This window comes from Salvelinus alpinus, chromosome 12, assembly GCF_045679555.1.
Source record: "Salvelinus alpinus chromosome 12, SLU_Salpinus.1, whole genome shotgun sequence".
Taxonomy (NCBI): domain Eukaryota; kingdom Metazoa; phylum Chordata; class Actinopteri; order Salmoniformes; family Salmonidae; genus Salvelinus; species Salvelinus alpinus.
Genome location: NC_092097.1, coordinates 30322484 through 30461102, shown reverse-complemented (window position 1 = coordinate 30461102; position 138619 = coordinate 30322484). Strand labels below are relative to the sequence as shown.

At 43.7% G+C, this 138619-nt stretch overlaps 1 protein-coding gene and 1 long non-coding RNA gene across 3 annotated transcripts; one reads left to right on the top strand and one right to left on the bottom strand.

The window, feature by feature from the left end:
* Positions 1-19112: 19112 nt before the first annotated feature.
* LOC139535236 (uncharacterized) lies at positions 19113-21900 on the bottom strand. The gene is made up of 5 exons (XR_011667088.1): positions 21629-21900; positions 20692-20719; positions 20429-20580; positions 20263-20342; positions 19113-20155 (listed from the first exon to the last, which is right to left on the bottom strand). It is a non-coding gene; the product is annotated as an uncharacterized lncRNA (long non-coding RNA).
* Positions 21901-22554: 654 nt separating this feature from the next.
* On the top strand, positions 22555-136904 carry LOC139535838 (SLIT-ROBO Rho GTPase-activating protein 3-like). 2 transcript variants are annotated; one of them, XM_071335672.1, is made up of 22 exons: positions 22555-23153; positions 51936-52131; positions 70997-71159; positions 77463-77525; positions 82720-82905; positions 84571-84699; positions 87285-87506; positions 87731-87832; positions 89135-89332; positions 91190-91274; positions 94394-94421; positions 98576-98606; positions 99118-99178; positions 101360-101437; positions 101717-101851; positions 102515-102620; positions 104274-104501; positions 115676-115749; positions 125322-125502; positions 126312-126461; positions 126574-126886; positions 128085-136904. In XM_071335672.1, exons 1-22 carry the CDS (start codon positions 23087-23089, stop codon positions 128523-128525), a joined length of 3237 nt encoding a protein of 1078 aa, XP_071191773.1. In that variant the 5' UTR covers positions 22555-23086; the 3' UTR covers positions 128526-136904. The 2 variants fall into 2 exon arrangements, with proteins under 2 accessions (XP_071191773.1, XP_071191772.1); XM_071335671.1 differs by lacking the exon at positions 98576-98606 and adding an exon at positions 97962-98064.
* Positions 136905-138619: the final 1715 nt, after the last annotated feature.

Genomic DNA, 138619 nt, shown 5'->3' with positions numbered 1-138619 from the left:
TTTATCTTGGCCAGGTCGCAGTTGCAAATGAGAACTTGTTCTCAACTAGCCTACCTGGTTAAATAAAGGTGAAATAAAAAAAAATTAAAAAAGTTGTGATGTCTTCACTATTATTCTACAATGTTGAAAATAGTAAAAATAAAGAAAAATCCTGGAATGAGTAGGTGTGTCCAAACTTTTGACTTGCACTTGCTTAATTAATTTGATTAATATTATGGTGTTTATATTCCAAGAAAAACGCTCTAGGATTCCGTTAGGATGGAACGGAAAATATGGCCCTGACAACGTGACGGTTGTCAGATTGTCAATTTGTAAATTCAGACCGTTTCGCTCTCGGAGCGCACACTGGACATTCGGGCCGAGGAGTAGGGTTGATTTGAGCGTTCTGGCCTTACAACGGCAGTCAAGCACCCAAGCTAACGTTGGCTAGCTTGCCAGTTAATTCCAGACACAAATGAGACCACTGCCATGTAAATGTAATTAACTAGAAAGTCGGGGCACCACGGAATAATATTTATAGAGCTGTTATCTTCCAAATAAACTCTTACAGAGCTGTAATATTTTACAGCAATAGCAGTCAATATTAATCGTTACCTTATTTCAGTCTCATCTGAAAGTTGTAAATTCTTGGTTATCTTCACGAACCCTGGCTAACAAGTTGAATCAGCAATACAAAATTGGGTTTATTTATTTACTAAATACCCAACTAATCACACAGAATTACACATACACATAATTTATCATAACTTGATTACAAATTACGTCATAAAGGAAAACGTCCCTAGCGGGCGGAACAGATATGACAGCTTGTTACACAAAAGAAAAGGGGCTGGGTTTGAGTGAAAGAGCGGGAAGACTGAGGAACAAAGGGCAAAGCTGTGCTATCATAAAACAATATCTTATGCATTATAAATTACCGCCCATTTGGAAAAGGAAAATGCAATAAATATTTACTCTGAGCTGCGCTTCGGTAGGTTGGTGGTAGATGGAAGGCCGTGTTGCCCAACCGAGTCCTTTGTCCTTTGAAGAATGTCTCTGCTGGTCAATTGGGTACGTTGTAGTAACGTTGTTGTGTGGTAGATGGGATACTCTGTCTGTCCTATCCTAATTTACGTTCATACCATTCGCAACCAAAGCTCACGCTGATGTTGGTTTCGTTCTGTAGTTATTATCTGAACCATTCTGACATCGGACCGTCGTCCTCACATCCTCGGAACAGGAGGTTCAATTTTCGTCAATGGCTTATATAGTGGAGGGAGAAGGGTGTGTCTGAAAAGTTTATAACCCATGTCTCTTCACAGGGGCGGGCCACTGAGTCGGGCCTAATTCACTCATGAAAACCCAATTCTCACATTTTAGAAGGTAAAATCACATTTCATCCCATCACGAATAATTTCATATTCAAACATTTGAATTGAACAACAATTCCATGTGAATCCAGTAACTCTGATGTGGAGACTTTCCACAGTAGAGTTTGTCATTCTATCATTGATGAGAATGTGCCAGATGACAACCGAACTGACATAATATACCTTAAGTACCACCGCATATGTTCAATTGGTCGGATTACCAGAATATAGTTAATTTCCCCCCAACTTCTGATGTTCCCAGAATCTCTATGTTAACCAAGGGGTTTTCTAATGTCACATCAGTAGAGTACATTTACATTTAAGTCATTTAGCAGACGCTCTTATCCAGAGCGACTTACAAATTGGAAAGTTCATACATATTCATCCTGGTCCCCCCGTGGGGAATGAACCCACAACCCTAGCGTTGCAAGCGCCGTGCTCTACCAACTGAGCCACACGGGAGTAGAGAGAGGAAATAGGGGGGAAGAGGTATTTATGACTGTCATAAACCTACCCCCAGGCCAACGTCATGACACCACTCTGACCATTTTACTCCCCCTAGCAGAGTTGGTTAGACAGTTTTCGTGTAAACCAGAGCGTCGGTGACTGTAACTGTGCTGCTGGAAATAATTATGCTTTTTTGCCGATGTTTACTGACACCGGCCATATTCAACTGGTGTTGAGCGCTCGTAAATTCATTATTCTGCGCTATGGTACACTCTGGTACACTACAGGGCTCTGAAATCGGAGTAGATAGCCAGAGAGAATTTACGAAAGCACCCGAATGTCCATTGTGACTATACCATTTAGCTAAGCTAAGAATGACGGGAATAATTAAGTCAATAAATGTTGGGTAGTTAGTTAACATACTGGCAAGTTTGATGTATAACTACTAATGTTAGGTAGATAGCTAACATACCAGTACATACTGCTGTAATGATATGCTATGTGGTTCGTAAGGACAGCGTAGCAAACAAATTGTCAGCCAACATAACGTGTAAGGTAACTTATTTGAAAAGTCATTAACGTTACTTTATTACATTGAATATCAACGAGCGTTAGAATTCTAGCTAACAACTGGTGAATCCAAAGTAGTTATTTTGCAAAGATCACAACCAAATATAATCTGTACAAGCAAGTATCGAAACATAATTGCAAGTGTATGAGAAACCCCAAAAGTTATTTTGTTTAGAAGTAACGAAAACATCAATCTAGGCTATGTTGAATCGGCGCAGATTCATCAGATTCTTACTGCCGCCAAGAGTCGCGCTCACCTGTACGTGACGTCAGTGGGTTGTGTACTGGGAAAGGGTCTATACTTATTTGTCATACTTCTCTCTCCATGGTCAGTGTACGTTTCTTAGCTTACGTTGTGTTTGTAGTTAGGGGAACTTAAAGGCTTGCCAGGGAAAATGAGCTCTCATTAGAAGGGTAGCCATGAGGACTATATTTCCTCTCAGTCTATCCATTGTTTACAGAACAGGACAGGAATATTTATGTTTGATAAAGTGGCTTATTATTAGGCTGTATAAGACATCCCATATCCAAGAGGGGGAGATGAAAGCCTAGAATGTTTTAACAGTGTTACCTCTGCTCTCTGGAGCAATCACACATTTGTATTTTCCACACTTATATTGCATATACTGTCACACCCTGATATATTTCACCTGTCCTTGTGCTTGTCTCCTCCCCCTCCAGGTGTCACGCATCTTCCCCATTTATCTCCTGGGTATTTAAGCCTGTGTTTTCTGTCTGTCTGTGCCAGTTCGTCTTGTATGTTCCAAGTCAATCAGTGTGTTTTTCCTGTGCGCCTACCTTTTCTATTATCTTTTGCTAGTCCTCCCGGTTTTGACCCTTGCCTGTTTTCTGGACTCTGTACCCGCCTGCCTGACCATTCTGCCTGACCTCGAGCCTGCCTGCCACACTGTACCTCCTGGACTCTGAACTGGTTTTGACCTTTTGCCTGTCCATGACCATTCTCTTGCCTACCCCTTTTTGATTATTAATAAATATCAAAGACTCACACCATCTGCCTCCCATGTCTGCATCTAGGTCTCACCTTGTGCCCTTATATATACGTCTTTGTTTGTTCAGATCATAGTTGTAGCCAGGTCAGTTCTATACATCTGGAGTTTTGAAAATCCATCATCACCTTCCTTTCACCAGCCACTCTTAGCAGTAAGGCATGCTTATACAGTGAATGGGGAGTGTCTGTTCCTGTGTGTCACATCTCCATCTTTGATTCATTGTCCCGAGTGAAAGTGTGAGAGATGAGCAGCAGAGCTTGTCATCGGCTGGAAGTCTGGGTCAGTGCTTGAGACCTCATCATCCAACACCAGGCCAGCTACATGTACTCTATATGTTGGGGAAAGTCATCAGATGTTTTCTTTGTGAAAAGTGGTGAACAGATAGTGGTATTGTAACTATGTCTTCTAACTAGCTATAGGTATAATAAGGGCTCACAGTTTTTCCTGATCATGTCACACAAAAAAATGAATCTTAATTACAATTTTACATTTGCAAGAAGCACACCATCCTGCGGTACTTTTTACATGTTAAGCCAAAATATGAAACATAAGTTGAGTTTGCTAATCAAGCTAAGACAGTTGTGTACTCCTACATATTTAAAGTTCTATCTCTTACACATACAGTCTGAGAGGTCTGTGGGTGTGTGTTGACGTCAAGGAAAGAACACTCCCACACAGCAGGTGGCTGTATGGTGCTGCAGAGGGTCAGAGATATCTTTTCCCAGGAACTTTGTACAAAAACAATCTCAAACTGCAGGAGCTTTAAACAGATAGGTATGTTCTAAATAAGAAACATCAGTATTATATTAAATAATGTTATTACAGCTAAACAAATTATATGAGAGGAGAACACTGTAGATAGAGGCATATAAAAACCCAATAGAACATAGGGTGAAATCTGGTAACTCATCTCAGGGTTAAGTATGAAGAACCCCTGTGTGTTTGTACCAAACAGTCCTGTCCATCCCTATTATAGTAATCTGTCAGCGTCCCACAGCCCTGGGGCCACTCTGTAGTCACTCATAAGGGTCCATGGTGACACTCCTTTTGTCTGCCCCTCCCCTCTGATCCAGGGGTCATCCATTTAGCACAATTTGAGCTTCCACTCATGTTACTTCTGCTGAGTGTCAGAGGTCCATGGCTTGTCTGTCTGGATAACTATAGTCACACTCAGGGTGTGTTCCAAATGGCACCCTATTCCGTATGGGCCCTGGTCAAAAGTAGTCCAATATAATAGGAATAGGGTGCCATTTGGGAGGCTCTCCAGAGGGTAGTGAGGTCTGCACAACGCATCACCGGGGACAAACTACCTGCCCTCCAGGACACCTACACCACCCGATGTCACAGGAAGGCCAAAAAGATAATCAAGGACAACAACCACCCGAGCCACTGCCTGTTCACCCCGCTATCATTCGGAAGGCGAGGTCAGTACAGGTGCATCAAAGCTGGGACCGAGAGACTGAAAAACAGCTTCTATCTCAAGGCCATCAGACTGCTAAACAGCCATCACTAACATTGAGTGGCTGCTGCCAACATACTGACTCAAATCTCTAGCCACTTTAATAATAAAAAATTGGATGTAATAATAAATGTATTACTAGTCACTGTCACGATTCCTAATGAAGAGGCTCCCCTTCCTGTTCGGGTGGCGCTCAGCGGTCGTCGTCACCGGCCTACTAGCTGCCACTGATCCTTTTTTTCTGTTTATTGGTTTCACCTGTTTTGTGTTTGGTTAATTAGTTGGGCTTTATTTCCCAGCAGGCCCGCCTGCTAGTTGTGCGGGATTGTTTGTGTAACTAGGGTGCACGTTTGAGGTATTACGTGTTTCGTGTTTTGTGGGTTTTGCTGGACTGTTGCAGTCCCCGGTTTTGGGGCATTTGTTTTGTGTGCGCCTTGTGTTTTGTGGGGTGGCTTATGTTCGCCGTTTTGTGCATAAAATTAGCACTACCACTGAACTCTCTGCTTCCTGCGCCTGACTTCGCACCCACTACACCCAGATCGTTACAGAATCCCGCACCATCAAATGGAGTCAGCAGGAGCAGCTGCCAACCCCCTTCCATTGATGGAGGAACACGTCCTTCATCACACCACCGTCCTTCATCGGATAGGATCGGCAATGGATCAGATGATGGAGAGAATGGACCGATGGGAGAGGAGTGGTCTCCTCTCTTCACCTCCGGTTCCTCCAACGATTCCACCTTCTCCTCCCTCCGCATCCGGCTCGGGCACACTTCGTCTTGCGCTCCCGAGGGAGTATGATGGAGCGGCGGCTGGGTGCCAGGGGTTTTTGTTCCAACTCGAGCTGTACCTGGCTACCGTGAGACCAACTCCCTCGGATGAGGAGAGGGTGAGTGCCCTCGTCTCCTGCCTGACGGGTCGTGCTCTGGAGTGGGCCAACGCGGTCTGGAATGGTCCAGACTCAGCAAAGGAACACAATCCAGAACGGGTGAGAGACTATTCCATCTTAGGCAGGAGAAGAGGAGCGCGCAGGATTTCACGTTAGAGTTCCGGACCTTGGCCGCTGGGGCTGGGTGGAACGACAGGGCCCTGATAGACCACTACCGGTGTAGTCTCCGGGAGGACGTCCGCAGGGAGCTAGCGTGTCGGGACGCCGCTCTCTCCCTCGATGAACTAATAGACATGTCTATCCGGCTGGACAATCTGCTGGCTGCCCGCGGGTGTTCGGAGAGGGTCCTGTCTGTTCCACTACCTAGCGCTCCCGCTCCCATTCCGATGGAGTTAGGGGGGGCCGTGCCGAGGGGTACCGGAGGAGGAGGCTCCCCCTGCACCAGCTGTGGTCGGAGAGGACACACGGCCGACCGGTGCTGGGGGAGCCCGTCTGGGAGTCGAGAGGGCAGGCGGAACACTTCTCGGTTACCCCAGGTGAGTCAGCACCAAACTCACCTAGAACCCCCTGTTGGTCACATGTTTGTATTTATTTATTTTCTTTACATTTTTCCCTCTTCCCAGCATAAGGCGCTAGTCGATTCAGGCGCAGCTGGGAACTTTATGGATCGCGGGGTCTCAGGGAGAAGTACTGGTGGCCCACCTTGGCTAAGGACGTTAGGTTCTATGTCTCTTCCTGTTCGGTGTGCGCCCAGAGTAAGGCTCCTGGGCACCTTCCTAGGGGAAGTTACAGCCCCTCACAACGGCCATGGTCTCACTTGTCAGTGGATTTCCTGACCGACCTCCCCCCGTCTCAGGGGAACACTACGGTCCTGGTTGTTGTGGAATGGTTTTCTAAGTCCTGCCGTCTCCTCCCGTTGCCCGGTCTCCCTACAGACTGCGGAGGCGCTATTTACCCACGTCTTCCGGCACTACGGGGTGCCGGAGGACATCGTCTCTGATCGAGGTCCCCAGTTCACGTCCCGGGTATGGAGGGCGTTTATGGAGCGTCTGGGGGTCTCGGTCAGCCTGACCTCCGGTTATCACCCCGAGAGTAATGGGCAGGTGGAGAGAGTGAACTTTGCACCCACTACACCCAGATCGTTACAGTCACTTTAAACAATGCCACTTTATATAATGTTTACATACCCTACATTACTCATCTCATATGTATATACTGTACTCTATACCATATACTGCATCTTGTCTATACCGTTCGGCCATCGCTCATCCATATATTTCTATGTACAGATTCTTATTCATTCCTTAGTTGTTGTGAAATTGTTAGATTACTTGTTAGATATTACTGCATGGTCGGAACTAGAAGCACAAGCATTTCACTACACACGCATTAACATCTGCTAACCATGTGTATGTGACCAATAAAATTTGATTTGAACCTCTGACACTTCTCTATTCTCAGTGTTTTGACTATACTTTCCCACTCTGAGTGAAGTTGAGAATGCATACTCTTGGTCTCCAGTGTCACTTATTCACTAACATTCACTAACATGAAAGGGAGCTCTAAGCAATCTCGTATGATGAAGGGAAAACCCTCAGGGATTTAGAGGGTCTTTGTTGAGAGTGTTCCTCGGGTTCTCTCAATGTGGTATTACTCATAAAGGGATAAGTGACTGCTAGAAGAGCTGTGCTAATAAGCCTCTATACGTACAGGATCTTTCAAGTCAATATGATTACATATGCACTTAGTTTCTGGATTGTAGCACTGACCAAATGTAACGGATGTGAAATGGCTATCTAGTTAGCGGTGGTGCGCGCTAATAGCCTTTCAATCGGTGACGTCACTTGCTCTGAGACCTTGAAGTAGTGGTTCCCCTTGCTCTGCAAGGGCCGCGGCTTTTGTGGAGCGATGGGTTACGATGCTTCGTGGGTGACTGTGGTTGATGTGTGCAGAGGGTCCCTGGTTCGCGCCCGGGTCGGGGCGAGGGACGTAAAGTTAAGCTGTTACACAAACATTGCATGAATAAGTATATGTCTTTGTTATAAAAACCAAGGAGGAATGCTATGAATTCTAGTTTCATATGAATCAGCTAATTTAAAGGGTTTACAAGTGATTAAACAAACGGTTGATTCAAGTTGGTTGCACTGGATGTTTTGTCATGTCACTGTATTTACTTGTACTTCATGTACAAACGTGCTCACTCTTTTTATCTTCATACACAGGGCTCCTCTCAGCTGTTCGTGTGTCATCTCATCTTGGGGAGTTGAGTAATGAGAGCAGAAAACAAATTTCCATTATTTACTGTACCATGAACAATAAAGTTGTATTGTAAGCATTGGCAGACATCTGGCATCAGGGTTATTATCAGAAAACTCCTGAAAATCATTACTATAGTATAGGCCTCCCCCTTGGATTTCAGTCAAGGCCTCAGATTACATTAGCCAGAGTTCCGAGCCGCTCTCACTGAGGTCAATAAATTAAATCAGTGACTCAATGACCTGAATTCACTTAACAGTGACAAAGAACAATACATAGCCCACTGCAGCTGAGAGACAGATGTGCACCATCAAATAAAAACTTTCACGCCAGTTTGTGATGCAGGAAATATTTCAGATTTCTGAGGAGTGTACGGCGGTACGTACATCTTTTGTAATGACTATTAATGTGACCATTACAAGACATGTTTCTTTTATGTATTTTTAGAGTGTGGAATAAATGTAAAAGAATCGGTCACTAACAATCGTTTTTTCTTCTGGACACTGAAAACATTATTGTGGTAATAGGGGAGCAACAAAGTTCCAATGAATATCGTTATTTTATACTAATGATTTGGCATGGATTTATTTACATTTTTTACCAAACATAATTTATGTCAGCATTCAACTCATGCATTCCAGAGACACAAAGCTGAGAGTTTGTTTGAGTTCAATCAAAAGGAATCTCCTCTCACTGGAGTAATATTTCTCAAATGTCAGGATTGTTCTTGTCACCCTGTAGAGCAGACCTTCGAGAAAATTTTATTTCAATGAACTTAGAGCTAATCTAAACTGTATCACTATGATCCAAATGCTGGCACCAACAGTATAGAATCAACAGGCAAAAAGCGTCAGCATACATTTTTGTTTTTTCTTCAAGTATGAAATGTCTATTTTAAGAAGCAATGTTTATGGACTGTGTGAAAAACAATACTGCAGCACTATGCATAGTCACTTTAATAACTATACCATCATGTACATATTACCTCAACTAACCGGTGTACCGGTACCCCCCTGTCTCGCTATTGTTATTTTACTGCTGCTCTTTAATTACTTGTTACTTTTATTTCTTATTCTTATCCGTATTTTTTTAAACTGCAGTGTTGGTTAGGGGCTCTTAAGTACGCATTTCACTGTAAGGTACACCTGTTGTATTCGGCGCATGTGATTAATACAATTTGATTTGGAGACAGTATCTAGCTCCCATTAGGGATCCCTCTGAGCCTGGAAGTGCACCGAGCTTCAGCCATTTCTCAGGGATTATTGGTGATATGAAAGGCTGTAATGTCCATTCAAAGCCATCCATGGATGGATGGAGGGAGCGAGAGGGGTTAAGAGGAGAACTATGGGAAGGAGCTCTCCTGGCAGCTAATCTCCCTCTCTGCAATCTCAGAGCTCTGACAAGCTCCCTGACTTCTGACCTTCAGCAGTCAAAGGTCAAGTTGGGTATTCACTCTCACACTCCTACCTCTTTACTTCGACAGAGGACTACACTCTCCTTTTTCCCAGTGGTGTAATATGTCAGAAATCTGTTGTTTATTTAGCTACTGATCCCAAGGTGTAATATTGCTGGATTGTATGCTATTTGCTTTTTAAGCATATTGTACATACAGTATTCCGAAGCAGAGATAGGTTGCTGCATTTGTAGAGGCACCACTTTTTGGGGAACAGTTGTAATAAAAATCATTTTTCGTAGGAAGTTAATGATGTAGCATATTATAAAAAGTCTCTACAGAGAGATCCACTTGTTTACGCACCACAGGAATGAACCTCATTATGTAGTGGGGGAATTTTCAAATACCAAAATGCTCTATTATATATATATTTTTTTCTCACAGTATTATTCGGATTCTGTTTCTCTGACAAGTCCCAGACAGAATCCCTGGGTGCGGATATTGTTTCCCTTGTGCCTCAGTTTGGTGTGGAGACTAGCAGCGGCTCCCAATCTGGCCCTTTATAATGAAATACTGAAGGGGGCTTCACAATGGATCTTTGTGCCTGAAAAACAGTGATGTCATAGTTTCCCAGGCTTTCCCCCCTGAGATGCCTAGCAATAAGGGGGAGAGGAGAGGTGGGGCTAGGCTCCAACTTTTTTACGGTAAACAAAGGAGCAGAATCCATCGTGGTGTTACTCTGTCCTTCTAGGGGTCTTCTTCTCTAAGTCTGGCAGCGCTCCAACACAGCTGGTCATCGTCACAGGTGAATTACGGGTATCCCTCTCCTCTTTTCCTTGTTTCCCCCATATCAGATTGACCAGACCAGTTAAGTTTAGAAGCTGTTTTTAGAGAACAACTTCACTTTCTTCATGATGAAGGTGTCTGCCCTACGAGGTCAGTACAGTGCCTTCGGAAGGTATTCTGACCCCTTTACTTTTTCAACATTTTGTTACATTACAGCCTTATTCTAAAATGGATTTCAAAAATAATAATCCTCAGCATTCTACACACAATACCCCATAATGACAAAGTAAAAACACTTTTTCAGACATTTTTGCAAATGTATTCAAAAAACAGAAAAACCTTCTTTACATAAATATTCAGACGCTTTGCTATGAGACTAGAAATTGAGCTCAGGTGCATCCTGTTTCCATTGACCATCCTTGAGATGTTTCTACAACTTGATTGGAGTCCACCTGGGGTAAATTCAATTGATTGGACATGATTTGGAAAGGAACACACCTGTCTATATAAGGTCCCTCAGTTGTCAGTGCATGTCAGTGCAAAAACCAAGCCATGAGGTCGAAGGAATTGTCCGTAGAGCTCCGAGACAGGAATGTGTCGAGGCACAGATCTGGGGAAGGGTACCAAAACATTTCTGCAACATTGAAGGTCCCCAGGAATACAGTGGCCTCCATCATTCTTAAATGCAAGAAGTTTGGAACCACCAAGACTTTTCCTATAGCTGGCCGCCCAGCCAAACTGAGCAATTGGGGGAGAAGGGCCTTGGTCAGGGAGGTGACCAAGAACCCGATGGTCGCTCTGACAGAGCTCTAAAATTCCTCTGTGGAGATGGGAGAACCTTCCAGAAGGACAACCATCTCTGCAGCATTCCACCAATCAGTGGCCAGACGGAAGCCACTCCTCAGTAAAAGGCACATGACAGCCCGCTTGGAGTTTACCAAAAGGCACCTAAAGACTCTCAGACCATGAGAAACAAGATTCACTGGTCTGATGAAACCAAGATTGAACTCTTTGGCCTGAATGCCAAGCGTTACGTCTTGAGGAAACCTGGCACCATCCCTACGGTGAAGCATGGTGGTGGCAGCATCATGCTGTGGGGATGTTTTTCAGCGGCAGGGACTGGGAAACTAGTCAAGATCGAGTGAAAGATGAACGGAGCCAAGTACAGAGATCCTTGATGAAAACCTGCTCTAGAGGGCTCACCTCAGACTGGGGCGAAGTTTCACCTTCCAACAGGACAACGACCCTAAGCACACAGCCAAGACAACGAAGGAGTGGCTTTGGGACAAGTCTCTGAATGTCCTTGAGTGGCCCAGCCAGAGCTCGGACTAGAACCTGATCAAACATCCCTGGAGAGACCTGAAAATAGCTGTGCAGCAACATTCCCCATCCATCCTGACAGAGCTTGAGAGGATCTGCAGAGAAGAATGGGTGAAACTCCCCAAATACAGGTGTGCCAAGCTTGTAGCGTCATACCCAAGAAGACTCGCGGCTGTAATCGCTGCCAAAGGTGCTTCAACAAAGTACTGAGTAAAGGGTCTGAATACTTATGTAAATTTAATATTTTTGACATTATGGGGTATTGTTTGTAGATTGTTGATTTTTTTTCATATATTTTTTAAAATACATTTTAGAATAAGGCTGTAACCTAACAAAATGTGGAGAAAGTTAAAGGGTCTGAATACTTGCCAAAGGCACTGTATATCTTTAACCATTATCATTCACATATTTTTTTATTCAGACACTACTGTGTGGTAGAAGGTTAAAGGTCACAATTATGTTCATGCATCAGCTAATACACTATGGCTAACATCTCCACTGAAAGGTTAATCCAGGGCGAATCTTAGGCCCTCCACTGGAGATGCGGTACAACACAGGTACAGTAGACAGTAACAATTTCAGATGGGCAGATATTATACAACGACAGAGGGTACACACACACACACACACACTGGGAACCGTGCTGTGTATTCTCCTTAGGCAGGTAGGTGTTCATCAGACAGGAAATGTCTTCAGACAGCACTGGGCTGGCCAGTCGGGCGGAGGGAGAAACCACATCCTATTTTTACAGTCAATATTCCTGGGAAGGCATCAGGGTCATGTTAAGAGTATGCCTAAATGAGTGGAAATTTATGTTCTGGGGCTTAGAGAGACACTTTCTGTCTCATCTCCGCAACAGATCAATTAGACTCTCCAGACTGACTGTTTTATCTCCACGCCTCATTTATGCACTAGAATGTCCTTATAGATGGAAGCACTGTGCCAAACCTACTCCCACACCCACTGACATAAGGCTCAGACACAATTATGAGCTTTACTTTCGAGTGCCATCAGGGTAATCTAAAAACCATTAGCTAACTATCTTCCAAGAATCAATGGTGGGTGATACGTAAACAATTTGTGCACCTGCTAAGACAACCTCGGACAAATCTTGTGGGTTGGTAAAGCGATTAGCGAGGTCAAGAACGATGGACATTATTTTCCATTTCAAAGTGTCTAGAGAGGAGGTTCTTGAATCATTATAAAATCACATTTTTACTGTACCTTACATTGGTCTGCAGAATCCACATCTGGAAAAATTGCTGCATAAAACCTAATGTATTTCAAGATGTAAGACACTAACGTGTCTCATGGCCAAGAGAGATAGCAGGAAGGTGGTGGACAACAGTCTTTCAGGTGTTAATAAACTGTCTAGTAAACACTTCACAGTGTGCTGCAGCTTCTTTATCTTAAAGCTGCACTTAAAGATGCCTCAACATGCGTCAACATCTTCTAGCATATAAATGACAGATGGAAACTAAACCCCTGTACCAAACTTTGCGCCTCCAAACTGCGCATGACTAGTCACCTAATCAGTTACATCGTCTTCCCCTAGAACAGGGGTGGGCAATAATTTTGTCTTGAGGACCACATCGGTATTTCAAAATTCAATGGAGGGCCGCGTAGGTTTCTTCAGAATGATTTGTTTGTCAAAATCTATTTGTGGGCCAGAAAAAAGGACAGTTATTTCTAAATGTATAGGTCCATTATCATTTCCACATAGCATAGTGTAACCGATGTGAAATGGCTAGCTAGTTAGCGGTGGTGCGCGCTAATAGCCTTTCAAACGGTGACGTCACTCGCTTTGAGACCTTGAAGTAGTGGTTCCCCTTGCTCTGCAAGGGCCGCGGCCTTTGTGGAGCGATGGGTAACGATGCTTCGTGGGTGACTGTTGTTGATGTGTGCAGAGGGTCCCTGGTTCGTGCCCGAGGGGACGGACTAAAGTTATACTGTTACAATAGCCTGGAGTCATTTTTTAAATCCAAAATAAACATTTGTAGTGATGGTTTTTTTAAACCATTCTAGCACAGATACAAACTGCAACCAAGTTTCTACGTTCATAATGGTAATAAATCACAAAACTGTTGCTTCTCATATTCCCAGAATCATCTGCTTGTGTGATGCACCCAAAGAAGACATTGATAACGATGAATGAGGAGGAGATGAAAACAGAAGGAACAACCCAGAACAGAGTTCGCTGGAGATGCACCGTTGAAGACCTTTGCTTCACTAGGAGCTGAAAGGAATGATATAAGTAAGTACATTATACTGTACCACTGCCATCCCCAATTTAACATAGCGGAGGTGTGCAGGAAGCCTAACAAACAAACATAACTTATTTTGGCACTACTGTAACAGATGATTTAGAAAGCTGCAAATGTTGTGGACAGCGCAAATGTGGTATAGCTTTAATTGGCTACGAACAGTTGAACCAAAAGTGAGAATCAGACGTGTGTGAATGATTTAGAATGGAGGACTGTTACTTTTCATTGCATTGTTTAGAATACTATAAGAGTACTTCTCTAATGAAAGTTTTGAGTTGCATCAATCCTATATTCTTTTGTTTCTACTATGTTCTAGAGCATTTTTCACACTCGGGTCCTGTGCCAACACAATGTTTAGGGCTCAGTTTGCAATAACATTGGCACAGCAAGCATTACATTCACAACTCTGGTGCCATGCCTAAAACCAATCTTCTGCTGTGTAACACATTGCATCATTTGTGTCTATAATATCTCTATTTAGCAAAACAACAGCAAGGAAACTACAGATCCAACATACATTGAGTGTGTGTTTATGTGTCCTTCATATGATGATTGCTTTTCATCTAACATTTATTTGTATTTATTTTTCCATCGAACCAGAGAAAGATTGACTACTCCTGGAATGAGAAGGAGAAGACTGCCCAAAGTCAAGTTCGCTAGAGGCGTAGTTGATGGCCTATGTTCCCCATAGGGCGATGGGCCTAAGTAAGTAAGCAATTAACCTTTATTTAAAGCAGGAAGTACCATGAAGAAAAATAATGTGTTTTCCAACAGAGACTTGGAATGGAGTTTCATTGGTATTAAAGTGGTGCAGAGGGTGTTAATGAATAATCCCAATCACAGTGAATTATTGACATTACCTTTTTTTTCAATTTTTGCCTAAAATGACAAGGATATGCATATTCTTGATACAATTTGAAAGTAAACACTTTGCAGTTTGTAGAAATGTGAAATAAATGTAGGAGAATATAACACATTAGATCTGGTAAAAGATAATACAAAAAAAAAAAACATGCATTTTCTATTTATTTTTTTGTTCCATCATTTTTGAAATGCAAGAGAAAGGCCATTATATACCATAGGAGTCCAGGCGCAATTTACATTTTGGCTACTAGATGGAAGTATTGTATGTGCAACGTTTTAGACTGATCCAATTAACCATTGCATTACTGTTCAAAATGTTGTATCAAGTCTGCCAAAATACGCCAAATTGGTCAATTGATACATTTTCATGCTTTCCACCTGGCTACCCATAACCCGGCCAACAGCTCTGAACCCCCCACAGCAACTTACCCAAGCCTCCCCCCGCTTCTCCTTCACCCAAATCCAGACAGTGGATGTTCTGAAAGAGCGGCAAAATCTGGACACCTACAAATCAGCTGGGCTAGACAATCTGGACCCTCTCTTTCTAAAATGATCCGCCGAAATTGTTGCAACCCCTATTACTAGCCTGTTCAACCTCTCTTTTGTATCGTCTGAGATCCCTAAAGATTGGAAAGCTGCCGCGGTCATCCCCCTCTTCAAAGGGGGAGACACTCTAGACCCAAACTGTTACAGACCCATATCCATCCTGCCCTGCCTTTCTAAAGTCTTTAAAAGACAGGTTAACAAACAGATCACCAACCATTTCGAATCCCACAAACCTTCTTCGCTATGCAATCTGGTGTCCGAGCTGGTCATGGGTGCACCTCAGCCACGCTCAAGGTCCTAAACGATATCATAACCGCCATAGATAAAAGACAGTACTGTGCAGCCGTCTTCATCGACCTGGCCAAGGCTTTCCACTCTGTCAATCACCGCAATCACTCTGTCAATTATCGGCAGACTCAATAGCCTTGGTTTCTCAAATGACTGCCTCACCTGGTTCACCAACTACTTCTCAGATAAAGTTCAGTGTGTCAAATCGGAGGGCCTGTTGTCCGGACCTTCGGCAGTCTCTATGGGGGTGCCACAGGGTTCAATTCTCGGGCCGACTCTTTTCTCTGTATATATCAATGATGTCGCCCTTGCTGCTGATTATTCTCTGATTCACCTCTACGCAAACGACACCATTCTGTATACTTCTGGCCCTTCTTTGGACACTGTGGTAACAAACCTCCAAACAAGCTTCAATGCCATACAACTCTCCTTCCGTGGCCTCCAACTGCTCTTAAATGCTAGTTAAACAAAATGTATGCTCTTCAACCGATCACTGCCCGCACCAGCCCGCCCGACTAGCATCATTACTCTGGACGGTTCTGACTTACAATATGTGGACAACTATAAATACCTAGGTGTCTGGTTAGACTGTAAACTCTCCTTCCAGACTCACATTAAGCATCTCCAATCCAAAATTAAATCTAGAATTGGCTTCCTATTTCGCAACAAAGCCTCCTTCACTCATGCTGCTAAACATACCCTCGTAAAACTGACTATCCTACCGATCCTTGACTTCGGCGATGTCATTTACAAAATAGCCTCCAACACTCTAGTCAGCAAATTGGATGCAGTCTATCACAGTGCCATGCGTTTTGTCACCAAAGCCCAATATACTACCCACCACTGTGACCTGTATGCTCTCTTTGGCTGGCCCTTGCTACATATTCGTCGCCAAACCCACTGGCTCCAGGTCATCTATAAGTCTTTGCTAGGTAAAGCCCTGCCTTATTTCAGCTCACTGGTCACCATAGCAACACCCACCCGTAGCATGCGCTCCAGCAGGTATATTTCTGGTCATCCCCAAAGCCAACACCTCATTTGGCCACCTTTCCTTCCAGTTCTCTGCTGCCAATGACTGGAACGAATTGAAAAAAATCACTGAAGCTGGAGACTTATATCTCCCTCACTAACTTTAAGCATCTGCTGTAAGAGCAGCTTACCGATCACTGCACCTGTACACAGCCAATCTGTAAATATCCCAACCAACTACCTCATCCCCATATTGTTATTTATTTTTGCTCTTTTGCACACCAGTATCCCTACTTGCACATCATCATCTGCACATCTCTCACTCCAGTGTTAATGTAATTATTTCCCCACTATGGCCTATTTATTGCCTTACCTGCCTAATCTTACTACATTTGCACACACTGTATATAGAATTTTCTATTGTGTTATTGACTGTAAGTTTGTTTATCCCATGTGTAACTCTGTGTTGTTGTTTTTGTCGAACTGCTTTACATTATCTTGGCCAGGTCGCAGTTGTAAATGAGAACTTGTTCTCAACTGGTCTACCTGGTTAAATAAAGGTGAAATAAAAAATACATTTTCAAGTACATAACTATAGAGAACATACAAAAATTATATGGTAATAAAAAATGTAAGTTTACTCACTCCGAGGAATGTCATAAATGAAAAATGACCTTCCCTACAGAAAATACACTAGCCTTCACACATCTAGATGGGGGGGCAGACACAGCAGGGGTTCAAACTGTAGAACCCAGTTCCTACATTTGAATATAAAATTAGATTTGATCAAACAAAACTATGCTAGATTTTTATCTCTGGGATCCTCAGGATGAAAAATCAGAGCAATATTACTGAATGTAAGTATTATTACTGAATGTAAGTAACATAAAAGTTTTGTTGTTGTGCACTCTCCTCAAACAATAGCATGGTATTTTTTCACTGTAATACACTCTAAAAAGTAAAGGTTCCTGGAGTATCCTTTATGGGTTCTTCAAATTGAAACTGTGGGGAAACCCCTATAAGTTCTTCGAAGAACCCTTGGAAAAGGTTATTTGAAGAACCCCTTATAATGGTTCTTCAAAGAACCTTTTGGGGTTCATTTTTTAACTCCTTGTCCACCCTCCCACCATTATAAAAAATATATATATTTAAATAATAATAACAATATTGACAATACTGATTTAAATAATTCATAGTTTATTTAGTGGCACCACAAATGTGAATTACTTTTACAAAACAATTTACCAAACACATTACAAAATTGCAACATTTGTGCAGACATGTCAGCCCATAATAAATAATACATTTACTTTGTATAGTGCTTTTCTTTACAATTAAAAAATAAGTTCAAAAGTTTGGGGTCACTTAGAAATGTTCTTGTTTACATGAAATGAGTTGCAAAATGAATAGGAAATATAGTCAAGACGTTGACAAGGTTATAAATAACGATTTTTAATTGAAATAATAATTGCTTTCATCAAAGAATCCTCCATTTGCAGCAATTACAGCCTTGCAGACCTTTGGCATTCTAGTTGTCAATTTGTTGAGGTAATCTGAAGAGATTTCACCCCATGCTTCCTGAAGCACCTCCCACAAATTGTATCGGCTTGATGGGAACTTCTTACGTACCATGCGGTCAAGCTGCTCCCACAATAGCTCAATAGGGTTGAGATCTGGTGACTGTGCTGACCACTCCATTATAGACAGAATACCAGCTGACTGCTTCTTCCCTTAATAGTTATTGCATTATTTGGAGCTGTACTTTGTTGTTGTAGGAGGAAATTGGCTCCAATTAAGTGCTGTCCACTGGGTATGGCATGGCGTTGCAAAATGGAGTGATAGCCTTCCTTCTTCAATACCCTGTACAAATCTCCCACTTTACCACCACCCAAGCACCCCCAGACCATCACATTGCCTCCACCATGCTTGACATATGGCGTCAAGCACTCCTCCAGCATCTTTACATTTTTTGTCTCACAAATGTTCTTCTTTGTGATCCAAACACCTCAAACTTAGATTCGTCTGTCCATAACATTTTTTCCAGTCTTCCTCTGTCCAGTGTCTGTTTTCTTCTTTTTATTGGCCAGTCTGAGATATGGCTCTGCCTAGAAGGCCAGCATCCCGGAGTCGCCTCTTCACTGTTGACGTTGAGACTGGTGTTTTGCGGGTACTATTTAATGAAGCTGCCAGTTGAGGACTAGACACTCGAATGTAGTACTCTTGCTCAGTTGTGCACCGGGGCCTCCCAATCCTCTTTCTGTTCTGGTTAGAGACTATTTGCGCTGGTCTGTGAAGGGAGTAGTACATAGCGTTGTACGAGATCTTCAGTTTCTTGGCAATTTCTCGCATGGACTAGCCATCATTTCTCCGAACAAGAATAGACTGACGAGTTTCAGAAGAAAGTTATTTGTTACTGGACTTTTTGAGGCTGTAATTGAACCCACAAATGCTGATGCTTCAGATACTCAACTAGTCTAAGGAAGGCCAGTTTTATTGCTACTTTAATCAGCACAACAGTTTTCAGCTGTGCTAGCATAATTGCAAAAGGGTTTTCTAATGATCAATTAGCCTTTTAAAATTATAAACTTGGATTAGCTAACACAACGTGCCATCGGAACACAGGAGTGATAGTTGCTGATAATGGGCCTCTGTACGCCTATGTTGTTGCGCTGGTATAAAGGATTTTGGAGACAGGCGCAGGAATACACAATAGGGGTTTTTAATACACCCAAAACAAACACGTATACAAAAACACTGGGCCGTACCCAAACAAAAGAGCGAAGGTAAACCTCATTGAACGCCACGGGACGATACCCATAATACACAATATATATAGCACACAGCATAACAGCTGCACCAACGCATAGGTACTCACACCACCAACGGACATGGGAACAATAGCCGACAGAGGGAACAGAGGGCACATATATAACATACTAATCAGGGGAAATGGGAATCAGGTGTGTGTAATCAGACAAGACAGTTCTGGATTGATGATAATGAATCCCGTTCAGTGAAGCCTAGAAAGCCGTTGACCTCTGGAACTGGTGAACAGAATGAGCATCATTACCGGGGGAATCCGTGACATATGTAGATATTCCATAAAAAATCTGCCTCTTCCAGCCACAATAGTCATTTACAACATTAAAAATGTCCAGCTACAATAGTCATTTACAACATAAAAAATGTCTACACTGTATTTCTGATCAATTTGATGTTATTTTAATGGACAAAAAAATTGCTTTTCTTTCAAAAACAAGGACATTTCTAAGTGGCCCCAAACTTTTGAATGGTAGTGTACATTAAAAATGAATCATAGGTAAACTAACAATATTGTAGGCTTTTCTTGCTTTAGTGTGTGTGTGTGTGTGTGTGTGTATGTGTGTGTGTCCAACAACCACTTTCCCAACAACCACTTAGTTATGTTAGGAAGTTTGCCATACTAGGTCTCGAGTCCTAGTAAAGTAAAGTTTGCCATCAAAAATAAAATAAACTCAATCTTTATGACCGGCCCTGGTAACTTCTCTTATCCCCAGAACACAGTAACTTAAGAACACAAGTGTTTTTCTGACATTTTGGGGAAATTTAACTGAAAATAAAGAATACAGCCCAAGCAGAGCCCCAAGTCCCATGGGGACGTCCTCTAGGGCGTGGATGTTCTCCCCATCAAAGGCCAGCGTGATTTCACTCTCATGGGGAAATGGATTTCCGCCGATGTGCAATAAAGGAGTGGGGAGCGGTGAAATCTGTGTCACAAAAGAAAAGATTAATGCACATACAATTAACAAAGAACATACATTTTCAGCTGTAGTTTTATATAAGCATGCACACGTATGTTGATGAATAGGCATACCTTGTGATGGACATAAAGGCCACTCGGGTACTCATTGAAGAGGTAGGGCAAGAGCAGGATCGCTGCTGTGGTCTCGAGTCCTAGTAAAGTAAAGCAATGATCTTACTACACTTGCTAATTTTATTACAAGATACATTAGAGAAAGGGAAGGTATAAGAGCAAATACCCCTGTTGTGCCTCTTCTGTATTGTCCTTCAGGGACTGTCGAAATAGCAGGATGATGTCCTCACCCCTGCCTCGCCTCTCTACCTCTGCTAGTCCTTGAATTATCTTTTTGTCTATATCCATTCCATGGACTTGATTAATTTCTGAGAAGATCTGAAAAGATAATTTGCACATATTTGTATGCTAATAGATGTCAGTTTGTATTGACTGCTATGTAGGTTAAATGTACACTTCAAATGCAGCTGTCCTACAACATCTCCTTACCTACTTCTTGATCCCAATTGCATTGTGTCTATGTTTTGTCATATAAGAATTTCAAAGGAAGAGAAAATGTGTCAAAGAATAGTCTTACAAGCATTTAAATATATACACGTATATAAATATAGAAAAATAAATGCCATTGACATACAATTGAATGCAAAATAGAAGAACCTATTGGAGAAAGCACTAGCCAATACAGTACTGCCGTACAGTAAAAGTACTGCCATAAAGGCCTAATATCAAATGTCAAGCTATCTTTGCACACAAATTGTTCAATATTTTATCAGGCTGACTTGAAAGATTATACACAACATTTTGCTGCGTGGCAATACTGTGTTTGGATTCTGAGGGGCATGCATGTATACAAAAGAGGTCTAGTCACTGTAATAATACCATTATGAATTTCAATCCCATCTATAGCTACCATCAAAGCTATTTCCTTCCACAAGGGGACATACATGTAATGTTTCCAAAATGGGATAGTATTGTACATGTAATGTTATGCCCCCCTTGGGAGTTCATAATAGTATTGCATGCTCTGGCAGGCTAAATAAAGAGGAAACCCTCCATTGCTGATTCAGTTTGTTGTAACATCTCGTCTGGACAGGCCACCATCCTTAGTTAGTTAGCTAGCGTCAACGAAGCTAACGTTAGCTAGTTCATTCTCTCAAAAGTGAGAATTTCTCTAGATTGGAAATTTACGTTAATGAGTGTGAAACCATGTTGGCTTTATGCAAAACGATATACAATATATGGGACAGAATATAGTTCAGGAAATAATACAAACCTAGTTCTGCCTAGTTAGGACATAACGTTAGCTCATGTTAGCTAGCTAGCTAACGTTATTGTACTGTAGCTCATACAACGCCAACGGTCAAACTCGGCTTTCTAATATGTACGTTAATTCTTCTGAACTATAGCTAACTAACGTGACAGCTACCTTTTGAACTGTTGTCGCATGAGCGTTTGCAAAGTTTCCTGAAGAACTCCTACAACAATGGGGGTTCCTCGATGAACCCCACCTCCTAAGAAGTTCTTTGAAGAACCTTTTGGAGTTGTTTTTCATTGCCAAGAACCCTAAGGTTTTTGTGGAGCGATGGGTAACGGTGGTTCGTGGTGACCGTTGTTGATGTGTGCAGAGGGTCCCTGGTTCGAGGCGAGGGACGGAAGCTATACTGTTACACACACTGACCTATATACCCCCAGGCAGGCATTTTCCCCCTCACATCCCACCCCCAGTACATGACTGCTGCCCTCCCACCCCGCTACAGGACCTGCATATCAAGTGTGTGTGATATAACAGTGTGTGGTGTCTGCACACATGAACCTGGTAGTCAAAAGACAGCAAAGGCTCTCCCTTGCCACAAAGGAGGAACTTTAGTGCTGTTGATAGTAATGTGTGTTAGTACTGCTGGAGGTGGGTTGCCATGGCAATGATCACTAAAAAGGGTGTTTGCTATGTTTCTCTCTGAATAGATGATTATAAATATGTTTGGACCAATGCACCTTCTAATAAAAACATGAATGTGAAAAACTAAAGCAGGATACCATTGAAAAATGTACTGACTGGGGGCTTTTAATAGCAGCGCCTATCACCTAATCATGTCCATTAATTACATTTAAATAATTACAGGATAATTAACAACCATTTATGACAGAATAAGACTCCAGAATGAAAGAATAAGACACTATTTAGCCAATATTGAAGAATATGCAAGATATCATATCAAATTCAAGAAAAAGATACCACATTTCATGCAGCAAAATGTGTGAGTGTGTGTGATTGAGAGAGAGAGAGAGATAGAGCGCGAGAGCTTCAGGGAGGGGGTTCTACAATGGGAGGAGACTCGTATGATGTTCGACTCAATTCATCTTTCCCAGCAGCGCAAATTTTCAAAGCGCGCACAGCTAATCATAGAATGATCGGTGTCGACTGCGCACGCACAACAATTCATTTTTGGGCACTCTAGAAAACACCAACCACCGGAATGAGTGAACGACTTGCCTACACTCCCATCATTTTATGTCCATTATTTTATTGCTTTGAGTAGAATGATTTTACTTTTCTCCGCTGCAGTTTTTGCTTTGGATGGCATGCTATCTCAAGAAAGGACGATTCCCTCTTCTCTCACAGAAGCATAGCATTTCTCTGCAAGAGAGAGACATACAAGCCCTATGCAGGTGAGCATTAGGCGAGCTAACTATAGAATGTCGCTTTGCATTTCTTTATTTATTGTCTAGTGTTACTTGGAAAGTTAGGATTTTTTTTGTTACATTGAGCAAATCGGACACACACAAAGAATACGGAGAAAAACGCAGCAAGAGTCGAGAATCATAAGAGGACCTCTCGCGCAAGCCTCAACATCTCACCGAGTCTCACCCTCATACCTCAGGAAAAATGTCATCTCAAACTAGAGTCAAGAAGGACAAGGAGATCATAGGAGAATATGAAACGCAAGTCAAAGGTGGGTAATAAAGGATATGCAAATTAAGAAATGTTTTGATCTTGTGTATGCATAAATAGCCGTGCAAGCTAAATGACACATGGAACACAAGTGGGGACGCATATAGGCTACTGTATTTTGAAACAAATAGTTGCAATACTACATTTCAATGAATCATAAGTAAATAACGTTTTGCTTTTGAGACTTTGCCTGCTTTGTCCCCTTATCAGTTCTGAGTGCAGTAGACTGAGAGTCCATCACTAGTTGGATATTTTATGCCTGCTATAAGTTAGGTTACTCATTGGGTCAACCTAGTCTCAGAGCATTTCATATTATTCTGTATGTAAATCCGATCTCTCCATTTAGTATGATATGTTACGTTTCATATGGTATGTATTCATTTGTGGATTTCCAAATCTATTTTGTATGAAATGTTACGAATTACAATTCGTATGATATGTTACGAATTACAATTCATATGACATGTTAAGAGTTTGAAAAATGTACAATATGTTAAGAATTTGCAAAACGTCTGATATGTAATGAATTACAATTTGTTGTTGCTAACATTGACTAGGTGATTAATGCTAATGTTAGCTAGAGGGCTAACGTTAGCTAGGCTATGGGTTAGTGTTAAGGTTAGGAGTTAGGTTAAAGAGTTAAGGGAAGGGTTAGATAAAATAATTAGGGGAAGGGTTAGTTAACATGCTAAGTAGTTGCAAAGTTGCTAAAAAGTAGTAAGAAGTTGCTAAAATGCTAAAGTTGTCTGTGATGAGATTTGAACATGCAACCTTTTGGTTGTTAGACGTTCACGTTATATGCCCACCCATCTACCCCAACCAACCACCCTACTTTAGTTTTTGCCTTAAGTAACCTTCTGTCTTATGTAACCCTACCAAACATGAAATATATTGTAACGATCCTGGGTTTATAAGCGCGGATATCGACTGCCGCTCGAGCATGCTTTTGCGGCACAGTCGATAGCGAGCTGGACTTCGGGCTAGAAGGTTGAGGGTTCGAGACCTGCTCCCTGCTGTTTCATTACATTGGTGTCAGAAGTGATCGGACCTTGCATCCCCGACAATGCGTGTGCTTGGCCGGTGAGCGCATTCCTATAAGACGTAGAGTCGCAAGCTAGCGCGAGGACGCACTCTTTGAAAGGAGGGAGTAGTGTAACGAACATGGGTTTATAAGCGCGGAAATCGACTCTGCCGCATGAGCATGCTTTTGCGACACAGTCGATAGCGCGCTGAACTTCGGGCTATAACGCCGAGGGTTCGAGACCTGCTCCCTACCTGTTTCATTACTAATTTGAGTGTTCAAAATGTATGTTTACTATGTTACGTCTAGTCTATGAGACCAGGCAGATTGGGTTGGCATTGGTGGTTGGTTTGGTCACCTTCATCATCAGCATCACTATTCTTTGTAGCTATTTTGCAGGTGATATGTCAATGATCTTCTATCGGCCTATTGATTAGGACCCATTAATAAGGCCATTGGACATGTGGGAGAGACCACAAATGTTTGAATGTTTCCTCCTTATGATGACGGCCGGTTCTGATACAGTCTGGATTCGAACCAGGGTGTCTGTAGTGATGCCTCAAGCACTGAGATTTAGTACCCTACACCGCTGCACCACTCGGGAGCCAGATATGACAGCTATGATGGTATGAGGGCCAAATTGGGAATATAGCAATGACACCGGGGTTAACATCCCTACTCTATGATAATTGCCATGGGACCTTTAGTGACCACAGAGATTCAGGACACCCATTTAATGTCCCATCTGAAAGACAGCACCCTACACAGGGTAATGTCCCCAATCACTGACCTGGGGCATTCAAATATTTTTAGACCAGAGGAAAAAGTGCCTCTTACTGGCCCTCCAACACCACTTCCAGCAGCATTTGGTCTCCCATTGAGGGACCAACCCTGCTTAGCTTCAGAGAAAGCAGTGGTATGCAGGGTGGCACGCACACACAGACAGACAGATGAATGATTAATAAAGTAATCTACATTATATTGCATGTGTCACCTTCAGAATAGGGCACAAACAAATATCCCAGCTCTCAGAATGTCATTATAATTAAATATACACATACATACCCCTACAGTATGTGTTTTTCAGCAATCTGGCTGATGCTTATGAAGTGACAGAGCACCCTCGGAGCATCAAGCTAGTGTGTGTGTGTGTGTGTGTGTGTGTGTGTGTGTGTGTGTGTGTGTGTGTGTGTGTGTGTGTGTGTGTGTGTGTGTGTGTGTGTGTGTGTGTGTGTGTGTGTGTGTGTGTGTGTGTGTGAGAGAGAGGTGGAGGGGAAGGGGGTCTTTGCTATCTGTGCTGTGACTGAACAGCATGGCAGGTCTTGTGGGGTCTATATTCAGGCTTATGTGGCTTCTGCTCTGAACAGATGTTTTACCCTATCATGGCATCTAACACGTCTCCCCAGAGTCCAGGCAGCTGACACTCACAGGGGACATATCTAGGTCTGGCTGATGGGTCTTGTCATGTGGATGATAGGCTCTTAAGGTGTTATGAAATAAAAAGATACAGATGTTGTTTTTCATGCCGCTTATAGTGAAATGTTATGATAATTTCTTTGAATCTTTATGCCCTGTTGTGTTTTTGCCTCTTGGTTCTTTTGACCAATCACATCAGGTCTTTTCACGTAAGCACTTTTTCAGAGCTGATCTGACTGGTCAAAAGACCAATTAGTGAAAAAATATCAGAATTGGGCTGCCTGTCTAAACGCAGCGTTAGAGAATCTATATATATTTTATTGTCATATACACCAGGTAGGTGCATGTGTTGTTTTACAAGATCAGCCATAGTAGTAGAGCACCCCTGGAGCAAATTAGGTTTAAGTGCCTTGCACAAGGGCACATCAGCAGATTTTTCAGCTTGTCGGCTCTGGTTTATTGAACCAATGACTTTTCTGTTACTTACCCAACGCTCTAACCACTAGGCTACCTACCGCACTAGACCCTAATTAGGGAAAAGTAGGTTTAGTTTATTTGACAGAATGTCTTACTCTGGGCCATACAGTATTAAAGTCCTGGTAACAATAATGTAGCTGTTCATATGATCTGTGATCAATTAGACTGAATGTGTTTACTCTCACTGTTCACACCCTATAATAGTGTGGATGAACACACTTCGGCTGGCATCAACTGGCCTTCTGTTGCCTGGACCTGCCTCACTGCACCTTTCTGTACATAGTTCTGTTTCATTGATTTCAAAGTCTGGGATTATCTCTAATTTAGTAATGGATCACCGACTGAGAGATTGGATTTGTGATTTAGGCCTGAGATAAAGACTATTAGGGAATTCTGTTGGGGTTGACGCTGGGGATTTGTATCTTATTATTGTCAAGCATGTTAATCTGTTATTCACCATGTTTATCACTGGGCTGGGCGAGACATGTTTTCAATGATGATCATATCAATGATGCAGTTTCACCCAGTGCCGTCCTAGATAATCCAGCCCTGTGCTGCTGTCACTGTGTTCCTATGCATTTCAGGGTAGTGGCCGTGGGGTGTAAAATTCAAAGGAGGCAAATAAGAGAATGAGCTAGATCATTAAGAATAATGAAGAGGGAGAGAGAGAGAATCCATCTTGATCAATGTGAACTGTATTCTACTACTGTAGAAATGGGAAGACAGGGAATATTTTAGCATGCTTCATGAAATGCTGTAAATAATGTAAGCCATCCAAATGAACCATGAAGGGAGAGAGGCTGCAGGTTGCCTAGCAGTTAGAGCACCAAAAGGTTGCTTGTTCGAATCCCCAAGTATTTTTTTTTAAACAACTCATATAGCACTCTAACAGTAATCAAAATGCAATAAATATATATGTACCCTGGAAGAATTTAAACACGATATACTAAGAATAATATACAGCACTAGATACAGTATATTAGAGTGAGCTTCATATGTCAATAATCCAGTATATAAATAAATACCTGGTGTGTATAAACAGTGTAACTAAATACAAAGAACAGTGGTAGAAATATTAGAATGATGGAAGCCTTGCTCTTGTTCCATAAAGCCTGGCTGTGTGTAAGACAAGAGGGTAAGGGAGAGACTGATGCTAATTTATGGAGAAATCCTCCTCATCACTCTTTCTCAGCTGCTCAAACACACGGAGGGTCTCCAGCCACCAACACAGGGGGGCTCTGACATCAGTTGGTTAACAATGGCAGCTTTCTCTTTCTCTAGTGCCCAGCCACTGTTTGCTACCATGATTAGATTCAGTTTGTGAAGTGGCACATGTCATATGGTGAGTTATTGCACTTTGGGGTTGGATGATGTATACAAGAAAGAGAGAGGATTGATGATCAGTGGTGCCTTTCTGATAGGCCATGGCAAAGCACAGCTGGCTCCTGCAAGGTTGCTTGGTTTGTATTGCTAGAACATTGCTAGAATGGTGTCAGTGAATCAGTGAATTACTTTAATAGTCATTTGAGTTCACGAGGATGATTTCAAAATGGACTGTATCCATTTTCATTTGAACTAAACTTTCCATACATGTTTGCCCATGGTAGAAGTGGTCAGAAAGTTACTTTGCCAAAACATTTAAGAGAGAGATGCTCAAAGTTGACCTATTTTGCATACCCCACCCTACCATGAGACATCCATGTCTTTGTCACTGAAAAATATTAACTGTAGCGATTTATTTAATTTGAACAACTTACAAACTTGTCAAACTATTTGATAATGTCTTGAAAAACGTTTTTTTTCTCAAATAAATCTTGTCATTTTTTTAACCTTGTGAATGTCAATTATCTAAACTTTTTCATATTCGCATATGTTGTAGTTTAGAGCCTATTTTACATAATCTGAGGTGTTTGTGTTGTGCCCACCATCGGGTGAGACACAACATACTATAATCTCAGCTCCTTCTTGTTCATCCGTTACTGCTTACATGGAAGCTTCTCTCTGCTTCCTACTCTGTTAGATTGGCTTGATAAAAAACGCATTTCTGCTGCATTTCTACCGCTTGTTCTCTCCCCTTTCATAATTCCTTCTAAACCACTCAGTTGTGTAGCCGGGCCTTACGGCACAGCTCCCGTGGCATGGTTGTCTTGTGAATGGTCCATTTTTATTAGATTTGTCTGTTACTTATCATGGGCTGTTATTTTTCCCTCTCCCCCCTACGCCCAGCCCTTGCTATGGGGCAGTAGGTTGCCTGTCCTGTTGGCAGCCTTACACACACACACACACACACACACACACACACACACACACACACACACACACACACACACACACACACACACACACACACACTCTGCAGAGGAAACAGAGTCATGTTGCTGTAGGCAGGCAACACTCTGTGGTCTGGTCGAGTTAGTTTTCACACCTTTGGGTTCAGGTTTCCACTGCTGGGCTTTTGAGAAGCCGTTCTCTGCAGGTTCTCCTCAGCCAGACCAAAAGCAAACAAACTCAACCTGTTCTGCAGATTCAATAAAATCTGAGTGGGATTTAATGAACATCTCACTTAGCAGGTATACCCAACAGCACTCTGTCGGTGTAATTTCAATGTTACCCAGAGGTCTGCTTAACATCCCTGGGATATTTAGAGTCAACCCTAGTGATCACACCATTACTATTACTGAGATACAGTCAGAGATGTGTACTGTACATACTGTACTGCACAGGTACATCTAGTCTTCAGCCTTTCAGTGAAATTATGTGAATAGTTAGAGAATAAATACTATTTTGCACGTCTGACAATAAGAATTAAGAACTTTAGTAAGTTTTGCTTGGAACAGAACACCACTATGCTTATATATGTTTCTGATTGTCCCTGTGTTCTTCTGTTTTGCCTTAGCAAATTACTTTTAAAGTAACTGTCTAGTAAAAATCTAACTTTTAAAAGTTAATTTATTCTGTTTACTCATACCCAAATAATGTTGTTGACTCATCCTATACTCGTATTTGTGGACAAAGCATAAATTGAAGAAAAGCACACTTAAAAAACCCCCACCTCAAACAGACCGTTCTAAAAATGCTTGCAATTTCCTCATAGAGGATGAGTTGGCCAATCAGCGTTCTACTCTCATGAATATTATTAATGACCGGTATACATGTAAAGGACGTCACGCTGCTTTCCTATCAACTACCACTTCCTCCTGATTTGGCACACACAGAGGCTCGAACCCAGGCCCTCTGTCTTGCTAGCACACGTGACCTGGTAAATAATTGGTCTAGCCTAAATGCAACAAATTCAGATAGTGGATTTGTATCTGATTTTGAATAGCCTAGAAATAGGGCATTTTTTGTATTTTCATAATTAACAGGCTGACACATTGCCTTTAGCTACAGAATATCTCACCACAGTGAGTTTCCATCTCCTCCTTTCTATCCTTCATTCTTTTCTCCAGCGGGCAGAGGGGCTGTCAACAGTGTTTTGTTGTGAAAACATGTTACTATTGATGTACCAAACAGATTTCACTTGGTTTCCCAAATTAAGCACTGGGTAGCTGTAGGAATAAGGTTGGAGAGCCCATGGCATACAGAATACTGGCTACTATTTGGAATATCACCTGTCACTACCTGACATGAGTGAAAAACATACCTGCGGAAAAGTGGCCTCCACTATTCCAGTGCTTATGGATGACATGTCTTTTTTGACTTGCCCTTATTCTTGCCCATTTGATAATAGGCCAGTCTATATCAAAACAAATGTTACATATAAGTAAAGACAAGATTACATTGAGAATAGTCTGATGGGTGAAAATATCATCACTTGATGAGAGAACAGCATGTGCAGCCTGAGGCAACGAACAGAGCACAAGCTTTTTTTGCGACTTTCTCAAAACATCAGTAGCCTGTAGTCGCACCATGCAGCCCATATATGTTTTGATTTCTAAGACATTATAAGGTTTGTATCAACTCTAAATCTACATGTAATATAAAATAATGGCACAGGACACAAGACATATCTTGTGTGCTAAATGAACTAGCCTACTGCCGATGGCATGGCACATAGCCAGATAGTATACAGTAGGTCAACTCATATTCTGTTCTTCTGAAATACATTTTCATCATATCATAATGTTTCTTTTGACCTGCCTAAATAAATAATGGATTTATTGTGATGGTGTATATTCAGTTGATTTATTAGACTGTAGATATCATGACACAAGGCGAGACCCAGATGCAGACACAGGAGGCAGATGGTTGGAGTCTTACAGTATTTATTAATTCAATAGCGGAAGACAGGAGAATGGTCGTGGACAGGCAAAAGGGTCAAACCCAGTTCAGATGTTACGATTGTCGTCGAAATGATCGGACCAAGGTGCAGCGTGGTAGGCGTACATTTTATTTTTATTAAAAATGAACACCCAAAAACAACAAAAGGAAAACGAATGTAACGTTCAGTAGGCTACACAGAGCTGTACAAAAACAACATCCCACAAACTAAGGTGGCAAAACAGGCTGCCTAAGTAGGATTCCCAATCAGAGACAACGATAGACAGCTGCCTCTGATTGGGAACCACACTCGGCCAAAAACAAAGAAATATAGAACATAGAATGCCCACCCAAATCACACCCTGACCTAACCAAATAGAGAAATAAAAAGGCTCTCTAAAGGTCAGGGCGTGACATCAGAGTCCAAAAGATACCGAAGGACAGGCAGAATCAAGGTCAGGCCAGGCAGGATGATCAGGCAGGCGGGAAAGAAGTCCAGAGTCAGGCAGTGGTCAAAACCGGGAGGACTATCAAAAAGAGAATAGCAAAAGGAGTATGGTAAAAACACACTGGTTGACTTGACTAACGTACAAGACGAACTGGCGCAGAGAGACAGGAAACACAGGGATAAATACACTGGAGACAATAATGAGGACAGGTGAAACTGATCAGGGTGTGACAGTGGATGTTCGAAAGGCGCTCATCAGTGGCTTGTACAGCTGTATGCGTGGAGGCCTGCAGATGCTAAATGTGTTTGTTTACCGTGAGACGGGCAGTCTTTTGCATGACAATAACCGTCTGACAAAATGTATTGACCACCACAGCCCTAGGTACACCCACACCATTCCAACACAGAAAAGTTGCTTTTAAACATACCCAATTACCATTTTTTTGGAAGGAAAACTATTTCCCTCCTATTGTAATTAATTATTGGTCATATTTAATAGAAATCTGGAAAGATTGGACAGACACTTTAAAGCTTTATTGTATTGCAATAAAGCATAGAATAATTTGAAGTCTTTGACATGGAATAATTGTTTCCAGCGCAGCCAAATTTCTCATGGCTGCGCTGCTGGTGAATGTGCTTAACAAGGCATGTGCTTTGTTATTTCATATCACGCCGTCCCAAACTTAGTTTTAGGCTTGCTGATTTTATTGACTATGAGCTTTGGTTTAACAATGATGACATTCCATTTGAAATATGCGAAGTTGGGAGTGTCTGTATGTTTTGCTTTTTCTACAATGTAGAAAATAGTAAAAATAAAGAAAAACCCTTGAATGGGTAGGTGTGTCCAAACTTTTGACTGGCACTGTATATACTTTTTATATTTTCCTTTATTATTTTCCCCTAACCCTACCACCCCTCCCCTAATTGGAGTAAACTAATGGACAAAAACACTTCCAGCTTATACGTACTATATACATTTTACGGACACAGTATATTTTACAATAGTTGTCTTTTGTTTGTTTTGGTTTTTACTTGAGTAATTTTCTATTAAGGTTTCTTTACTTTTACTCAAGTATGACAATTGGGTACTTTTTCCACCACTGATTATGTATCCGGGTAAGTCCAAGAAGACTAGCTTCTTATTTCCCTTTGTTGATAACCAACCATAATCAACAGTATGAATATTTGGCATTAATAATTATTCTAGATCAGTTGTCATTAGTTTTCTGTGCCATGATCCACTTAATAATCAAAACAAGATTTCTGGCCACAGCGTACTGAGCATAGTGTGAAGGAATTGGGCCGTGAGTACCAACCACTGGGTCCCAACTATGTGGTTTATATGATGTCTATGGTCCCCAAGGTCCAAACCACCATCGTGAGGCACTGGTCTACATTAGATCACTGTAAACTATGATAAGGCCCTGCCTCACCATAAAGGTCAATGTGTTGGCCAACTTAGCCAATGCAATCAGTGTTTGCTGTACTGTAGTTGTCCTGGTCCCAATTGGCCAAATCTGAAGTGACTGCAGCTGCTCACAACAAATTGCTAGTTTGTAAACATTTTCCATGGATTACATAAATAATCAGGCCTTTGTTGAAAAGCAAAGGCTTCTGCTTAATGTGTGATCTGCAGGGTATTACTTTCTCATTTGTCTGTTACAATAACAGATTAGTCCCCAGGTTCAAGCGTTATGTTTGCCTCCGTATTGATGTAGTACACATTGGCCTACAGTCAGTATACGACTGGAATGAGATTGAATTTTCCTTAATACTTACTGCCATTTCAATACATGATCTCACACAACTCAGCGTGCAGTCAGTTTTATGTGCTCGAAAGAATTGTAAGTGAGACAAAAGCCCCAAAACCATTACAGAAAGGGAAGGAAAAAAATCCTAAATAAAGTGTGTGCTCCGGGAGCACGGCCAGGCAGGGGAAATGATTGCATGGTCTTGAGGCCACATTAGTTCCTAGCCAAGGAATTTCCATGGAGGACACAGCGGGGCCACTCTACTTTTCAGATGATTTAACCTCTCTGTCTCTGAGATGGCCAGCGGTGAGGAGTGCTAAAATAACACTGACGTCCTACAACCAGTAACATTAGCAACAGCAAACTGCCAACTCTTAGCTAGACCTACTGCACTTCACAAAATAGGAAGAGAGAAAAAGTAAAATATTTTTTTTTTAATAAACTCCTAATTATCCTTGGATCTGGCTGATTAACAATATGATATAGCAATAAAGCACGTGCCATAAAACATTGATAATGAATGAAAACACCAATTAGCTGAGACAGCTATTAGCAGCACAAAAGAGATGTACTGTAGCATCGCAGCAAAGACTCCCATTATACATTACTGAAGATCTAGAAGAGCACATTTGTCAAGTGACTAAACGTAGGTGGTGTTCCTGCTAGCAGTCTACTCTAGATGGATGTATTAGATCAAGAGCACTGTGGAGCTAAATCATCTTCTTGGCCTATGAGCCCATTCAATCCGGCCTGCGGGTGGTTTAAGTAAAACAAGTATTATAATCGACATTGAAATTACTAAAACCTAATCGAAACTCTGTAGAAATGATAATGGACCTACTTTTATTGTCATTTCACTGTGTCCAGCTTGCTAACAGTCATCAAAACGAAGGCTAGATACTCAGGGAGCATCGGAAATTGCAAAAGCGATGGTTAGAGAACTAATGGCTAATTTTGACGACCAGGAAATATCATCAATTTTAAGTGTGTTTCTACGGATCTCAGTGAAGACCGAATACAGTCTGCGGGAAAAATGAGTTTGACACCCCTGGCTGATACATTCACTTAACATCAACATACATTATACTGCACTATGGCTCGATGATGAATCCATGTGTAGAGAGGATTGTTTTAACAAGTAGCCCCATGGAATGTCTGAGGCTCATGACTGTGGAGCAAAGGGGAGACGTTAGACTGTGTTTTGTGAATTGCTCCATTGTGCTCCACAGGTGAGCCCCACAGCAGAACAGTTCCCAGCACTGACATTAAGACACAATCCAGTCTGTCTATGGATGGGGTCTCCAGGGTCCTGCTCTGCTCTCTTATTATGTCTCAACTGGCAATACTGTCTGGTCCCAGTGGCCTCAATTATAATTCCCAATTATAGGTATTCATGATTCCCAGCTTTTCACACTGGCCCAGGACTCACAGCACAGCAGGATGTTATTATTACATGACAATGCCCTGGTCTTGTCTCTCATCACCACTGTACTGTCTCTCTTTTCTCTCTTTTCTCTGGATATATCAATGATGTCATTCTTGCTGCGGTGATTCTTTGATCCACCTCTACGCAGACGACACCATTCTGTATACTTCTGGCCCTTCTTTGGACACTGTGTTAACAAACCTCTAAACGAGCTTCAACGCCATACAACACTCATTCTATGGCCTCCAACTGCTCTTAAATGCAAGTAAAACGAAATGCATGCTCTTCAACCGATCGCTGCCCGCACCTGCCCGCCCGTCTAGCATCACTACTCTGGACGGTTATGTGGACAACTACAAATACCTAGGTGTCTGGCTAGACTGTAAACTCTCCTTCCAGACTCACATTAAGCATCTCCAATCCAAAGTTAAATCTAGAATCGGCTTCCTATTTCGCAACAAAGCCTCATTCACGCATGCTGCCAAACATACCCTCGTAAAACTGACTATCCTACCGATCCTTGACTTCGGCGATGTCATTTACAAAATAGCCTCCAACACTCTACTCAGCAAATTGAATGCAGTCTATCACAGTGCCATCCGTTTTGTCACCAAAGCCCCATATACTACCCACCACTATGCTCTCGTTGGCTGGTCCTCGCTACATATTCGTTGCCAAACCCACTGGCTCCAGGTAGGTCGTCTATAAGTCTTTGCTAGGTAAAGCTCGGCCTTATTTCCGCTCACTGGTCACCATAGCAACACCCACCCGTAGCACGCTCCTGCAGGTATATTTCACTGGTCATCCCCAAAGCCAATTCTTCCTTTGGCCGCCTTTCCTTCCAGTTTTCTGCTGCCAATGACTGGAACGAATTGCAAAAATCACTGAAGTTGGAGACTTATATCTCCCTCACTAACATTAAGCGTCAGCTGTCAGAGCAGCTTACCGATCGCTGCAGCTGTACACAGCCCATCTGTAAACAGCCCATCCAACCAACTACCTACCTCATCCCCATATTTGTTTTTGTTTTTCTGCTCTTTTGCACACCAGTATTCCTACTTGCACATCCTCATCTGCACATATATCAATCAAGTGTAAATTGCTAAATTGTAATTACTTCGCCACTATTGGCCTATTTATTGCCTTACCTCCTTACTTCATTTGCACACACTGTATACAGATTTTTTCTATTGTTATTGACTGTCTGTTTGTTTATCCCATGCGTAACTCTGTGTTTTTGTTTTTTAGCACTGCTTTGCTTTATCTTGGCCAGGTCGCAGTTTTAAATGAGAACTTGTTCTCAACTGGCCTACCTGGTTAAATAAAGGTGAAATTGACTGGTACATAACATTAGACAGTAGACAGTACTGTATTGCTCCAAATTATGTTCAGGGTTAATGCTAGGGAAATATAAAGCCATTGTATTTACTAGCTTGGCTAAGGGATGTGTTTCAGAGCAGTAATAATACAAAGGAATAACACAAGATGATGTTTTTATATTGACATTATTTGATACATCAAACGCCTCAGCTGCTACACACCCAGAAACAGAAAGAGAGAATAACATTCATGTCATGTCACAAGAAGTGAACCTACACGTGCCTTCTCACCCCACTCCCGCACCTATCCGCATTCCCCCACCCTGCTCTCCTCCAATCAGCTGCTCCCAAGAGACACGTGCACGCCTGCGTTGCCATGGAGACACCATGTGGCCCATTCTCCGTAGTCCTCCATGGCAGCTGGTGCCTGGATACGGCTGTGATTGATGGGTTGTGTTGTGAAAGGACGTGTCTGGTGCGCCAGGGTCTTTGCTTCCATGAGCTTCAGCCCTGTGTAGCATACTGACATTGTGATGATGATGCTCAGGAAGGAGAGAAAATCAATGGTTAGGAAAGATGAGAGGGTGAAAGAGGCTGGCCGTGATTTCTCTCACTGTGAAGTGGTCTGTCTGACTCTGAACTTCTGGATTTGTGATGTGGAGATGACATTTATAGTCTAAAGGTCCTATTTATTTTCCTCCATATTTCCTTCCTTTTAGATATTTCACGGTGTTCCACTCGATAGGTAACTGTTTGAAGAAATCGAGATAGAAAGAATTGGCAATTGAAAGGGAATCAGATATCACCTAGCAAATAATACTTTACTCAAGCAATCTTCACATAATATTATGACTATGATTGGCAAAACTCCACCATAACATGTTGCTAGTTAGTGGTGCACGCTAGTAGCGCTTCAATCAGTGACGTCACTCGCTCTGAGACGTTGAAATAGTTGTTTCCCTTGCTCTGTAATGGCCGTGGCTTTTGTGCCGCAATGGGTAACAATGCTTTTTGGTTCAAGCCCAGGTTGGGGTGAGGAGAGGGACAGAAGTAATACTGTTACACATGCAAGAAGACACAGGGCTACTTCACCTTTTATTTAATTTATTTTTATTTAACCTTTATTTAACTAGGCAAGTCAGTTAAGAACAAATTCTTATTTACCATGACGGCCTACCCCGGCCAAAGCACCTATAAGCATGTGACAAATGTTTATTCAATGCAGAGGGAATATTTATCCCTCCCTAGGTTGAACTGTATCAATCTCATTTCAACATGAGTTCCTAATAAGAACCAGAAGGTAATGACCAGGGATACATGATTAACAGGCAGACAGACACACGGCTCTCTGCTTTAGGATGCTCCATCAGTTGGGTCCTGGCCAGCCATTGATCAGCCTCTGCTGCTACTGCCTTATCATGTGGTACCAGAGCAGAGAGGCTGTGCCATGCTGCAGTGGTCTGGGTGAATCAGCCACTGGACAGAGAGGGCAGATAGACAGAGAGGGCAGGCACTAGGGAGAGACAGACATACAGAGAGGGCTGGCACTAGGGAGAGACAGACAGACAGAGAGGGCTGGCACTTGGGAGAGACAGACAGACAGAGCCCTACAGCAGGGATAGACACAGAGGAAGAGGGGAAAACTGAGCCTGGAGGAGGGAGAGAAGGTTACACAGACAGGGATACTATGTCTACCACACCTACCTAAAGCTGGCAATGGAAGAGGATAAGAGTGCAATGATGAGGTTAGGCTATTGCCATCAGGCATGTGCAGTATGAGAGTCTACTCCAAGCTGAATTTCATGAGCATTTTGCAAGGAGACCGTAAACTCTGCAGTAGAGATGCCAGATATTGCAAAGTTGTGTCGGGGATTAGATGAGTGAATTTGGCTCAGAGGCAGACACTTTTGTCTACTGCGTACGTGTGTGTGCTCTGTGTGTGTATGTGCTCCGTGTGTGTGTAATGCATGTGTGTGTGTATCCCACAGTGGTATGGCAGGCCTGGGATATTGTTGCCAAGGAGGCTAATTTCTTATGAGGCTGTTTATTTTTCATGCGGCGCACCCAGATGTTACACAAACCCATGAACCTCCTGTGTTTCCCTTTACACCCATGACTCTCCGACTCATTCATACTCATATTCATATTGGCTGTGTTATTTCTCACCTCCTTAGTCACAATGCGTGGCAGAGGCTCAGTGTCTGTTACTAATGCCCCTCTTTACAATGGAGTATTCACAGATGCACTGCAAACGTTTTGATCTCGCTCACACACTCTCACGCGCCTCCCCCAGGATCCGCATTTGGATTCCTGCATCTCTCCTCCTCATGAGGGTGCCAGCCAACATGAAGGATCAGAAATTATCTGTTGAGATGATGCACTCCACTCACCATAACAGGCCACAGTGTTTGAGATGGTAATGGGGGACTGTAGTGCTCTGTGGTGATCGCAATAAAAATCCATGTGACCGTTGAATCACGGTAATCTCCTTTTATGCACTTAGGACAGGCATTGGTACTGCAGGTCACTAATGGCCTGGTTCTGAGGGCTCTAGTTTCCCTCAAACCACTCTGACATCAATGCAAATGCAATCGAAAATCACATCAAACACAGTAGCTCTATAGTACTTTTAAAACTCACCTCACTGTGATGGTCAATTTGAAGAAATAAGTTCAACAGCAGGTTGAAACATGGTCGTTGTGGATGTTGTTTCAAAGCCTAACAAAACTACATGGACAACGCTTTCTAAGGTGATGATTAATTCAAAACAACCATATGCACATTAGAGCTTGTGCATACGGATAGGCATAGTGGTTAAGAGTGTTGGACCAGTAACCGAAAGGTCGTTGGTTTGAATCCCCGAGATGACTAGAAAAATCTGTTGATGTGCCCTTGAGCAAGGCACTTAACCCTAATTGCTCCTGTAAGTCACTCTGGATAAGAGTGTCTGCTAAGTGAAGAAAATGTCAATGTGAATATGAGCCCAAGCCTGATTATTATTTTTTCAATTAAAATAATGATTGTGCCGTTATACAATACATAGCCTACCGCATTTTACGCAAGGCAGAAAAACATTAATAAAAAAGCTGATTGAAGATGTCTTTGGTGCATAATTGGTCGAGCTAGCCTATACTCCTAAATTAAACACATTCTAGTAATCACCTTTGAGTGTAGACTGAATTATTATGCATACTGGATGGACTGGTTATTTTATGCTACACTCTAAAACTTCTATCTATGAGTATTGGAGAGAAAGTATAGGCCTATGAGATGCTGTTGGTTCATTGATTGTGCAGGGCAGCTTACAGAGTTAGCCTACAATTATAGTGAATTTGAATTTGATTTTGAATAGCATAGTAACTTTTTATATTTTAAAGGCTGTCACATTACCTTTAACTACAGAATATCTCACCATCGTGTGTGTGTTTCAATCTCCTCCTCTCTCTCCTTCATTCCTTTCTGGATCGTGCAGAGAAAGGGGCTATCAACAGTTTAATGAAATATGTTTAGTTGTGAAAACTAAAAAACGATCCAACAGGTCCCAGACGTGCTCAATGGGATTGAGATTTTTTTTAAATATATATTTTTTATTTCTCCTTTATTTAACCAGGTAGGCTAGTTGAGAACAAGTTCTCATTTGCAACTCCGACCTGGCCAAGATAAAGCATAGCAATTCGACACATACAACAACACAGTTACACATGGAATAAACAAAACATACAGTCAATAATACAGTAGAAAAAAAGAAAACTAAAAAAGTCTATATACAGTGAGTGCAAATGAGGTAAGATAAGGGAGTTAATTTCTGGACTACCCATCCCGGATCCGGGATATTTGTCATCAGAAACGCTGACTAGCATAGCCTAGACTAGGGCGAACAGTATATAATAAAATATAATTTCATGGAATCACAAGTGCAATATTGCAAAACAAAGCTTAGCCTTTTGTTAATCCATCTATCGTCTCAGATTTGAAATGATGCTTTACAGCGCAAGCAATACTTGCATTTGTGTAAATTTATCGATCGCTCGACAAAACAATAAGAACACCTAGCGTCAGGTAACTTGGTCACGAAAATCAGAAAAGCAATCAAATTAATTGTTTACCTTTGATGATCTTCGGATGGTTTCACTCATGAGACTCCCAGTTAGACAGCAAATGTTCCTTTTGTTCCATAAAGATATTTTTTATATCCAAATACCTCCGTTTGTTTGCTGCATTATGCCCAGGAATCCACCGGAAAGAGCGTTCGCGACAACGCCGGAAAAAACTCCAAATTATATCCATAATGTCCACAGAAACATGTCAAACGTTGTTTATAATCCATCTTCAGGGTGTTTTTCAAATATCTATTCGATAATATATCAACCGGCACAGTTGGCTTTTCACTAGGACCGAGAGAAACAATGGCTGCCTTTCACTTTTTCGCAAAAATCACTCGGAGAGCCCCCACCTATCCACTTACGCAATGTGGTCTTTCACGCTCATCCTTCAAAATAAAAGCCCGAAACTATGTCTAAAGGCTGTTGACACCTTAGGGAAGACATAGAAAAAGAGGTCTGGTTGATATCCCTTTATATGGGCAATAGGTATGCATGGGAACAGAGAGGTCTCAAGAACAGGGCCACTTCCTGGTTGGATTTTCCTCAGGTTTTAGCCTGCAATATCAGTTCTGTTTAACTCACAGACAAAATGTTTACAGTTTTGGAAACTTCAGAGTGTTTTCTATCCTAATCTGACTATTATATGCATATTCTAGTTTCTGGGGCTGAGAAATAGGCAGTTTCAAATGGGTACGCCTTTTTAGCCAAAAGCGAAAACTGCGCCCCCTAGTCTTATTAAGGCAATAAATAGGCCACGGTGGCGAAGTAATTACAATATAGCAATTAAACACTGGGATGGTTGATGTGCAGAAGATGCATGTGCAAGTAGAGATACTGGGGTGCAAAAGAGCAAGATAAATACATAAATTCAGTATGGGGATGAGGTAGATAGATGGGCTGTTTACAGATGGGCTATGTACAGGTGCAGTGATCTGTGAGCTGCTCTGACAGCTGGTGCTTAAAGCCAGTGATTTTTGCAGTTCGTTCCAGTCATTGGCAGCAGAGAACTGGAAGGAAAGGCGACCAAAGGAGGAATTGGCTTTGGGGTTGATCAGTGAGATATACCTGCTGGAGAGCGTGCTACTAGTGGGTGCTGCTATGGTGACCAGTGAGCTGAGATAAGGCAGGGCTTTACCTAGCAGAGACTTATAGATGACCTGGAGCCAGTGGGTTTGGCGACGAATATGAAGCGATGGCTAACCGACGAGAGTATACATGTTGCAGTGGTGGGTAGTGTATGGGGCTTTGGTGACAAAACGGATGGCACTGTGATAGACTGCATCCAATTTGTTGAGTAGAGTGTTGGAGGCTATTTTAGAGATGACATCGCCGAAGTCGAGGATCGGTAGGATGGTCAGTTTTACGAGGGTATGTTTGGCAGCATGAGTGAAGGATGCTTTGTTGCGATATAGGAAGCCGATTCTAGATTTCATTTTGGATTGGAGATGCTTAATGTGAGTCTGGAAGGAGAGTTTACAGTCTAGCCAGACACCTAGGTATTTGTAGTTGTCCACGTATTCTAAGTCAGAGCCGTCCAGAGTAGTGATGCTGGACGGGCGAGCAGGTGCGGGCAGTGATCGATTGAATAGCATGCATTTAGTTTTACTTGCATTTAAGAGCAGTTGGAGGCCACGGAAGGAGAGTTGTATGGCATTGAAGCTCGTTTGGAGGTTTGTTAACACAGTGTCCAAAGAGGGGCCAGAAGTATACAGAATGATGTCGTCCCCATAGAGGTGGATCAGAGAATCACCAGCAGCAAGAGCGACATCATTGTTGTATACAGAGAAGAGAGTCGGCCCGAGAATTGAATCCTGTGGCACCCCCATAGAGACTGCCAGAGGTCCGGACAACAGGCCCTCCGATTTGACACACTGAACTCTATCAGAGAAGTAGTTGGTAAACCAGGCGAGGCAATCATTTGAGAAACCAAGGCTGTCGAGTCTGCCAATAAGAATGTGGTGATTGACAGAGTCGAAAGCCTTGGCCAGGTCGATGAATACGGCTGCACAGTAATGTCTCTTATCGATGGCAGTTATGATGTCGTTTAGGACCTTGAGCGTGGCTGAGGTGCACCCATGACCAGCTCTGAAACCAGATTGCATAGCGGAGAAGGTACGGTGGGATTCGAAATGGTCGGTAATCTGTTTGTTAACTTGGCTTTCAAAGACCTTAGAAAGACAGGGTAGGATAGATATAGGTCTGTAGCAGTTTGGATCTAGAGTGTCACCCCCTTTGAAGAAGGGGACGACCGCGGCAGCTTTCCAATCTTTGGGAATCTCAGACGATACGAAAGAGAGGTTGAACAGGCTAGTAATAGGGGTTGCAACAATTTCGGCAGATAATTTTAGAAAGAGAGTGTCCAGATTGTCTTGCCCGGCTGATTTGTAGGTGTCCAGACTTTGCAGCTCTTTCAGAACATCAGCTATCTGGATTTGGGTGACGGAGAAATGGTGTGGGCTTTGGCGGGTTGCTGTGCAGGGTGCCGGGCAGTTGACCGGGGTAGGGGTAACTAGGTGGAAAGCATGGCCAGCCGTAGAGAAATGCTTATTGAAATTCTCAATTATAGTGGATTTATCGGGGCTCTAGATTTTATTTTTTCTAGATCCGGGCTCTAGTTTTTTTTGCCAGTCCTGTCTGGTCCAGCGACGGTGGGTTTTGTTACCATAGGCTACGTTGTTGCCGGTGATGTCTGGTGAGGACTTGCATGGCCATAGCCAGATAGCATACAGTAGGCCAACTCCTATTCTGTTCTTACGAAATACATTTTCATCATATCATAATGTTTCTTTAGACCTGTCTAAAATAAATAATTGATTTATTGTGATGGTGCATATTCAATTGATTTATTCGACTGTAGATGTTCGAAAGGCGCGCATCAGTGGTTTGTATGGAGGTGTATGTGTGGGGCCTGGAAATGCTAAATGTGTTTATCTTAATTAACGGTCAATTACTGTGAGACTGGCAGTCTTTTGCATGACAATAACAGGCTGACAACATTTTATGACCGCCACAGCTCTAGGTGAAACTAACCATGTTTACAGCTGCATCTTGTGAGAGTGTGGCATGGGGATGATTCTGTCTGTCTGTCTGTCTGTCTGTCTGTCTGTCTGTCTGTCTGTCTGTCTGTCTGTCTGTCTGTCTGTCTGTCTGTCTGTCTGTCTCTGTCTCTGTCTCTGTCTCTGTCTCTGTCTCTGTCTGTCTGTATGTAAGTGGCCTGTGTGAGAGGAAATGACCAGGGCTATCAGGCTAATGCAGTCTGCTCCACTGCACACTGTCTGCACAGGCTGGCTCACACCGTGCCTCTCTCCCCATTCCACAGCCAAGCCACCCTGAGGATGCTCTGTAGAACACACACTCCAGGACACACCAGTTTGTGTGTTGAAATTTCCTCTCATTTGTGCACTGTTCCTCACCACAACGTTTTTCCTCAGACGCTCTATATTTTAACCCCCCTACCCCTCACCCCTTTCCAGACCTGCTCAGGTCCCTGGTGGTAATGAAGTGACATTAATGCAGCCGCAGGAGGTTAATCAATTCTGTTTCAACTTAATTGCCTGGAGAAGTCGTTATATAACCTTCCAAAATGGCAGCCGTACACAAAACTACTGCATTGGTGCTTCAGCAATGTCCTGGAACAACTTCTAGGAAGCACAGGTTGAGCTTAACGACCGTAGGGTAATGACGTAACCTCTGATGTCTGTGATGTCTATATTACTGGTTTAAAGATAGTCTCTAGTGTGGATGTACAATCTGTCTATCAGAAGCCATGATTATTGCATTTGTGAATGCTATTTTCATTAACCTTCAATAAAGCCTTGGTTGAAATTCCTGAACAATATGGTGCTTGTGCTGCGTTTCCATGCTGCAGCTGTGGGCCCTTTTCCTGATTTTCGGTAGGAAATCACAGAGGAAGATAGAAACATCTCAGATTAAGTGAGATTTATGACTTGAGGGAGCTACAACATGGAGTTGTAGAGCAGGTCCTCTCTCTAACCTGGGCCTGGCCTGGTCTGGTCTGACTGTTTCATTTCACTCTCTCTTTCCCCCGGCCCTCTGCTCTCTGGCCGGCTGCAGTCATGCTCAGCACACATTACTACAACGCCCTGCAGCTACCATTATGGGATTTTTTTCTGTGGCGAGGTCAAAGTTCAGGGATCTCCTACATCCTGGTATTGTTCTCTGAGGTCATTCTGCTCTCTGGTGAGACTGACAGACATAGTCCACTGACTTTATAATTCCTGTCCTGCCCTGGGACTTTGTAGTGGTTTTATTGAGCAGGTGCCTTGCGGTGGTGGTGGCAGTGGGGGTTTAGGCTAGGTGGTGATAATGTTGATGTATCATCCCAAGGTCAGGGTTGAAGTGGTACATCCTTATTAAGGATCGGCATGAGTAATCGAGTACTGAACGGACGTCAAAAATCTGTCTTTAACCAGAGATCACATTTTATACAAATACTGTAAAACTAGACATCGTTAATGTGCTTTAACTGTAGTGTTCCATTTGTACATGTGCATTTGTGGGACACAACAAAAAAGAAACCAAGCCTAGCATCACACAGTTCTGCTCCCTAAATGTCCTTTCCCTTTCATGTCTCACTCACTCAATTGCATTACGACCTCTCCTTCTACACATGCGTGCTGTGTGCTACTAAAGAAATCGTATTTAACTGATGAGATACACAAGCTACATTCCTTGCCAAATGCCAACATTTTTATCACAAATTCAAAATGGACTGGTTAACTGAAGTATGGAAATATGTGTTCCGACAATGAGATGCAGTTCTGGAATCATTTTTGCTTCGGCTACTTTGCGGTTATCACTAGTACGACAGCCTCAACATTGGCTATACATTAGTTTGATAAAGACAGAGCGTATTTTCATCAGAATCACTAATCCTAGGCCTAACAGATGTCCTGGCCATAATTCATCCACATGCAGTGTTCAATTTAGAATTGTTAATCCATTCCAAGGACACGGCATAATAAACTCAATCGAACGTCTGTATATCGAAAAGAAGACAGATTTTGGTTTGTAACCTTGAAAAATGTCTTTCAACTTGCCAAATTCAGCTCCGTTTCATATGATCACTCTTTAAGAATAACTGTTCCAGGGCCTCCTGAGTGGTGCAGTGGTCTAAGGCACTGCATTGCAGTGCTAGCTGTGCCACTAGAGATTCTGGTTCGAGTCCAGGCTCTGTCGCAGCCGGCTGTGACCGGGAGACCCATGGGGCGGTGCACAATTGGCCCAGCGTCGTCCGGGTTAGGGGAGGGTTTGACCGGCAGGGATGTTCTTGTCCCATCGCGCTCTAGCAATTCCTGTGGTGGGCTTGGCACAATGCACGCTGACACGATCGCCAGGTGAAAGGTGTTTCCTAAGACACATTGGTGTGGCTGGCTTCTGGGTTAAGTGGGCATTGTGTCAAGAAGCAGTGCGGACACAAGGCTCTTGACCTTCGCGTCTCCCAAGTCCCTACGGGAGTTGCAGCGATGAGACAAAACTGTTACTACCAATTGGATACCACGAAAAAGGGGTAAAAAGTTTAAAAAAAATGTAAAAGAAGAATAACTGGTCCAGACGCGAGATGCGAATGACTTCAAACTAAAATAGGTGCGGTGGGGAATTAAGAGTGTCTTGTCTGCTAAATTAACAAAACAAGGCTATGCCATTGCACAGGCATCTGCAAGCAAGCGCCACACTGCTGAGCTTACTACCTTTTTGAAGATTGTGTTCCACGATATAACATAACCAGTATTGATATTACAGTTTCAATAAATTCATCTTTTTTTTATTGCTTTTGATATTAGGATTCATTATCTGTAAAGGTTATGATAAATTAGGCATTGTTGCTCACTGTTGGCATGTAGACAAATGTGCACTTTTTTCCTAAAAATAGTTACATTTTTTCTAAATATAGCTTTCTTTTTTCATTTCATTCCAGTATAGATTAAGCAAGGGATTTCAGAAAACTTAGTCCTCAAGAGGCAATTCATTTAGCAGCAGTCAAAAGTACATACAGACAAATTCACATATTAAAATGGAAAAACACAACAACAACATTTACAGAATAATTACAAACAAGTCGGCAGGATGTGGCATGTCTTAAAATGTCTGAATTTGGCTGCGCCGGCATTTGCATGACAAAGTGCAAGTGCTTAAAGTTCAAATAAGTCCAACATCTTGTTCATTGACTGTGGTTTAGACATTCCTGCCAAACTAAATATATGATTATTGGAGATTTGACATTGGTTAAGATATGGGCATGAGACAGCAGAGCCAAGCTGAGGTCCATGAAATCTTATCTGCTTCCTAGTGAGCTTGTGGGAGGTCATCTACAATATAAACTGAAGGACATGTTTTATATTAGTAAGAGTTTACCGGCATGCAAATTGCACCTCAGTACAGTATTTCAAGCATACCTTCAGAGAAGCGTTCATACTATACTAGGTTAGGGCGGTGTCCATATTTTCATACCGTCATACCTTCTTTCTTTTGTGCTGTTGTCTGTGCCCAATAATGTTTGTAACATGTTTTGTGCTGCTAACATGTTGTGCTGCTGCCATGTTGTTGTCATGTGGTGTTGCTACCATGCTGTGTTGTCATGTGTTGCTGCCATGCCATGTTGTTGTTTTAGGTCTCACTTTATGTAGTGTTGTGGTGTCTCTCTTGTCGTGATGTGTGTTTTGTCCTATATACACTACCGTTCAAAAGTTTGGGGTCACTTAGAAATGTTCTTGTTTTTGAAAGAAAAGCACATTTTTTTGTCCATTAAAATAACATCAAATTCATCAGAAATACAGTGTAGACATTGTTAATGTTGTAAATGACTATTGTAGCTGGAAATGGAAGATTTTTTATGGAATATCTACATAGGCGTACCGAGGCCCATTATCAGCAACCATCACTCCTGTTTTCCATTGGCACATTGTGTTAGGTAATCCAAGTTTATAATTTTAAAAGGCTAATTGAAGTGTTGTGCTGATTAAAGAAGCAATAAAACTGTCCTTCTTTAGACTAGTTGAGTATCTGGAGCATCAGCATTTGTGGATTCGATTACAGGCTCAAAATGGCCACAAACAAATACCTTTCTTCTGAAACTCGTCAGTCTATTCTTGTTCGGAGAAATGAAGCCTATTCCATGTGAGAAATTGCCAAGAATATGAAGATCTCGTACAACGCTGTGTATTCCCAATAAAAAATAAAAACATTATTTTTAACAGTATTGAAAATCATACCGTCGGTATTTCGAAATACCCCGGTATACGGTAAAAGTGGTATATCGCCCAAGCCTGTACTGTACTGTACAGAGTGCATTCTCTATTGCAGACTTATTCACTGTACACACAAGTTACAGCCACACAGACCTACAGTTTCATCAATACAGAGAAGGCTGTTCAGGGATAAACAAGTGCTTGTGGATTGTTGCCTCTCCACAAAGGCCCATCTGTCTGCATGCTTAACTGCATAATGAATGAAGCCTGTGACTCCAATAACTTTCAGGGAGAGACAGTAATACTGCCTCATCACTTTGGCTTGCCAGAAAAGTCACGTTATTTTAAAGTGCAGTAGTAACTGGATTGGATTGGTACAATCATTTGCCATCGATTTATGCTGTGGAGACGCACGATAGTTGATGATCAACTCAAAGATTGCAGCAAATGTGCAGAGCTAAAAAATAAAGTGGTATTCTTGCCACTGTTTGTTTGAAAAAAACATTTACTAGAGTACTGATTGCTGAACTTGAATGTATAATGTGGCCTGCATCCGGCACTGATGATCTTACTGTTAGGTATTTGTGCTGAATTTGAATTTTTGCTCAGGTATCAAACTCAGACAGTGTATGGTAGTGAACCCCCAGATGAAGTGGTGTAAATAGACAAAAGGGCTACTCTGTTGTAGGATAAATGTTGTTCAGTAAGTAGCTTCTCTCCCTCATATGTAATTGTGGTAGAATTGCCTCATCAAGCTATTTCTGTCTCAGCCCTATCTCCACAAACGGAAACACGTGTAGAGAAGAAATGCAGTGCGCTTGCCGTGTGTAATTGCTGCATTGCCTAATCAAACAACAGTGTCAAAGCCAATAAAATTGTACCCTTCAATTAAAGGTTGTTCTTATGGCCTACATCTAATTAGTAGAGCGCTTGTTCATTTTGGGGACTTGAATTACCTCCATCTCCCTTTGAATTACCGCTGTCTTCCCTCCCCCTATCCCCAACACTGGGTGTAGTCCGTGTTTATTATCCATACAAACGATTGAACAAGTCAACCAAAAACACTGTTTGAAATTCAAATTTTAATTTCAAATAGGGTGCTCACAGACTCAAACAAGCTCCTTTTTTTCTAATAACTTGATTGCTTTCAGAATTGGGCCATAGCCAATAATAAAGCAGTTTACATTTGATCTCATGGATTCCTTTTCATTCCATAAACCATTGATGTTTACACATAATCCAGAATGTTTCATTTTTGATTCTGTTAAAGGGTCCATTTTGAAAAGGTTTCTTTGAACTGATGTCATGCTGGCTACAATACTTGTTTTGGTACTGTTCAAAAGGGCAAAGCATCGTCTGTAACTGCCGGCCTAAATTCACAGCATTCCTCCTCTTCACAGATTGAAAAGAACCACTGAGGGTACAGACACTTTAAATAAACCACAGCGGAGGTGCAAAACGAGGAATTGGGAATACACGGGAATAATTGTGCAATTGCTCATGGTTTCTAAGAGGCGAGGACACACTTCTGGCATGTGTGACCAAATTTTTTTTCAATCGTCTGTCAAATCCACCGCTGCAGCTGCTGGTTCACAGTCCTCTGTTTTTCATGAGAGCGTTTTAAAAAGTGCTCCCTGCCATTCATGCGAATCGGTGTCAGCTTTTTCTGGGGCGTTTCTCCCGGCTCTGCATGTTTTGCCACTGGATAGCCTACGTGCTGAGAGGGAAAACGAGAGAACGATAGAAAATAATGGAAAGAAAGGAGGAAAATCTGTCTGTCACGTTCGCTGGAATAATTATCGGACCAAGGCGCAGCGGATGTTGAGTTCCACATAATTTATTAGAAAGTGCACAAAAAAAGAAAAAAAAAGAACGAAACAAACAACGAACCGTGACTACAGAGGTGCTACGTGCACTAACTCAAAACAATATCCCATAAAACACAGGTGGAAAAAATGCTACTTAAATATGATCCCCAATTAGAGACAACGATAGCCAGCTGCCTTTAATTGGGAATCATACCAAAAACCAACATAGAAAAACTAAACTAGAACCCCACATAGAAAATAATAACTAGAAACCCCCCCCAGTCACTCCCTGACCTACTCCACCATAGAAAATAAGGACTCTATGGTCAGGACGTGACCCTGTCATTTGGTCTGGGAAAGGCTCATAGTCACTGGAAGTATGGATTGGAATGTTTATGTTGTAGTAGCATCTCCAGGGATGGTACTAGTTATAGGAGACCTCTATGAAGGCCCTTGCAGGCTGAAGTCACAGAAACTAGGAGGGAGAGGGAGGGAGGGAGGGAGGAACCTGGGTAAAGGGAAGAGCTGGGACAATGGTTAACCACAGATTGTCATCCCATATTTCTGTTCTTTAAGCTTACAGTCAACCTTGGCCCAGATATCCCCCACCCAAAAAAAGAACACTGTCCTCTTTAATGCTGCCATATAAAGAGCCTTTAATACATACCGTATGACACATGAAAAGCTTTGATCCCACATGCTGAATACAGGATATGAGGTCAAGGCTTTCTCTTTCTGTTGGCTAGTGATACCACCTTTCAATCCGGTAGCTAGTTAGTATTACTTTGCTTTCATAGAATATTTCCCTTTTATTCCATTTGTTTACTGTCACTCTTTTATTCAGATCAGAAAGAGGAATCTCAGGTTTGCTGGTTTGTTCTGTTAAATAGGTCAGTCTTTGTTCTTTTTTCGAGGCAGAGTTGGATCTCAATGAGAACACTACAAAGCCAATGAAGACTCAGGTTTCCCTCCTGGGTACAGACCAGCATCAAGGATCTGCAGTGAGACTGCTAGTGTCAGGTTCCCCTCATAGATGCTGGTTGCTTCTGATACAGGATTTAGTCCAAGCGAGGGTTTGATGCACCTACTCATTGACAGCAGTTTGATTATAGGTCCACTGCTGTAGGAATTCCTGAAGCCAGTTCTCACACAACTCATCTTAGTTCATCTCAGCTCTGGAGCCATTACACTACATTACATTCAGCAGGCGGTCGGGTCTCATCTTCCTACAGAGATGTTCAATAGCCCAGGGTGGAACTAGGGTTAACACAGTCTGTTTGAAAACAGAAAAGACTACTACACTACAACTCAGGGACCAACAACATTAAGCTTACAGCTCTTTCAGACATGTGTGGTGCTGATTGACAGCTTTGCCTGAGGGTTGTTAGAGAGAGAAACACTTTGTTAACACAGTGAGCTGCTTGGAAATATGTGACCAGACATTTCATGGTTGTTAGGTGTACAAGGTGAAAACCGTTATTTTTCAGCCAACTTTTGGTATGTTATTAGGATCCCCATTAGCTGTTGCGAAAGCAGCAGCTACTCTTCCTGGGGTCCACACAGAACATGAAACATGACATAATGCAGAACATTAATAGACAGAACAGCTCAAGGACAGAACTAAAAAAACAGCACACATAACCTACATATCAATAAATAGACACAAAATATCTAGGTCAAATAGCGGAGAATAACAGCGTTGTGCCGTGACATGTTGCTTTATCAGTTTTTTGTAACCAGGTTTCCTGTTCATGGGGGGGGGGTAAGTGTGTGTGTCAGAGCTGTGTGTAAGTTGACTATGTAAACCATTTGGAATTTTCAACACGTTAATGTTTCTTATAAAAGGCAGAAGTGACACAGTTAATACAGTTAGCCGAGAGAGACTGGCATGGTATTTACATCAGCCCTCTGAATACAATGAAGAGCAAGATGTGCTGCTTTGCTCTGCACCGGCTGCAGCTTAACAAGGTCTTTCTTTTCAGCATTTGACCACATGGCTGGACAATAATCAAGATAAGACAAAACTAGAGCCTGCAGGACTTGCTTTTTGGAGTGTGGTGTCAAAACAGCAGAGCATCTCTTTATTATGGACAGACCTCTCTATCAATTGAATCTATATATTTTGAATTCTTTAAGGAGTCACATGTGAGGCCATGTGTTAAACACAGTGAGTAAGGTAGTGACGTAAACAACCAAAGATTTCAAGACTAAAAGTGGTGAAAGTAGTAGTAGAAATACACTTTATCTTGTCCGTGGCCTATATCCTAATCTGACTTTGGTGCAGGTCATGTTGTTCTTCACATTACTGTCTAGGTAAAACACACTATTTCAAATAAAATCAAAGTTTATTTGTCACATACACAGGATACAGAAGGTGTAAACGGTACAGTGAAATGGTTACTTGCATATTTACAAAGTAGCAATATCAAAAATACACTACATGACCAAAAGTATGTGGACACCTGCTCGTCAAACATCTCATTCAAAAAATCATGGGCATTAATATGGAGTTGGTCCACCCTTTGCTGCTATTACAGCCTCCACTCTTCTGGGAAGGCTTTCCACTAGATGTTGGAACATTGCTGCGGAGACTTGCATTCAGTCACAAGAGTATTAGTGAGGTCGGATTGGTCTGCTACATGGCAGACCAATCCGAACTCATCTCTTAGCATGTCCAGTTCATCCATTATCTCAGCCAATCACAGCTAGCGAGACACTTCCTTTCTTTTTCTATGGCTAAACCAACTGGGCATGAAATTCTTATGCTTTGAAGTAATGACGTGCGTAGTCTCTTGAAACGGGTCACATTTTGTCAAACACAATTTTTTCCAACAGTTTGCTAAGAGCTGGCAACAAGCTGATAGGTCTGCTGTTAGAACCAGTAAAGGCCACTTTACCACTCTTGGGTAGCGGAATTACTTTGGCTTCCCTCCAGGCCTGAGGGCAAACACCTTCCTCTAGTCTCAGATTAAATACATGACAGATAAGAGTGGGCATAGAGTCAGATACCATCCTCAGTAGCTTTCCATCTAAGTTGTCAATGCCAGGTTTGTCATTATTGATCGATAACAATCATTTCTCCACCTCTCCCACACTAACTTTACAAAATATTCACTTAAAAGCTATTGGCAGCAATTTGAGGGAAAACATGCCCGGTTTAAAAAATAAGAAACTGTGAGTGTTAATGAGATTTCCCTGCCATCCGTAACCTATTTCACAGTTGTAAAATAATCCTTGGCACAAATATCATAACAGAATTATTATAAACCCATAATAAGATAAAGTATTAAATGTCTCTTTTGCACTTTTTTTTATCCCTTTTGAATAAATCCACAGAATGATTTGGGGTGGTGTAAAACAGCAAATACATTAACTCTTCTCAGATATATGGATTCAGAGACGTTTGTGGAGCACGTGTCAACAAAGATAGAAAACATAGAGAAGGAAGGGTTGATTGAATCCCTCCCCATACCTTGATCTGTTGGAGATGATGACCCTGTTATGACTGACTCTTGCCAACTTTCTGTTTTGTGTTTTGATACACAGAGATCCGTAACCAGCTGGTGGAGCAGTTCAAATGCCTGGAGCAGCAGTCCGAGTCTCGTATCCAGCTGCTGCAGGACCTGCAGGACTTCTTCCGCCGCAAGGCTGAGATCCAGCTGGAGTACTCCCGCAGCCTGGAGAAACTGGCCGAGCGATTCTCTAACAAGATCCGCAGCTCCAGAGAACACCACCAGTTCAAGTGAGTTTCCCTCCCTGCAGAGATGAGACGACGACATGGCTAGAGACCACCTAGCTTCAAACTGAGACAAATATTTTAACTGTATCTGAGGCAGCGAGGGAGAGAGTGTGTGTGTGCGAGCATGTGTTTATGGGTCTACTTGCCTTGCAAACACCTGTCTACTCTATGTTTGTGTGTGTGCTTGGGTGGGCAGAATTTATTTTTGAATTGCCTGAGAGCGTGTGAACTTATTGAGTACACATGAAGTTACCCTGAACAAAAATATAAACGCAACATGCAACAATTTAATTTCATGTAAGGAAATCTGTCAATTAAAATACATTCATTAGGCCCTTATCTATGGATTTCACTTGACTGGGAATACAGATATGCATCTGTTGGTCACAGATACCTTTAAAAAAAGTAGGAGCATGGATCAGAAAACCAGTCAGTATCTTGTGTGACAACCATTTGCCTCATGCAGCGCAATACATCTCCTTCGCATTGAGTTGATCAGGCTGTTGATTGTGGCTTGTGGAATGTTGTCCCACTCCTCTTCAATGGCTGTGTGAAGTTGCTGTATATTGGAGGGAACTGGAACATGCTGTCGTACACGTCGACCCAGAGCATCCCAAACATGCTCAATGGGTGACATGCACAGGAGGTTGGTGGCACCTTAATTGGGGAGGACGGGCTTGTGGTAATGGCTGGAGCGGAATAGTTGAATGGTATCAAATACATCAAGCACATGGTTTGATGCCATTCCATTTACTCCGTTCCAGACATTATTATGAGCCGTCTTCCCCTCAGCAGCCTCCACTGGTGACATTTCTGGTCAGTGTGCAGGCCATGGAAGAACTGGGACATTTTCAGCTTCCAGGAATTGTGTACAGATCCTTTCAACGTGGGGCAGAGCATTATCATGCTGAAACATGATGTGGCGGCAGGGTATCCGAGTGGTTAGAGCGTTGGGCTAGTAACCAAAAGGTTGCAAGTTTGAATCCCCAAGCTGACAAGGTACAAATCTGTCGTTCTGCCCCTGTACAAGGCAGTTAACCCACTGTTCCTAGGCCGTCATTGAAAATAAGAATTTGTTCTTAACTGACTGGCCTAGTTAAATAAAAGGTAAAAAAGAAATGATGAATGGCAAGTCAATGGGCCTCAGGATCTCGTCATTAAAATAGCCATCGATGAAATGCGATAGTGTTCATTTTCCGTAGCTCATGCCTGCCCATACCATAACGCCACCGCCGCCATGGGGCACTCTGTTCACAATGTTAACATCAGCAAACTGCTCGCCATATGCCCGGTACAGTTGAAACTGGGATTCATCTGTGAAGAGCACACTTCTCCAGCATGCCAGTGGCCATCGAAAGTGAGCATTTTCCCACTGAAGTCGGTTACGACGCTGAACTGCAGTCAGGTCAAGACCCTGGTGAGGATGACGAGCACGCAGATGAGCTTCCATGAGACGGTTTCTGCCAGTTTGTGCAGTAATTCTATAGTTTCATCAGCTGTCCGTGTGGCTTGTCTCAGACGATCCTACAGGTGAAGAAGTCGGATGTGGAGGTCCTAGACTGGCGTGGTTCCACATGGTCTGTGGTGTGTTAGGTCAGTTGGACGTACTGCCAAATTCTCTAAAATTACATTGGAGGCGGCTTATGGTAGAGAAATGAGCATTAAATTATCTGCCAACAGTTCTGGTGGACATTCCTGCAGTCAGCATTCCAATTGCACGCTCCCTCAAAACTTGAGACATCTGTGTTGTGTGACAAAACTATACAATTTAGAGTGGCCTTTTATTTTCTCCAGCACAAGGTGCACCTGTGTAATGATCGTGCTATTTAATCAGCTTCTTGATATGCCACACCTGTCAGGTGGATGGATTATCTTGTCAAAGGAGAAATGATCACTAACAGGGATGTAAACAAATTTGTGCACAACATTTTTGAGAAATATGCTTATTTAAATATATATATATATATATTCTTTTAGGGGTAGATCAGCTTTAATATTGCAGATAGATTATGGATTCCATCAATATTATTGTCTGCATCATTTCCAATCCCCCATATATGGGGTAAAGATATACAGTACAAGTCAAAAGTTTGGACACACCTACTCATTCCAGGGTTTTTCATATTTTTTTTACTTTTACTGCATCAGATGACCTGGCCTCCACAATTTCCTGACCTCAACCCAATTGAGATGGATTGGGATGAGTTGGACAGCAGAGTGAAGGAAAAGCAGCCAACAAGTGCTCAGCATATGTGGGAACTCCTTCAAGATTGTTGTAAAAGCATTCCAGGTGAAGCTGGTTGAGAGAATACCAAGAGTGTGCAAAGCTGTCATCAAGGAAAAGGGTGGCTACTTTGAAGAATCTCAAATATAAAAAATATTTTGATTTGTTTAACACTTTTTTGGTTACTACATGATTCCATATGTGTTATTTTATAGTTTTGATGTCTTCACTATTATTCTACAATGTAGAAAGTAGTAAAAATAAAGAAAACCCTTGATTATATACAGTGCATTCGGAAGTCCATATTATTGCATATTATTATACATACTGCTGCTGTTTAATTAATTATTTGTTACTTTTATTTATTTAAAAAATGTTTACTAACATATTTTTTACTTATTAATGCTTAAAGCATTGTTGTTTAAGGGCTTGTAGGTAAGCATTTCACTGTAAGGTCTACTACACCTGTTGTATTCGGCGCATGTGACAAATATAATTTGATTTGATTTGATTATGGCAAGAACTGCTCAAATTAGCAAAGAGAAACAACAGTCCATCATTATTTTAAGACATGAAGCTCAGTCAACCCAGAAAAACCACCAAGCATTATGATGAAACTGGCTCTCATGAGGACCGCCACAGGAAAGGAAGACCCAGAGTTACCTCTGCTGCAGAGGATAAGTTCATTGGAGTTAGTTATCTGCACCTCATATTGCAGCCCAAATAAATGCTTCACAGAGTTCAAGTAACAGACATGTCTCAAATCTTATCTAATCAAATGTATTTATATAGCCCTTCTTACATCAGCTGATATCTCAAAGTGCTGTACAGAAACCCAGCCTAAAACCCCAAACAGCAAGCAATGCAGGTGTAGAAGCACGGTGGCTAGGAAAAACTCCCTAGAAAGGGACATCAACTGTTCAGAGGAGACTGTGTGAATCAGGCCAAACTTTTGACTGGTACTGTATATTTTCCTTCATTATTTTCCCCTAACCCTACCACCCTTCCTAATTGGAGTAAACTAATGGACAACAAAACGTAGGCTTCTACTTCCAGCTTATATATACTATATATAATATACGTAGACAGTATATTTTACAATAGTTATCTTTTGTTTGTTTTTAGTCCCACCCTTCAGCTCCACTCAACTCCTCCCATCTATCTCTGAACACCATCCAGTTTTGATTTCTATTTGCCATATTCATTATATATTTTTTTATTTCACCTTTATTTAAATAGGCCATAGTGGCGAAGTCATTACAATATAGCAATTAAACACTGGAGTGATAGATGTGCGGAAGATGAATGTGCAAGAAGAGATACTGGGGTGCAAAGGAGCAAAATAAATAAATAAATACAGTTTTGGGATGAGGTAGTTGGATGGGCTATTTACAGATGGGCTATGTACAGGTGCAGTGATCTATGAGCTGCTCTGACAGCTGGTGCTTAAAGTTAAATCAGCTTCAGTGATTTTTGCAGTTCATTCCAGTCATTGGCAGCAGAGAACTGGAAGGAAAGGCAGCCAAAGGAAGATTTGGCTTTGGGGGTGACCAGTGAAATATACATGCTGGAGTGCGTGCTACGCGTGGGTGCTGCTATGGTGACCAGTGAGCTGAGATAAGGTGGGGCTTTACCTAGCAAAGACTTGAAGATGACCTGTAGCCAGTGGGTTTGGCGATGAGTATGAAGCGAGGGCCAGCCAACAAGAACGTACAGGTCGCAGTGGCGGGTAGTATATGGGGCTTTGGTGACAAAACGGATGGCACTGTGATAGACTGCATCCAATTTATTGAGTAGAGTGTTGGAGGCTATTTTGTAAATGACATCGCCGAAGTTGAGGATTTACAAGGGTATGTTTGGCAGCATGAGTGAAGGATGCTTTGTTGCGGAATAGGAAGCCAATTCTAGATTTAACTTTGGATTGGAGATGTTTGAATTGAGTCTGGAAGGATAGTTTACAGTCTAACCAGACACCTAGGTATTTGTAGTTGTCCACATATTCTAAGTCAGAGCCGTCCAGAGTAGTGATGTTGGACAGGCGGGCAGGTGCAGGCAGCGATCGGTTGAAGAGCATGCATTTAGTTTTACTTGTATTTAAGAGCAATTGGAGGCCACAGAAGGAGAGTTGTATGGCATTGAAGCTCGCCTGGAGGGTTGTTAACACAGTGTCCAAAGAAGGGCCAGAAGTATACAGAATGGTGTCGTCTGTGTAGAGGTGGATCAGAGACTCACCAGCAGCAAGAGCGACATCATTGATGTAAACAGAGAAGAGAGTCGGTCCAATAATTGACCCCTGTGGCACCCCCATAGAGACTGCCAGAGGCCCGGACAACAGACCCTCCGATTTGACACACTGAACTCTATCTGAGAAGTAGTTGGTAAACCAGGCGAGGCAATCATTTGAGAAGCCAAGGCTATCGAATCTGCCGATGAGGATGTGGTGATTGACAGAGTCAAAAGCCTTGGCCAGGTCAATGAATACGGCTGCACAGTATTGTTTCTTATCGATGGCGGTTAAGATATCGTTTAGGACCTTGAGCGTGGCTGAGGTGCACCCATGACCAGCTCTGAAACCAGATTGCATTGCGGAGAAGGTATGGTGGGATTCGAAATGGTCGGTAATCTGTTTGTTGACTTGGCTTTCGAAGACCTTTGAAAGGCAGTGTAGGATAGATATAGGTTTGTAGCAGTTTGGGTCAAGAGTGTCCCCCCCTTTGAAGAGGGGGATGACCGCAGCTGCTTTCCAATCTTTGGGAATCTCAGACAACACGAAAGAGAGGTTGAACAGGCTAGTAATAGGGGTGGCAACAATTTCAGCAGATAATTTTAGAAAGAAAGGGTCCAGATTATCTAGCCCGGCTGATTTGTAGGGGTCCAGATTTTGCAGCTCTTTCAGAACATCAGCTGACTGGATTTGGGAGAAGGAGAAATGGGGAAGGCTTGGGCGAGTAGCTGTGGGGGGTGCAGTGCTGTTGACCGGGGTAGGGGTAGCCAGGTGGAATACATGGCCAGCCGTAGAAAAATGCGTATTGAAATTCTCAATTATAGTGGATTTATCAGTGGTGACAGTGTTTCCTATCTTCAGTGCAGTGGGCAGCTGGGAGGAGGTGTTCTTATTCTCCATGGACTTTACAGTGTCCCAGAACTGTTTTGAGTTTGTGTTGCAGGAAGCAAATTTCTGCTTGAAAAGGCTAGCCTTGGCTTTTCTAACTGCCTGTGTATATTGGTTTCTAGCTTCCCTGAAAAGTTGCATATCACGGGGGCTGTTCGATGCTAATGCAGAACGCCATAGGATGTTTTTGTGTTGGTTAAGGGCAGTCAGGTCTGGAGAGAACCAAGGGCTATATCTGTTCCTGGTTCTACATTTATTGAACGGGGCATGCTTATTTAAGATGGTGAGGAAGGCATTTAAAAAAAATAACCAGGCATCCTCTACTGACGGGATGAGATCAATATCCTCCCAGGATACCCCGGCCAGGTCGATTAGAAAGGCCTGCTCGCTGAAGTGTTTCAGGGAGCGTTTGACAGTGATGAATGGAGGTCTGTTGACCGCTGACCCATTACGGATGCAGGCAATGAGGCAGTGATCGCTGAGATCTTGGTTGAAAACAGCAGAGGTGTATTTAGAGGGCAAGTTGGTTAGGATGATATCTATGAGGGTGCCCGTGTTTACGGCTTTGGGGTGGTATCTGGTAGGTTCATTGATAATTTGTGTGAGATTGAGGGCATCAAGCTTAGATTGTAGGATGGCTGGGGTGTTAAGCATGTTCCAGTTTAGGTCGCCTAGCAGCACGAGCTCTGAAGATAGATGGGGGGCAATCAGTTCACATATGGTGTCCAGAGCACAGCTGGGGGCAGAGGGTGGTCTATAGCAGGCGGCAACGGTGAGAGACTTGTTTTTAGAGAGGTGGATTTTTAAAAGTAGAAGTTCAAATTGTTTGGGTACAGACCTGGATAGTAGGACAGAACTCTGCAGGCTATCTTTGCAGTAGATTGCAACACCGCCCCATTCGGCCGTTCTATCTTGTCTGAAAATTTTGTAGTTAGGGATGAAAATGTCAGAATTGTTGGTGGTCTTCCGAAGCCAGGATTCAGACACGGCTAGAACATCCGGGTTGGCAGAGTGTGCTAAAGCAGTGAATAAAACAAACTTAGGGAGGAGGCTTCTAATGTTAACATGCATGAAACCAAGGCTATTACGGTTAAAAGAGAGCGCCTGGGGAACAGGAGTGGAGCTAGGCACTGCAGGGCCTGGATTCACCTCTACATCACCAGAGGAACAGAGGAGGAGTAGGATAAGGGTACGGCTAAAAGCTATGAGAATTGGTCGTCTAGAACGTCTGGAACAGAGAGTAAAATGAGGTTTCAAGATATAATGTACAGACAAAGGTATGGTAGGATGTGAATACAGTGGAGGTAAACCTAGGTATTGAGTGATGATGAGAGAGATATTGTCTCTAGAAACATAATTGAAACCAGGTGATGTCATCGCATGTGTCTGTGGTGGAACTGAAAGGTTGGATAAGGTATAGTGAGCAGGGCTAGAGGCTCTACAGTGAAATAAGCCAATAAACACTAACCAGAACAGCAATGGACAAGGCATATTGACATTAAGGAGAGGCATGCTTAGTCGAGTGATCATAAGGGTCCAGTGAGTAGAGGTTGGTTGGGGTCACGGCGATTCAGACAGCTAGCCGGGCCATCGGTAGCAAGCTAGCATAGGATGGAGGTCTGTTTTTAGCCACCTCGTGCGTTTCCGTCGGTAGATTAGTGGGGTTCCGTGTGGTAGAGGGGATCAATCCAATTGGCAAAATAGATATAGTTATAGTGACCCAAGAAAAAATTGTCCGATAGACTTATTCAGATAGCAGCCGATAAGACAGCTAACAATTAGCAGGCCGCAAATGGGCGTTCAGGTAACGTTGCGACGGAGGGGCCAGTTGGATAACTCCCTCGGGCAGATAACGTCGGTAGTCCAGTCGTGAAGGCCCGGTGGGGCTCCGCATTGGCAGTAAAACGGGTCCGGATAGGTGATTGTAGCCCAGGAGTGGCTGATGGAACTCTTCAGCTGGCTAGCTCCGGAATAATTGATGTTTGCTCCGGGATCAACGTAAGCCAATAGTCACACGGATAGCAGATAGCTAGCTGCAAAATCCAGGTGTAAATGTCCAGAGCTTGCGGTTGAAATCCGGGGATATGGAGATATATGGCATAGCTGTCATTTCTTTTGGTCCTTAAACTAAACTGGTATACTTTTTTATTTATTACAATTTTCTTTAACACATTTTGGTCTTTAATGCAGGGCCGACAGACAAGTTCCATACTTTCTCCCACTTCCAATGGCCTCTTCCATTTTTGCGGTAATGCTGTAAATAGTTGGTTGTAATTTTGAGTAGAGCAGACATTTCCATATATTTTTATTAGCTGCATGTGTGACATAACTACACCAATCGTATTTATGATATAATTTACAAAGATTATACCGTTTTTTCCCCTAGGAATATATATTTTTTAATTAATTAGCATATTTAAGTTTAACCATAATATTTGTTGGATTATTTGTTCGGTCTTTTCTGGTGGATTAAACTGAAATTGCTACCAACTTTCTATGGCTGTTTTAAAAATAGCAATATTTTTGGGATTATTTAATTTTCAAATAACCGAAAGTGAAAGGTTTTAATCTGAATAAAGGGAAAAAAGCCATTCTTGAACATGGGGCGAGACATTCGTACTGTCACGCCCTGTCCATAGAGAGGTTTTTATTCTCTATTTTGGTTAGGCCAGGGTGTGACTAGGGTGGGCATTCAAGTTTCTTTATTTCTATGTTTTCTTTTTCTTTGTGTTTGGCCGGGTGTGGTTCTCAATCAGAGGCAGCTGTCTATCGTTGTCTCTGATTGAGAACCATACTTAGGTAGCTCTTTTTTCCACCTGTTTTTGTGGGAAGTTGACTTTGTTTAGGGCACATAGCCTTTGAGCCTCACGGTTTGTTTTGTATTGTTTATTGTTTTGTCGGCGTCATTTCTAAAATAAAGAGAAAATGTACGCTTACCACGCTGCATCTTGGTCCTCCTCCTTCAACAGCCGTGACACTTACTAATATGCTTGAGAACCTGTTCGGACTTAAGTATAACTTTTGTATGACTGAAGCCTTTAGTGAGAGGTCTATGCTTTCATATTTAATCATTTCTGCCCTCCGATTTCATATTAAGTATATAAATAGGCCCGTTTAATTTTGTCTGGTTTACCATTCCAAATAAAATTTTATATTTTTTGCTCATATCATTTAGAAAACAAGTCGCTAGGTGTAGTCAAGGCCCTAAGCAAATATGTAAACTGGAATATGACTAAAAGAGTTAATCAGGGTGATTTTTCCACAAATAGACAGGTATTTTCCTTTCCATGGTAGCAAGATCTTATCTATTTTCTATTAAAATGTATTGTAGTGAGACCATTTCTTTCTTTCGGGATATGAATACAGAATATGTCCACTTCACCGTCAGACCATTTTATTAGTAAACTACACTGTAATGTAAAAGTTGTATTTTTTGTGATCCAATACGTAATCCGGAGAAGTTAGAACAATTATCTAGATCCTCTATGAGGCTGTGGAGGGATCCTTATTGTGTATTTAAAAGAAAAAACATGAATCATCAGCGTACAATGACACCTTTGTTTTTAAGCCTTGGATTTCTAGCCCCTTGGTATTATTGTTGGATCTGATTTGAATAGCTAACATTTCGATGGCCACAATAAATAGATATGACGATAGAGGTCAACCATGTTTTACTCCTCTTGAAATACTTTCTGAGAAGTAGCCATTATTGACTATTTTACACCTAGGGTTACTATGCATAACTTTAACCCATTGTATGACATATTCTCCAAAATTGAAATATTCCAGTCGTACTTTATCAAAAGCCTTTTCAAAGTCAGCTATGAATACCAGGCATGGTTTCCCAGATTTTTCATAGTGTTCTATTGTTTCCAGTATTTGTCTTAAATTAAGATGAATAATAATCCAACCATACCTTTTTAATTCTTAGCTTTTTGTTCATATGGAACATTTCTGGGATCTTTTATTTCAGCTCATGAAACACGGGACCAACACTTCACATTTTGTGTTTATATTTTTGTTCAGTACACATCCATTCTTGCCAAGTTTTTATTCCCAGATCTTATACTACTCCATCATGTCTCTTTCTCACCGTAATCTTTCCAAAACCGACTCCTGCTGCGTTTTAGGTTCACTCTGATTGGATAGCCTTAGGATATAAACATCCTTCTTAGAATATGCAAGCGAAAAAGATTCTTCCTCTTTACTCCTTAGAAATCTCAAACCATACAAAGGCGATACAAAAGGAATTTCATTCTGGATGAAACCTCCATTTTAATTGGCACTCCAGAATCTCCACATACAGTGGGGAGAACAAGTATTTGATACACTGCCGATTTTGCAGGTTTTCCTACTTACAAAGCATGTAGAGGTCTGTAATTTTTATCATAGGTACACTTCAACTGTGAGAGACGGAATCTAAAACAAAAATCCAGAAAATCACATTGTATGATTTTTAAGTAATTAATTTGCATTTTATTGCATGACATAAGTATTTGATCACCTACCAACCAGTAAGAATTCCGGCTCTCACAGACCTGTTAGTTTTTCTTTAAGACGCCCTCCTGTTCTCCACTCATTACCTGTATTAACTGCACCTGTTTGAACTCGTTACCTGTATAAAAGACACCTGTCCACACACTCAATCAAACAGACTCCAACCTCTCCACAATGGCCAAGACCAGAGAGCTGTGTAAGGACATCAGGGATAAATTGTAGACCTGTACAAGGCTGGGATGGGCTACAGGACAATAGCCAAGCAGCTTGGTGAGAAGGCAACAACTGTTGGCACAATTATTAGAAAATGGAAGAAGTTCAAGATGACGGTCAATCACCCTCGGTCTGGGGCTCCATGCAAGATCTCACCTCGTGGGGCATCAATGATCATGAGGAATGTGAGGGATCAGCCCAGAACTACACGGCAGGACCTGGTCAATGACCTGAAGAGAGCTGGGACCACAGTCTCAAAGAAAACCATTAGTAACACACTACGCCGTCATGGATTAAAATCCTGCAGCGCACGCAAGGTCCCCCTGCTCAAGCCAGCGCATGTCCAGGCCCGTCTGAAGTTTGCCAATGACCATCTGGATGATCCAGAGGAGGAATGGGAGAAGGTCATGTGGTCTGATGAGACAAAAATAGAGCTTTTTGCTCTAAACTCCACTCGCCGTGTTTGGAGGAATAGAAGGATGAGTACAACCCCAAGAACACCATCCCAACCGTGAAGCATGGAGGTGGAAACATCATTCTTTGGGGATGCTTTTCTGCAAAGGGGACAGGACGACTGCACCGTATTGAGGGGAGGATGGATGGGGCCATGTATCGCGAGATCTTGACCAACAACCTCCTTCCCTCAGTAAGAGCATTGAAGATGGGTCGTGGCTGGGTCTTCCAGCATGACAACGACCCGAAACACACAGCCAGGGCAACTAAGGAGTGGCTCCGTAAGAAGCATCTCAAGGTCCTGGAGTGGCCTAGCCAGTCTCCAGACCTGAACCCAATAGGAAATCTTTGGAGGGAGCCGAAAGTCCGTATTGCCCAGCGACAGCCCCGAAACCTGAAGGATCTGGAGAAGGTCTGTATGGAGGAGTGGGCCAAAATCCCTGCTGCAGTGTGTGCAAACCTGGTCAAGAACTACAGGAAACGTATGATCTCTGTAATTGCAAACTAAGGTTTCTGTACCAAATATTCAGTTCTGCTTTTCTGATGTAACAAATACTTATGTCATGCAATAAAATGCAAATTAATTACTTAAAAATCATACAATGTGATTTTCTGGATTTTTGTTTTAGATTCCTTCTCTCACAGTTGAAGTGTACCTATGATAAAAATTACAGACCTCTACATGCTTTGTAAGTAGGAAAACCTGCAAAATTGTCAGTGTATCAAATACTTGTTCTCCCCACTGTATAATGCTCCTCTTCCTGTAGTTCTGGGCTGAGGAGGGAGTCACAGCCAGCCAGGCCTTCACCAGTATTATGCTATAAGGTCCAGGCACGGCCGCGGCCATGCATGCTAAGAGAATGGGCCTTGTTTCGCATTACATCAATGGATAACTTGATTATTCTCTGCCATGGTGGGCTGCCAGTGATAGATTTGCAGCTTGCTAGCCAGCCTCAGCCTTCACACTGCGGCATTTGATTACAGTGCAGTCGTATGCTGCAAAATGTACTCCTCATTCTTTATCTATACAGTATGAGCTCTACCCAACTTTTGAATATAATAGCAAGCTACACTTTAACACATTCTAAAGGTTAACTAGGTTAATATGATAACAGTGATCATAACAGTAGTGATGAAGCTTTGCATGTCAGTGCAGGCAATAGAGTAGCGGGTGTGTTTCAGAGGGCTTTGTATCATCCATTGATTTCAGGCCCTGTGGAATTGGATGGGGATTTGACTCAGTAATTGAGGCCAGCTGTTCTAGAGGAGGCAGCCTGCACCAGGGCCCCCAAGGCCAGGCAGACAGTAAACAGGCCTGTACTGCTGCAGACACTTTGGCTTAACCAACACACTTGCACTGACTGTACAGTAGATCTTCTAGTAGACCAATCCAAACAGTTGTTGAAGAGCAGGCAGCAGCCACACAGTTCTTACCAGACTCTGCATCTCATCTCCCTCTGCCACCTCAATGCCTTCGCCAAGGCTGCCTCAACCACTTTACTCACTCATAGGGCTGCAGTGTAAAGCATCCATCTACAAGTCTGTAGCCGCAGAGTCTTTGGCTGTGTGTAGTTATCAGGCAAGACACACACACACTGGATATTTGTGTGTTAACACTTTGATTACACACACTTCTTTATGAGGGCCACATCTGACTCTACTGATAGCTACTTTATTAAGGAAAACATTTACTTTCTATGCCTGTGATATGTGGTTGTCCCAGCTAGTTATCTTAAAATGAATTCACTAAGTGTATTTCACTCTGGATATGAGTGTCTGCTAAATGATTCAAATGTAAAATGGCTTCATTTGGACTCCATTAAGCCAACCAAATTCAACCATAAAAACGTTTGACCAATTAGCATTGACAGTGGCCTTGTTAAAGACCCTCACGTTGTAAGTAAACTCTGGGCACACCGTCTACTGTATATACTGTTACAGTATTTATCACCCACGTATGTAATACGGATACTTGTCTTTTACCCTGTTCTTACTGTCTCATTAGTTTAAACACAAACAAGCTCCTACTCTCAGTTTTTTGGCTCTCTGTAGATATTTCTGAGTTGTGAGGTCACCCCAGCAGCCCAGCTCTCTGTGGAAGGATAGGTCATGAACAGCATAACCCCTCCGCTGCCTAGCAACTCATGTATGGCAGTCCACTGCCTCTGCTCTGCACTGCACAACACTATGGGAAATTAAAACGGCACAGTTAAAGACTCTGGTTGGCCTGGCCAGGGCAGACGTCCACATTGAGCTGCTGGGTCGCTGCCCCTGTCCTGTTGGTTTAACCCACACTACAAACGCGGCTTTATGAGCCGAGTTTATGAAAGCAGTCACTGATACAATGCCCAACACCACTGTAGTTTACAGCTGCTCTGCCATGGGGCTGTCTGTCTGCTCGGTCTCATCTTGGCTTGTCTACATTAATAAATCAGGCGGCTCTAGTATCTCTCGTTAGACTAATTAAGATGAGGGTGAAGTATCCTATCACTCCCCCTCTGATTGGACCACATGCAAGGAGAAGCTGAGGGCATAAGTAGGCAAGAGATCCCTGTAGCTCAGCTAAACTCAGACCTACACTCTTTGAAAAAGGGTTCCAAAAGTGTTCTTCGGCTGTCCCCATAGAATAACCCGTTTTGGTTCCAGATAGAACCCTTTTTGGATCTGTGGAAAGGGTTCTACATGGGGGAAAAAATGTTCTTCAAAGGGTTCTTCTATGGGGACAGCCGAAGAACACATTTAGGTTCTAGATAGCACCTTTTTTTCTAAGAGTGTACTGCTCCAGCCTACCTGGGTCTCTGCTTGAAATCTGTCAGTCTGGTCCCAGTCAACCCACCCACCCAACCAACACCAAAACACCAACCACCAGAAGTCTATTTGCTATTCCATTAAATGGTGGCCTCACTGTAAGAGAGTGGGCGAGGGCTAAGCTCTCTACCCTTTAGATGGCGCCTATCTTTTTCATTTTTTGCATATAGCTAGATCTACACAACAGATGACATGGGATTTGGACTTTCGTATTAAAAACCAAACCATCCTGCAATGTATTATGTAGCTACATACTATGGGCTACAGCCCATAACTCTATGTTCTATTGATTGCCTTTGACATTTAATCTAATATCACATTTCTTAATTGGTCCAAATACCGACCCCTTCAGCAATGTAAAAATATCCTATGTCTTTATGGATGTTATTTGATAAAAGGATTTCACATAACTCAATCAGCAAGGAAGCCTGAGCTTTAGCCTGAACGGCTGATAATTCATGTGCTGTATTCATGATCATGTGCCATTGATTCCTTCACTAATTATTCATAAGCTTATGAGTATCAGAGGGCATTAACTTCCCAGTGACGCCCAGAAGAATGCTATGCGTTATGCATGGGGTTGCTAGGTTGGCGTACTTGCCTTTGGGTCAGAGGCAGTCCCAGGGCTGCCAATCTGCATTCCCCCAAATGGCTTAGAATTAATATGCCTTAGTATAGACTCCAGTATGTTCTGTACATCATATTCTGTCTATACAGATATTATTGAACCAGTGCATTTCTAACCTCCTGACATAAATGAGAACCATACGTTCTCTGATCTGTGTGCCAACCAGTCCTACCCAGCACACTGACTGTACAGCCCCTCGTCATCTGTACAGCGCCCATCACTGAGTCTTTCCCCGGTGGTGGAGTGGGGTCAGAGCAGGACAGGGGTTAAATGTTAAACTATGTCCCTGTCAGAGAAAGGCTAGGTGTGTTCAGAGCAAACATCAAACTCCTCTCCAAGGGAAAGTGGGAGAGGCCTGTAGTCCCATATCCCTTAGGTTTACAGCTGGATGAGGTAACTATCAGCAGCACCAGGTAGGGTGTGTGTGTGTGTGTTTGTGTGTGTGTGTGTGTTTCAGGCCCTGCCAAACACTCCAACCCCACGACCACCATCACCACCACCACATTGCTCTGCAGCTGCTTGCTATCAAATGTTGGCAATGCCTTCCTTCCCCACAAAAAAGGTTCTGCTGAGATAAGCAGTGCAGAGTGGGTTAAAAGCTCTTCAAAGTGCTCTAAATTCTGGGATGTGTCCCAAATGGCACCCTATTCCCTATATAGTGCACTACTTTTGACCAGATTTCTTAGCCCTGGTCAAAGTAGCGCACTAGATATGGAATAGGGTGCCATTTGGGATGCAACCCCTGGTGTGATTAATAATGCGTACTTCCTTGTGGAAGTCCTCTGAAAGGTCTTATGTGTTCTATACATCCGTGACTAAAGAGTGAGCATTCTTCTACACATCACTTCAACTTGTTAAGGGTATAGACTACATTATGGAGACAGCTTATCAGTTATTCATCCTTGAATGAAATGATTAGTGAGGCATCTTCAGATTCTAAAGACGCGCACACACACACACACACGCACGCGCACGCGCGCACACACACACACACACGCACACACACACACATGGTGAGCATGCTGGTGAAAGACAGAGCCGTGTCCTAACACAGTGGTTCCCAAATTGAACTCACTCAGTCTTTAAACTTACTCTTGAAAGTTGTGATAGTAGAATGCACAAGGTGCAATTTTGAAATTGGGTGGTGCATCATCAGTTCCTCTTGTCATGTTAGTCACTAATCAACTAGCCCATGTCAGCTACCATTTTATTGTTTAGATTTTTCAGCCCGTAGATATTGTTGTATTTTTTTTGTCACATAAATATCACATGAATAGACATTAGACATGGCAAAATGTATAGAATTGCAAGAACATTTGCTTTAAAACTGCAAAATGTTCTTTGCACCCCATGACAATATGTGTAGAATTGCAGAAAATAAGCATTAAACCTGCTAAATTCTTTCCATCATTAAGAGGGGTGTGAACAGTTTGTGTCATGAACAGTGCTTGTGCCCATTGAAATAGATGTTGTATGTGTGCACGCAGGGGGGGGGGGGGGGGGGGGGGCGGGATGTTCTCCAATGCGGTAATGGGCGCCTTGAAAAAGTTTAGGAACCATTGTCCTAACAGATGAGCCTGATGCTGTAGAGAGGCTCTCCTCTCCTTTCTCCCCTCTCCTCTCTTCTCTCCCTCTTCTCTCCTCTTCTCTCATCTCTCCTCTCCTCTCTTCTCTCCCCTCTTCTCTTCTCTCCCCACTTCTCTCCTCTCCTCTCTTCTCTCCCCTCTTCTCTCCCCTTTTTTCTCCTCTCCTCTCCTCTCCTCTCCTCTCCTCTCCTCTCCTCTCCTCTCCTCTCCTCTCCTCTCCTCTCCTCTCCTCTCCTCTCCTCTCCTCTCTCTTCTTCCCTCTCCACTCCTCTCTCCTATCTCTTCTCTCTCCTTACCCCTCACTCCTATTGAGTCTCAGGGAGCTCATCCTCCACCCTCTCCAAGTTAATGATAGGGACAGAAGGAACCATGGGAAAATTGAACATTTTGAAGCTTTGTATTACCCTGCAGTAAGGCTGCTGACTGACACTCAACCATCCAGAGAGACAGGAAGGAGAGCTGGCTGCTGCCGACCTGGAGACACAGGGAGGAGTTATAGTGTCAGGTGTGAGGTCTGAGGATGAGGAGACCCTTTATGACTTATACTAGGACTGTGACCTGTGGATCTGCCACCCTGTGCTCCAGTACTATAAAAACAGGGCCACTGTGGGCTGCTTCTACAGTATCACTGGTTGAAAATATTCAGCTCCCTCCCTCCCTCTCGGAGAAGAGATGTGTCCTGCTACAGCCACACAGGTCTAATTGCCTGCCTTCTGTGAAATGAGGACAGCAGCTGGGGAGAAGAGAGCCTGCTTGCTTTTGTCTATTTCCTCAGGAAAAGGGTTTAACCCAGGGCCCAGAGAATCAGTGACAGGCCTGGCCGGATTCTCAGATGTCTCTTTTCGGAGGCTCTACTTATAGTTATGGTCTAGTGGTGTGGGTGGGTTTTTGCAGCGTTGGCAGTTTCAATGGTGCATTGAAAGTCACAATGAATAGGCAGCTAAGGTATTGTATGTATGTAGCTCAAACCTCTGTACTTGTTGTAGTGAATGATAATAAGGCTGAGGCTGTGGACCCAGATGCCCAAATACCTCAGCGCCCTTTGAACACACAGTTGCTTTGTCACAGAGCGTTGGAACTCCCTCTCCCTCTTGCTCTCTCCCAGGCAACACCCTACTAGCCCTGAGCTGCTGTCACGCTAAACAGCTGACTTTATTTTAATAATCAGGGAAAACAGTGATTTTACGGGCAGATGAATATTTGATCAGCGATTACAGGGGCTTGGAGATGCCTGCGCAGCGTTTCTGCCTAGCCGAGCGGAGGAGGAGTGCAATTCTACAGACAGGGAGCCCTGTAAATAGAGCCTTGTTGTTTGGATGGCTAGGGACTTGCTTTGGCAATGTTAACATGTGTTTCCCATGCCAATAAAGCCTTTGAATTGAATTGAATTGAGAGGGAGTGAGAGAGACTGGTAGTGGGGAGTGAGAGAGACTGGTAGTGGGGAGAGAGAGAGACTGGTAGTGGGGAGTGAGAGAGACTGGGAGTGGGGAGAGAGAGAGACTGGGAGTGGGGAGAGAGAGATACTGGTAGTGGGAAGAGAGAGAGACTGGGAGTGGGGAGAGAGAGATACTGGTAGTGGGGAGAGAGAGAGACTGGGAGTGGGGAGAGAGAGAGACTGGGAGTGGGGAGAGAGAGAGACTGGGAGTGGGGAGAGAGAGAGACTGGGAGTGGGGAGAGAGAGTGTGTGTTTGTGAGCCTGGTTGTGATTAAGGATTAAGGAAATAGGCCATCCCAGAAGACAAGGAGAACATGTTTCACTCCATTGAGTTTGTATTGTGGTTAGAGAGTCACCTACAGGCCTAATGTTTCCTCTATCTAGTCTATCTGAGACTGTTAATCCCTTTGCCATAGCAACGCAAAGTTCAATTTAATCGTCCCATTATTACTAGTGACCTCTTGATTATTGGACTTGCCCATATTGTAATTTGGGTTGATTGGAGAATTACTTCTCCGATTCCTCTTGATTCCAAATCAACGTGTTTGGCTTGCTTCCCTGACAAAGTCCCTCTGTAAAAGTCATTTTTATACCGTGAACCGATGGACAATGCTCAATCAGACCTTTTCAAATGCAGAAGTCTGAATTCTTGCTTTCAAAGTATAATATGATTCTCTGCGCAACTTCTTCTTCGCAGCAAGCGTCCTTCTTCCTCTTCCTCAAATGGTGAGATTCATCTGGGCTCAGCTGAGTTTACCTGCATTAGCTTCTCACCAGTCATAGACTGTCAGTATGTATGGCTGTGGTAGAACCATATGACTGTATAGCATGTTAACTGTGTACATTGTGGTGTCTTGCTGTGGGGGTAAGTGGGAGAATAATGGTGGCAGCCCTCTGGAACAGACAGATATCAGCTTCATTAGAAGTGATTAACATTGCGGAAGCTCTCTGTAGAGGGGAGCCTTTGATGTTAGCGCTCATCCCTTTTCTTTGCAGTAATTGCATGTGCAGTTTTCACCCTGGCTCAGTGAAACCCTATCCTGCTATCTCTCTCACTCTGCCTCAGACCCCTCTCTCCTCTTTGTCCTTTTCCCCAGAGTTTGTTGATTGATTAATGTTGAGATAGGGTTTAGACGGAGGGACAGGGGTGTGTGTGTGCGTGCGTGCGTGCGTGCGTGTGAGAGAGAGAGAGAGTTAACCTACACTGGAGGGGGATGCTGTGAAAGCGGATTAGGCTTCAGTCAGCCCATGTCAGGGTCATTATGGTTACCAGCGTTAAGGAATTAAACAATCGATGCCGTGTCAGACTGGAGCGCTGCAAGAGAAACTAATGGCGTCTGTTCTGGCCTAGTGCCATCACTATAGAGGGATTGAGATAGAGAGGGGAGTGAGGGAGGGAAGGATGGAGAGAGGAAGAGAGATAGGGTCGGTGGGAGAGAGGTAGAGAGAGATGGAGAGAAAGAGTCGGGAGAGAGAGGCAGTAATGTCTAATGTCAGTGTGGTTGTCTCTGCAGTCAGCCAACAATGGGATCATGCAGCAGCTGTATTGTTTAGTGTGAACAGGAATCAGCCTTAGTAGCCCTCGTGTTTTACTCCAACAAAAGCTGTCAAAAGAACAACATAATGCATGTGTGGGTGTTGTCTACCCAGAGCAACCGTGGGCAACGTACTCACTCACATTTACTGGGGATGGGCTATGCTTAACTTAATGGCAAGTCATCAACCTTCTGCGGGAGTTCAGATATTTGCTCTGACCATCACTTTTGGTCTGTTGTCTGTTGAATAGACACCCTAATCAGATAGTAGGCCTTAGAAATATTGAAATGATAAAAGCAGAGACAAATGGCAGGAATGTACTGTATGTTACAGTAACACTTGCATTACTAATCCCTCCTCTCTGTGTTGTGTTCAGGAAGGACCAGCACCTGCTGTCCAGTGTGAACTGCTGGTACCTGGTACTGAACCAGACCAGGAGAGAGAGCAGGGACCACGCCACCCTCAATGACATCTATACCAACAACGTTATCGTCCGCCTCGCCCAGATCAGCGAGGACGTAATCCGCCTCTTCAAGAAGGTCAGTTAATACGTCAGTCATCCCTCTGTCCGTCCGTCCGTCTGTCCCTCTGTTTACACCTTTCCTTATCACCAGTGCCAATGTGGTCAGAGGCAAAGATACAAAAGAGCTCTGGCTTTTTTTGTGAGTTTTCTGAGCAGTAATGGGCAGCATGTCGATTGATCTTTCTCTAAGATCGTGATCATACACAATTAATACCAGGCCTCATTGTTTTTTTTGGTTAGAACCGCATTCAAACCAGCTTTCAAAACAGGGCTTTTGAAATGAGTCTGAAACAAAGCAATTTGCCTCCATCCTTTCCATACTCCAACTTTGGTATACAGATTGATGGTAGGCTACCGTGAGACTGTGTGAGCAGGGCTGGTTTTTGAGCAGCTACATACCAGCTGTCCTGTGTGTCAGCACATTGTATACCTCCGTCTGTTCCATGTGGCCTGTGGAGTAGTAGTAGAGAAGCAGGGTTGAGGTAGAGCAGGCTAGGGTACCCTCCTGACCCCCTAACCTCCCTGGTCCCCTAATCCACCTGGGCCCCTACCCCTCCCCCTGGACCCCTGCTGTTGTGAGCATCATCTTGCCCTGTGTCAGCAGAGATGACTGAGGTCTAACCCACACACCAGACCCCTGTTTACACCTGGCAGGACTTCCTGGAGATGAGACCCAGCCCGACTGCCATCCTCCATTCACACACTACTGTGCATGTGTCCGTGTGTGTGTGTGTGTCGGCAGGAATGTGAATGGGGGTAAAAGCAACACTGTAGAGAGCACCAGCCAGGGCTGAAAACAGAACAACACAGCCTCCTGTCAGTCAGTGAAGTGTCCTCAAGTGGCTTTTCCTCTGGCTGGTAATATGAATGGAGCTATGTGCGCTCGCTGGCATGCCTAGAGGTCACAATGAATAACATGTTGAAGAAATATGCTGCATAGGTTTGTAGCTTTCAAGCAAATGAATGGAGGAGAGAGCTGAGTAGGCTACAAGTCAATCAAGCAGCCCATGAAAGAAAGACCCCGATGCCCAAGATTTCTGATATCCAGACAGTCATAAATCAATACTCCATAGATAGTGCCATTTTCATGCGATCTGACCTTTGACTTGACCAGGAAAAACTCTGGGCCTTTTCTAGACGTGATCTGTCCAGGGGAAAAGACACAGGTCTTTGTTGTAGTATCTCTCCTCAGTGAGGTGTTCTCTGTTGGAGGTTTAGTAGCCTCTGAGTCTGGTTAGAGCTTGATAGCTACTTCGGTGGATGTTGAACACATTTCTAGCAGCAAATGTGTTGAAATATAGGCATGGTATAAAAGGGATAATCAACTCAGGTCTCTATGCGGCAACTCTGTGGAAGGTCAGTTGAATTACTCTAGCGCGTCGTAGAACAAACCTTCTCTGCCATTCATTATTTTCCATAGAACGCACAGCCCCTCGTTGATTATCCCTTACGTTTATCACCGGTATGACAAAAAAAATGTAATGTTCACCTAGTCGCCTTTTGGTTACTGGTCCGTCATTGTTAACCGCTAGGCTACCCGGGTGTGTGGTATAGGCTACGGTATAGGCTGCTATACGACACCCCCTCGTGCATTATTGCTTAATTAAAGCACCCATGTCGAGCTATGGCTCAGTCGAGAACTGCAAAGTCTCATTGGGTTGCACAGTTCAAAATCCAGTCAAGACTAATGGAACAAACAATAGAATCAGGCTGCACTGTGTTCTTCCCCCCTTTTTTTTTAGAGAGAAGAGAGTATTTCATGAATGTATTATTTGTAGGACAGCACAATCTGACTTGTCACATCTATATTCTTACTGTGTGTTGCATCAGGATTGTCCACTCCCTGCTCTGCTCCACATTGTCTCCCTCTGCAGTGTCTGACATCAGAGCCACCATGTATACAAATGCCATTCAACTGCTGCCAGGAGGCTTTCACATATTTCTCTCTAAAAGATCTTATCACTTATCACATTCAAGCCAAGGCTCTTTCATATCTGATTTAACAGGACATGTTCCCTGTACAGTCGTGGCCAAAAGTTTTGAGAATGACACAAATTTACATTTTCACAAAGTCTGCTGCCTCAGTTTGTATGTGTCACGCCCTGACCTTAGAGAGCCTTTTTATTTCTCTATGTGGTTAGGTCAGGGTGTGATTTGGGTGGGCAATCTAGTTTTCCTATTTCTTTGTTTGGCCTGGTATGGTTCCCAATCAGAGGCAGCTGTCTATCGTTGTCTCTGATTGGGGATCATACTTAGGCAGCCTTTTCCCACCTTAGTTTGTGGGATCTTGTTTTTCTACAGTTACTGTGTAGCCTGCAGAACGTTACGTTCGTTTATCTTTTGTTGTTTTTTGGGTGTTCATCAAAAATAAAGAAAGATGTACGCTTACCACGCTGCGCCTTGGTCTCATTCCAACGACGGACGTAACAGTATGATGGCAATTTGCATATACTCCAGAATGTTATGAAGAGTGATCAGATGAATTGCAATTAATTGCAAAGTCCCTCTTTGCCATGCAAATTAACTGAATCCCCAAAAAACATTTCCACTGCATTTCAGCCCTGCCACAAAAGGACCATCTGACATCATGTCAGGGATTCTCTCGTTAATACAGGTGTGAGTGCAGGTGTGAGTGCACCAGTACAGAGCTTGCTCAGGAATGGCAGCAGGCAGGTGTGAGTGCATCTGCACGCACAGTGAAGCGAAGACTTTTGGAGGATGGCCTGGTGTCAAGAAGGGCAGCAAAGAAGCCACTTCTCTCCAGGAAAAACATCAGGTACAGACTGATATTCTGCAAAAGGTACAGGGATTGGACTGCTGAGGACTGGGGTGAAGTCATTTTCTCTGATGAATCCCCTTTCCAATTGTTTGGGGCACCCGGAAAAAAGCTTGTCCGGAGAAGACAATGTGAGCGCTACCATCAGTCCTGTGTCATGCCAACAGTAAAGCATCCTGAGACCATTCATGTGTGGGGTTGCTTCTCAGCCAAGGGAGTGGGCTCACTCACAATTTTGCCTAAGAACACAGCCATGAATAAAGAATGGTACCAACACATCCTCCGAGAGCAACTTCTCCCAACCATCCAGGAACAGTTTCGTGACGAACAATGCCTTTTCCAGCATGATGGAGCACCTTGCCATAAGGCAAAAGTGATAACTAAGTGGCTCGGGGAACAACACATCGATATTTTGGGTCCATGGCCAGGAAACTCCCCAGACCTTAATCCCATTGAGAACTTGTGGTCAATCCTCAAGAGGCGGGTGGACAAACAAAAACCCACAAATTCTGACAAACTCCAAGCATTGATTATGCAAGAATGGGCTGCCATCAGTCAGGATGTGGCCCAGAAGTTAATTGACAGCATGCCAGGCCGGATTGCAGAGGTCTTGAAAAAGAAGGGTCAACACTGCAAATATTGACTCTTTGCATCAACTTTATGTAATTGTCAATAAAAGCCTTTAACACTTATGAAATGCTTGAAATTATACTTCAGTATTCCATAGTAGCATCTGACAAAAATATCTAAAGACACTGAAGCAGCAAACTTTGTGGAAATTAATATTTGTGTCATTCTCAAAACTTTTGGCCACGACTGTACTCCTTGGGAGGTCTGATGATGAAGGTAAAATAAAATAAAAATGTTGCTACCTCTTTCTTGCTCTCTTTCTCTCCATCTTTTCTCAGTATATTTTAAAGGGTGGAGGGAGACACCAGTATTGTCCAAAGCTCAGAAAATTCCATCTCAGCTGGCCCCTCCTCCTGTTGCTATGAGCCCCTCCCTCCGTGATTGATTCCACGTTCCAATTTTTACTCGTCATCAGCCTGCGTATGTTAGGGCTTGGTTGTTATGGTTAAACCTGTTTGGCGTAACCTATACAAAAATAGATGATGTGCGTTCAAGTATGAAAAGGGTGTGTGTGTGCCTGCGTGCAAGCTTACGTGCAACTACCTGTGTGTGTGTGTGTGTGTGTGTGTGTGTGTGTGTGTGTGTGTGTGTGTGTGTGTGTGTGTGTGTGTGTGTGTGTGTGTGTGTGTGTGTGTGTGTGTGTGTGTGTGTGTGTGTGTGTGTGTGTGTGTGTGTGTGTGTGTGTGTGTGTGTGTGTGTGTGTGTGTGTGTGTGATTCAGTGTGAGTGTATGAGGCCTGTGTGTGTTTAGAGATTAGCCCTGGTGCTTGGCTCTGTGCTGTAGAGTCAGAGAGTAGCAGCGCTGCTGACTATCGATCCCGCAGTATTACCCTCCACTATGATTTATGTCCACAGAGGGCCACCTTAGCAGGCAGAACCATAAATCCTAGCAGACATGGACGTATAGGGACCATATATCAGTTTCAATATACACAAAGCTAGGGCCTGGAACAGACTCTTAGACAGTGGAGGCTTTGGAGACAATATGGGAGTGTGAAACTTCCTATATATATGTGTGAGGGTAGTAATGAAAGATACTGTTAGCCGTGAGATAGAGTTTGAGAGAGTAATTACTCATGGTCTCTTCTCTAGAAAAACTTTTCTGAGAGAAGGTTAGTCAGTCATACTTCTGTGAAGTTAGTACAGGTGTTATTTCCTTTGTGTGCCTACTTCGTTTTCTGTGAATACAGTAATGTGTGGGTGGATTCACACACCCCTGTAGTCTCAATCTAGGAACAGATTGCTTTCTGTCGCACGTACAGCCATGCTAGCAATTACTTTCTCTCACTGAGCTCCCACAATACCAGGGGTGTTCCCACTCTCATCATCACTAGCTAGGTTGTGTGGGATGGCTGTAAATGCTGCAGTGTGCCAGGAAAACATTCCCCACACCATTACACCACCAACCTGTAGCGTTGACTCCAGACAGGATGGCGTCATGGACTCATGCTGCTTACGCTAAATCCTGACTCTGCCATCAGCATGACGCAACAGGAACCGGATTCGTAGGACCAGGCAATGTTTTTACACTCCTCAATTGTCCAGTGTTGATGGTTGCGTGCCCACTGGAACAGCTTCTTCTTGTTTCTTCTTGTAGCTGATAGGAGTGGAACCCGGTGTGGTCGTCTGTGGCAATAGCCCATCCGTGACAAGGACCAACGAGTTGGCGTTCCGAGATGCCGTTCTGCACACCACTGTTGTACTGCGCCATTATTTGCCTGTTTGTGGCCTGCCTGTTAGCTTGCATGATTCTTGACATTCTCCTTCGACCTCTCAGTAACAAGCTGTTTTCACCCACAGGACTGCCGCTGACTGGATGTTTTTTGTTTGTCGCACCATTCTCTGTAAACCTTAGACACTGTCGTATGTGAAAAGGAAGCAGGCCGTTTCTGAGATACTTGAGCAGTATCTGGCACAGACGATCAAGTCGCTTAGGTCACTCGTTTTGCCCATTCTAACATTCAATCGAACAGTAACTGAATGCTTCGATGCCAGTCTGCCACAGCCACGTCACTCACTGTCTGTAGGAGTGAACCATTTTCGTGAACGGGGTGGTGTACCTAATAAACTGGCCACTAAGTGTTTGTCCTTTGTAAAAACACATTACTCAGAGTCCTGGTCCATCTTGAAAGCTGTTAGAAGAACTCAATGTCATTGACACGTCAAGTTTCCATCAGTTACAGCATATTTCTCAAGGCTCCTATTGAAAAACAACACTGTACATGACATGACAGAATGACAGTCTGGACATTGGTTGCCACCAGGGAAAGATGAAACAGCTGATTGTGCCTTTTCTCAGCTTGAGTCATTACTGATGTCATCTACTTGCATGAGAAATGGAAAGACCTCAATGAACTGCAAGATTATGTGTGTCCACATCATATAGCAAGTAAGTGGTAACACTATAACTGCTGATGGTGGTGGCTCAAACAACCGTTGAGTGGGGGTGTTTCCCCATCCACTCACTACAGACCAAAAGGGGCAGTTCATCAGGAGAGGGATGAGACATTTACTCATCAAGCACCACAACTAAACAGCAGCTTTAACAATCAGCACTTAAACATCAGTAGCTAAACATAGCCCACGGAGAGGGGTGGAACTTGAAACCACACGCACTCCAGCACTCTTCAGACAGAGAGAGCGAGGCCAGAGGGGAAGTAGTTAATTCACTAGTCTAGTGGTTGATTGTGTTCCACTGGCTGGTCTGGCTGGAAGTCTCTCTTTTGGAATGATGTATGTTTCTGTCCATCCATCACATCTTTATACTCTATGCTCATTCTCAGGGTGTCTCTCTCTGTACTGTATGTACACCTTCTTAAAGTGCTGTCAAGATTCAAATATATTTGTTAATATATGACAGTACATTGATTGATGTGCATTGGCCCTAACTGTTTTCCAACCCCTTGTTTTTCAGAGTAAGGACATTGGGATTCAGATGCATGAGGAGCTGGTGAAAGTGACAAATGAACTCTACACTGTGAGTACAACAAAACCAATCTCCTCCCCCCCGTCAGAATCAAACTAACTCTACACTGTGAGTACAACAAAACCAATCTCCTCCCCCCCGTCAGAATCAAACTAACTCTACACTGTGAGTACAACAAAACCAATCTCCTCCCCCCCGTCAGAATCAAACTAACTCTACACTGTGAGTACAACAAAACCAATCTCCTCCCCCCCGTCAGAATCAAACGAACTCTACACTGTGAGTACAACAAAACCAATCTCCTCCCCCCCGTCAGAATCAAACTAACTCTACACTGTGAGTACAACAAAACCAATCTCCTCCCCCCCGTCAGAATCCATCCCTCTCGGTGCATCCCTTCATCCAGACACAGCCAGTATCAAGGCCTCTACAGAGAGCAATGTGTTGAGGCTAGTGCTTCTCTCTCTGTCTCTCTCTCTGTCTTTCTCTGTCTCTCTCTCTCTCTTTCTCTCTGTCTCGCTCTCTTTCTGTCTCTCTCTCTCTCTTTCTCTCTGTCTCGCTCTCTTTCTCTCTCTCTGTCTCTCTCTCTCCCTCTCTCTCTCTGTCTTTCTCTGTCTCTCTCTCTCTCTTTCTCTCTGTCTCGCTCTCTTTCTCTCTCTCTGTCTCTCTCTCTCTCTCTCTGTGTCTCACTCTCTCTTTGTCTCTCTCTCTCTTTGTCTCTCTCTGTCTCTGTCTCTTTGTGTCTCTGTCTGTCTCTGTCTCTCTCTGTCTCTGTCTCTCTCTGTCTCTGTCTCTCTCTGTCTCTGTCTCTCTCTCTCTCTCTCCAACTGCAGTGTTTAGCTCAGATGGAGGGGATGATAAGGAGGAGGAGGAGGATGGTGATTGTTATGATGATGGAATGGAACATTGCATTTCTCTCCAAGTCGGCCAGCTGCAGGCTGCAGCTCAAATCACATCCACATTGCAGGCTGTTCTGATGCCAGTGGCTGGGCCCACAGTAACAAGAATGTAAACTCTTTAACCACCATTTGCTCTACCATCGGGTCTACTGTATCGTTGTGTCCATCAGGGCTTCTCTCTGTGCTTTATTAATTCTTCTATAAACGTTCCATTGTTACCAGGGAGAAATGAAGGGCACACTGTGTGACACTGTGCTTGTGCCCGCCTATAGCGTTGTGAAGTTGATACTGAAGGTGCCCATGTCTGGAGAGGCTCCAGGCAACTTCAGCAGTCCTCTAGCTACCCCCTAAGTACAGCAGACTGGATGAGTTATTCATCTGATGTCATGAGTGACAGCCTATCAAAGGACATGTCCACCACAACACCGTGAAAAGAAAGGGGGTTATAGTGAGTTACAAATAGGTGACTAATTGAAACAGAAACATCATCAACCAAGATCAAGGCCAAAGGACCAAAGACAGACTTTCACCTGTAATGCACTATAGCCCTTACCCAGTAAAGTAAAATATACACTGAGTGGACAAAACATTAAGAACACCTTCCTAATATTGAGTTACACCCCGCCCTTTTGCCCTCAGAACAGCCTCAATTTGCCGGGGCATGGCCTCTACAAGGTGTCGAAAGCGTTCCACAGGGATGCTGGCCCATGTTGACTCAAATGCTTCCCACAGTTGTCAAGTTGGCTGGATGTTCATTGGGTGGTGGACCATTCTTGATGCCCACAGGGAAACTGTTGAGACAAACCGGTGTGACTGGAACCTACTGTACTACCACACCCCGTTCAAAGACACTTAAATAGATTGTCTTGCCCATTCACCCTCTGAATAGCACACATACACAATCCATCTCTCAATTGTGTCAAGGCTTAAAAATCATTCTATAACCTGACTCCTCCTCTTCATCTACACTGATTGAAGTGGATTTATGACATCACTCTTAAATTTCACCTGGATTCATCTGGTCAGTTTATGTCATGGGAAGAGCAGGTGTATATATCCTCGTTATTGTTATTTTGTGTTACTTTTTATAATGTTTTACTTTAGTTTACTTGGTAAATATTTTCTTAACTCTTCTTGAACTGCGCTGTTGGTTAAGTAAGCATTTCGTGGTAAGGTCTACACTTGTATTCGGCGCATGTGACAAATAAAGTTTGATTTGATTCTTAATGTTTTGTATACTCAGTGTATGACTGCATAATAATGACATTGGTCTTTTTTATACCAAGTCAATTAGTATCTGTCTAAATGTGGTATATGTTTCAGTAAATAAACTCATGCATTTTCTCCACTGCATACTATATTTTATTGACTGATCGTTTCTAAAGCTCCATGTCCAATCACACTCTCTAGTCTACACTAACGGATCCACTCTCACCCTGCACATGTATGCAGCACCCTCTACATACTAAAGGAAAGGATATGAGAGCTCACAGCTCCATCAGCAGCACCTCTGTCTGCCCTTGAGTCTACCAGGCTTTTCCCACGAGCACAGAGAGATGATATGTTTGTGAATGAGATGAGATTGTTTTTCCTCTTAAGCGGCTGGTGTCCAAGCCGCTACCCTGTGTGGGGTAAGGCTCAGGGGGGTCGCTCCAGCAGTGGTAGGCATTTCAAGGTCACAGCCAGAAGAGTCCAAATGCATCAGGGAGCAGACAGTTGAATAGATCATTATTATTCTGCTCCCCCTGCTCTTCAACAGCTAGGCCCAGCCCAGCCATGGCTTGGCTAAATATGTTGGTAGAATAGAATAGCCATGATAATGTTTAATGATAACGGAGAGAGGCTCTCAAATGATCCCTCTCGTCTTCAAGCCCCATCTGCATCATGTGGTGGCCAATCAAAAATCGAACTAAACAAAAACCTACAGCAGTGACTTTTTCCCGAAAGATTCTGATGACGATGATAATGATGATTATGGTTTCCACTATTGCTATAGTTTTTCTCCGTATAAAATTGCAGTTGAAAAACACCGGGCGGCAAAAAACAAGTGGAGCAATTTAGCCCCTAGAACATGTGATGCTATTAGCTAATTGGTAATCAGATGACAGATCTTATGGACTGCAAACAACAATGTATTTAGTCAGAAGTAGAATTGCAGAAATCCCTTGTGAATGCCTTTCACATGCACTAACACAGAGGGGAGTGATTTAAGAGTGTTGGGCTTAAGCTATTGTTCAAACATTGTGAAAAGTATCTGCTGCGGCTGCCACTGAGACAGATATTGATTTGAGGGCGCGAGGCTTGATGCCCGTGGCTTGAATTATATGTAGTGAATCTGAAATGAGAAATGAGAGCAAAGACCTGCAATCTCTTTAGTGGATCACAGAGTCAATTACTCACCTGGCTGTGCTTATCCAGACAGTACAGGAACAAAAAGTCATGCTGCAGTTCACGTGGTTCATTTGTTATTTAACTCTGTCCCACTAGAGGCTGTTTGTCTAATGAATGCAGCAGCACAGCACCCTGGTAGTAAGTTTGTTTAAACAATGATGGAGATGATATGCTCTCTCAGTCTCCAACCTGGGTCTGAGATGAGCAGAACAGTCTGATACAGATCGTCTCAGTGTTACAACTGGCCCAGTTTCTCCATCTCTCAGTTTCTCCATCTCTCTCCTGTTTCATTCCGGGTGCTCCTCTGACTGTCATGGTAATTGTTATCCATAATGGACATGTTTATTGTGACAGGTCTCCTCACATTCATATTTTCCAGTTGACAAACTACAGGAAAACAATTTGGCTTTAATTCACAGGCTCATAGAACACAGAATAAAATATCAAAGTGCCACATTTGTGGCAACATTTTAGGTTGGGTGAGATCTCTTTAATGCTGCAGTCACAGTTTACTTTAAGTGGAAATTGCAATTCTAGGCAATTCAGAAAGTAAACAAAATTCTAATTCTAAAAGTTAGACCCACTGTTCTGTGTTGTCCGTCTGTCTCTGTCTGTCTGAGGGTTAGACCCACTGTTCTGTGGTGTCTGTGCCATCTGTCTGTCATGTTAGGTTGGGTGAGGTCTCTGCATTAACATGTCAATGCTGCAGCCACGGTTCACTTTAAGTGGAAATCACGTCTGTCTGTATTTCCACAATGGAATATGTTCCTGGTAGCTTTCATCAGTGCAAAAACAGAGAGTGTATTGTTAAGTCAGATAGCCTCAGGGTATTGTCTGAGTGGAGACATACAGCAACCACACACACCTCCTGGAAGGGAGACCCTGCCTCACCTCAATGTTCCTGCAAATGTCTTTGTCTTTAGCTGCAGGTCTTTTAGTTGTGCTGCTCAAGTTGACTGGAAACCCTGTTTTCTTTTCACGCTGTTGGAGAACTGGGTTGCCAACTTAGGGAGATGCACACTGCTGACCTAGTTTCTCAAAACACTGGAGTGACTTCTTTCCACTGTGAGCTCTGTCGTATACCAGAGTAGATAATAGTTTTTTTTTTCTTTGTTTTTTCTTCTTTGACGTGTTTGCCTTTCAAATCTTTGTCTTTTAAAAAAGAATATCCTAAGACTTGTAGCACCTTGTGCAGTGTAGCTCTGTTGATGGAAGCATAGAATAGATGACAGATATATGCTGTTATTCTGACTAAGAAACCTTACTATCATACAGTAGCAGTCAGCTGGAAATAGTAGAGATTCTGTCTGTGTGTTTGAGTTGACATAACCTGAACTAACCATTAACCCTGTGGTGGTCACATAAGGGTCTAGTACTCTTTCCAGATGAAAGGGAGCCACACCATCCAGTCACATGATGCTACACAAAGTGAGCATTAACTACTGGAAGAGAACAAACTAGCGTTCATGTCAGGCTCTCAGTCAGTCTAACATCCTGGGGTGTATCTAGTTATAGTACTGGGTCTCACTCACTGTCGAGTAAAACGCACAGGAGGCGTTTTAAGATGCTGCATTACATTTACATTTAAGTCATTTAGCAGACGCTCTTATCCAGAGCGACTTACAAATTGGTGCATTCACCTTATGATATCCAGTGGAACAACCACTTTACAATAGTGCATCTAACTCTTTTAAGGGGGAGGGGGGGTTAGAAGGATTACTTTAACTTTATGCTGCACACATCAGGGCTCTACTTTACATGTGTGTACGCTCACTGAGCTTAGGCCAACAAAGGGGCAAATAACAGCTTCCACATGCCAACGTTGAAGGGAATATATCATGCAGCTTGATGTTAGTATAGCAGAGATTCAAACTATGTGTCACCTCAGGTCACCCATTTGTTCGCTCTATGTCCAGTTTTTGTTCCACCCTCCTCATCCTGTCCTGCTCCTCCAGGTGATGAAGACCTACCACATGTACCACACAGAGAGCATCAGCGCTGAGAGCAAGCTGAAGGACGCTGAGAAGCAGGAGGAGAAGCAGTTCAGTAAGTCTGCTGACCTCAACGTCCACCTGCTGCGCCACGAGGACCGGCCCCAGAGACGCAGCTCCGTCAGGAAGATTGAGAAGATGAAGGAGAAGGTGAGGCTGACACCAAGGCTTGATGACCGTAATAATATCTATAACAGCTGTTGGCTGGAACTGCTGCTAGTACTGTACATTTTCAGCCTAGTCACTTCCATAAGTGGTATTTTGTGTGCTCATTTTGGGCCAGAGGGATCCTCTCAGTAGTATGTGAATGAGAAGATAGTAAGGCTTTGTGAGAGTGGGTGCGTTGTGTAAGCTCACCGCTCTGAGAGAGAGAGCCGACCGCACGGAGCATGGGTCCACAGCTAGACACACATGCACTCTGAAAGCTGCGTTGTTGGGAAGGGCATTTCATGGTACACCTGTTATATTCGGCGCATGTGACCAATACAATTTGATTTGATTTTCAGGGGGAATTTCTGCAATGCAAATGCATCTCCATTATCAGTGCAGCTCAGGGAATCAAAAGGCTGTCAGGCTGACAGCTCTCCTCCCTCCTCAGGCTGCCATCTCTACAGAGATGCTGCCAGGAGAACCATACCAACCCCACTCACTATTTATAACTTGCTGTAGCTATGAACGTTATTTCTCTCCACGCTGCCTAGTAACTTCATTTTGCAGGCTACAGTGGCAGTCTCATTCAGAATCGTTCTAGCTACCTCCGAACAAAGAAGGAGAGGAGACAAGAAGGAGAGGAGACAAGGATATGAGACAATCAAGCCATAATCCCCTTTTCTCCAATGTACTGTTTTCATTTGCACGATAATGGACATCACTAATTTGAGTTAGTGAATCATGTATATTTGAAGTACATGTGTATGTATTTGAAGTACATGTTATCCAGTATTATCCATCTGGAAGAGGATAAGGAGTGGTTTCAAACACACACACACAGACACAAGTTCAGGTTTGGCTGTTAAATTGTCTCTCTCTTTAGTCCTGCTTGTCAGCCATGTCTCAATGATTCTGTGCCGCTGCTTTCCATTTAAGTCAATTGTTTTTGTCAATAGCATTATATATTGGTCTACTAGCATCCATTAGTGATGCTATGTGAACAGCAGACGACTACTTCTTCTGTTTTTATGAATCATTGAATATTTCCCAGCTGGATGCCTTAATTAAGCAAATGCAGCATGTCCAGTTAACCATAGCAACAAAGCCGGTGCACCATCTAGATCTATGTGTTATTTCTGCAATGACAAATCTAAACTGTTTAAGTACAGCATATTTCTATAGATTTCATTCTCGTAGATGACTTGTCATTGACACATTATAAACATTACTTGTTTTATGTGTGAGCACAATTGGAAAACACTAGAGGGACTGTTTGTGTTAGTCTGTTTTTGTTTGCAAGCACACTGGACCGAAACAATATTTTATGGCTATTTCATTGTTCACATCTGGACTGTGCAGATTGTTGTGCCAAGTGTTAGCAGACAGACAGAATGGCTGTGAGGGAGTGACTGAAGGACCAGCCTGGGTAGACCACTTATGATATTGTCTACATGGAGCTTCTTAAAAAACATCTCTTACAGTGGACCCTCTGACCTCTTTCCTGACAACACTAAGCCACGCCATCAGGCTGCACAGCAATCCTCCTATGTTATTGTGCAAATACCATTTAGCCCACTCAACGTTGCTTCATTTCATGGACTGTTTTCCCCCTCTTTGTCTGCTCTCCATTTCTCTCTCTCTCTTTCTCCCCTCTCCTTCCCCCAGAGGCAAGCCAAGTACTCCGAAAACAAGCTGAAGTGCACTAAAGCCCGCAACGACTATTTGTTGAACCTGGCAGCAACGAATGCCGTTGTGGCGAAATACTACATCCACGATGTCTCTGATATGATTGATGTAAGTATGCGATAGACACACAGGCTGGTTTGTGTCTCACAGCTGGGATTGTCTAATGTTGGTCTAACGTTGGTCTAATGTTGGTCTAACGTTGGTCTTATGTTGGTCTTATGTTGGTCAAACGTTGCTACACTATATAATCTCACCATCTGTTTCACGGTTCTTAGCCCATTTGCTGTATTGCTTCAAGCTGCTCTGTTGGTTTGACTGAAAGTGTTTACCTCCATTTTGTGTCTCTTAATCTCAAACACAACAGTTTTGTTCTAAGCCCTCCAGTAGTACTGTTGTTATATGTCTAACTGAATGGCTTTGCCAGGTATACATTACACCCCGACTGTATGTTACCACCCAAAAGGCATTGTTATGATTCTTCTGGAATATGAATGATGACTTCCTGTCAAGGGAATGGTTCAGTGTTGACAGTCAGAATACCTTACTCCTGGTCTTCTCTTCCCGCTCTTACCCCTGTTCTTCTCTCCTCCCTCTGTCATGCCCTCATCTATCTGAGAGGGCTTGGAGTGCTGTCAGGGCTAAGGCCCCTTTGGAAGCTGTGCTGAGAGGCTTGGAGCAGAGCGTGGCCCTGTTACTGTCACACACCACACTCCCAGGGAGCCAACCAAAACACACTGATGGTGAAACATGACCCTGGGTGACACACACACAGACACACACACACACACATACACACACATATACACACACACACAGAAACTAATCTGGTCCTATGTGCTTCCTACTTCAAAACAAAACACTTCCCTTTTCTTTTACTTCATTCCTCAAATCTACAATATAGCCAGGGTTTTCACCCTCTTCTTTTGGTCCACTTCTAATAAATAATGTGTTACGTTGAACTGTATGCAACTTCCCCTCCAAAGTATCCATTGGATTATAGAAATAGAGAGTAATACACAGTTACATGACAGAAAAAAACATACCTAGGTGAACCACCATCATAATTCAAAATGCAAAGCCAATGCAGCCCAGCAGCAAGCCTGCCTGAGAAGTCTGTGATTACGGTTGGTGAACAGGGTGAGTTTGCTTTGTGGACCACTAATGGCTGGAGGAATGAAACCCTAGCCAGGGTCTGGGTGCAGGCTCTGTGTATACAGGCAGCAGTGTGGCCAGTATGGTTGGCATGGTTCATTCAGCCCCAGGTTACCTGGTGGTTGTGGCAGGGATCATTCAGCCGCAGGTTACCTGGTGGTTCCCCCTCTCTCCCACCTCCCTGCCGGTCTACTGCTGGGTGGTTACTGTGGTATTGCCCCAGGCCTGCCTGGCCTCTTCTGATACTCTGAGTTGGATACAGAGATCCTGCATATGTAAAGTACTGTATGCCTAGAAACATATGATGCAATTGAACTGAGAGGCTTGAGGCTAGACAGACTTTTGGCAATGAGAGAGATTGCATCCAGGATTTTTCTCTTTAAAATGTTCTAAACATCAACTGTGTGAAGTGTGAAGGAGCTAGCCAGGAGCTGTAGGCTACACAGGGGTCTGCCAGACGGAGACCTCTGATTGTTGGCTGTGTCTCTGTGCTGGGTCACTTTGTACAAGCTGCTTCCTGTGTCTGGCAAGCAAAAGGGGCCATGTCATCCCAAATCCGGCCCCACTGCAGGGAAAGAGATTGTGAGCATGACTCGCTGTGCTTTGCCGCCACAAGCTTTGCAGAGGATAAGGGCCTGTTTGTCATGCCACACAGTCACTAGCAGCCAGACATCAAAACAGACATCCACACTGCAAGTCAGCCCTGTCCACCTGAATCAATGGAAATAAAATACAGACGTCTTTTGCATGCAAATAAACAATGTCATCAGTTCTGCAGTAGCAGTATTCTGCCTGTCAGCACTCCTGCTACAGTCTACTCACGATAGGACCATGATTCAATCAAAGCATGGAACTCATTAGAGCCAGGCAGTGTGTTTCTTATGGGATGTGGCTGTTGAAATACAACTCTGTACCATAAAGAGCTCTGTGCTCCCATATCCTTACTCATTGTACACTGACCCTGTTATAAAACAACCACAGATATGGGGGTTTATCATTGGAGTTGAGCACAACTTCCTGTGTGTTTATTAAAGAGCGTTTAGTGAATCACTAAGCAGTCAGACTCAGGCCCCTCGAAGCCTCTTAGAAACCCACTTGGCTATAGTAATGAGGTTAGTTTATGCAGCTCCATGGTTGAGCTAATTATCTTAGGTGTCCTACTGTACTTGCTTCTCTAATTTGGTGTATTCTATTTCTGCCCGTTAACCCCCAACAGTGTCTAATTTGGAATTGAGTTCATGTTGGAGGTCAGGTTAGTAACATGCTCGTAGGAAATGAGCGGAATTGTGTAACTGAATCGTGTGCATGCTAAAGACTGACTTCATCACATTGACTTGTGTATAATGAGGGCATGGATTCAGACTGGTTTGTCAGGTTGGTCATAATTAGGGCCAGTATGTTCTTAGACACGTGACCTGAGCTGGAAAACTCTGGACCCTAGGCTTATGCTTCCAATCAGGTCATGATCAACTCTTTTATTATATTCTACTCCTATGTTAGTTATTGTATTATACTATACTATAATGACTGTATCTCTATAGTGCTGCGACCTGGGCTACCATGCCAGCCTGGCACGTACCTTCAGGACCTACCTGTCAGCTGAGTACAACCTGGAGACAAGTCGCCATGAGGGCCTGGACATCATGGAGAACGCCGTGGACAACCTGGACTCCCGCAGCGACAAGCACAAGATCATGGACATGCACAACCAGGTGTTCTGCCCTCCCATGCGCTTCGAGTACCTGCCCCACATGGGGGACGAGGTGAGAGGGGTCAAATGACTGATACATTTGGTACATTTATAGATTCATACTATATCTTTATCGAAATGTATCCAAGTTACAAGTACAACCAATACATTTGTTAAACCATGGAAACCACATTCATGCCAGCAGAAACAGCAAGCATGTTTTTTCCAATCCTGTGAGACAGTTTGTGAAAAACCAAGTTGCCCAGCCCGTACCTCTCTGTCTATGTGTCCTCTCAGGTGTGCCAGGTGAGTGCCCAGCAGCCTGTGCAGACTGAGCTCCTGATGCGCTACCACCAGCTGCAGTCCCGCCTGGCCACACTCAAGATCGAGAACGAGGAGGTGAAGGCTTTTTTTAAATGTACCTTTATTTAACTAGGTAAGTCAGTTAAGAACAAATTCTTATTTACAATGACGGCCTACCCCGGCCAAACCCTAACCCGGACGACACTGGGCCAATTGTGCACAACCCTACGGGACTCCCAATCACGGCCGGTTGTGATACAGCCTGGAATCGAACCAGGGTCTGTAGTGATGCCTCTAGCACTGAGATGCACTGCCTTAGACTGCTGCGCCACTCGGGAGTCCATGATAGCATCCCCCCAGTGTGTGTGTTGCTTCCCCCCACTGAGACCGCTCTGTAGCCTCTGTGCCTCTGTCACCTCTCTCTCTGACACGCCCAAATTCAGCCGGTCTTTAGAGACTATCAGCTCTCATCGCAATTTCATTTCAGTGGCCCACACACACTCCTTGGGAGCAGAGTGTATATTCAGCTTGTGATATTAACGTGTGTGATAACACCAATGGGTGCATGTTCCATGTAGATACAGTACATCACTGTTGATGGTCTATTGTGTGTTGTGATGACTGGTCCTTCTCAGTGGGAGCAGCAGGCAGTGCGTGCACACACACACACACACACACACACACACACACACACACACACACACACACACACACACACACACACACACACACACACACACACACACACACACACACACTCGCACACACACGCAGACAAACACACCTCTCACCCTCTGAGTAGATGCAAGTGTAACGGAGGTGCTAATGACCCTGGCTGGCTAGCTACAGCCTGCCCTGATGGCTATGCCTCCGTCTCATAACATCTCATATAACTGGCGGGTAATTTCAACGCTGTAGAGAAAGAGCCCGCAGCCCTTTTACATCCAGCCAGACCAGACGCTATTCATATTCTGCTGTTATTCTGATGGATGGCTGACCGGTGGGTCATCTGGTACACTGCCTAGGAATGAGCCCTGTACCTGCTTTAGGGTAGAGGAAGGCTGCCAGCTGTCATGCAGCTATAGTCAAAGGTCATCAGTTGTTATTCAGGGTCAATTTGTCTTTGAAATGGGATATGCCAGTGATGACTCACACTTGACCTTGCACATGTCGTAGGGAACCCTGAAGTTAAAAAAATCTTACTGGCCTATTATGTTACAAAAGACCTGGATCAGATGACTGGGGGGCAAATGCTGTTTCGTTTGTCACCATTTCATTATTTGTTGTTGAAATTCTTCCCTTTCTTGTTGTTCTGAAGGACATGGATCAGATGACTGAGTAGGAAATCCTAGTTCATTTGTCATCGTTTCGGTTGTTGAATCGTTCCCTTTGCTGTAGGTGAGGAAGACACTGGATGCCACCATGCAGACCATGCAGGACATGCTGACTGTGGAGGACTTTGATGTGTCTGATGCCTTCCAGCATAGCCGCTCCACTGAGTCCATCAAGTCTGTGGCCTCTGAGACCTACATGAGCAAACTGAACGTGGCCAAGAGACGGGCCAACCAGCAGGAGACAGAGGTCTTCTACTTCACTGTAAGTACCTGCCTGCTATACATAGCCGTCATACCTGCCTGCTATACATAGCCGTCATACCTGCCTGCTATACATAGCCGTCATACCTGCCTGCTATACATAGCCTTCATACCTGCCTGTTATGCATAGCCTTCATACCTGCCTGTTATACATAGCCTTCATTACCTGCCTGCTATACATAGCCTTCATACCTGCCTGTTATGCATAGCCTTCATACCTGCCTGTTATACATAGCCTTCATTACCTGCCTGTTATACATAGCCTTCATACCTGCCTGTTATGCATAGCCGTCATACCTGCCTGCTATACATAGCCGTCATACCTGCCTGCTATACATAGCCGTCATACCTGCCTGCTATACATAGCCTTCATACCTGCCTGTTATGCATAGCCTTCATACCTGCCTGTTATACATAGCCTTCATACCTGCCTGTTATACATAGCCTTCATTACCTGCCTGCTCTATATAGCCTTCATACCTGCCTGTTATACATAGCCTTCATACCTGCCTGTTATGCATAGCCTTCATACCTGCCTGTTATACATAGCCTTCATACCTGCCTGTTATACATAGCCTTCATACCTGCCTGTTATGCATAGCCTTCATACCTGCCTTTTATGCATAGCCTTCATACCTGCCTGTTACACATAGCCTTCATACCTGCCTGTTATACATAGCCTTCATACCTGCCTGTTATGCATAGCCTTCATACCTGCCTTTTATGCATAGCCTTCATACCTGCCTGTTATGCATAGCCTTCATACCTGCATGTTATACATAGCCTTCATACCTGCCTGTTATGCATAGCCTTCATACCTGCCTTTTATGCATAGCCTTCATACCTGCCTGTTATGCATAGCCTTCATACCTGCCTGTTATTCATAGCCTTCATACCTGCCTGTTATACATAGCCTTCATACCTGCCTGTTATACATAGCCTTCATACCTGCCTGTTATACATAGCCTTCATACCTGCCTGTTATACATAGCCTTCATACCTGCCTGTTACACATAGCCTTCATACCTGCCTGTTATACATAGCCTTCATACCTGCCTGTTATACATAGCCTTCATACCTGCCTGTTACACATAGCCTTCATACCTGCCTGTTATACATAGCCTTCATACCTGCCTGTTATGCATAGCCTTCATACCTGCCTGTTATACATAGCCTTCATACCTGCCTGTTATGCATAGCCTTCATACCTGCCTGTTATGCATAGCCTTCATACCTGCCTTTTATGCATAGCCTTCATACCTGCCTGTTATGCATAGCCTTCATACCTGCCTGTTATACATAGCCTTCATACCTGCCTGTTATGCATAGCCTTCATACCTGCCTGTTATACATAGCCTTCATACCTGCCTGTTATACATAGCCTTCATACCTGCCTGTTATGCATAGCCTTCATACCTGCCTGTTATACATAGCCTTCATTACCTGCCTGTTTTGCTCTGAGATATGCAGCCATGCCTCAGGGCAACTGCCTGTTAAATCTGTTTCACAGTTAAGTAACAGACCTGGCTGTACTGCCATAGCCTTTACTCCCTGACTAAAAGGGCCTCGGGTGTCAGCTTAGTGCGGGGCACTGCAGTGTACAGTACTGCACATCAACATCAAGCCATCAGCCATCACACTATTTCATAAAACAATATGACAAGCCCCATGCTTTGGAAATCACATGGAAATCCAATTATCCCTGCAACAGATTGAGTTTGTTCCGTACAGAGTGAAACTGACTGAATGTGTTCTCTGGCCTCTGTGGTGGATGGCAGGCGTCTCCGCCTGTTCCAGTCACATCCCATTAGCGCTGTTCACTCACTGACGCCTTCATCTGGTCTGTTTGGGTTCACAGAAATTCAAGGAGTTCCTGAACGGCAGCAACCTCATCATTAAACTGCAGGCCAAGCATGACCTCCTGAAGCAGACACTGGGAGAAGGTAAGGCCCCTCGGTCTCTCCACCAATGACATCATATCTATTTAAATCAATGTTAGTTTGACACCCCTTCTCTTAATGCTCCTACTTCCTTCTGGTCACAATGGTGTTAATGGCAGGCGCCAGGCCTTGCGTGTCAACGCCTAGCTCAGTATGAGCCAGAAATCCCTATGTGATAGGTGATGGGTCTGCAAAATGGCCGCCATCAGGCCCAGTAGTGTTGTGGAGCTCTTATCTAATGAGCAAAGCTGAACCTGGCAGAGGAAGTGGGAGGAGACCACATGAACTTGTTTCTTCTCAAGGGGCAGAAGGGAACCAGGGAAGAGAAATTAAGTTCAAATTCAAAGGCGAGTTGCATCAAAGATATCACAAGAAAACACTAAAGCACCATCGATCCCCACTCCTCTCTTCTCATTTGCACGAGTGAGACATTGCACTGGTTGGTTCCTGTATGTTGTAGCCTCTAGGAGGATCCTGGAGGAGTATGGGTAATAGAAACCCCCGCCCTTCTCGCAGAGGCCCCTCCCAGGGGGACCTTTGTCACCTCAGCCATGAGAAGTTTACGCCCAATCAGTCAGGATGTCCCAGCTCCCAGCAGCACCATCTCAGCAGCTGCTACTGCACCAGAGGTTCACCTAGTAGAGAGGGACAGCAGGTACAACCAGCTGAGGCCATGCACACACACAATTTCACCCCATACTCACATACAGTGCACAAACTTGGTCGACATGGATTTGTCTAGTCAGTTTAGGCATCTCTAATGTTCCTCTGTCATCTTCAGATCTCTATGAACTGATACCTCAAACTGATACCTCAGACTGCTTGAATGTGTTTTCATGTGAACATAGCCCACAGCTGGATTGTTTGTGTGATCGTGGCCCAGTGCTGCTGTCTGTGTAGGGACATACCAACAATGTTTAATTATTCAGGTGATCAATCTAGCCTGCTCATTAAGTGTGTGTATGTGTGTGTGTGTGTACATGCATGAATGTGTTATTAGAGACCATGGAGAATACCACATTGTGCACACATCAGACCTCGCTGTATAGATTACTACAGCACTATGTCAACATGAAAACTAGTCAATGTGACTGGGATAGCTTCCCTCCTGGATTCTGAGTGGAAATCACAGATCTTCTGTATTAGATACTTTAGAGAGGTTCACCATGAATATCTCCAGTTTACGCAGGTAGAACTCACAGCTAGTCATACAAAATACACCATCATAATGATTCGTTGCCTATTGTTAGATTATGGCACTGTATTTGAAATGTAGGTTTAGAATATTGAGACCTCAACTTTACAGCTTTTACATAAAGCATTCGGCTCATTGAACAAAAGTACTTCAGTCACCAATTACTGCTGTATTCTTGTAGTTACGATGAAACACTTAACCCACTTAACCCTTTACACTCATACCCATATACGGGTTGAAAATGGCAGATTTGGGCACTAATAAGCGCCTAAATTGGAATGCTATACATGACGTCAGAGCTCTGACTGCGCTTCACAACATTGTATGGGTTTTGACTGACAGCCGTTCTGAATACCACGCGCGACAAGATGCTGCCCCAATCTCACCCGGTAATTGGGCTACTTTTGCAATTCTTTTGTTGTTAGGGTGAGGGAAATCCTATAAATTAAGATGACTTTATATATTTTAAAAGATGAGATGTTGAGGATTATAATAAATACCACTTTGATGTAGTAAAGCAAGCCAAACACAAATGTGCACTAAATTAAATTTATTTTAATTCGATTTTTTATTTAATGTTTATTCAACGAGGCAAGTCAGTTAAGAACAAATTCTTATTTACAATGACGGCCTACTTGTAAAGCACCCCCGGCCAAACCTTTCCCTAACCAGGACGACGCTGGGCCAATCATAAAACTCATGTCCTTTACAGGGTCAACGTTTCTGATCACTATGTCTGATGTACAGTTACAAGATGACATGGCGTCATACCCTGGGTTGTCCTGAACACAATGAGCTAATGTTTGTTTATTCTTGAAGAGAATCTGCTGCAGCACACGAACCTGAATGCACTCATTACTCCTTTCTATGCCCACCAACATTACCATCTGTTTCTCTGAACTGCCTTGTGAAGCCTAACACTGTAAGATCATGTTTTATAACTTAGCTAGTCATGTTGGCAATAGAACAACCTTTCAAATCATGCTCACCTGACCCAGATTGCGATTTATAATGGACGGTTTTTGGATTGCGTAAAGTACATCTTATATATACATATGCACAAAATGACCAACTGGAGACCTGGATGGCAGGACAAATCAACATAACATTAAGATTAAGATAGGGCATCTGTACTGCCAACATTATGTATAGAGAAATGGGTCAGTCATCACTATTGTCTCTCATTCAATGCTCAATGGATTCTATATAAAAGAGGCTTTTCTCTACCCTAGCTAATAAACCTTTGATTAACTATTGGCTTTGAAATGAGTTGATAGATGCAGCAGTTAGAGCTGTGGTTAGTGGGAGAACCCTTCTGATTGATATAGATTACAGTCATAACAACTAACTGACTTCTTCACTGCCTAACCTACACTCAATGTCTTGTGTTTACCTGAGATTAGAAAAGGTTTATTGTGTGTGTGTGTATGTGTGTGTGTGCGTGTTTGTGTGTGTGAGAGAGAGAGGTGCTGTTTGTGTGTTTTTGGTGAAAGTTTGAAAGTGAAACTATTTGAATATTTGGGTTTGGTGCTTTTACGTGCACATGTGTCTCTGTGTGTGCTGAGACATGCACAGGGCTTAGGGACAAAGGGCTCAGTGAGCTGGCACTGACATTGCACAGTGTCACCAGTGTGAGATGACCCCCCCTGTACCCCCAGTCTTCCACCTCCCACCCAGAGCCCTTTTCTTCCCTCGGGCAGCGGGCCTGCACCCCACAGGGTCCTCTCTGAGGTTTCTACGGCGACAGCTCAATGCCTTTGTCTCAGGGATGCTGTTGTTGCTAGACCATTCAGCTCTCCCTCAATAGCTTTGACTATTCCCATGAAATCCTTCACTGAGCCCTGGTAGAGGAGCAGGAGTTAGCCTGCGCACTGTGCATACCATGCCCTCATATTCTTAATGACATTTCTCTCTTCTGTGTTTGCAGGAGAAAGGGCTGAATGTGGGACTACGAGGTAAGATGTCTTAAGATAACTAAACCATTTCAAATCCCCTGCCTTTGTTCCAAGACGCCTTTTCAACTGAACTTATAGGAATTGGATTTAACATGCACAGTCATTGGGTAGAGTAATAATGATTATTGTATGATGAATATAAAAATGTAACTGTAAAATATACACAGTCCTACACTATCAAGTCTTCAGCCAAATAAACAAAGTCTCTAATTAATGATAAGCTACATCTATGTATGTATCCAAAGATCATGGTGCATATTTAAGGTTATTTGATGTCAGTGGGTGTCTGATACTTCTCAGATAGAGTTCAGTGTGTCAAATTGGAGGGCCTGTTGTCCGGACCTCTCGCAGTCTCTATGGGGGTGTCACAGGGTTCAATTCTCGGGCCGACTCTTTTCTCTGTATACATCAATGATGTCGCTCTTGCTGCTGGTGATTCTCTGATCCACCTCTACGCAGACGACACCATTCTGTATACTTATGGCCCTTCTTTGGACACTGTGTTAACAAACCTCCAGACGAGCTTCAATGCCATACAACACTCCTTCCGTGGCCTCCAAATGCTCTTAAATGCAAGTAAAACTAAATGCATGTTCTTCAACCGATCGCTGCCTGCACCTGCCCGCCCGTCCAACATCACTACTTTGGACGGTTCTGACTTAGAATATGTGGACAACTATAAATACCTAGGTGTATGGTTAGACTGTAAACTCTCCTTCCAGACTCACACTAAACATCTCCAATCCAAAATTAAACTATTTCGCAACAAAGCATCCTTCACTCATGCTGCCAAACATACCCTCATAAAACTGACTATCCTACCGATCCTTGACTTCGGCGATGTCATTTACAAAATACCCTCCAACACTCTACTCAGCAAATTGTATGTAGTCTATCACAGTGCCATCCGTTTTGTCACCATAGCCCCATATAGTACCCACCACTGCGACCTGTATGCTCTCGTTGGCTGGCCTTCGCTTCATATTCGTCGCCAAACCAACTGGCTCCAGGTCATCTATAAGTCTTCGCTAGGTAAAGCCCCGCCTTATCTCAGCTCACTGGTCACCATAGCAGCACCCACCCGTAGCACGCGCTCCAGCAGGTATATTTCACTGGTCATCCACAAAGCCAACTCCCCCTTTGGCCGCCTTTTCTTCCAGTTCTCTGCTGCCAATGACTGGAACGAATTGCAAAAATCACTGAAGCTGGAGTCTTACATCTCCCTCATTAACTTTAAGCATCAGCTGTCAGAGCAGCTTACCGATCATTGCACCTGTACACAGCCCATCTGTAAATAGCCCACCCAACTACCTCATCCCCATATTGTTATTTATTTATTTTGCTCCTTTGCACCCCAGTATATCTACTTGCACATTCATCTTCTGCACATCTATCACTCCAGTGTTAATGCTAAATTGTAATTATTTTGCCACAATGGCCTATTTATTGCCTTACCTCCCTAATCTTACTACATTTGCACACCCTGCATATAGATTTTTCTGTTGTGTTATTGACTGTACGTTTGTTTATCCCATGTGTAACTCTATGTTGTTTGTGTAGCACTGCTTTGCTTTATCTTGGCCAGGTCGCAGTTGTAAATGAGAACTTGTTCTCAACTGGCCTACCAGGTTAAATAAAGGTAAAATTAATCAAAATAAAAAACAAAGGAACAAGCTACTGCAGGTCATACAGGATGGAGTTCTCAGAACATCTTGTTCACATACAACCATTATTTTCTGCTCCATTTACCTTATTGCCAGGAGTTAATACAAACCTAAGCATCATGTGATGCAAAGCCACAATGAGCAGAATGGTTGAGGCTGTGTTTAGAGTTCCGGCTGGATGGCAGAGCGGACAGGGCTGTGTGTCACTGCTCTCTGTCTCTGGGAAGGGCTCCAGGACCGCAGTGCAGATGGAGCAGGCATGTTGTTAGTGTGTGTGCTGTTAGTGTGTGTGTGTGCTGTTAGTGTGTGTGTGTGCTGTGAATGTGTGTGTGCGCACGTGTGTGTGTGATATAAATGAAGTAAATTCCTAGGTGTATTTTAATATGTTTTGTAATATTATTATAAGTTTGGATAAGACTTAAATATATTTTAGGAATGCTACTTTGGTTGAGCCTGACGACTCCTCCACTGCTCTGTCGTTCGCTACAATCTTTAGTCTGAGATCGCCATTGAAGTCGTTTGTGGAGATAAGGGGCATTTTAACAAAACAAATTCATCAGCGATTGGATCGTCTCTAGCCAATCAGAGCATCAATGCCAATCACCGCCGCTTCACCCACGTGTTTTATGGCTCTGACCCAACCCATCGGTTCTGGACCAATCAGACGGCCCCAAATGTGTTCGCATTCGGTGAAGGGTCGGGGAGGTACTCAGATTCAGACTCATTGTGGAGAAGAAACTAACGTCCGTGGGCGTAGCGTAGCGTTTTGCCAGAGCAAGGAGTCTGGGTAGCCAGGCAAACTTTAGTTTGCCCTGTCCATGACCGGCCTTGCCGAAGTACCACCGGTCTGCTAACCACACTGTACTGAGTGTATAAACCATTAGGAACACCTGCTCTTTCCATGACATAGACTGACCTGGTTAATCCAGGTGAAAGCTATGATCCCTTATTGATATCACCTGATAAATTCACTTCAATCAGTGTAGATGAAGGGGAGGAGATAGGTTAAAGAAGGATTTTTAAGCCTTGAGACAATTGAGACATGGATTGTGTATGTGTGCCATTCAGAGGGTGAATGGGCAAGACAAAATATTTAAGTGCCTTTGAACGGGGTATGGTAGTAGGTGCCAGGCCCACCGGTTTGTGTCAAGAACTGCAACGCTGCTGGGTTTTTCTAGCTTCAGTTTCCCGTGTGTATCAAGAATGGTTCACCACCCAAAGAACATCCAGCAACTTCACACAACTGTGGGAAGCATTGTAGTCAACATGGGCCAGCATCCCTGTGGAGCGCTTTCAACACCTTGTACAGTCCATTCCCCAACGAATTGAGGCTGTTCTGAGGGCAAAAGAGGGGGTGCAATAAATATTAGGAAGGTGTTCCTAATGTTTTGTACACTCAGTGTATATGTGAGGGATAACCTGAACTATCAGCAGGTGTGCTTGATTTTATAAGCTCTGATTAATAATGTTTACATTCAGCTATATATTTGGAATCATTAACCTCTCTTATGTTTTCAATAAGTCAGTCAGAGTGGGTTTTATGAAGGGGCCCCAAGCCCCCAGCCCTCGAGACACTCAGGGACCCAACACTCCCAGCAGCCCAGCCTAGCGCTGCCTAAGGGTTAATTACAGGGCAGAGCCATCAGGTTTAAATAACACACCACCAGTAAGTGATAAAACTCCTCGTTTTGGTAGAATTTTCAACATTTGGATATGGATCACTTCCTCCTGCCTACACACATAAAATAAAAAAAATAGAGCAGACGGGGATATTTGGGAAGGTGTTTTCATAACTGCATTTCAGCCTTGCGTGTTCGTTCAACTGTTTCACAGCATATGGTGTTTTTGTTCCCTTCTTCACCCGTCATCTCCCCAGGCCCCCCACTCTACCCCCTAAACCACAGAAAATGCGGAAGCCTAGGCCGCGCTCCATCTATAACCATAAACTGTTTAACGGCAATATGGAGACCTTCATCAAGGTACCCGCCCATGGCTAGGGTGTGTGAATTAGTGCCCTCTGTGGGGCTGGAGAGAGAGGGCAGCTAGGGTCCTCCTCTCTCTCCCTTGCGCTCTCTTCCTGCTTACTGCTCAACCTCATCCTGTAACCTCTGTCTTTAACCTCACCTCCTCTTCCTCTCTTCCCATGGCTCTGACGATGCACACAAACATGGTGAAGGAGGATTAGTGTCTCCCTATCCTTTTAGATGTAGTAGTAGCACAGGCCTCTAACCTCGGCTAATCCTCAGACGTGAGGATACCGTGTCTCATAGTCCCCATACTGGCTCTGTAGAGAGCCCTGTGCTAGTTGGTTCTGTCCCTCACTGCACCCCGTCTCACTGCATCTCAAGCCATCCCAGCGGCCTCTGACCTGTGCTTATCCTCCAGGCCTCCAGGGGGTCTCTGTCTGTCTGTCATCTGTGCTTCTCTAACTGTGTTGCCTCTCTGCCTCCTTCCCTCTGCACCTCCTTGCTGCGCTACTTTCTGCCCCAGGGGAAGACGGAATGCCCGTACCCGCAATCAGGTACTATCAGTGGGGGGTGGTAGGATGGGAGGTAGTGCGCATGGCACGGTGCTGTAGAGTGGGGCCACCTGAAAACTATTACACTAATAGTTCTACATGCTGATTTCTGCCTTCTCCTCCACACGCAGTCATACTAATGAGCTCCAATAGCATGTCACTGCTACTCCACTTGTTTCATGACTGTTTGCTTGCTATAATGAGGGGCTGTGAATAGCAATGGTTTATATCTGTCACTTTAATGGTGCTCACTTGAATGTTGGTGGACACTGCTGTTTATGAAGCCATCAAGAAGAGGCATTTATTTCCTTATGGTGGGGTGCAGGGCAGGCCTAGAATACTCTGTGCTCTGATTAATAGAATACACAGTATGCTAAAATGTATTTTATTATACATAAACAACAGAATCTATCAATATGGACAGTCTAGTATTTGTGGTTAATAATTTTCTTGTCACTGTATTAGTGTCAGTCATCCATGCTTTGCTCTCACTATTGCCATGATTTGCTCTCAGGATTCAGGTCAACCTATTCCTCTTGTGGTTGAGAGCTGTATTCGACACATCAATTTGTATGGTAAGTCTACTAAAATGACACCCTTACTGTAATGACTGCATAGAAGGGTATTCAGAAAGCAATGAACTCCACTGTGAACATAACATATGATATATCCTCTGGGTAGAGGTAATACAGTCACTAAAACATCTCCAGGTCTTGAGACATACAGTGCCAGTCAAAAGTTTGGACACTCCTACTCATTCCAGAGTCTTTCTACATTGTATACTAATAGTGAAGACATCAAAACTAGGAAATAGCACATATGGAATCATGTAGTAACCAAAAAAGTGTTAAACATCAAAATATTTTTTATATTTGAGATTTTTAAAGTAGCCACCTTTTGCCTTGATGACAGCTTTGCACAATTTTGGCATTCTCTCAACCAGCTTCATGAGGTAGTCACCTGGAATGCATTTCAATTTACAGGTGTGCCTTGTTAAAAGTTAATTTGTGGAATTTTTTCCTCCTTAATACGTTTGAGACAATCAGTTGTATTGTGACAAGGTAAGGGTAGTATACAGAAGATAGCCCTATTTGGTAAAAGACCGTCCATATTATGGCAGGAACAGCTCAAATAAGCAAAGCGAAATGACAGTCTATAATAACTTCAAGACATGAAGGTCAGTCAATCTGGAAAATTCAAGAACTTTGAAAGTTTCTTCAAGTGCAGTCGAAAAACCATCAAGCGGTATGATGAAACTGGCTCTCATGAGGACTGCCACCGGAAAGGAAGACCCAGAGTTACCACTGCTGCAGAGGATAAGTTCATTAGAGTTACCAGCCTCAGATGGCAGCCCAAATAAATGCTTCACAGAGTTCAAGTAACAGACACCTCTCAACATCAACTGTTCAGAAGAGACAGCATGAATCAGGCCTTCATGGTCGAATTGCTGCAAAGAAACAACTACTAAAGAACACCAATAAGAAGAGACTTGCGTGGGCCAAGAAACATGAGCAATGGACATTAGACCGGTGGAAATCTGTCCTTTGGTCTGATGAGTCCAAATTTGAGATTTTTGGTTCCAACCGCTGTGTCTTTGTGAGCCGCAGAGTAGGTGAACGGATGATCTCCGTATGTGTGGTTCCCACCATGAAGCATGGGGGAGGAGGTGGGATGGTGTTGGGGTGCTTTGCTAGTGACACTGTGATTTATTTAGAATTCAAGGCACACTTAACCAGCATGGCTACCACAGTATTCTGCAGCGTTACACCATCCCATGTGGTTTGCGCTTAGTGGGGCTATCATTTGTTTTTCAACAGGACAATGACCCAAAGCACACCTCCAGGCTTTGTAAGGGCTATTTGGTGATGGAGTGTTGCATCAGATGACCTGGCCTCCACAATCACCCGACCTCAACCCAATTGAGATGGTTTGGGATGAGTTGGACCGCAGAGTGAAGGAAAAGCAGCCAACAAGTGCTCAGCATTTGTGGGAACTTCTTCAAGACTGTTGGAAAAGCATTCCAGGTGAAGCTGGTTGAGAGAATGCCAAGAGTGGGCAAAGCTGTCATCAAGGCAAAGGGTGGCTACTTAGAATAATCTAAAATATATTTTGATTTCTTTAACACTTTTTTGGTTACTACATGATTCCATATGTGTTATTTCATAGTTTTGATATCTTCACTATTATTTTTACAAAGTAGAAAATAGTAAAAATAAAGAAAAACCCTTCAATGAGAACTGTAGGTCTATCCAAACTTTTGACTGGTACTGAACCTGCTATGATTTAACCTCAGCCCCTAGTGAATAACATGACAGGAGTGTGGTAACACATCACGTGGCAGCACATCACGCATAGGGACTGACAGGTCCCTTGGTCTTTGTTTACTAATCACTTCAACCTTCCCTCCTCATATCTTCATCCTTCTGTCCACCTCCACATCTGACTCCAGCCATAGTGGTGTAGCCCCAAGGCCTGTACCCCCCTCCTGACCCCTCCTTCCCCTACCCCCCTAGACCTAATGAAACCCCCACAAACTGATTAGGGGTTCTCTAATAGAAACCATATGCAGCAGACCATCTGAGGGCCCTCACCTGGAAGAAGAAAAAACATGTCCCTTCATGACTAGATTACATTTCCTGCTCTCTGTTGTGTGTTCGCCGTTGGTCTTTCATGTAGTCGGCCATCTGGGTGTGGGGATAATGGTGGGCTCAGGCTCAGCCTTGGACTCACTATGATGTTTCTATGTGTTGTTGCAGGGCTCCAGCAGCAGGGCATATTCCGTGTGCCTGGATCCCAGGTGGAGGTTAATGATATTAAAAACTCATTTGAGAGAGGTAGGTCCCTGGTGAGACTGGGGGTAAATGGTGATAGATTAGCTTTTAGTTTTTCCTCTACAGCTCAGGATCAATAACACTACAAACTCATTGAACTTCAGACATACAGTAGAAATCTTCATATTATTTTCTACGTGTAACAAGCAAGAATTTGTAAGCCCACCTTAAAAAAAAAAAGTACAGTAATGAAGTATTTATTGGTTAATCTTTTCAGTGATTCAGTTCTGTTGCAGTGGTCAGATCCTCCAAAATAATAACTCTACTCTATTGTTTTACTAGGCGAAGACCCATTGATTGAAGACCAGAATGAACATGACATCAACTCAGTGGCAGGGGTCCTCAAGCTGTACTTCAGGGGCCTGGAGAACCCTCTGTTCCCCAAGGAACGCTTCCTGGATCTCATGTCTACTATAAGTGAGTAGACTCTACACTGTTGGTCAATGTAGTAAATGTGTTCAGGGTAACTGAAATTATACCATATTCCTACCCATCTGGGTGGTGAAATAACACAATTGGAGCTACAGTACAGTACATGCCTTTGGATTATTCACACTATCTAGGTGGGTACCTCACTAGTAGAGATAGAATCAGAATAGGAGAGAGAGAAGCCAACCTCCAGGTCCACAGATACATCATCACTCCCCAACCTCTACACCCTACACACACTGCTTTATGGTATAGCAGGGTAGGGTCGAGAGGCACGCAGTGGAACACATGGAAACAATCTCAACACCACCTGTGATTCAGTAGAAACCCAATAGGAAGGGAGGAGAGAGGGGACCACATCAGTCTACTAACTCAGCACAGCTTTGCAGTGTTTTCCCCTGCTCCAGATAGCCCAGTCACTCAAATCACCATATCCTCTGATTTAAATGAGGAGGGGTTATCTATTAATAATAGGAGCGTTTGTGTTGTCATTACTGTACCTTAGTATGACTGCCAGCCCCCTGCTAAAGTCTGCTCATTCTGTATATTCAATAGATCATGGTGTTGTTATGGAGCATCATGTCTTTATTTTCCTACCATTAATCTCAGTGCCAGGTGGTGTTATGACTCTCTGGCCTTCTTCTGTTTCAGAACTGGAGTCTGGAGCTGAGAGAGCGCATCACGTCCAGCAGATTGTTGTGACTCTTCCTCGCACCGTCATCATCGTCATGAGATACCTGTTTGCTTTCCTCAATCAGTAAGTTGGCCACATTGACATAACAACTCACATATCACAGTCCTCTGTTGTTGAATAGAGTTGTCCCTATACCAGAGAACCTATACACTAAGGGCATTCATTAAAACAGGATGGAGTAAAGGTCTAAAATTATAACTTTTATAAAAATTTCGGAGTCTTGGGGAAAAGAAAAATCCCTGTACTGCACTAAATCAACAAAACTAGTGAATCTCTGCTGCAGTATTCAGAGAGGAAAATACATTGATTTCCAGAGTTATTGAACAGCCCTACTGTTCACCTCCTATTTATTACCGCGTCTGCCAGCAGCTCTTTAGAACTTATTTACGGGCCTGCTCAGAAACAGATCCATCAACCCAGTAATATACCTGTCCTGTTTTATTGGGCTGTTATTGATGCTCCCTTTGCTTGGTTCCACTGCAGAACAAAGCGTTTGATTCCACATTCTGACTTTTACCTCTGTGTTTTATGCCCCCCTCATACAGAGTTAGGCTCTGGGCCAGCTGTAGTTCTTTACTGCTCCAGCTCCACACCACAGCTCCACAACACAGCTCCACACCACAGCTCCACACCACACCACAGCTCCACACCACTCTGTTCTGATTATGAGCCCCTCTTAAAACAGATGAGTGTGAGGATAGGCCGTTTGCCTGACTGGGATGCTGCTGGAAGGGAGGATGGGCTTACTGCCCCTAAACCAGGATGGCTTATTAATAGGCCTGTTAAACTGTGAAGTTTTAAGGGCAGGCTTGTTAAGGTTGGAAGGGTGTGGGAATCTAAGCTAAACAGGGAGACTGAGGAATGTGCTAGCTAAGTTGGGATGTTGGGGGTTAATGTAACTAAAGGTAGGGGGTTTAAGGATTTTCTTATACTGAGATGTGGTGGAGGGCCAAAATGGATCTCAACTCATGTAGTAAAGGACATGTTGCTACTTCAGTGAAGTTGTAGATCTCAACTCACTGTAGAGTGTAGAGTCTACAGTCACAGCCATACTCAACCCTCTTTATATTAGAGGTAATCAAATGGCTACCAGGACTATTTGCATTATGTGCCCCCCCTCTTTTTACGCTGCTGCTACTCTCTGTTTATCATATATGCATAGTCACTTTAACTATACATTCATGTACATACTACCTCAATTGGGCCGACCAACCAGTGCTCCTGCACATTGGCTAACCGGGCTATCTGCATTGTGTCCCGACACCCACCACCTGCCAACCCCTCTTTCACGATACTTCTACACTCTGTTCATCATATATGCATAGTCACTTTAACCATATCTACATGTACATACTACCTCAATCAGCCTGACTAACCAGTGTCTGTATGTAGCCTCGCTACTTTTATAGCCTCCCTACTGTATTTAGCCTGTCTTTTTACTATTGTTTTATTTCTTTACTTACCTATTGTTCACCTCATACCTTTTTTGCACTATTGGTTAGAGCCTGTAAGGAAGCATTTCACTGTAAGGTCTACACCTGTTGTATTCAGCGCATGTGACAAATAAACTTTGATTTGATTTGGGAAACAAATAGGCCTCACTTTTATTGGCAAACGTAGGTCTTTGAGTATGTTTAATGGATCCACCCATCAATTCACCTCATAATGTAAATATGAAGTTCATTGGTTCATCTCTCTCTCTCTCTTCCCCTCCAGTCTATCCCAGTACAGTGATGAGAACATGATGGATCCCTATAACCTGGCCATCTGCTTCGGCCCCACCCTGATGCCCATCCCCGACGGACAGGACCCTGTAGCCATCCAGGCACACGTCAATGAGGTCATCAAGACCATCATCATCCACAACGAGGTCATCTTTCCCAGCTACCGTGAGCTGGACGGGCCAGTCTATGAGAAGTGCATGACTGGAGGAGAGGAGTACTGGTGAGAAGTAGCTAGACCTGGGAGGTCACCATCTTTAAGACAAGCACTGAAGACATACCGTATGGCTAAGGCTAAAGCAGTAATACTGTTACTTGTGTAACGCTGGGTTTATCACCAGTACAGTTAGACTGTTCTTCTTCTGGCCGCTCCAGCATATGGCATGGTCACTCACAGACTACATTACCATCCTGCTTGATAATGTGGTGAGAAGAGCGGAATTTGGAGTGTGTAGTAGAGATGAGGATGCTAGGCTCATTTATGTAAAGCATGAGTGCATTCCTATGGGGATGGTATTTTCTTAAGCACATGCTTTTACAGACAGTGCTTGGATATAATACCTAAGATAATTCATTTTATCTAGTGGCTAGAAATTTAGAATTGTATTTAGTTAAAGAGCAGGTCTGCATGGAAGGATATATTATGTAACTGTTTATATGGCCTTTTCTCGTTGTCGCGTTTTATCCCAATATTCATGATACAGATACTCTAAAGTTCATGTAGAACTAATTATTCAAATCAAAATCAAATCAAAGTTAATTTGTCATGTGCACAGGATACAACAGGTTTAAACAGTGTAGTGAAATGCTTACTTGTAGGCTCTTTCTCAACAATGCCATATTCAATATCATGGTAAAGAAATAGAAAAGTGTCAAATCCAGAATAGATTATTTTAAAAAGAGCTCAGAATTAATACTAAATCAGGGAAAATAAAAACACACCAGAAATAATATAGACATGAGAATGTAAGATATGCAAGGCCAGTACCATATCAATGGGCAGGGATACTGGTGATAGTTGAGGTAGATACTGTACAGTGCATTCAAAAAGTATTCAGACTCCTTGATTTTTTTCACATTTTGTTACGTTACAGCTTTCTTCTAAAATGTATTGAATTGTTTTTTTCCCTCATCAATCTACACACAGTACCCAATAATGACAAAGCAGACCTTTACTCAGTAATTTGTTGAAGCACCTTTGGCAGCGATTACAGCCTTGAGTCTTCTTGAGTATGACGCTACAAGCTTGGCACACCTGTATTTGGAGAGTTTCTCCCATTCTTCTCTACAGATCCTCTCAAGCTCTGTCAGGTTGGATGGGGAGCGTTGCTGCACAGCTTTTTTCAGGACTCTCCAGAAATGTTAGATTGGGTTCAAGTTCAGGCTCTGGCTGGGCCAATCAAGGACATTCAGAGACTTTCCAGAAGCCACTCCCGCTTTGTCTTGGCTGTGTGCTTAGGGTGGTTGTCCTGTTGGTTTTCATCAAGGATCTCTCTGTACTTGGCTCTGTTCATCTTTTCCTCGATCCTGACTAGTCTCCCAGTCCCTGCTGCTGAATAACATCCCCACAGCATGATGCTGCCAACCACCATGCTTCACCGTAGGGATGGTGCCAGGTTTCTTCCAGACGTGACGTTTGGCATTCAGGCTAAAAAGTTCAATCTTGGTTTCATCAGACCAGAGAATCTTGTTTCTCATGGTCTGAGAGTCTTTTAAGGTCCCTTTTGGCAAACTCCAACCGGGCTGTCATGTGCCTTTTACTGAGGAGTGGCTTCCGTCTGCCCACTCGACCATAAAGGCCTGATTGGTGGACTGCTGCAGAGATGGTTGTCCTTCTGAAAGGTTCTCCCATCTCCACAGACCAAGGCCCTTCTCCCCTGATTGCTCAGTTTGGCCGGGCAGCCAGCTCTAGGAAGAGTCTTGGTGGTTCCAAACTTCTTCCATTTAAGAATGATGGAGGCCACTGTGTTCTTGGGGACCTTGAGTGCTGCAGATATTTTTTGGTACCCTTCCCCAGATCTTTGCCTCGACTGTCTCAAATCAAATCAAATTTTATTAGTCACATGCGCCGAATACAAAAGGTGTAGACCTTATAGTGAAATCCTTACTTACGAGCCCTTAACCAACAATGCAGTTTCAAAAAAATATGGATAAGAATAAGAGATAAAAGTAAAAAGTAATTAAAGAGCAGCAGTAAAATAACAATGGCGAGAGTATATACAGGGGTACACTACTGACGATGCGCTCCCCAAATTTCACCAGTCTCACTGTTCATGAACTCTTGGAAGTGCTTGCACAAAGGATAGTAACATCTCATCCTGTGTTCTTGGAATCTGAATATCTGGACTAGTCCAGTGACTGCTGAGAAAGATCAGCTGACAACAGTGGAAAGTCCTTGTGGCGGCACGGAGAGACGGCTGACAGGAGGGAATAGACCCCACTGGGACAGTCATGGGGTAGCTTCCCATTTCTGTAGTTTCCCATGCTTCGCAGTATGTTGGAAACACCCGCTTTTAGCTACAGAAAGTCAATATACGAGAATACCCCTAGAGTCTGCGAGAGCGGGGGCGGAAGATGACTCATTGGCTGACAACATGGTAACGACTGGACCGGAAACGACTACGAGTAATGAGAGCACAGCACAAGAGAACACCACAGCAACTGTCACAAGTTCCGCTGCAACAGCGGGCCACAAAGAGATGCAGGTATGTGTCTGTGGTTGGAGGAAAGTTACATCACACCATGGGTTGAGGATCCACCAGGGGAAGAAGGGCTGTTTGGGTAAAGAGAGACAGAGGCCTCGCATTGATCACTTTCTGCGAAAGCGATCAAATCAGTCGAATGAAGCACAGCAACTGGACGCAAACCATAGTTTGCAGTGCATCAGTACCACTGTCATGGAGGACGTAAACTCAAGCACCGAAGTAACAACTGAGGTGGAACCAACAACAGGAGTGGAACTCACCCAGCCTCCCAGACCTGCAGTCGAGAGGAGACTACCAGGGCACAGACCGTATGTGAAGTGGCCTGGCGCCAGTGACAAGAAGTTGTGGGAAGCAGTGAATACTGACCTTACCTTGACCCTCGAGAAACTTCGAGGCACAGTGGAGAAGAAGTTGGAGAGGATGGGGGACATCATCTATGAGTACGGGGCAGAAAGCTTTGGAGTGCAAGAGGCAAAAGGCGGGAGAAAGGTTCCAACCCCACCAGTTTCCAGGAGGCAACAAGAAATCAAGCGCCTCGTTCAAGAAAGGAGACAGCTTAAGAAACAGTGGAAGAAGGCCTCGGAAGTGGAAAAGGAGGGCATAGAGGCACTTCAGGCTGACATTAAAACCCGGTTGGCATCCCTCCGTAGAGCAGAGAACCTACGGAAACGCAGAAGGAAGAAAGAACAAACTAGAACTCGATTCTATAAAGATCCCTTCAAGTTCCTTAAAAGTCTCTTCACGAAGGAAAAAAGTGGAGCTCTAAAAACAACAAAGAAAGACCTAGAGGAGCACCTGATAACAACAAACTTTGACTCAAAGCGACATGAACATCTGGCCATCCCATCAGATATCCCACCCATTGAACCCCCGGAACATCATATTGAGACCAGCCCTCCGACATGGAAAGAGGTGGAAAACACAGTTCGACGGGCAAGAACAGCATCAGCCCCGGGGCCAAATGGAGTCCCGTACAAAGTGTATAAGAACGCACCAGACGTCCTGAGGGTCCTCTGGAGGCTTATGAGAACAGCTTGGCAAAAGAAGATAATACCCAAAGTGTGGCGTAGGGCAGGCGGGGTCCTGATCCCTAAGGAGAAGGATGCAGTGAACATCAGCCAATTCCGCCCAATCTCCTTACTGAATGTCGAGGGTAAAATCTTCTTTAGGGTCATTGCCCAGAGGATGTCCGAGTACCTGCAAAGGAATGCGTACGTCGATACATCTGTACAGAAGGCAGGAATATCAGGGTTCTCTGGCTGCTTGGAACACTCCAGCATGATCTGGCACCAGATCCAAATGGCCAAGGTGGAAAAAAGAGACCTCCATGTAGTCTTCCTCGACCTCGCCAATGCATTTGGCTCTGTGCCCCATGAACTCCTGTGGTCTGCCTTCAGATTTTTCCACATACCGGACACCATCACAATGCTGGTGAAGTCGTACTTCCAGGATCTGCAGTTCTGCTTCACCACCTCAGAGTTCACCACCTCATGGCAGTGCCTGAATGTAGGTATAATGGCGGGATGTACCATTTCTCCGTTGGCATTCATAATGGCAATGGAGGTTATCATCAGATCCTCAAAATGGGTTGCTGGTGGACAGCGAGTCGACTCTGGTTTCCGCCTCCCTCCACTCAGAGCCTACATGGACGACATTACAACATTGACCACCACTGTCCCATGCACCAGGAGACTGCTCAGAAAACTCGAGGAGAACATCAGCTGGGCCCGTATGAAGATTAAACCATCCAAGTCACGCAGCATCTCGATTGTGAAGGGAGTACTCTCTGACCTGAAATTCTTCATCGGAGATGACCAAATCCCAACAGTGTCTGAGCAGCCGGTAAAAAGCCTTGGAAGGTGGTATGATGCAAGCCTGAAGGACAAAGACCAGGTGCAACAGCTGCGCAAAGACATCAGTAGTAGCCTACAGTCCATCGACAACACCCAGCTACCTGGAAAGTTAAAGGCCTGGTGTCTGCAGTTTGGTCTCCTACCCCGGGTGTTGTGGCCCCTAGCAGTGTATGAGGTTCCAATCTCAACAGTGGAGAAGATGGAAAGAGGAGTCACAGGCTACTTAAAGAAGTGGCTCGGAGTTCCACGATGCCTTACCACCATAGGCCTCTATGGAGATGGTGTCCTCAAGCTGCCCCTCACCAGTCTAACAGAGGAATTCAAGTGTGCAAAAACCAGGCTCCAGATGACACTGAATGAATCTCGAGACCCAGTGGTGAGCAACAACGCGCCGACCTTGGCAACTGGGCGCAAATGGAGGCCAGGAAAAGCAGTCCAGGAGGCAACAGCAGCCCTCAGACATGCTGACATTGTGGGTCATGTTCAGCAAGGGAGAGGAGGCCTTGGGCTAACTAGCCGTGCTGCTTGGAGTAAGGCCACTGCACCAGAGCGGCGGAAGATGGTAGTGCAGGAAGTACGCCATCAGGAGGAGGCTGCAAGGTGGGCCAAGGCAGTCTCTCTTGCCAAACAGGGACAGTGGACTCGATGGGACAGTGTGGAGAAGAGGAAGATCAGCTGGAAGGATCTGTGGGCCATGGAAGCGAGGCGGTTGAGCTTTTCCATCAGAGCAACATATGACGTCCTTCCAACACCAGTTAATCTTCACCAATGGTATGGTGAAGATCCGGACTGTGCCCTCTGTTCCATGCCAGCCAACCTCAGGCACATTCTCACAGGGTGTAAAACAAGCCTCACCCAAGGACGCTACACTTGGCGTCACAACCAAGTCCTTAAAAAACCTTACGTCCGCCCTGGAGGACAAGCGAGCTGCCACCAACTCCCTACCACCCCCAGCAGCATCACACCCCTTACGGACGACCTTTGTCCGCGAAGGGGCTAAACCACCGAAGAGCGGCTCTACACCATTAGAGCGAGACCAGCTGCGCTTGGCCCGCGACTGGAAAATGCTAGCTGACATTGGCCGGCAACTTGTGTTTCCTCCGGAGATCGCAACCACCACCCTAAGACCTGACATGGTGCTCTGGTCCCATTCGCTCAAGAAGGTCTTCATCATTGAGCTCACAGTACCCTGGGAGGACTCAGTAGATGAGGCTTATGAGCGAAAACATCTGCGCTATGCCGATCTAGCTGCCGAAGCACGGCATCATGGCTGGAACACAGAAGTCCGACCAGTGGAGGTGGGCTGCAGAGGTTTTGTGGCAACATCTACAACCAGACTGCTTAGAGACCTGGGAATTAAGGGCCAGAGCCAGCGTTCGGCAATCAAAGCTGTATCAGAGGCGGCAGAAGGCAGCAGTCAATGGCTCTGGATGAAGAGGAAAGACCCCAGCTGGGCCCCGAAATGAGAGGGCCAGGAGGTATGCGGTCAACAATGCTTGACTCAGGGAGGAAGACGCCCCTGCCATGCATAGTCCCATGGGATGTTGGCTATCAACAACAAGGCAACTCCTATGACTAATTGGGAATGGGACGCAAGCGTAGGATTGATCACCCTGTCGCTGGCCGCCTTTGGGGAGGGTGTATAGTGTGAAAGGCCGAAACACCCTAGGAACCAAAGGTACACTACTGACGATGCGCTCCCCAAATTTCACCAGTCTCACTGTTCATGAACTCTTGGAAGTGCTTGCACAAAGGATAGTAACATCTCATCCTGTGTTCTTGGAATCAGGGGTGTACCGATACAGAGTCAATGTGCGGGGGCACCGGTTAGTTGAGGTAATATGTACATGTAGGTAGAGTTATTAAAGTGACTATGCATAGATGACAACAGAGAGTAGCAGTGGTGTAAAAAGCGGGTGGGGTGGGGCACTGCAAATAGTCTGGGTAGCCATTTGACTAGATGTTCAGGAGTCTTATGGCTTGGGGGTAGAAGCTGTTTAGAAGCCTCTTGGACCTAGACTTGGCGCTCCTGCACCGCTTGCCGTACGGTAGCAGAGGTAACAGTCTATGACTAGGGTGGCTGGAGTCTTTGACAATTTGTAGGGCCTTCCTCTGACACCACCTGGTATAGAGGTCCTGGATGGCAGGAAGCTTGGCCCCAGTGATGTACTGGGCCGTTCGCACTACCCTCTGTAGTGCCTTGCGGTCGGAGGCCGAGCAGTTGCCATAACAGGCAGTGATGCAATCAGTCAGGATGCTCTCGATGGTGCAGCTGTAGAACCTTTTTAGGATCTGAGGACCCATGCCAAATCCTTTCAGTCTCTTGAGAGGGAATAGGTTTTGTCGTGTCCTCTTCACAACTGTCTTGGTGTGCTTGGACCATGTTAGTTTGTTGGGGATGTGGACACCAAGAAACTTGAAGCTCTCAACCTGGTCCACTGTAGCCCCTTCGATGAGAATGGGGACCTGCTCGGTCCTCTTTTTCCTGTAGTCCACAATCATCTCCTTTGTCTTGATCACGTTGTCCTGGCACCACACAGCCAGGTCTCTGACCTCCTCCCTATAGATTGTCTCATTGTTGTCGGTGATCAGGCCTACCACTGTTGTGTCTTCGGCAAATTTATTGATGGTGTTGGAGTCGTGCCTGGCCGTGCAGTCATGAGTGAACAGGGAGTACAGGAGGGGACTGAGCACGCACCGCTGAGGGGCCCCTGTGTTGAGGATCAGCGTGGCGGATGTGTGGTTACCTACCCTTACCACCTGGGGCGGCCCGTCAGGAAGTCCAGGATCCAGTTGCAGAGGGAGGTGTTTAGTCCCAGGGTCCTTAGCTTATTGATGAGCTTCGAGGGCACTATGGTGTTGAACGCTGAGCTGTAGTCAATGAATAGCATTCTCACATACAGTGGGGCAAAAAAGTATTTAGTCAGCCACCAATTGTGCAAGTTCTCCCACTTAAAAAGATGAGAGAGGCCTGTAATTTTCATCATAGGTACACTTCAACTATGACAGACAAAGTGAGAAAAGAAAATCCAGAAAATCACATTGTAGGATTTTTAATGAATTTATTTGCAAATTATGGTGGAAAATAAGTATTTGGTCACCTACAAACAAGCAAGATTTCTGGCTCTCACAGACCTGTAACTTCTTCTTTAAGAGGCTCCTCTGTCCTCCACTCGTTACCTGTATTAATGGCACCTGTTTGAACTTGTTATCAGTATAAAAGACACCTGTCCACAACCTCAAACAGTCACACTCCAAACTCCACTATGGCCAAGACCAAAGAGCTGTCAAAGGACACCAGAAACAAAATTGTAGACCTGCACCAGGCTGGGAAGACTGAATCTGCAATAAGTAAGCAGCTTGGTTTGAAGAAATCAACTGTGGGAGCAATTATTAGGAAATGGAAGACATACAAGACCACTGATAATCTCCCTCGATCTGGGGCTCCATGCAAGATCTCACCCCGTGGGGTCAAAATGATCACAAGAACGGTGAGCAAAAATCCCAGAACCACACGGGGGGACCTAGTGAATGACCTGCAGAGAGCTGGGACCAAAGTAACAAAGCCTCCCATCAGTAACACACTACGCCGCCAGGGACTCAAATCCTGCAGTGCCAGACGTGTCCCCCTGCTTAAGCCAGTACATGTCCAGGCCTGTCTGAAGTTTGCTAGAGAGCATTTGGATGATCCAGAAGAAGATTGGGAGAATGTCATATGGTCAGATGAAACAAATAGAACTTTTTGGTAAAAACTCAACTAGTCGTGTTTGGAGGACAAAGAATGCTGAGTTGCATCCAAAGAACACCATACCTACTGTGAAGCATGGGGGTGGAAACATCATGCTTTGGGGCTGTTTTTCTGCAAAGGGACCAGGACAACTGATCCGTGTAAAGGAAAGAATGAATGGGGCCATGTATCGTGAGATTTTGAGTGAAAACCTTCCATCAGCAAAGGCATTGAAGATGAAACGTGGCTGGGTCTTGACGTGGCTGTCATAGTTGAAGTGTACCTATGATGAAAATTACAGGCCTCATCTTTTTAAGTGGGAGAACTTGCACAATTGGTGGCTGACTAAATACTTTTTTGCTCCACTGTAGGTGTTCCTTTTGTCCAGGTGGGAAAGGGCAGTGTGGAGTGCAATAGAGATTGCATCATCTGTGGATCTTTTGGGGAGGTATGCAAATTGGAGTGGGTCTAGGGTTTCTGGGATGATGGTGTTGATGTGAGCCATGACCAGCCTTTCAAAGGACTTCATGTGCTACGGGTCGATAGTTGTTAGGCAGGTTACCTTAGTGTTCTTGGGCACAGGGACTATGGCGGTCTGCTTAAAACATGTTGGTATTACAGACTCGGACAGGGAGAGATCCTACCAGCTGGTACTCTCATGCATGTTTCAGTGTTTTTTTCCCTCGAAGCGAGCATAGAAGTAGTTTAGCTCGTCTGGTAGGATCGTGTCACTAGGCAGCTCTCGGCTGTGCTTCCCTTTGTAGTCTGTAATGATTTGCAAGCCCTGCCACATCCGACGAGCGTCAGAGCTGGTGTAGTACGATTCGATCTTAGTCCTGTATTGATGTTTGATGGTTCGTTTGATGCCTGTTTGATGGTTCGTCGGAGAGCATAGCGGGATTTCTTATAAGCTTCCGGGTTAGAGTCCCGCTCCTTGAATGCGGCAGCTCTAGCCTTAAGCTCAGTGCGTATCCTGCCTGTAATCCATGGGTTCTGGTTGGGGTATATACTTACGGTCACTATGGCGACGACGTCATCGATACACTTATTGATGAAGCCAATGACTGATGTGGTGTACTCCTCAATGCCATTGGAGGAATCCCGGAGGAATCCCGGAACATATCATATCAGCACACAGTCTGTGCTAGAAAAACAGTCCTGTAGATTAGCATCTGCTTCCTCTGACCACTTTTTTATTGATCTAGTCACTGGTGCTTCCTGCTTTCATTTTTGCTTGTAAGCAGGAATCAGGAGGTAAGAATTATGGTCAGATTTGCCAAATGGAGGGCGAGGGAGACCTTTGTATGCGTCTCTGTTTGTGGAGTATAGGTGGTCCCGAGGTCTTTTTCCTCTGGTTGCACATTTAACATGCTGATAGAAATTTGGTCAAACGGATTTAAGTTTCCCTGCATAAAAGTCCCCGGCTACTCGGAGCGCCACCTCTGGATAGGCATTTTCATGTTTGCTTATGACGGAATGCAGCTCATTCAATGCTGTCTTAGTGACCGCCTCTGACTGTGGTGGTATGTAAACAGCTACAAATAATAGATATAAACTCTCTCGGTAGGTAGCGTTGTCTACAGCTTATCATGAGATACTTCCTTAGATATCATGCACCAGCTGTTGTTTACAAAAATACATAGACTGCCGCCCCTTGTCTTACCAGACGCCGCTGTTCTATCCTGCCGGTACATCGTATAATCAGCCAGCTGTATGTTGATGTTGTCGTCGTTCAGCCACGACTCCGTGAAGCATAAGATGTTACAGTTTTTAATGTCCCATTGGTTGTTTAATCTTCTGCGTACCTCGTCAATTTTATTGTCCAAAGATTGCACGTTTGCTAGCAGAATGGAGGGAAGTGGGGGTTTATTCGATCGCCTACGAATTCTCAGAAGGCAGCTCGACCTTCGGCCTCTCTTTCTCCGCCTTCTCTTCACGCAGATCACGGGGATCGGGCCTGTTCCCGATGAAGCCGTGCATCCTTCGCGTCGGGCTCGTCAGAGTCGTGAAAGGAAAAAAAGGATTCTGCTCGTCCATGGTGAGTAATCGCAGTCCTGATGTCTAGAAGTTATTTTCGGTCATAAGAGACGGTAGCGGCAACATTATGCACAAAATAAGTTTAAAAAACGCAAATAAACGAACAAAAAAACACAATCGTCTGGGGGCATGTAAAACGGCACCATCTTACTCTGAGCTTTACGGACAATTCTTTCGACCTCATGGCTTGGTTTTTGCTCTGACATGCACTGTCAACTGTGGGACCTTATATAGACAGGTGTGTGCCATTCCAAATCATGTACAATCAATTGAATTTACCACAGGTGGACTCCAATCAAGTTTTAGAAACATCTCAAGGATGATCAATGGAAACAGGATGAACCTGAGCTCAATTTCGAGTCTCATAGCAAAGGGTCTGAATACTAATGTAAAGAAGGTATTTCTGTTTTTTATTTTTAATACATTTGCAAAATGTCTAAATACCTCATTATGGGGTATTATGTATAGATTGATGAGGGAAAACAATTATTTTATCCATTTTAGAATAAGGGTGTAACGTAACAAAATGTGGAAAAGGTCAATGGGTCTGAATAGTTTCCGAAGTCACTGTATGTACATGTAAACAGGTGTAAAACTGACAGAACTGCACAATAGATACAGTAGTAAATAGTAGCAGCAACATATGTGGTGATTTTGTGTGTGAGTGTGAGTGTGTATGTGGGGGTGTCAATATGTGTGTGTATGTGTGTGTATATCTGTGTACTATATTTCTATTACACAGGTGCCAATAATACTGTTTGGGAATGTTTCGCATATCAAAATTCACAGAGATGGCTTCAAGCTAGCGTGCATCAATATGCATATTTTTCGTAGTTAAATTAATCCCTTACCTGGAGCTGGTCCAACTATAACATGTACTACTTCCTAGAGAAATATGCTGACATAAATTTCCCCTACTTCAATTAATCCCTCACTTGGTACTGATCCAAGTATGACCTGTAACTCATCTTTCCTGGAGAAGGCATTAGTTTAGACCCTGTAACCTATGCAAGTGTTGTGGGTGTGTCTGAGTTGACCATTGACTGACTGTCCATCTCTCTCTCTGTGTCCACAGTGACAGCCCCCACAGTGAACCAGGCACCATCGATGAGGCTGACAACGGGACTGAGCCACACACCAGTGATGACGGTCAGTAACATGGGGTTCCTTTACTCCTTCAGACACGCTGTAGAGGAACGGTTTGGGTGATTGATTAAGATAAAATGTGCTGTAGCTAGCGGGCTACACAGCTAATCAGAATAACCAATTGGTTGTTGAAAAAATCCTGAAGCTTGTGCTGTTTCCCTTGCTTTCCTGCTGTTGTCTTAAGTTTCATTACTCTGTGGGTTGTGTTTGTTTTTGTAACTGAACTGCTGTTTATCCTGCTGTGGTTCTTACATGCTGACTAGACCGGGCGTGAGCGTGCGTCCGCCATCGCGCGAATGTTGAATTTGTCCACCCACACCAGACGCGATCAGGACACAAAGGTTGAAATATCAAAATGAACTCTGAACCAACTATATTAATTTGGGGACAGGTCGAAAAGCATTAAACATTTATGGCAATTTAGCTAGCTAGCTTGCTGTTGCTAGCTAATTTGTCCTGGGATATAAACATTGGGTTGTTATTTTACCTGAAATGCACAAGGTCCTCTACTCCGACAATTTATCCACAGATAAAAGGGTAAACCAGGTTCGTATTTAGTAATCTCTCCTCCTTCAGGCTTCGTCTTCTTCTTTGGATTTTATATGGCAGTTGGCAACCAACTTTAAAGTGCATTACCACCACCAACTGAACTGGATTGTGTACCTCAGTTCATCTTTTAATCACCCACGTGGGTAAATGCTCCTAAAAACCAATGAGGAGATGGGAGAGGCGGGACTTTCAGCGCGTCAAGCTTCACAAGTTCTATTTTAGCGCCTGGCTACGCAGACGCTCGTTGACACGCGCGAGCAGTGTGGATGCAATGATTGAATAATATGTATGTGTACATTTATTTTTCAACTCTCTCGCACGTAACGCTCGTGTGGTCATCATGTTAGTCATGGTGCTAGACATGATTATAGTCTACTAAAGTATGACATAACAGCATAGCCTGTCCTGTCTATGTTAATGATGGAAGGTTGGTTGTGTCTGTCTGTCTGTCTGTCTGTCTGTCTGTCTGTCTGTCTGTCTGTCTGTCTGTCTGCCTGCCTGCCTGCCTGCCTGCCTGCCTGCCTGCCTGCCTGCCTGCCTGCCTGCCTCCCTCCCTCCCTCCCTAGGCAGCAGTGGCTCTGCTGTGTACTGCAGCTTTGCAGCTCAGTGTGTCTGGACTGGACCTCCCATTATAATTGAGATCAGATGCAGAAACCACCAATGTACTGTAGCCGTGGTATATAGAGGATGTAATTCATGTAATGAGATGTTCAGTATTAAAGTGGTTAGACAGACCAGGGGCAGGGATTTATCTATGGACCACAATGTCCCCCATAGAGATGCACAGATTGATCTGTAATATCAATTACAACAGCAGATGTATCGTAGATTTTATAGAGCTGATGAGCAGTTGATAAAAGGTTATAAAAGGTTGTTTTAACCCTTTACACTCACAGACCCTTTGGTCCCGTATACGGGTTGAAAATGGCAGATTTAGTCATTGATAAGCGCCTCAATTGGAACTCAGTGGCTGTACATTAACATACTATATATGATATCAGAACTCAGGCTGTCCACTTTACAGTGCTGTATGGGATTCAACTGACAGCTGTTCTAAATGTGTGTACTACCAAGCGCAACAAACTCGGACATGATTGAACTCACAACTCCATTCAATGCTCACCAAAATTACAATCTGTTTGTCTGCAGTGCCTTGTGAAGCCTAACAATGTAAGATTGTATTTTATAACTTAGCTAGTCATGTTGGGAATAGAACAAGCTTTCTAATAATGCCCTACTGACCCAGATTGAGATTTATCATGGAAAGTTTTTGCGTTGCGTAAACAACAACAGTAATTGTGTGATGGTGGGGATGCAGGGCTTTGTTCCAAACAAAAAAACTCGAAGTGTGCTTGCTTCAATTCCTTAACGGCAAAGCTAAGAGTGCTCAAAAAAGCACTTTATATTTGAAGGCTATTTCCTTGAATCACAAAAGTGCATTGAAATTGCTTACAGTACTGTACACACTTTGGAGAGGTGTGTGGCCACTTCAAGACACCAGTTAGACCTCTCACTCAAACCCATTTTTTCTTATGTTGCACCTACCCCAAAATGTCCATGAATATTCTTAATATGTTACTGAATGTATCCAGAGTATTTTCAGATTTCGTAATTGACAATTGCTGCGAAAAGTACAGTAAATGTAAAATGCACATAAAATTGACGGTGTAATGTTTGGATTCAGTTTTGTGTCAGTTGAACTGTTGTGTCCTCACCTTTGGTCAGATAATTTCCCCATAATCTCCAAACTGTTCTCTTTGAATTGCTACCATGGTCATGCGTATGTATGCTTTTTATAGTTCTTTGTTAGAAACATTTCAATTTCCACGAGGGTAAAGGGTTAAGGTTGTATGTGGTTGTTTCGAAGCTGTGATAGATATACACTACCAGTCAAATGTTTTAGAACACCTACTCATTCAAGGGTTTTTCTTTATTTTTACTATTGTCTACATTGTACAATAATAGTGAATTCATCAAAACTATGAACTAACAAATATGTAATCATGTACTAACCAAAAAAGTGTTAAACAAATCAAAATATATTTTATATCAAATAGCCACCCTTTGGCTTGATGCCAGCTTTGCACACTCTTGGCATTCTCTCAACCAGCTTCATGAGGTAGTCACCTGGAATGCATTTCAATTATGGACATTAGACCGGTGGAAATGTATTCTTTGGTCTGAAGTCCAAATTGGAGATTTTTGGTTCCAACCGGCGTGTCTTTGTGAGACGCGGTGTGGGTGAACGGAGGATCTCCGCATGTGTATTTCCCACCGTAAAGCATGGAGGAGGAGGTATAGTGTGGGGGTGGTTTGCTGGTGATACTGTCTGTCATTTATTTAGAATTCAAGGCATACTTAACCAGCATGGTTAGCACAGCATTCGGCAGCGATATGCCATCCCATGTGGTTTGCGCTTAGTGGGACTATCATTTGTTTTTCAACAGGACAATGACCCAACACACCCACAGGCTGTGTAAGGGCCATTTTACCAAGAAGGAGAGTGATGGAGTGCTTCATCAGATGATCTGGCCTCCACAATCCCCTGACCTCAACCAAATTGAAATGGTTTGGGATGAGTCGAACCGCAGAATGAAGGAAAAGCAGACAACAAGTGCTCAGCATATGTGGGAACTCCTTCAAGACTGTTGGAAAAGCATTCCAGTGAAGATGGTTGAGAGAATGCCAAGAGTGTGCAAAGTTGTCATCAAGGCAAAGGGTGGCTATTTGAAGAAAATGTTTGATTTGTTTAACAATTTTTTGGTTACTACATGATTCCATATGTGTTATTTCATAGTTTTGATGTCTTCACTATTATTCTACTAGGTAGAAAATAGTTTTTAAAAAATAAGAAAAACCCTTGAATGAGTAGGTTTTCTAAAATATTTGACCGGTAGTGTAGACTCTGTTGATATTTGGACAGGAAAGGTATGTGATCTGGCGTATAAGAAGGCTGTGTAGATAGAGTTGCCCTGCATGCTGACTGACCTTATTCTGTGTTTTCTTTAGACTGAAGGAGAGAACTAGGCACAGCTCAGATAGACTGTGACAAGATGTAATAATAAATAGACATGAAACAAAGCAAAAACAGTGTCTGGACAAGAGAAACAAAACAACATCAATGCAGACATGGGGATGATACTGAGGAAGTGACAGGTATAGGGGAGGCAATCAATGACTTGATTGAGTCCAAGTGAGTCCGATGAAGAGCTGGTGCACGTAACGATGGTGACAGTTGTGCGTAATGATGAGCAGCCTGGCGACCTCAGAGAGGGGGAGCGGGAGCAGACGTGACATAGGGATGCACAGGAACACATCATGCTTCAAACCTGGGACAAGGTTGTATGTTGGCAACCTCCGTCTCTCTCTTATTCTCTCTCAAGTCTCTCTCTCTCTCTCTCTCTCTCTCTCTCTCTCTCTCTCTCTCTCTCTCTCTCTCTCTCTCTCTCTCTCTCTCTCTCTCTCTCTATCCCTCTCTCTCTCTCTCTCTATCTCTCTCTCTCTCTCTCTCTCTCTCTCTCTCTCTCTCTCTCTCTCTCTCTCTCTCTCTCTCTATCCCTCTCTCTCCCTCCCCATGTAGCTCTCCCTCTCTCTATCCCTCTCTCTCCCTCCCCGTGTAGCTCTCTCTCTCTCTCTCTCTCTCTTGTCACGGCCCCTCTGCAGTGCAGGGGGCGGTTCCTCCTGCAGGCAGAGAAGGGTCGTTAGTGATTGGAGTCACCTGGGCTCAGGGTATTTAAACTGCTGCTTCACTAATCGCTCTCTCTCTCTGCTCCTCCAGGTATGATCCTGTTTTGTTTGTTCCTTTGTAGTTTTGCATAGTTTTCACTCAGTCATATTCCCACACACAGATTCATGCATCCATCCACTTTACATACACCTTACATTATGATACTTCCACACCTCATTCCTTTTTCTTAGTTTAAAGTTAATAGTTTGGTTTATAATAAAGAACATTTTTAATTGGCCTATACCTGTTGTTCGTGTCCCCTCATTTTTGTCACAGGCTATGAGCCGGCCTGTGACACTCTCTATATACAGTGGGGAGAACAAGTATTTGATACACTGCCGATTTTGCAGGTTTTCCTACTTACAAAGCATGTAGAGGTCTGTCATTTTTATCATAGGTACACTTCAACTGTGAGAGACGGAATCTAAAACAAAAATCCAGAAAATCACATTGTATGATTTTTAAGTAATTAATTTGCATTTTATTGCATGACATAAGTATTTGATCACCTACCAACCAGTAAGAATTCCAGCTCTCACAGACCTGTTAGTTTTTCTTTAAGAAGCCCTCCTGTTCTCCACTCATTACCTGTATTAACTGCACCTGTTTGAACTCGTTACCTGTATAAAAGACACCTGTCCACACACTCAATCAAACAGACTCCAACCTCTCCACAATGGCCAAGACCAGAGAGCTGTGTAAGGACATCAGGGATAAATTGTAGACCTGTACAAGGCTGGGATGGGCTACAGGACAATAGCCAAGCAGCTTGGTGAGAAGGCAACAACTGTTGGCACAATTATTAGAAAATGGAAGAAGTTCAAGATGACGGTCAATCACCCTCGGTCTGGGGCTCCATGCAAGATCTCACCTCGTGGGGCATCAATGATCATGAGGAATGTGAGGGATCAGCCCAGAACTACACGGCAGGACCTGGTCAATGACCTGAAGAGAGCTGGGACCACAGTCTCAAAGAAAACCATTAGTAACACACTACGCCGTCATGGATTAAAATCCTGCAGCGCACGCAAGGTCCCCCTGCTCAAGCCAGCGCATGTCCAGGCCCGTCTGAAGTTTGCCAATGACCATCTGGATGATCCAGAGGAGGAATGGGAGAAGGTCATGTGGTCTGATGAGACAAAAATAGAGCTTTTTGCTCTAAACTCCACTCGCCGTGTTTGGAGTAATGGAAGGATGAGTACAACCCCAAGAACACCATCCCAACCGTGAAGCATGGAGGTGGAAACATCATTCTTTGGGGATGCTTTTCTGCAAAGGGGACAGGACGACTGCACCGTATTGAGGGGAGGATGGATGGGGCCATGTATCGCGAGATCTTGACCAACAACCTCCTTCCCTCAGTAAGAGCATTGAAGATGGGTCGTGGCTGGGTCTTCCAGCATGACAACGACCCGAAACACACAGCCAGGGCAACTAAGGAGTGGCTCCGTAAGAAGCATCTCAAGGTCCTGGAGTGGCCTAGCCAGTCTCCAGACCTGAACCCAATAGAAAATCTTTGGAGGGAGCCGAAAGTCCGTATTGCCCAGCGACAGCCCCGAAACCTGAAGGATCTGGAGAAGGTCTGTATAGAGGAGTGGGCCAAAATCCCTGCTGCAGTGTGTGCAAACCTGGTCAAGAACTACAGGAAACGTATGATCTCTGTAATTGCAAACTAAGGTTTCTGTACCAAATATTCAGTTCTGCTTTTCTGATGTATCAAATACTTATGTCATGCAATAAAATGCAAATTAATTACTTAAAAATCATACAATGTGATTTTCTGGATTTTTGTTTTAGATTCCTTCTCTCACAGTTGAAGTGTACCTATGATAAAAATTACAGACCTCTACATGCTTTGTAAGTAGGAAAACCTGCAAAATTGTCAGTGTATCAAATACTTGTTCTCCCCACTGTATATATATATCTCCCTCTCTCTCCCGTCCTTTGCTCTCTCTTTGTTCAGCGATAGTAAACGGGTCCCATGGGACTTTCTCCTTTGTGCCTTTTGTATATTCTTTTTTCTGCTCAGAGCCCTGACAGAATAATTGGGCTAAATGCACTCGGAAAACCAAAACACGAGTAACAACACCAGAGATGCTATCTGCTAGCTCTCAATGGGCAGGCCCATACTGTACTATTCTTGGCTAAGCTAAGCTAGGGTAACCATATCGGGAAAGGGGGATAGCTAGTCAGTTATACAACTGAATTGCATTCAACTGAAATTTGTCTTCTGCATTTAAACAAACCCCTCTGAATCAGAGAGGTGCGGGGGGCTGCCTTAATTGACATCCATGTCATCGGCGCCCGGGGAACAGCCCCATCTGTAGTGATGGGTGTGTTGGTAATGAGTGCCAACACCCTCTCCAGCCTTCTGAACCAAACAGCAGGACAAAGGCTGACTGCCCCCCACAGCTCCGCCTGCAGAGAGGTGGGAGGAGAGGAGAGTACAGAGGCACAGCCAAGCAGGGCATGGCTCTTGGCGCTGCATCGTGATCTCCCGCTGTTTAATTAGTGTGCTTGGAGGGAATGTGAGTCACATGGTCCTGTCTTGGCTCTTCTCAGACCTGAGGCGATGCCGCCCTCCACAGTCTGGCCCTCACACTGGGTCTAGAGACATGGTCCTACAGCCCGACACAGCAACACTTTCTAGCTGAATCTAGACATGAGGTCATTAGAAATACTATAAAACCACATTGTGGGCCTAGTTTGACTGTTGTGTCCATCAGCTTGTGTTTTTATTCTGAGTATTTGCTCTTGTTTGGAGAGAAACTGTGAGTTATATTGTGATGATCACAGGGATCTTACCCTCACTGCAGACATGTTATTTTGTTTCTGAGGAAGCGAAAGAGCTCTATTTAACGAGGGGGACAAAGATAGACAATGTTACCCTGCCATGTTCTTCTGTCTCTCCCCCCCTTTCCTATTCCTCTCTCCTCCTTATCCTCAACCTCCTCCTACTCAATCTCCTCCACCTCCTCCTACTCCATCTCATCTTCCTCCTATTTTCTCCTTATCCTCTTCCTCCTTTTATCTCCATGTCACTGTAGGTCATTTCACCCCTGGATGGAGCTCCTAATGGAACTGATTGGGCTTTCTGGTTGACTTGGAAATCTCCTACTGGGAGACAATTGATTTGATACATGTGTTTAACCCCGACTGACCCCTGGTCTCTGTCTGTTTGGTTTGGCCCATAGACACACATTGGGCTGTGGCTGTAGTACCAGTGGTCAAGGGCAGTCCTGCCACGTACACACACACCCTCCTCCCTAACAGGGAAATCTAGATGTGCAGTTTGACAGCTGACTAGCTTTGATTCCTTTTTCATTTTGAACACTCACTACATGTGCATATCTCTATTTGTATTTATTCTGGACCCCTTTAGTTCCTGTCAAGGCAGCAGCTACTCTTCCTGGGATCCAAACACATTAAGGCACTTACTGTACATCACACACAAATCAAAAGATTAAACAGTACATCATATTACATCATTACACCACTACATATCTACAATACAAAATGTATAATACCACCGTACAACAATATTACGATATACGTGTATGTACGTGTGTGTAGAGTGCTAGCGTTTGTTTGCGTATGCGTGTGTCTGTACCTGTGTGTGTGTTTCTTCACAGTCCCCGCTGTTCCATAAGGTGTATTTTTATCTGTTTTTTTTTATCTGATTCTACTGCTTGCATCAGTTACTTGATGTGGAATAGAGTTCCATATAGTCATGGCTCTATGTAGTACTGTGTGCCTCCCATAGTATGTTCTGGACTTGAGTATTGTGAAGAGACCTCTGGTGGCATGTCTTGTGAGGTATGCATGGGTGTCTGAGCTGTGTGCTAGTAGTTCAAACAGACAGTCCATTCAGGTTGCCAACACTTCTTACAAATAGTAGTGATGAAGTCTCTCCTCTATGGGATGTCACCAAGGTTACGCGTGTCCCAAGTCATCAGGCTCTTTGTTTGATTGATATCAGCCTGGTTCCAGGGTGTGTGTGTTTGTGTGATTGATATCAGCCTGGCCCCAGGGTGTGTGTGTGTTTGTGTGATTGATATCAGCCTGGCCCCAGGGTGTGTGTGTGTTTGTGTGATTGATATCAGCCTGGCCCCAGGGTGTGTGTGTGTTTGTGTGATTGATATCAGCCTGGCCCCAGGGTGTGTGTGTGTTTGTGTGATTGATATCAGCCTGGCCCCAGGGTGTGTGTGTTTGTGTGATTGATATCAGCCTGGCTCCAGGGTGTGTGTGTTTGTGTGATTGATATCAGCCTGGCCCCAGGGTGTGTGTGTTTGTGTGATTGATATCAGCCTGGCCCCAGGGTGTGTGTGTGTTTGTGTGATTGATATCAGCCTGGCCCAGGGTGTGTGTGTGTGTGTTTGTGTGATTGATATCAGCCTGGCCCCAGGGTGTGTGTGTTTGTGTGAGAGACAGGTCCTCTAATGTTCTCTGGTCCAAGGTTGAATGGTGACTGGTGTTTGCTTACAGACAAATAGAGCCTGTGCCTTTGTGCGTATGTTCTCTCAGGAGGCTGTCTATAGCATGAACGTTGTTTCTTCTGGCTATTGGTGTGTGAGTAGGTTGGGACCCATAATGTCATTAAAGGACCAAGTCATTGGATTGAATGTGTTGTCAACCAGTTTACTAGCTGTTGGGATAGTAGTGTTCCCTGATCAGACTACAGTGTTAGTTGATTGGTACTCAATTACCGCTGCTCTTCAACTCACAACAATGCTTGGAATCGAAGTGTATCACTCAAACAGTAACCATCCTCTCTATTAGAGAATAGAGTTTATATCGTAATGCTGCCTCTCGTTTTATTTTTCTTCAACTCAGACATTTCCTATTTTCCCTCTCGCTCTTTGTCTCTTGGAGACTCTTGTGTCTGATTTGAGAGTCTGAAGAACAAACCCACCATTAAATAGAGTCCCCCTGTCCTCTTTGGCTATTATCGGCCCTCACGGGCTCTTTGCAATCACAACTCTGTCTGGAGAAGTAGTGTAGTGTACTCTACAGTTCTCAAGACTTAAGCCCAGACCAGAGGCCTGAGGCCATTGTCTGAGAACATGAAGACATGCTCTCATTGTTTAGGTCTTAGTAATTAGAGCAAGGGGCTCCTTATTTATCTTAATTAACTCAGTGAAGCAGTTGGATTGGGCCACACACACACACACAGGCCAGGGTAGGGTAGGCTACTCAGTCCACACATCTCAATGGGGTGTGAGTTATGTCATTACATCAGGAAATGAAGGTGGTCCAGGTTGTGACAATGTTTATCTCCTGCTGTTCTTTATGTCCACAGAGGTGGAGCAGATTGAGGCCATCGCTAAGTTTGACTATGTGGGGCGCACCCCCCGGGAGCTATCCTTTAAGAAGGGAGCTTCACTACTGCTGTATCACCGCGCCTCCGAGGACTGGTGGGAGGGGCGGCACAACGGTGTGGACGGACTGATCCCACACCAGTACATTGTGGTGCAGGACTTGTGAGTAACACCAATTTATAAACATGAAGCTTCAGCGATGGACGATGAGCAGTCTGACAATAAATCAGGCAGGCAGGCAGGAAACAGTCAGTCTTACAGTAATCAAGTGTTTTCCTCAACAAATCTCCCTCTTTAAAGTGATAGAAACCTGAGAGTAATTACACATGGCAGGTGTATCTAACGCTCAGCTACACATCAGTAACACTAATGGAAGATCCTTGACTGAATATCACAAAGGGAAGGCACAGATAAATCATTAAAATCATGCATGATGTGTTCGCTCAAAGACACCTCACTGACTAGTGCACCTTAAGTGGTAACACAATTAAATGTGGATTGGATGTCAGTCAATCAGGCTAAGAGGCAGGAGTAAAGATGCTAAAAAGAAGGCCAGAGCATGGTTTAAGTTTTTCAACTCTTATGAATGAATTAAATACACCCTCAGATATGAATTCCCGTTATAAATGTACACAATCATTTGAAAGATGAGCCGCGTAGTCTCGAATTATAGTGTGACTAATCATCGCTGGTGTCTGTTTCATGAATCCATTTGGATGTTGAGTCAACAGTAAGGTAAGAATTATATATCGTATTGCTACTTTCTGTGTTAGGAATACTTTGGAATGATCAATGTTCAAAAAGGAGTCAGGGAAGTGGCTCCCCCATCTGTCTGGATCAGATAAACTGACTGCAGATTGAAAACCAGAGCCCGCTGTAAATATGGACCAATTAGTTTGAATAAACAACCATCTAAATAAGATTTCTACCACACTCTATCATCTCTCCTCTCTTTCTCTCTCTCCTTTCAGGGATGATGCGTTCTCAGATAATCTCAGTCAGAAGGCGGACAGCGAGGCGAGCAGCGGACCACTGCTGGATGACAAGGCCTCATCCAAAAACGACGTCCCATCACCGTGTGAACACTCCCTCGACTGCAACTTTGGAGGAGTCATGGGGAGGTGGGTAATGACTGGGAAGGAATACCCATTGAAATGTTTTTTTCTTTTAGATCAGTGTCCAGGGCCAACCTAATACTACTCTTTGTGACTGTGATGTTGTCTCTCTCCTCAGGGTGAGGCTACGTTCTGACGGGGCCGCCATCCCTCAGCGCCGCAGCGGAGAGACCCACAGCCCTCCCCGGGGCACAGACACACCCCCGCGGGCCGCAGCCTGTCCCAGCAGCCCCCACAAGGTGGCAGTGAGCAGGAGTCGCATGGAGAGCACGGAGAAGAGGCGCCTGGGCACATTTGGCAGTGCGGGCAGCATCAACTATGCTGACAGGAAGGTCTACCCCGAGGGCCACCCCCTGAGGCACGTACCAGGAGCCACACGCCACAGCAGCCTGGGGGACCACAAGTCACTGGAGGCTGATGTCCTGGCAGAGGTAAGGCCTTCACTGTCCTATCAGACCCAGGTTCTAAAGTATTACCTCTCCCCAATGTATAACTGCATAACCTCTTTTCCCCATGTCATGTAACCTTATCAGTCATAAAACCTCACACAATATGGAATGGAATCACCTGTCCATTTCAAAAATATATATATATAATGAATTTTTTTCTCCACAATTTTGATTTTGTCTCATTGCTGCAACTCCCCAACAGCCTCAGGAAGCAGAATGCATTTCATGTCGATGCTGAAATGAGTACTAATGATCATTGATAATAGCAGCACAAGCCCTGCGTCGGCTAACTGGAAAAGGAATAGAGGCAGATTTTGAAATGGAAAAGTTCTGATCAGCTAATGAGAGTGGTCCTATCAGAGCCCTATTTCAGCCTGAGCCCATGTTGATGACCTTGATTGTGATTGTGCTAATGGGTTTGTGTGTGTGCGTGCGTGTGTGATTGTAAGAGAGAGTATTTGTGTGCGATTGTGAGAGGGTGTGTGTGTGTGTGTGTGTGTGTGTGTGTGTGTGTGGGTGTGTGTGTGGGTGTGTGTGGGTGGGTTGGTTGGTTCTTCTATCCTTGTGGAGATCTAAAATCCCCAAAAGCCCCCACAAGGATAGTAAAACAAGTAAAATGCTCCCTTGTGGGGACCATGAGGACAAAGGCTATTTTAAGCTTAGGGGTTAGGGTTAGAATTGGGGTAAGAGTTAAGGTTAGTGGTTAGGGAAAATAGGATTTTGAATGGAAATACATTTTAGGTCCCCACGAGAATAGAAGAACAAAACGTGTGTCTGTGTGATTGTGTGAGAGAGTGTGTGCGATTGTAACTGTGGTAATGAGTGTCAGCCATTAAAAGGGGATGTTAATCTCTTCATTTGGTGCCGTTGTGTTGGGCTGTACTGTGTGAGGAGAGGGAGCAGAGAGAGGTGGTGTCTGGGAGAGCAGAGGCAGATGTGATGTCCTGCTGTACTGTCTGTCTGGGTGAAGCAGCCCTGTCTCAGTGTAAACGTTAGAGACAGTCTGGCACCTATGTCACGGGGGAGTGGAGCTGAATAAAAAGCACAGAAGGTTCTGCATTAGACTCTCAGCATCAGTGGCTACTGCCATTGCTAAACTTAACTTAGCCTAGCTTGGCTTAGCAATTATATCAAATTAATTATCTCCTTTCACATTTTCTGTGTACTTTGTGTATGTCAGGACATAGAGAAGACCATGACCACGGCCCTACATGAGCTGCGTGAGCTGGAGCGCCAAAACATGGGCAAGCAAGCACCAGACGTGGTGCTGGATACCCTGGACACCACCATGAAGAAGCCTGTGAACTCGGACCCCGGCAGCCCCCTCCACACCATCATGATCCGCGACCCGGACGCCGCCATGCGCCGCAGCAGCAGCTCCACCTCTGAAATGATGTCCACCTTTAAGCCCGCCTTGTCGGCCCGTCTGGCCGGAGCCCAGCTGCGCCCCCCGCCCATGAGGCCTGTCCGCCCGCCCCCCACAGGGCAGCGCTCCTCCAGCTCCAGTTCCTCTGGGGTAGGAAGCCCTGCTGTCACCCCCACTGAGAAGATCTTCCCCAACAGCCCTGCCACGGCTAGCTCTGCAGCTAACGCAGCCGGGGACAAGTCAGGCACCATGTAACTCTGAGGGAGACTCAGGGTTTTCATGTTGCAACAGCTTGAGGGAGAGGAAAGGCCATAGAAATGCGATGATGTGTTGTCAATATGTTCTCAGAGAACAGGTGTGGATTTTCCCTCTCCTTGTTTTGAGTTTCACTTTATTTCTTGAATTCAGAAAGCTCCTGGAGTGAGCCTGAGTTGCCATAGTGATGGCAGGTGGAGAGGCTGTAGGGGTTTGATAGCATATTAACTCAACACTCTGAAGCTTGATGTGAAAACGGACTTGAAAATAATGAATAAAATCACCTCAAAGTAAAAGGAATTTTTTCGTTTTCGTTTTTACCTCAAAATTATGTCTGTGGCCCCGCTTTTTAGAGATTCATTGACTGCAAGACATGAAGGAGTACTTGTGTAATTTTGGCATTGGTTTTCATCCTGCACTAGTTGTCCAGATGATGTCTGATCCCTCTTTACTGGTGTGTATGAGACTCTTCTCTCTGGACTGGACACTTAGTCTACCAGACTGCTTCTAAGAGACTGAAACCAAGATGGCCATCTGCCTTTTGGCTGTAAATAGAGACTTACTTGAAGTTGTTATGCCTTTTGTTTGTACTGTAGTATAAGGGATGTTCAACAAAGTAACAACATGTCAACGTATATGAGATAATTGTAAGAAACTCAAAATGTAGTTTAACTTGTATATAGTTATTGATTAGTATGTATTTTTTTGTGTGTGTTAATCTTGTACAGGCCAAGACGGAACAGGCAAGTAGATGTGAATGGCATTGTCAAAAAACAAACACAAATAGTCAACCAGCAAACAACGAAAAAATATCAAAAGGTTTCTGCTTCCTTTGTTATTTTCTTCCCTTTCTCACACACATCACAGCATGGACAGTTGTGTTTAGAGTATGTGGACATGTGGATGTCATCATACCACACATTGTATTTATGAGTTAAAACTACATTTGCGCTTCTCTTCTCAAATGGATCCTGATGTTCTGTCTTCTGCCCACAGCAGTTCTGCATGCACTGTAAATAAGGCCAAGTCAGTCTCCAGTTGAGTCTGCTTTTATTCCATTTGTATTGTTGTTGAAATGCTTTATCATTCCTCATATAAATACTTCCAAGATATTATTATATATAGATTTAAGACAGTAAAATGAGTGTATTATACCATAGTTTGCCATGGTAAGGTTTGAGCCCTCTTTTATGAGTTTGTAATACTGTGAGAATACTGTTGACCATGGCCCTTTACCACATAGCCCCTCACTGTTCCAACAGCTCTAGAGGTCAACACAAGAGCCTGTCTTCTGCTGACACAGTAACCTGTGTGAAGTCAGTCCACAACTAGACACTAATTTGTGTTCCTTCGACGCACCCGATTTCATACTATACACACTTTGCCATCTTTAAAGCAACCTCTTGCCTGTTCGAGTCTGATTTATGTAATACTTTCTACGCGCAAAATATGTTACAAAGTACTGCTACAATATTCCTTGTGATTTGAAATGTGATACCTTACCTAGACAAGTCCAGTGTTGCCTGAGAAGTTAACCGTAAGTGTTGTGATATAATAACAGCAGAACAGTGGTCTTACCTCTCCTCCTCTTGGTTCTAACATCCTCACTGTCATGTTCCAGTGTCTCATCCCACTTCTTGTTTTCAGTCCTTTGCAGTGAGGAAATATAAGTGCGTACTGAAAGAAGATGACACTGTAGGCCTATACTGTAGCTGCCATGTTAAATTGTATCTGCCCTGCATGTTTTATGCTGTACCATTTGACACAAACAATGTGACAATTGAACAATGACTGTTTGCGGTGCCCTTCCTCTGTAAAACGCACAAGTGACTTAATGTTTAGGCCTTTTGCTTTCGAGGGTTGGGCTATACCCTAGTAGTTAACCATTTTGGAATATGTGAATACCTGTTGTCACTAACATGTAGCAGTAACATGTGGGCAATGGAAGTGAATTCACAGCCAAGGTGGAACAAAAAATCAAGGACAGATATATCAACCTGAATCTCATGCTGTGATTCCAATTGTCACGGCTCCTCCTCTGCAGTGCAGGGGGCGGTTCCTCCTGCAGGCAGAGGAGTGTCGTTAGTGATTGGAGCCACCTGGGCTCAGGGTATAAAACTGCTTACTAATCATCTCTCTCTCTCTCTCTGCTCCTCCAGGTATGCTCATGATTTGTTTGTTCCTTTGTAGTTTTGCATAGTTTTCACTCAGTCATGTTTACACACACATATTCACGCATCCATGCACTTTACATACACCTTACATCATGATACTTCCACACCTCATTCCTTTTTCTTAGTTTAAGTTAATAGTTTGTTTATAATAAAGAACACTTTTAAATTGGCCTATACCTGTTGTTCGTGTCCCCTCATTTTTGTCACAGGCTATGAGCCGGCTTGTGACAAGTGGGGACTCGTCCGGGATAGTAGTTAATTTGGGTTAGTTTAGTTTAGTTTGCCAAATGTTTTTTTGTTTGAGTGGATGTTTTGGTTGGGCCAATTTTTGTTTAAGAGAGAGTTGAGAGCCATGTGTTCTTTTGGTTCAGTTAGCTTGGTAGCTAAGCAATTCACTCTGTGTTTTTCTGGGTTTTGTTCAGGTGGGAGTCCTCTCCTGTTCAGGCATATCAGCAAGTGTCCATAGGAGGCTTGTGGTGTTTTTGTTTTAGGTGGCAGTGAACGTGGGTAGAGCATCCCTTTCCCTTTTCCCCTACATCGGCTCGGGAGCACCTCCGTGGTTATGGGAGGGCCGCCAGTTTCTGGTTGTCTTTTCCACTCCACTGGTTTTGTGTGCATAAAACCCCACCACATGTGACTGCACGAAGACCAGGGCCAGTTAGTTAGTAGTTTTGGAGGATAGTGGGGTGTGGCTCCTGTCCTTGAACCCAGATTGACAGCAGGTGAGTTGTGTTTTTTTGAGCATTTGTAATAGTTGTATTGGTTGAGGAAAATGTCTTCCATTTTGTGTAGTTTTGTTCAAGCTCCTTCAGAGGTAGCCTTAGAGTTGTGTACTAAGGAGCAGTTAATTGAAATTGCTGAACATTATCAGATTGAGATTGTTGATAAAAAAATTAAAGAGACTGTTAAAACTAGCTTAAAGCAGGGTCTTAGGGAAATGGGTGTTTTTGACGGTCAGTCTACTAGTAGTGAGGGTGCAAGTTTTCAGTCTAGCCCTTCATTAACTTTTGAGCAGCAGAGGGAACTGTTGCAAATGCAGTTGGAGATAGAGCGATTGAGAAATGCTAATAGACCGGAAAGACTACCACAGTTTGATGTTTCACAGAATCTTCGTTTGTTGCCTAAATTTGATGAGTCAGATCCAGACACATACTTTACTTTATTTGAGCGTATTGCGGAAGCTAGAGCTTGGTCAGATTTGGACATGACTATGTTGTTGCAATGTGTACTTACAGGTAAAGCACGTGAGGCTTTTGCAGCACTGAGTGTAGCTGACAGTAAAGTTTATGCTAAAGTTAAATCAGCAGTTCTGAAGGTCTACGAGCTTGTGCCAGAGGCATATCGTCAACGTTTTCGTTACAGGAAAAAGTTAGATTCACAAACCTATTCTGAGTTTGTTTGTGATTTGACTTCTGCATTTAATCGTTGGTGTACAGCTTCTGAAGTTAGTACTTTTGAGGGTCTGTCTAATTTGATTGTGTTAGAACAGTTCAAAAATTCTGTTTCTGACCAGGTTGCTACATACATGAATGAACGTAAAGTTAAGTCTCCAAGTGATGCAGCCATCCTTGCAGATGAGTACAGGCTAACACATAAAAGCCATTTTGAGTCAAACAGTGACATGTACCATGAAAATAACTTTACTCCTAGGAATAATAGGTCACCTTTTTTGGGGGCATCTTTCCAAAGGCCTCAGCAGAAGTTTGGGTCTGGAGGATTTAAAGCACCGGTTAATGCTAATACCTGTCGCTACTGCTTAGTTGAAGGACATTGGAAGAAAAATTGTCCTCTGCTTAAATCAAAACAGTCAGTTCAAGTTAAACCTGCTGTGATGGCAAGTCCTGTTACAGCCTCTGACCACCAGGGTGAGCTGTTTCAGCCACTAGTTGAGTTTGATTCTCCGTCTTCCCACTCTGATTTTTCAGCCTTTATTTCAGATGGTGTAGTGTCCCTGGTAGATGGCAACCAGAATGTTAAAATCAAGATCCTAAGAGACACTGGAGCTTTAGATTCTTTTATTTTGGAATCTGTTTTGCCGTTCTCTAAAGAGTCTGATACTGGCCGTTGTGTAATGGTATGTGGTATGGGTTTAGTTCCATTCTCTTGTCCTTTACATGAAGTTACCCTAAAATGTGGTCTAGTAGAGGGTGATGTAGATGTTGGGGTTAGACCCCAGTTGCCAGTAGAGGGAGTCCACATGATTTTGGGGAATGACTTGGCAGGTAGTAAGGTGTGGGCAGATGGCAAACTAAACATCTGTAAGAAGCAACCTTCAGTGTCACCTGCAAGGGAATCTCCGGATCAAAATTGTGTGTCTCCTGAGATATTTCCAGTCTGTGCGGTTACCCGCGCAGCCTCTCGTAAGGAGATTGAGAGTAAGCCAGAAAGTCTTGAGTTGCCAGTCAAACTCCAGACAGAACAGTTGACTAGTTCTAGAGATTCATTGATGACTGAGCAAAAGGCCGATACTACTTTGGCTGATCTGTTTGATAAAGTGGTTCCTGATTCAGTGGTGAGGAATAGTGCTCAGTGTTATTTTCTTCTTGATGGGCTGTTGGTCAGGAAATGGGTTCCACACTATGATCAGGGTTTAGGAGAACCAGTCTTTCAAATAGTTGTACCTACTAGTTTGCGAAAGAAAGTGTTGCAAACTTCACATGGTGATGTGGCAGGTCATATGGGTGTTCGTAAAACTTATGATCGCATACTTCGTTTTTTTTTCTGGCCACGTTTAAAGCGGGATGTATCTCAGTTTATTAAAACTTGTCATACGTGTCAGTGTACAAGTAAGCCAAACCAGGTCTTACAAGGTCGGTTGAAAAACTCCCAGACTTTGCAAAACCTTGGGGTTTTGGTAGATCATTTAGACTCTGAGAAACGTGATGAATTGGTAGCTCTTATTAGAAACTACCCTGTTTTGTTTTCTGACACTCCATCACAAACCCACTTAATTGAACATGATATAGACATCGGAGATGCTAAGCCTATCAAACACAGATTTTATCGTGTATCTGAGGAGAAGAGACTAAAACTGGAAACAGAGATGCAGTCTATGTTGGACACAGGTATTGATTTGGCAAAATGTGAGTTTGCCAAAGCTACAGTCACATACCTAGGCAAGGTTGTTGGTCAGGGATTTGTCTGTCCCGTAGAAGCCAAGGTTCAGGCTGTGAAGCAGTTCCCACAGCCCTCTACAAAGAAAGAACTGATGCGCTTCCTGGGAATGGCGGGGTACTACCGTGCTTTTTGTAAACTTTTCGGTAGTAGTGTCCCCACTGACCAATCTGTTGAAGGCCAAGGCTGAATTTATCTGGTCCACCCAGTGTCAAGAGGCATTTGATGCAGTTAATTTGGCACCTGTGTTGGCAGCACCAAATTTTGGGAAACCTTTCAAATTGCAGGTAGACGCCAGTCAAATCGGTGCTGGGGCTGTGCTTCTCCAGGAGAATGACGACAAGGTTGAGTGTCCAGTCAGTTTCTTCTCCCGAAAATTTAATAAGTATCAGAAAAACTATTCTGTAATTGAAAAGGAGGCTTTAGGTCTCATTTGGGCTTTACAGCACTTCGAGGTCTATGTTGGTTCTGGTTTGACCCCTTTAACTGTGTTCACTGACCACAACCCACTTGTTTTTCTGAGGTCCCTGCAAAACCCCAACCAGCGCCTGATGCGTTGGGCTTTGTTCTTGCAACCATTCAACCTTGATATTAGGCATATTAGTGGTAAGGATAATATCATTGCTGATGCTCTGTCCCGTGCTCCTTTAACCTAGCTTGTATCTTTTCTCTGCTGACCCCTACGGGCTGTCTGCGCCTCTTTCCTCTTAAATTGCTCCTCAGGTACCAAGGCTGCTGAGTTTGAGGGGCGGACAGTCAGCTGGGGGACACGGGGCTACTGCTAGGAGCCTGGATTGGTATTTTTGTTGTTTATTTGTTTTTTGGGAAATTTGAATTATTTTGAATATGTTGGAGGAAGTTGGGTTGAGGGTGGGACCCTCATTTTAAGGAGGGGGGTGTCACGGCTCCTCCTCTGCAGTGCAGGGGGCGGTTCCTCCTGCAGGCAGAGGAGTGTCGTTAGTGATTGGAGCCACCTGGGCTCAGGGTATAAAACTGCTTACTAATCATCTCTCTCTCTCTCTCTGCTCCTCCAGGTATGCTCATGATTTGTTTGTTCCTTTGTAGTTTTGCATAGTTTTCACTCAGTCATGTTTACACACACATATTCACGCATCCATGCACTTTACATACACCTTACATCATGATACTTCCACACCTCATTCCTTTTTCTTAGTTTAAGTTAATAGTTTGTTTATAATAAAGAACACTTTTAAATTGGCCTATACCTGTTGTTCGTGTCCCCTCATTTTTGTCACAGGCTATGAGCCGGCTTGTGACACAATATCAATCATATGTACATTATTCAGCCACTGTTATGTGTGCAAATTTTGATTTCATACACATAGTTTCCTATGAGACACATACATACTTTCACTGGAAAAAGCTGTCATGATCCCATCCCAGACATTTGCTTGCCATGTGCGCTTTGTTTACCACAAACATTGCAGTCAATTCTGTCCACCTCCATCTGTTGCCCCCTGCTGGGTAGATTCTAGCCTACAGGCAGGGCACACAGAGACAAGTCAAACAACATAAGTTATACACTTACACCCTCTGCTGGTCTTATATGGTATTGCTTTAACTAGAAGTGCTGTGATTCTGGTCAGGTATGAGTAAACAGATGGCACTGTCCATCAATAGGAACTGTCACTGATGACAACCAAATCATGTTTTCTTTCGTCCCGTTGAACTACAAGAATTACATAACATTTTTGTATTAACCACAGTTCTCATCGGTATAACTGAAGAGTCCATTCAAGTTCATTTTTCCCAAACATACATAAGCTGTATTTTCAAAGATAAAGTAAAACACATACTAAATGTTGATTTGCAAAAGTAAAATGTATATATTTGTTTATTAGTATTTTGTTTATTTATGTCTAAAATGAGTAAGTGCCTTTTGTGCACATCAGTTTTTAATGAACTTGTATAATTACCTTTTTTAACGATATAGTAAGTCAGTCATGTTTGATATTCACTTTTTTCATATTTTCCCCTTCCCACACCATTTCATCTGAGGAATATCAAGAAAACAAGTGATGTAAATATGTAGTGTACACATTGCTATAGAAGAAGTACTATGACCCCTTCAGATGTCATACTACCAGAGCGACTAAAATGTACTATTTACTTGTATGATTGATTGTCTAATATGCTCTAGTTGATTCCTGGAGGGGTAAGAGATTTATAAAGAAGACTTGGACTGCTGTACATTTACTCATTTATGGCATCGTTCAGTGAAACCATCTCTGATTGATCATTTCATCCTTTCTGTTTTCTCTCTGTGCTGTGGTTGAACCTTTACTTCTACTCATATACTCATCATCCTCCTACAAAGTGAACGCACCATTGCAGTGTTACTCCTCTACTTGCATGGTTTATAAGGCACATGGTGAACTCTCTTCTTCTATGAGCTGTATAGGATGTTCTGTTCAAGGAAGTGTTTTGATTTCTGGAATGTATGCTAAACCTGGGTAATGGATGTTGTATGTTGGCTAATAACAATGCTTATGAAGTAACATTCAGAGACCAAACTGGCTGAGTGCCTGTGGTGGTGAGTGTGAGTTGTCGTCATACTGTCTACCATCTCTCTCTCTCTCTCGCTCACTCTCACTCTCTGTCTCTCTCATGTATCTCTCTCTCATGTATCTCTGTTTCTCTCTCTCATGTCTCTCATGTCTCTCTCTCACTCTCTCTCTCACTCTCTCTCTCACTCTCTCTCTCACTCTCTCTCTCATGTCTCTCTCTCTCATGTATCTCTCTCTCTCTCTCTCTCACTCTCTCTCTCTCTCTCTCTCATGTATCTCTCTCTCTCTCTCTCTCACTCTCTCTCTCTCTCTCTCTCATATCTCTCTCTCTCTCTCTCTCTCTCTCTCTCATATCTCTCTCTCTCTCTATGTCTCTCTCTCATATGTCTCTCTCTCATATGTCTCTCTCTCTCTCATGTGTCTCTCCCTCTCTCTCTCTCGTGTCTCTCTGTTCATGAGTGCTGACTGGTTAAATCCCTTTTAATGTAATGTACACCATGCCACTGTTTGGATGTTGAGAACCGTTATGTCCAAATAATAAAAAAACGAATGTTGCCCTATGATATTGGGCTTTTCCGACCTTTTATCCAGCAGATAAAACAAATTAACTATACTATACTAGCAAATACACATGCCTTGCCTTAGCCTAGTTCACTAATTACCTTGGTGCCAGCAGTCGTTCATGAATCTCTATGAATTGACAGGCTAATAGACAGGCAATACCTAACCTATTCTGCCATTTTGGAATACTGAACTATATAATGCTCAGCTATCTTAGACACCATGTTATCTTACAGGGTCTGTATAAATACTCCAGCTATCTAGCTCAACTATCTCTATACAGGGTGATCAAGCCCCAAACTTCTTGTGACTGAGACTGCAGCTCCATCTAAGGCCACATGATGGAGAAACTGCGGCACAAAGATTCTGCTTTATTACTTATAGGCACGATGTCCATTGAAGGAGAGGAGATCTTAGTGGTAGAGTGTGCAGACTTTTGTGAACAATCTCTATTGCATGTAGGGTATGCTATATAATTAGTACAAAGTATGTGACCTTTGAAGTTGATTATTATGTGGGGGAAAATATGAAAGAAATAAGTTATGTCAGAGATATTACTGGTGTATTATTGTGACACCTAAGATGTCTGTATCATTTCCTGTTGACTGTCTCTGGAAATAACCTGGGATTCTATTAGTGGCAAGCTCCGGTTTATCAGCAAACAACCCACCATGTACACGCACAAATAGGAGACACACAGAATTCAATTTGTTCCAACCCAGAGCCTTTTAATCATCAGACACAATACAATCATACACAGTGATGCTCACAGAGCACTGAGGAAGTGACACTATTTTTGTCCACCAATTGGAAGTGTTGTTGACTTAAGCTTTTTATGCTTCTTTTTGCAATTAAATTCATTACAACCTGCCATTCATCAACCCCAAAAAGGTTATATTGTCACACTGGATAGGTGCAGTGAAATGTGTTGTTTTACAGGGTCAGCCTATAGTATTACGGTGCCCCTGGAGCAAATTATCGTTAAGTGCCTTGCTCAATCAAGGGCACATTGACAGATTTTTCACCTTGTTGGCTCGGCTATTCGTGGTCCAACGCTCTAACCGCTAGGCTACCTGCCACCCTATCACCAAGTTATGAATTGTTTTAAGTGACTTTAGGTATTTGGTATTTATTAGTTGTTGCAGCTGTATATCTTTTTTTACAGTTATGCATTCTGATCATGTCAGTCGGTTGGATGGACATCGTTAGTCCTAATTGTTATGTTCATCATGTTCTGCCAGACTGCATTCTTGATTCATCTCACTACGAAGCTCTGACTGTGTTTTTTTTCACAAATTATGTTTTATAATTATACAAATTACCGGTACACACTATTATTATATTTAGAAGTCTCAGAGAGAAAAATACCTTGAATCTAAGGCTTTGGACTGTGAATGCTCTGCAAAAGCACCAGTGCTTGTTGAGATGAGGGAGTTGAAACCCAGGGGAAGTGGGTGATAAGACACAAAGTGCAGGAGTGGATTACTGCAGTAGAAGTGTTCAAAGCCTGGAGTAATGTAACCATCTCTCTCCAAAAATATTGGTGTTCACGGGGCTCAGTGTGACAAGTGGGGCACCAGGATGTTACCGAGGCCCTGCTTACTTGGAAGTCAGAGAAAAAGGTAATCAAAATTCAACCTTGCAACTTAATTTCCCTTTCTGATCCTTTCTGCCAGGCAAATTGACATCCATTCACAAAACAACCCAATTAAGTCAG

Coding starts and splice junctions, on each gene's coding strand:
- LOC139535838 (XM_071335671.1), top strand. CDS start 23,087: ATGTCATCTCAAACTAGAGTCAAGAAGGACAAGGAGATCATAGGAGAA. Junction 98,065..99,117: donor ATATGGAGACCTTCATCAAG/GTACCCGCCCAT, acceptor ATTTGCTCTCAG/GATTCAGGTCAACCTATTCC. Junction 99,179..101,359: donor TCGACACATCAATTTGTATG/GTAAGTCTACTA, acceptor GTGTTGTTGCAG/GGCTCCAGCAGCAGGGCATA.